General features: G+C 38.0%; 2 protein-coding genes across 2 annotated transcripts; one reads left to right on the top strand and one right to left on the bottom strand.

Annotated features, from left to right (window-relative positions):
* Positions 1 to 43,457: 43,457 nt before the first annotated feature.
* Positions 43,458 to 101,226, bottom strand: SLC9A6 (solute carrier family 9 member A6). The gene is made up of 16 exons (XM_081276613.1): positions 100,887 to 101,226; positions 91,478 to 91,677; positions 89,396 to 89,473; positions 89,041 to 89,117; positions 88,620 to 88,732; positions 85,933 to 86,038; positions 77,579 to 77,720; positions 75,648 to 75,753; positions 75,265 to 75,353; positions 71,378 to 71,491; positions 66,667 to 66,778; positions 65,166 to 65,319; positions 59,084 to 59,114; positions 56,550 to 56,629; positions 49,703 to 49,808; positions 43,458 to 46,144 (listed from the first exon to the last, which is right to left on the bottom strand). Exons 1-16 carry the CDS (start codon positions 101,209 to 101,211, stop codon positions 45,872 to 45,874), a joined length of 2,106 nt encoding a protein of 701 aa, XP_081132739.1. The 5' UTR covers positions 101,212 to 101,226; the 3' UTR covers positions 43,458 to 45,871.
* A 15,123-nt stretch (positions 101,227 to 116,349) lies between these two features.
* Positions 116,350 to 130,082, top strand: MMGT1 (membrane magnesium transporter 1). Its single transcript, XM_081277455.1, has 4 exons — positions 116,350 to 116,571; positions 118,895 to 118,947; positions 121,477 to 121,580; positions 123,224 to 130,082. Exons 1-4 carry the CDS (start codon positions 116,493 to 116,495, stop codon positions 123,381 to 123,383), a joined length of 396 nt encoding a protein of 131 aa, XP_081133581.1. The 5' UTR covers positions 116,350 to 116,492; the 3' UTR covers positions 123,384 to 130,082.
* Positions 130,083 to 144,179: the final 14,097 nt, after the last annotated feature.

Here is a 144,179-nt window from a genome sequence, read left to right as displayed (position 1 = left end):
ATAAACACTCAATAAATGCTATCTGCTGGTGGCATCTTTTTCATTTTTCCAGTCCTGCCTTCAGTTTATTCTTATTTTAAGTTATTTTTATTTTTTTTTAGTTGTAGGTGAACACAATATCTTTATTTTACTTATTTTATTTTTATGTGGTGCTGAGGATTGAACACAGTGCCTCACATGTGTGAGGCAAGTGCTCTACCGCTGAGCTACGACTGCAGCCCTTATTTTGAATTATCACCTGACCTCTAATGTTGTTATTCACCAGGACTCAGGTTTTAAATACCTCCTATGTATTGTTACTTATCCACTGAACCCATTTTTTCACAGATGCCAGACTATTCTTTTTGAGACTTATATGCCACTACACTTACTGGTGAAATATTGAGCACTTTTCTTCAAAGATTGGCGACAAGGCAAGGACGTCCATTCTCATTACTTTTATTCAATACTGCAATGAAAATCCTAGCCATTACAATAGGCAAGAAAAAGAAATAAAAGACATACAGATTGTGAAGGAAGAAGTAAAGCGTTTCATTGAGACAACATAATGGCGTGTAGAAAAATGTAGGAAATCTACAAAAAAATAAACCACTAGAGCTTATAAGAAGATCTATATGCAAAGTTAATTATATTTCTATATATTGGTGATGAAAATTTTGAAAATGAAACTTTGAAATACATTATTTATGGTAGCATAAAATCTTCCCTTAGAAAATTTCTGAAAGATGGTCATGGTCTCTAGATTAAGAAATAAAACAGTTCTGAAAAATATTACAGGTCTGAATAAATTGAAAGCTACATCATGTTAATAATTGGGAGAATCAGTATTGTTAGTCTTCTTGAATTTACCTATGAATTTAATACAGTCTGATTTATAATCTCAATAACATTCTTTTTGTATAAATTGACCAGCATATTCTAAAATTTATATGAAAATGAAGAGGACTTAGACAAAACAGCTTATAAAAGAAAAACATTGGAAGACTCACACTACCTGAATTCAATATTGACTCTAAATGTACTATGTGGTACTAGCATGAAAACAAAGAGATTTTGCAGGACAGAATAGTGGGTCCAGCGAATATATATAATTGCAATATACATGTATTGCAATAAATGAAGCTAGGAACAGCTCAATATTTTTATGGAAAAACATGAACCTTGGTCTTGTAACTCACTACTTACCTAAAAATTAGTTTGAGTTGCATCATACACCTAAGTGCAAAAGCAAAACTCTAAAGCTTCTACAAGAATTTGAGGGCAAATATCTTTATGACCTGGGGATATAAACAGTTTGTTAGATAAGTCAGAAAAAGTACTGTTGATAAATTTTTTTAATTATCAACGAAACAATTAAAATGTAAAACTACTCCTCATCAAATGACACCATTAAGAAAATGAACAGTTCAGCAACTTAGTGATACCCTGTCTTAAAGTAAAAAATTAAAGGGGCTGGAGATACAGCTCAATGGTATAGCACCCCTGAGTTCAATCCCCAGTACTCCCCTCCCCCTAAGAAAGAAAGAAAATGAACAGTGAAGGCACACTCTGGAATAATTTATTCACAATACATGTAACTAGCAAAGGACAAAAGACAAAAATGGACAAAAGACTCAAACCGACACTTTACAAAAGAAGATATGTGAAGGGTCAATAAACACATTAAAAAGGTTCTCAACATTATTAATCATCAGGAAACTGCAAACTAAAACTGAAATAAAATACCATTCCATATGCTCTGGAATGGCTAAAATAAAAGGACTGACAGCATAAAATATTAGCAAGGATGTGGAGTAATGGGAAACTTCACACATTGCTGGTAGAAATGTAAAATGGTTAAAATGCTTTGGGAAACTGTTTAATAGATCCTTTGATACTTATATAGTTAAACATTTATCTGCCTTATGATCTAACAATTCTATTCATAGATAAATGTAAGATAAATGTAAGTATATGTCCATGAAGATAAACATATAAGAATACTCATCACAGTCTTATTCATATAGTCAAAAATAGAGATGGGGAACCAAAACATTACAAGAGAATAGGGAAAATGGTGGCGAATTAATACAGTAGAATATTATTCATCTATAAAAGGAACCAACTACTGATTCATGCAACAATGTGGATGATGTTGAATCAAAAGTTAGTCATAGAAGTGTATAATGAGAGCTAGGTGTAGTGATGCACACCTAAAATCCTAGCAACTTGGGAGGTTGAGGCAGGAGGATGGCAATTTTAAGGCTAGCCTGGGCAAATAAGAAAGACCCTATTTCAAAATAAAAATAAAAAAGGGCTGGGGATATACAGCACACTTGGGTTCAATTCCCAGTACCAAAAAAAGAATGTAATATATGATTCCATTCATATGAAGTTCAAGAACAAAAAAAAAAAAATACACCTAATCTGTATGATAGAAATCAGATCCCCTAGTAGGGGTAATTGCCTGTAAAGGGATATAAAATAACTTTATGGGGTGTTAGAAAAGCTTTATGGCTTGCTTGGGATGTTGGTTACACAGGGATACATAATTGTCTAAACTCAATCAGATGAACATTTAAAATTTATGAATTTCTTTTTTTGGTACTGGGTATTGAAAAAAGGGGTGATCTACCACTGAACTATATCCCCAGCCCTTTTAATTTTATTTATTTATTTATCTATCTATCTATCTATTTATTTTTAGAGAGGGTATCACTAAGTTGCCCAGGCTGGTTTGGAACTTATGATCTCCCTGCATCAGCTTCCCAAGGTGCTGGGATGACAGGTGTGTGCCAGTGCACACAGCTAAGACATATAGAATTTTATTGTGCATAAATTAAAGCTCATTTAAAATATTTTTAAAATAAGTCTCCAAAATCTGAAACAATAACAAAGGAGCACTAACTATTTAGTTGGCGCTGCTACTTGGATGATTAGTCGTCTAGAATAGAAATCAGGTGTTGAGTGGCAGTCTCAAAATCCTTTGACATGATAAAGAAAAGAAAATAAGGCCATATGATAGTGGCACAGAACTAATTTAGATAGGGTAATTAACAAGCCATGTAGTGAGCTGTGGGAAGACTATTCCAGACAGGAAAAGCAATGGCAAAGACTAAGATAAGAATGAGAGACTACTGGAAGTTGGTGAGCAAGGGAAAATAGTGGGAGATGATATCAAATAGGTAGGGCTAAATCATGAGGGTCATATAGGCCGCAGTGAGGCATATTGATTTTGAGTGTGATTTAGTCAGCTTTTTTACTAGTGTGACTAAATGACCTGACCAGAACAATTTTCGGGCAGGAAAAGTTTATTTGGGGGCTCATGGTTTCAGAGGTCCCAGTCCATGGACAGCAGGCTCCATTCCTTGGAGCTTGAAGTGAGGCAGGGCATCATGGTGGAAGAGTGTGACAGAAGGAAGCAGCTCACATTATGATCAGAAAGCCGAGAAAGAGAGACTCCACTTGCCAGATACAAAATATATACTGCAAAGGCACGCCTCCAATGGCCTACCTCCTACAGCCACAGGATACCTGCCTACAGTTACCACCCAGTTAATCCTGTCAGGTGATTAATTCACTGATTGGGTTAAGACTTTCACAACCCAATCATTTCTCCTGTAAACCTTCTTCACTGTCTCACACATGAGCTTTTGGAAGACACCTCACATCCAAACTATAACAGAGTGTGATAAGAAGCTACTAGAAGCGAACTCCTCCAAGTACCTGACATGACATGATTTGCATTATGAAGGATTACTCTTAATGCTTTGTGGAGAATAGACTTGAGGTTTGGAGGATGGGGAAGAATGGAAGCAAAGTGACCAATCAGATGTTGGGATACTTCTTTCCCATAACTTTCTTTACCCTTCTATGACCCTGAAGGCTGACTCTTACACACACAGCATCTCCAAAGCTGGTTTTTGGTTGAATTAGCTAATGGAAGCACTGACAGGAGATAGAAAAGTGGGAGAAGAGAGGTCAGGATACTTATTATCATCTCTCTTACCCCATTTCCTTCCTTCCTCCACCAGATCCTGGCTTTGGCTGATGTTGCTACACTACAATCCTTATGCTTGTTCCTGGTATTGCAACATCTTTTGATTGTTTCATCAGCCCTGTCCACATCTTGGTTAATGGGCACATCATTAAACTCTCTTTAGTTAATCTCTTTTGAATGTGTCTATTTTCCTTCTGGTACTCTCAATGGCACAGGTGGCTATTGCAGGTGAAAGGATGATTATGGCTTGGACTACACTGGTAGTGCTAGAGGTAGAAAAGAGGGCAAATTCAAGATGAGAGAAGATTTTCTGGAGGTGGAAACCACAGAACATCCTTATGGACTGGATATGGAGGATGAGGGAAAGAGAAATAGAGGGCCATCCCTGGGATTCTGTTCAAGTGATTGATGGCACTTGCTATTCACTAAAACAGGAAGTCTGAAGGAGATGTAGACTTGTAAAGGTGGAGATGGGTAATCAAGAATTTGTTGTCAGCCATGATAAGTACAAGTTATCAGATGTCCAAATGGAAGTGTTTCATGGGCTTGTAAAAGAGCAGTCTGAAGTTCAGGAGACAAGTTGGACTAGAGATAGAAATTTGGAGGTTATCAGTATATCCTAAAATTTAAAGTCATGGAGCAGGATGAGGCAACTTAGGTAGAGAGTATGTTAGGGAATTCTCGTTGTGTTATCCTGATGGGAGGCAGGGCACACCTTCCATTGAGGAAATTGAAAAGTCCAGATACTCACTGTCCCTGACATCTAGCAGCGAAGGTAAGGGTGTGTAACCCAGTTTCAGCCAACCTAGGACTCCAATCCAGGACTTAGGACTTTGCATCTGGAACCAGTGTTGCTGCTAAGAGCCACAGCCAAGTAGTATGATGCATGGCATTTTTGGTTGAAAGGTGACGCCAGCAAGCCATTGAGATGATATGATTATGTTAAGATCTGCATTCTTATGGATATTGGACTCCCGCTGTCCACCGAGGCCTGCTAAGGGACTCCTGGAGAGTTCCCATTGGTTGGGGAAGTGTGGTAGGAGGGAATTCCGGAGGAGGGACTTCCTGTGGGGGTCAGGGATAACCCCGCGGTGGGCAGTTTTTTTCCCCCGGGAGCGTATGGGGCATTGGCGGCAGTTTCAAAAATAAAGTTTGTTCCTGCTTGAGTGGCTCGTGATTTTGTGCCCAGCCAGACTGCGGCATGTTGCAATGAAGCAAGGGATAATTCTGAATATATTTTGGATTCAGCAGCAATAGAATCTAGTGGCCATTGGCTGTGGTTATGGGTACGATATCCACAATCAGTGCTGCTGATGCCAGTATCAGCATTCAGTGTCCAACAGCAATGGCAGAGACATATAACTGTTGCTTTCCTGTGATATGAGGTTGCCTGAGACTGATCCCTGAATTTACCTCAGTCTCCAGACTGTTCCTCAAGCCTGGTCCACCAGAATTCCTACAATTCTGTATGCAACCTAATTTCTTGCCAGAACTGCTTTTTTTCTCTATTCTGGGTTGTTTCCTGTTGATTTCAACTAAGAACCTTGTTAGTACAATGCCTTGAACTTAGTAAGTACACAACAAATATCTGCTGGTAAGCATCTAATCCCTTTCTCCCTAACTTGAAATTACTCAGTAAGAAATCCCATGAATTTCCACCATGGCTGAAGTAGTCTAATGGCAAGTACTATTTTTGTTGTTGTTAGTTGACAGCTTTCCTTAGAATTTTGGAAGGGAAAAGAAACAAGAGGTCAGCAGCTGAAGTGACTGTCGTTCCAATATAACAAAAATGAACATATTGACTCAAGGATGAAGTCAGTTTCCTTCTAAAAATGGCATATGGGAATCATTATTCATGGGAAGGGATTCTTCTTAGATTCTCTGGTATTTAATGATGTTCCACATCAACCCACCCACCATTTCCCATTTTTTAAAGAGCAGTTATAGAAACAGATAATCTCCTGGTTTTAAGATGAGTATCCACAATAAAACAAGGACACCTTTCGTCCTTTGGAACTAGAATAAAGAACTTACATTTCACTTTTCAAAATTTTGCAAGGTAATTCAATTCCTCCCTACCCTCCAGTGCCTTTAAATGAAAGTCAACTGTTGTCTTCGAAGAGACTTAAAGAAATTATTGGAACAGCTGGAGTCTCAATCTACTTTGGCAAAAACAAAAACTATGTGGAATTATCCTACACTGTTTTATTTTACATTTTATTGATTTTGAACTGCTTAAGGGGCCATCTGCTGGGGCTTCTGAAAAGAAATCAACTTTCTGTCTACACACAGCTCCGACCAAAAGAGAAGGTCAGATCCTTAACTGTGGTGTGAGCCCAGTCCTGGAGAGTGTGAGGTCAGTGGGAGTGCTGGTTGATAAAATATGGAGAAGTCAGCAAATGGAGAAATAAAGCATTTTAAAAGAACCAATATATCTGAGGGTAAATTGTATTAGTTCCTTTTAATGTCCCTCTCTATCCCCATTTAGTATTGACCAATCCTCCTCAAACTTGAATATGGACATCAGTCTCCATATTATAATGCAGATTCTGATTAAACAGGTGTTTGGTGGGGCCTGAGATTCTGCATGCTTAACAAGTTCCTGCTGGTTTGGACAACATTTTGAGTAGTCAGGATCTAGGTCACCATGACATCACTACCTACGTATTTACAGTAGCTTTCTAACTGATTTCTCTGATCCCAGGCTTGATCTCCTTTTCTGTTAATTATTTAGAGAGAAGATAGAAATGGTTGATTGAGAAGCTAATCCTGACTCTGTAACATCTCCCCTCACCCCCTCTACTTAAAGTTCCCAGTGGCCCCCAATGTTAGAATACAATTCAGACACCCAACCCTTGCCCCAAAGACCTCTATGCTAAGGAGCTTCTTGACTCTACTCTTTATGACCCCTGCAGTCCAGCCCTTCCACGCTGCTGTGCTCTCTCACAGCTTGATATCTTTGCCAATCTTATTCCTGCTTCTTCTGTTGGGCCTACTCTCTTCTGCCTATTAAATGAATCAGGTCTGCAGTACTCTCTGGTAAGCCTTCCTTTTCCCTCCATAGCTCCTGCCCCCTTTACAGAGGGAGGCCTTCTTTCTTGTGTGTTTCCACTTTATCCTGAAAATAGGCCCACCATCAATTTTATCAAATTAAGTTTTAATTATATACATGACTATTCCCTAGTACTACATTGAGATTCTTGAGAGCATCATTTTCTTCCTCCCTTCATCTTTCTCTCCTCTCCCTCCTGCCCTCTTCTTCCTCTTTCTCTCACTTCCTTCTTCTTTAATTACTCCCTCCTTTCCTTTGTTCTTTTCTTTTTCATTCCTTCCTTCCCTACCTCTTCAACTTCTTTCTTCTTCCTTCCTATGTCTTCCCTCCTTCCTCCCATCCCCCTTTCTCTCTGTCATCTTCCTCCTTCCTTCCCTCGCTCCTTTTCTTTCCTTCCCTCCTTCCCTCTTTCTTTTCCTTCTTTACCTCTTTTCTTCTTTTCTGTTACAACAAACTGTTATGGATTAGATGTAAAGTGTCCCCCAAAAAGCTTATGTTGAGACAATGCAAGAGGGTTCAGAGGTGAAATAATTGGGTTGTTAGATCCTTAACCCAATCAGTGAATTAATCTCCTGATGAGATTGAGTGGTAACTGAAGGCAGTTGGGGTGTGGCTGGAGAAGGTGGGGCATTGGGGTCGTGGCTTTGGGGTATATATTTGTATCTGGTAAGTGGAGTCTCTCTCTCTATCTGATTCCTGATCGTTACATGAGCTATTTCCCTCTGCCACTCTCTTCCACCATTATGTTCTGCCTCACCTCAAGCTCCAAGGAATGGAGCCCTGAGAAATGGAGCTGGTTGTCTATGGATTCAGACCTCTAAATGGAGCTGGTTGTCTTCTCTCTGTGACTTCTCATCTGTCTTATATAAGAATGTTTGTAATTAGATTTAGAGCCCACTCAGATAATACAGAATAATTTTATCTTGAGACCTTTAACATAATTATATCTGCAAAAACTTTGCTATGGTTTGTATGTGATTTGAGTATGTCCCATAATTGTTTATGTGTTGGGAGCTTGGTCCTTAGTGTGTTGACATTAATAGCTGGAGAGACCTTTAAGAGGTGGGGCCTAGTGGGAGATCATTACTGGCCTCTCCTTAGTCTGGTTTCCCTTCTCACAATATAACCTCTTCCTCTTACATGCAGTCCTAACAGAACACCATCTTCTCTGTTATGACCAGCGAAGGAGCCTCTCCCCATAGACTGAATTAATGGGACCACTCAATATTGGACTTTCATCTGCAAAACTGTGAGCTAAGTAAACCATCTCTTTACAAAGTACTCAGCCACAGGCATTTTTTATAATAATAAAAGGGCCCTTTTCCAAATAAAATCATACTCTCATGTTCTAGAGTCTAGGAGATAGACCTATTTGGAGGGTGGGACCATCCAGCTCATTAAAATTGGTGACATGAAATCTAGAGGTTCATAGGCCTCCCATGACCATTGTATCAAGGACATTTGGGTCCCAACTCTTTTCCTGAATCCTGGGCTTCCCAAATACCTCAGATCCTATAATGAAGATGTAGAAAGTCAATTTTGTATTTATAAATCCTTGCTCTGAGATATTATAAAACATATTGAGCACATTTATTTTAGACAACTGCACATTTTCTCTCACTCCAAATAGTCAGTGGCATAATAATAAAGATATTTTAACAACTGATCTGGTACAGGTACCAACCCTCTAGAATGGACACTGAAACTCATCACATGAGGGTGTTTCTGGATGAGATTACATTTGAGTCAGTAGATTGAATAAAGCAGAGTACATCACTCATATAGGGTAACCCAACAAGAAGGGCAGTCTGCAACTTTCAGGTGTGAGCTGAATCTGCTACCTGCAGACAGAATTCCTCCTTCTCCTTTTACTTCTCCTCTTCCTTCTCCCTCTTGTCCTCCTTTCCCTTCTCTCTCCTTCCCCCCCCTCCTCCTTTCCCTCCTCCTCCTCTTTCTCCTCTTCCTCCTTCCTTTTCTTTCGAGAAATCTCACTTCTGCTCCTAAGACTTTTCTTTGGATTGAATCAGGGCTACTTAGATTATTCAGTAAAGTATAATCTCCCTTGCTTAAAGTTAATTGATCATAGACTTACATCACATCTATAAAATAACATAACAATGTAGACATTAATATTTGAACAACTGGGGACTATAGCCTAACCAAGAACACATAAAAGTGACCCTCACAGAACATAAATTGCCACACTTTTTAAAACATTTGCAATAGATACTAAAACTCAATATATACATATACTCTATGATCTAACAAGTGTCTTTCCAGGTTTATATCTGTTATAAATGCATGTATCTCCAAAAGCCATATACAAGAATGTTCATTATAGCATTAATTGTATTAATTGGAAACAATCAAAATTTCTATCAACAGGAGAACAGATAAAGAAATCATGTTACATTCATTTAATAGACTATTATTTGATGATGAAAAAGAATTTACTACCATAGTCAACAGTATGGATGAATCTCACAGACATAATGATGTGCTGAAAAAGTCCTTCATGGCAGGAGCTATGGCTCAGTGGTTGAGTACTTGCATAGTGTGCTTGAGCCAGAGGTTTGAACACCAGCACTGCAAAATAAAGAAAGAAATAGCCACTCTCAAATGAATATATCTTGTATTATTCCATTTATGTAAAGTTCAAAAACAGAAAAGATTAATCTATGATGTTAGAAATCAGAATAGTAGTTACCTTGTGGTGGAAGTTATTAAGAGGCACATGAGAGCTTCCTGGATACTGGTAATGTTATGTTTCTTGATCTCAGTGGTGGTTACAGGTGTGTGTGTGTGTGTGTGTGTGTGTGTGTGTGTGTGTGTGTGTGAAGTCATACACTTAAAATATATGCTCTTTATATTAAATTATACTTTAATGAATTTTTAGAAATAATAAAAAAGATTCAGACAGGTAGGAAGAATAAGTCGAAACCAACAAGATGATTTTTTAAAAAAATTTTTTAGTTGTAGTTGAACACAATACCTTTATTTTATTTTTTTTATTTTTATGTGGTGCTGAGGAACCAAACCAGCACCTACCACATGCTAGGCGAGCACTCTACTGCTGAGCCACAACCCCAGCCCAAAAAGATGATTTTTAATATCTAAAAATTTTAAAGTAGACCATGAGAAAGACTTGATTTGGCCGCATGGAGAAAGACTTGGGGGCTTTAGTTGACCACAAGTTCTATGTGACCTAGCCACGTGCCATGGCAATTTTAGAAGTGTGTGTGTGATTTAAGCTGCTTTAGCAGAGGCAAAGTATCTGTTATATTTCACTTAGCTGGATCTCTTTGAATCTTAATTCTGTCATGTGGGACAGAATGGGGTTGTAGGAAGAATTCCTAACTAGGAAATTAAAGTAGAGCCTTGGAACCATCTTTATAATGAAGACAATAATTTTTAATGCTTAACAAAAGTCCAATACATTGCTTTCATTGTAACTGGATGTAGGTCTAGAGACTAGACACAACACTCTCCAAAAATTGTTGACAAATTTAAGAGGATCCTTAGGCTGAGTTATGATGGGAATGAGAAAATAACCTTGCCATATATGGAGGAAATTCAGACAAAAACTAAGGAGGAACGTGGAATCTTTTTTTTTTTAACTTTTGAATATTGGATGAGTTGGCATGTCCAAAATCAGAGCTAAACCCATAGTTAGGTGTGATGGGAAGCCAACTTGAGTTCTTTATTAACAAAGAGGGAAACTCCTAATGCCCCACCAACCTGCAACCTCAGGAGAAGAGTTTAAGGAGTTGCTGAAAAGTGCTTGAAAGATTCCTGTCGTGAAGAAGTAAAGAAGGGGAAAACAGGTGGAGTCTCAATGAGAAAGGAACACACTAAAGTTTATGTTCCATCATTGCTATTCATTTGCAATCTCTTAAATGTGCTCAATGAAGATGCTTGCAAATATCTTTTCTCCATATTGAGGACTGAACCCCGGGGCACTCCACCACTGAGCAGGAACCCTAGCCATTTTCGTTTTTTTATTTTAAAACAAGGTTTTAGGGCTGGGGTTGTGGCTCAGTGGTAGAGTGCTTGCCCAGCATATGTGAGGTACCACATAAAAATAAATAAATAAGATAAAGGTCCATCGACATCTAAAAAACATTTTTTTAAAAAACCAAGGTTTTACTAAATCACTAAGAGTAGCCTTCAACTTGCAATCCTGCTGCTTCAGCTTCTGGAGTAGCCACCAACCTATCTACTTGTAAACATTTTAAACTAGAAATGGAAAGAAATAGAAGGCAAGGTTGTTACAATTTCCCTGAGGTTCCTCTGTCAAATGGAGCTCATACCATCTTCCAAGTTTATGTTTTTAGAAGAGAGACCAGTTCCAAATGCTGTCTGGGCTCTCTAGTCCTTTTATGGGGTTGCACATTTCAAAATCTTGGTTCAGTCAAGAAGTATAAAAAAAGGCATAGTATAACCCTTAAACAAACAAACATCCTTTTTGCTGGAAATGGTGGTGGTACATGTGTGCCTGTAATCCCAGAAACTTGAGAGACTGAGTCAGGAGGATCACAAGTTCGAGGCCAGCTTCAGCAACTTAGTCAGACCCTGGGCAACTTAGCAAGACCCTGTGTCATAATAAAAAGAAAATTAAAAGGGTTGGGAATGTAGCTCAGTGGTAAATACCTCTGTGTTCAATTCCCAGTACCAAACTAACAAATGAACATCCTTTCAACTGCATTCCCCCTAACCCCGGTCAAACTAAAGTCTAGCTATGTGGAAAACCCACCAAATCTTTATTCTCACAATAAAGCTTTTGCTTTAACTGTGTCAAATTTAGTAGAGTTGACATCAAATATAAAAGATTATGTAAGCACACATTGGTCAATCTGACCCTGCACAGAATGCAATGCTTATTTTATTCTGTGACTACAAAAAATATTGTCACAAATATCTATGACTATTAAGTACATAAGGTTATTAAAATACATTCTCTTACTGAAGCAGCACAAAAATATTACATAAACAAATAAAACGAGAACAAGCATATTTCATTTGCTTAAATAACACTGAGGAAGCCACTGAAGGTTCTGATGGTTGGCAGGCAGCATGGAGATAATTTTGGTGATGATATGACATGATAAATTGCCTCTGCTGTACACAATTTTCACTCCAGAAAACAATTCATCTCCTACTCCCATCATGTTGTTCTTTCCTACTGATGTGTATGTTAGTTCCCTTATCGCTGCAGTCTGAGCAGGACCAAGTTTGTCCTTTGTGGCTGTTGCTCCAAAGATGTAAAACCACTAAAGAAAAATAAACCAGAGAACAATGCCTGTTTTGGCATGACTGCTCAAATGGAAATGTCATTGGTTTAATCCCATGGACATGTTTGCATGGATAGTTCAGAGATACCAATAGTATAATAATCAAGACACCTTGAGAAGAGGCAAAGTCACTGTACCCTATGGATGTTTGGAGCTCTAGTACTTAGAAGATGTACGAAGTTGGAAATTGACAAAAGTCTTCAGTTCTCTTATCTGTAAGATGTAGACAGTAATGTGCCTTCCTAGGATTTTTAATGCAAACTAAGTAATATCATGAGTGCTAATTTAGGTCTGCTACTTGATATTATTATACAGTCATTCAACCAGTATTGAGTGAGCATTGATTTGCCAAGCACTGTTCTAGGTGCTGGGAACACAGCAGTGAATGAAGTCACTGAAATCCTGAAACTAATAGATCCTAAATCTGCCTAGTGGAAACAAAAAAAATAATTAAAGCATGTAATTTGTCAGAAGATGATGATTGCTATGGAGAACAATGTAACAGGGAAAGCGAATAGGTAGTGCTAAAAATGGAGATGGGGTGGCAGTTTTTGATGGGGTATCACCTAAGATGGTGACATGTGAGCAGACCTAAAGGAAGTGAGTGAGCCAGGAGCCAGGAGGCTATCTGGGGGAAATGTGTTTCAGGCAGAGAGCACAGACCCCAAGAACTTTAAAGTAGAAGCATGCAGGAGCAGGGAGGATTCAGAACAGCAGAGGCAGATGTGGAATGGGAAAGTAACAGAATGAGGTCAGAGAAGTAATGGTGGCCAGACCATGTAAAGCATATAGTTCCTGGCATGTAGCAAGTGCTGTATATGTAATAGGTATTATTGTAACATCATCATCACCACTCAAATATTTAAAGGATCACCCATTGCCAGGTTGAAAGTGAACTATAGAAGGGATAAGGGTGGTAACAGAGAAATAATTGAAGCAAGCATATGAGACATAATGAAGGCTTGGGCAAGAGCAATAGCAGTGGAAGTTTCGAGATGCGGTCAGATTCTGGTATATCTTGAAGTTAGAATCAACAAGATTTTCCAATTTATTACATGTGGCATGTGAGTGAAATAGAGGATGCAAAGATAACTCTAAAGTTTTGGTGCCTGAGTACTGGAAGGATAAGTTTCTCATAGTCCAAGATGAAGACTGTAAAGGTCTAGGACACCAGCAGCTGGCTTTGAAATGTTACATTTGACATATCTATTACACATCCAGGTGGACTGGTGAAGTAGGCAGTTGAATATCTAAGTTTAGAATTCAAGGAGAGATCCATGCTGATGTTGTCACTGTATGGAGTGTACATAAACCACTGAACTGAATAAGATCTTTAAGCAATAAAGACAGCTAAAGAGGGAATTGGGCTCTGGTGCACTCCAATGTTAAGGAGTCAGAGAGAAAAAATTGGCAGTCTGTACAGATGCAAAGTAGATTTATGTTTGTGACTACTAATGGGTGAGGGGTTACATTTTGGGGAGGTTCTGGAATTAGTGGTGGTAGTTGTACAACTGTTGAATATTCAAGAAAAACTACTAAACTGCCAGGTGCAGTGGCACACGCCTGTAATCCCAGTGGTTTGGGAGGGTGAGGCAGGAGGATCACGAGTTCAAAACCAGCCTCAGCAAAAGTGAGGCCCTAGGCAACTCAGTGAGAACCTATCTCTAAATAAAACACAAAAAAGGGCTGGGGATGTGGTTCAGTGGTTGAGTGTCCCTGAGTTCAATCCCTGGTACCAAAAAAAAAAAAAACAAAAAACAAAAAACTACTCAACTGTCACAATGAAGCAGTAAAATTTTATGGTATGCGAATCACCTCTCAAAAAAAAAGGGGGACAAGAGGAGGAAATAACAAAGGAGATTCAGAAGTAGTGGTCAGGGAAGTGGGAAGAAAACCATGAGTGGATTACTCTGGAAGGAAAGTTAAAAAAAAAAAATGTTTCAATAAGCATATACCAAATGCTGCTGAGGCTTCACTTAGGTTGATGATGGAGGTTGTATCATTGGATTTAGCATCATGAAGATCACAGATGACCTTGACTAGAGCCATTTAGGTAGAATGATGGGAGCAAAACCCTGACTGGAAGATTTTTAGGAAACCTCATTAGTGATTGGCCTGGTGGTACACACCTGTAATCTCAGCTTTTTGGGAGGTTGAGACAGGAGGATCCCAAGTTCAAGGCCAGCCCATGCAATTTAGCAAGACTTTGTCTCAGGATAAAATAGAAAATGCCTGGGGATATAACCCAGTGCTAGAGCACTTGTCCAGCATATGTAAGGCCCTGAGTTCCATCCTCAGTAACACACACACACACACACACACACACACACACACACACGAAAACTCATTGGTAACTGTTGGAGAATGTTAGGGAATCAACTCCTTATTTTGAAAACTGGTATATAAAAGGAAAGAATCAGGTTCCTCTCTTGTCTTTCTACAGAAAATAGTTCTACTATAAAACCATATAGTCATCGAGGGTCTATTTCTCTTTATAGAAGTATATCAACTAATAAAATAAGATGGGATAATGTGATTCAAACATCACCACGTTTCAACCCCCCATGGAGCACCAGCAGCTGCTAACATCACAAAAAGACACGTTATCACAATTCCATACCTCTCAATGGAAGTATGCACAGCCATCAAAGAAATGGTCTTGCAAAACAAAAAAAAAAAAAAAAAAACAAACCAAACCAAATCTGATCAGGCTTATAGTTCCAGTTCACAAATGTACAGGAAACAGAGAAGAAAGAAGAAGACAATTACAGTGATACACAACAAGAATACAGTCAGTAAACTCCAGCCTGTGGGAAATTTTTTGTATAAGCAACCAGGTTTTCCAACAAATAAATTTTAAGGGAAAGAAGAGATATAGGCAGAACTTATATAAGAAAGTTGTATCAATTGCAATGGGAGGCCTTATTTGGAACATAATTTAAACAAATTTTCCTCAAAGTTAAGACATTCTAAGACAATCATAAATGTGAATACTGAAAGGATATTAAGAATGTGTGTTTACAGATATATACTGAATGATGGTGTAGTTTAAATTATAAAATGTATGAGACTTGCTTCAAAATAATTCGGGAGTGAAATGGGTGAAGAGAAAAATGTTAGTCATAAATGGAGAATTTTTTAAGTTGGGTGATAGGTACATGGGGGTTGATTATGCTATTCTTTCTCCTTTCTATTATACTAAACATTCTACTTCTACATATGTTTGAAAATCCCCACATTAAAAATTTTAAGTATGTGATGAAAATATGCCAAAATATTAATAGTTATTAATCCTGGATAATGGAAAAATGAATATTTATTGTATTACTTTCAGTGGTTCCCTATATTTTCCCAATTTCTCACAAAACCCAAACAACTATGAATTTTAAAAATGTAACAGAACAATCTTAATGTATTGGCTTATATTTTTCTGTGTCTATAGTAGAATTTTTTAATATATTTTTTGTTATAGGTGGACACAATATCTTTATTTTATTTTTATGTGGTGCTGAGGATCCAACCCATTGTCTCATGCATGCTAGGCAAGTGTTCTACTTCTGAGCCACAATCCCAGCCCATATGGTAGGATTTTTGCTGTCACAACTAGAATTTTTATTGTAGTTCTTCTTCCTCCTCTTCCTCTTCCCCTTCCCCTTTTCCTCCTCCCCTCCTCCTCATCCCCCTCCTCTTCCTCCTACTCTTCTTCCTCCTCCTCTTCTTCCTCCTCCTCCTTCACACTGGACTGAATCCAGGAGCACTCTAGCATTTAAGTCCCTAGCCCTTTAAGTTTTGCTTTTAAGACAGAGTGTTGCCAAGTTTCCCAGGCTGGCCTTGAACTCTCCATCCTCCTGCCTCCACTTACCAAGTTGCTTGGATTACAGGTGTATGCCACGGCGCCAAGTGGCTTTGATGTAAAAGGAAAGAGAAAGTGGGGCAGTTGTTAGAGAAGTGGGTCAAGAGACATGTCTATTTACAATTGGAATGATCTAATAGATCAGGAAAAAGTGATAATTTAGAAGGAAAAGGGGAGAAATTTTTTTATAGTCATTTGCTTGATTAGGTGAAAGGCATTGGGAATCCAGTGAACATGTGGAGGAGCTACTCTTGGATAGGAGACAGACAATTCTTCCACAGAAACATACCTGGTGGGAGATTTGGGAATTTTTTTGTCTTCTGATTGCATCTATATTTTTAATAAAATAGGAAACAAGATGTGTCTTCAAGGAGATTCAGAGAGTCGATATGTAGGGTAAGCTGTTGCCAGGCAGTTCTAAGGACCCACTTGTAGGTGATGGTCATAAATTTAAAGTGAGACTATCATCAGTCATCCTGGTTATGCTTTTTCCCTCAGTTGCATTTCATCTGCAAGAAAAGAATCGAAGTTAATCAGGTTCCATGTTTTGCCAAGTGAGTCCACAGATGCAAGAAGGGCAAAGGAGGGGGAGTGTATGCAAGGGAGTGATTACAGCGATGGAGCATGGAAGGGCATCAAGGCAGTGAGGAACAATGAAAAAGCAGTAGAGTGAATAGACTGGAAGTCCCTTACAGTCAAAAGATGGAGTCACTAATGGGAGTGAGCTGGAAAGTAGGAGATTATAGTCACCTATCTAGCGTCCCAAGGAGACATTGAACATTTGGTAGAAAAATCTGTAATGACCACGTCTAGGGTGCAATCATGAAAGTGAGTGGCTGAGGTTGGGGCTGAGGACAGAGAAGACCACTGCAAGGATCCTCCTCAAGTACAGTGAAGTGGCAGTGGTGATGGTTACAGTGGCAGAGGTTGTGGTTACAGTAGCAGATGGAGTTGTTTGTATTATAATTGTAAGGAAGGAGATGAATGCAGCTCTATAGAGGGGTCAAATATCTTCCTTTCAGAGAGGTCTTCTATGAGCATCATGATTAAGAGCCATTTTCACACTGTCTTTCCTTGCCCCATTACTGTACACCAATTACCCTATTTATTTTCTTTAATGCATGCAGTACTGTCTGAAAAACAACACCATGCTTATTTAGTTATTGTCTTCCTTATTGTCTTTTTCTTCCACTGGAACATAGACTCCATGAATTTTTCGTCTCCAATGCTTTATTCTCAGGGCCTCTACAATGCATTTAATATCAAGCAGTTTTAAAAAGATGAAAAAAAATGAATGACTTTTATCACGTGTGTGTGCTACATCCATAGTGTACAGGACTACTATGGTTTGAGTATGGTTCGTCTACTCTGAAACTCAAATTGACAATTGATCCCCACTAGGAAGTGGAGATAGAACCAGGTGCAAATTGTAAGAGATAATTAAGGATCTGCCCTCATGATTGCATTAGTCATAAATTAATGATTAATAGATTATCTGAAGAGTGAGTCTGTTAGGCTGGGCATGGTGGCCCACCCCTATAATCCCAACAGCTCTGGAGGCTGACACAGGAGGATCGCGAGTACAAAGCCAGTCTCAGCAAAAGCGAGGCCCTAAGCAACTCAGTGAGACCCTGTCTCTAAATGAAATACAAAATAGGGCTGGGGATGTGGCTCAGTGGTCGAGTGCCCCTGAGTTCAATCCCCAGTACCAAAAGAAAAAAAAAAGAGCAGGTCTGTTAGGTTTCTCACACATGTTCCCTATTTCTTGCCATTGATGCCTGCACCACCTCAGGATTCTGCCAGCAAGGAGGCCATTACCAGATATATTTCCTCAACCTTGTACAACATTCATGAGCCAAAACAAACCTCTTTTCCTTGTAATTTACCCCAACCATGGTGTTGTGTTATTAGTAATAGAAAGCAGATTAATGTAAGGACCCTTTATGAGAACTTTGGAAAGTTGAAAAAACAGAAGGCATTCAGGAGAGGGTGGGCCTGGGTCAAGTAAGGATGAGAGGCTCTGTAAGAAGGGTTTTATGAACTCTGGGGCGTCCAGTTGTGAGTCTTCAGTTTCTGTAAGTTGTGGCATATTTTCCTTCAAAAGAGTGTTAGGTGTTCCATTTTTAATGAATATAGAATTCACCTGGATGTCTTTCCCGTACTGCCACTGAGAATTTAATCTTAAGATTCCAGTAAAAGAACTTGTAGCTCTATCTCTACCTTTTCACATCCTATTCTCTTCTCTGCTGGCTCCAATTAGGTTTCCATGTCTCTCACTTCTGCTGAAATTGCCCTTGTCAAGTACACTAATGGCCTCCCTGTACCCAATTCAATAGTCATTCTATTGTCTGTCTCAATACTTAGCAGTAGCAGTAGACTTGTCCCCCTTCCTAAAGTACTTTCTTCTCTTGGCTGCTTCAAAGAAACAGCAGGATTTCCCCTTGTCTTACTGCACTCCTCCTCCTCCACTTGCCCTCCACATGCATGATCAGAGGCCTCAGAGCTCAGTCCTCTCCTTTCTTCTCTTTTTGCCTGTTTCCCTTAGCACTGTGTCTCCACTCCCTTGGCCTCAACCACCACAGCTCAACTCTGTGCTAAGAGCTCTTCCTAGGTCAGAAATCTCCCCTGGGCTCTAAACTCCCATATTTCCATCTGCCTACTGGATATCTCTTCCAACTCACAATGTCTACAACACAACTCTATCTTGCCTCCATGCTATCACCAAATCTCATGTTCTGTCTGCCCTCTCTTTAAATGGCACTGGCATATATCCAGTTGCTCAGGTAAAAAATCTAGAAGACTTCATTGATTTCTTCTCTCCGCTTCAATCACCTCCGTATATAAAACCCTCATCAAGCCTGTCAGTTTTACCTTTTAAACATCTCGTTAACCTGTCCTCTTATCTTTATCTTTTTCTCTATCTACCACCCTGGTCCAAGATAACAATTTCCTTCCGCCTGGGTAACTGGACTCATCTCCTAATTGATCTTCCTGCTTCTACTGTTGCTCCTTTACAGTCCATTGTCCCCATAGTGGCCAGAGAAATGTTTTCCTTTTTGAGATGGGATCTCGTCTCACCATATTGCCTAGACCAGTATTAAAATCATGGGCTCAAATAATCCTTCTGCCTAGGTCTCCCAAATACCTGCAATTAAAGGTGTGCACCACTGTGCCCAGCTGAGAGCTGGACTTTTCAAAACAAAATTGGATTAAGTTTCTGCCCTCTTTAACATTATTTAGCGGTTCCTCCACTGTCAGAATTCAAACTCCAAACCCATAGGATGTCTCTGTTTTCCTCTTCAGTCTTGTCTCCCATAGCCCCCGCCTCTTTCTCAATGGACCATGAACATTTCTTGGTCATTCATATATGCTTATGCACTGTGAACAATAGCCCTTCACATTTGTTGTTGCCTTCGCTTAGAGCAGGGAGCACTCTTTTTTCCAACCCCCTCACCCTGTTGACCTGGCTATTTTTTACCCAGCTTAATGCCACTTCCTCCAGGAAACCTTTGACCTCTGCCACTAATCCATGTTTCCATAGCTCTGTGTATGCTCTTCCTGTTATAGTATTGATCTATTATAACTGCTTATCCACTTGTGCATCTTCGTACTTAGATTCTTGGATTTAGAGGGAAGGACCTCTTTTTTTATTCCTCTTTGCATATCAAGTGTGTAGCTTATAGTAGGTTCACTGCATTAGCTCACCTTAATATCCAGAATACTCCTCACCCTGATCTTTAAGAGTCTGCCTTCAGATCTTGGGTTAAAGGTCATTCTCCCCATGGAACCCGTTCCTGACCATGCAATCTGAGCTAGCCACCCATTCACTCTATCATGTCATCTTACTGTGCTACATTTGCCACTCATGGATGTTTTCCTTATTTGTTTATTTCTTTTGTTTGTTTGTTTGTTTGTTTGTTTGCATATTGTCTACCTTCCCAGCAGAAATGTACATTCTATAGATATAGCACGCTTGTTTGGGTTTTGCCCCACACTGTAACAAAGCTTCTAGATCTTGGCACATGAATGTTGAATGAATACGTGTTGGACGAGTTGAATGAATGAACTATTGAATGATGAATCAATCAATCAGCCAAAGGTCACCCTCAGAGGAAAGAAGCAGTCTTCATGCAGAAGTGGTAAACCTATTGAGGAGCCTGTGAAGCTCAACTGGGGCCAAAGATGGGTCAAAGGGCTGTGGCCTATATTCTTCTCATATGAATCCCTTTGGGCACTCATTAAAAGAGAAAGTTTCTTTTTTAAAATGGCCAAATGGGGCAGACTCTTGATATGAAAATAGACTCTCCCAATGGTAGCAGAGGATAACTTCTCAGAACTTTTGGCATGTGCTGGAAACTGAATTATCAGTGACAGATAGGACATAGGACACAGATGTCACATGAACACTCAAAATCAGCATATCATTGGCTAATGACAAGGCCTAGGGAAGAACTGAGCTATCCAGCTTTGCTAGAGGGCACTGACGAGGAATATTGGCTAACAGTGCCCACATTTCTTTGCTACCTTCCCTTTAGCTATTTTCAACCCCACCTACCTCCCTACTCTTCATGTCCCCACCCCCACACTACCAGTGGCAAGAACAGAGTCATCATTCCACCTCCAGAAGCTCTGCCCACAAGAACGTGTCCAACCTATTAAACAGAGCTCCTTGCTCGTATGAATACTAAGAAGCGAACCTACATGGAGTCCTTGCCAAGACAACTTCTCTCTTTCTCAGCATCAAAATTGAGGTACTGAGCTTTCCAGCAAACATTTCTGAAGCCACCCCTTTCTTTTTTTAAAACTTCAAACTAAAGAGCTGTCTAGCAAGGAGCCCCCCTTCCCACCCCTTCCTTTGGTGCCGAGCCATGCCAGTTTGGAAATCTCCCAAAGTCCAATGATGCCAGACTTTTCATGAACAAAGCCCAAGTTCCTTCACATGCTGCCTGATTGATGGAAGTCCTGTGGGATTCAATGGTTGGAGGATTCACACCCGAAAGCCACTTGATTATTAAGTACTACCAAAATAGACAGTAAGCTCAAAATATAAAACCACACACCCCAAAGTCCTATTGCTTGCTATTTCCCATATTGTTATGGTGTGCTGTATAAACAATAAAAAACATTCGTACCCTTGGAAGGGTCCAGTGGGACCAGGCCACCATGTGTGCAAAAAAATGTGTAGTACAGATGAATGGCGTGACCAGAGTCTCTCTCTGAACCTCCTCTGGGAATGGTGTGAGGCTCTCAGCTCTCCTTTGGGCACCAAGACATGATGACCTGGCTCTATAATATCAGGGTAGGTTCCACTCCTCACCCAGGGCTAGAGATAGCAGTTCTAGTTTAACTTCTGGTGCCTAAGCAAGAAAATCTCAGAAAAACAACAACAACAAAAAGAGCTTTCCCACCCAAACTACCTCTTAATTGATTCAGAACTGGGAGGAGGAATTTACACTTGTGGCTCCAGCCCTAATCCTATTCACTTCTTGGTAATCCATTTGATGATTCTCAACCATGCAAGGACATTTATTTTAATGGGCAGTATATATTACAAATGTAGGTCTGAGTGACTTTTGCCCAGTCTTGTGTCTGAGACTCTGGCAGAACAGAAATAAGTGAAGCAATGTGAGCACATGAAATTTAGACATGTCATGTGAGGAGAAAATGGCTCTCAATGAAGAAAGGAAAGGGAAAAAAAAGGAAAGGAGAAAGAAGGAACAATTTTAAAAAGCAACTTGCTTAAGTGGTTATCTTTTTGCTTCAGGACTGGCCACACAATACCTCCTTTGCAGAATAAGATTAAGGAAAATGAGAAAGCAGAAATGTAGAGGAATAAGTAGGCATTTCATGGTTTTTGAAGTCACTAAACTCCACACTCCCTTCACCACAGCAGTCCAGCACACACAACAGTCCCTGAGACGAGAGGGATCACCAAATGCTGACATGTCCATTGCCTCCGTTCTTTCCCAGTAATGCCAGGCCCACCCACAGCATACTACATTCTGGCCTCCAAGGGACTCTTATCCATCCAAACCTGGCTGTGAGAAATGGAACTGAAGGACCAGGGTTTCCTCATCTGAGTCCATGCCATTTTTAGCCAAATGGGTACAATGCACCAAGCCTCAGCAAAATCTACTAACAGCAGCTGGAAGGAGATGGGGAAATACAGGACAGATGGTAAAGTCATATGAAGTATGGATAGCTGTCCCTAAATAGAAATGAGAGGGCCATACGCATTTTGTGAGACATCAAATGGCTCAAAATTTAAAAACATGCACCAAAATCCCCCCAAAATAATTTCCAAGGAAAACCTTAACCCTCAGTTCATTGGGGGAGGCCACCTTATCTGTGAAGATATCATATTTTGGATGCCTTCTTAGGGGCCTACCTTCAGAACCAGGAGTCAATTCCTTGGAACACCATAAATGCTTAATCTAAGGGTTTTTTCTCCCCTTTTTAAATAGGCTAACACTGACCCATGGCAGTTAGGCAGATGGTCCAACAGGGCTGCATTACTTTGGGTCCAAGAAAGAAGGCAAAGTGGATTTTCTCAGGTGTCACAGATCTTGCCTCTAAAGAGCAGCCCCAACAATGTCCAGCCTGCTGGAAGCAGCATTGGAATAAGTGTGCAATCTCCCAAGGGACCTTGTTGGAAGGGCAATGCTCATTTCATAAGTATGCAAGTTCTGATCTCATTTAATAAATATGAAGGCTCTGATATACTTGTTAAAATTTAATCTCTACTTTCTTTTTGTACCATGTGTTTGGGGAGGAGGGGAAGGGAATGAATGGTGGTACTCAGAGGCCTGGGATATCTGTCACTGTATTCACATGCCTCTTCCTGGAGGGTAGGAGAAGAAGGCATCAATGCTGAGTGCAGCAAACTTTTTCTGTAAGGGTCAGATAGCTCATGTTTTCAGCTTTGTGGGCCACATGGACTCTGTCTCATCTGTCTCATCAACTCTGTTGTACAGGTAGTGCAAAAGTGTCCATGGACAATCCTCAAACAAATGAGCATGGCAGTGTGCCAATAAAACTTTACTTGCAAAATCAGCCAGGACCAGAACTGCTGTGTGGGCCAGATTTGGTTCTCAGGCTCTAGTTTGCCAACCCCTACTTTTTTGCAAAGCACACATTTGTTTGCAGATTTCATCTTGTTCAGTATCTCCAGACAAGTTGCTGGAAGGTAAAGGGGCAAGCAGAGGTCCCTGGGCTCCCATAATCACTTCTCTTCAACCATTCTCAGTTTAATCCCATGATGTCATTCTGAAATGCAATGGGTCATTGACAGGGTCACATTACTCAGAGAAAAACAGGATGTTTGACACCTAAAATATTCAGAACAAGCCCAGAACTCATCTCTGCAAAAATGCTCTTATATAATGGGAAGCAGGGAGAAAGGGAAGGCAGCAATAGGAGGCTGGGAGGGGACAGCCACTCATGGAGAAGGCACACTGGACTCAGATGGTGGGCCTGCTGCCCTGGACAGAACATCTCTGCTTGCAGCTGTCACTTCAGTGGATAGATGACTTCATTTCAGCTCCCCCCAATAAATGAGAAATAATCTCTCACTTGGGAGAAATACCATATGGTAGATGCTTTGAAAAGTCATAAGAAAAGTATAAAGTACTTACAGGGGGAAGCCATTTCCAAAAGCATGAAATTATTCTAGAAAAGGATCAAGCAGTTTCTTTGAAATACAATGGCTTCCTAGAAAATTGAGTCTAAACCAGCAGGATTAGGTAACAAGAGGGGCATTATCGAGGCAAGTTAACAGGGAGATCTCCTTTCTTGTGTTTACATACCTTCAGTGCCATTAGAATCCACCACACTTATCCCCAAAGATCCCCTGGGACCTGCCCCTGTTGAAATCTCAACGCCCACTACTCTCTATCTTGTATGTCAGGCTCAAAAATGCAGCAGGTCTTTTAATTCCCCAAAGTCCCAGAGGCATGTGGCTTCATGCCTCTGGGTCTTTGGTCAGGCTGGTTTCTCATTCTGGAAGGCCCTTCCACCCTTCAAAATCCAGTCTCCTATGACTGTTTTCTGATTCTCGCGTGTGTTCAGCATTCCTGTTCTGTGACACGAGGGGAATTTGTACATATTAATTCTGTTGTATTTACCATGTGGTAATGGATTGGACTCAATGACTTATTTCCTCTACTAGACTGTGAGCTCTTTGCTGTCTGATTTGTCTCTGGCTAGACAGTGATGGGCTTGTGGAGGAGCCCCATAAACATTTGTGCAATGTTTATGCACAACTGGGACTTCATCTGCCCAGTTGTTCTCCATTGGATCAGGGCTATGTTGTCCAGGCCTAGCCCAACTTAGGGCTCCAGTTTGAGGTCTCTGGAACAAAACCATCTTCAGCCTTGGATTCCTCGGCCTGGGCCTCTGCTCAACTGTTACTGAAACAGGTCTTTCATTCACTCCCATTTTTTAAATTGATTTTATTATTATTTTTTAAATACACGACAACAGTAGAATGCATTATAATTCTTATTACACATATACAGCACAATTTTTCATATCTCTGTATATAATGTATGTTCACACCAATTCATGACTTTATACGTGAACTTTGTTTTTTTGCATTACAAGTTTTAATACACATATATACCATAATTTTCATATCTCTCTTTGTATTATAAGGTATGTTGACACCCAATTCAAGCCTTCATGCATGTACTTTGTATAATGATGTCCATCATATTTCACCATCCTTGCTAATCCCCTGCCCCCTCTCTTTCCCTTCCACCCCTGTTCTTTATCTAGAATCATTCACGCTCTTAACTAAACTCTTCCATACCAAGAATTCTGGTCCAATTGCTGAGAGTCCACCAGCTAGCTCCTTCTTATCTTTCCGGTCCCATCTTCAATGTCCCCTGTTCTTGAGGTCTTTCCTCATTCCTCAGTCTTGAGTAGGTCTCTCCATTAATCTGTCTTGGCACACTGATCTTTTGCATTCTACCAATAGGCACAATTGGCAAAGATTTCTAATATTTCCTTTTGTGGGGGTACTGGAGATTTAGCCCAAGGGCACTACCACTGAGCTACACACCTAGGCCTTTTGTTTTTAATTTTAAGACAGGGTTTTACTAAATTACTTAGAGCCTCACTAAATTGTTAAGTCTAGCCTTGAACATGCAATCCTCCTTTCTCGGCCTCCTGAGCTGCTGAGATTAGAGATTTTTAATATTTTTTTTATTTGCTTACTATCTTCCTCTCCTTCCAGAAGGTCAGCTTTCTGAGGTCAGGGGCTATCTTATAGCCCTGGCCTAGCACCAGACTTGGTATTTAGCAGATATAAAATAAATATCTGTTGAATGAGGGGCTGTGGCTGTGGCTCAGCAGGGAGAGCTTGTCTAGGATGCATACCTAACACCACAAAAGAAATCTGTTGAATGAGTGAGTGAGGACATGCTAGGAGGTATGAGTAAGTTAACACCCATGGAATGCCTGTTCCAGACCTACTGCCTCCAGGCACACAATCACCTTCTCTTTATCAACAGCTCTTCAAACACACTAATCCCAGGAAGCACAGAGGATTATGAAGCATACTTCCCCCACTCTGGTACTTGTACAAATGCTTCCTTCCACCTACAGACATATGTAAAGGGAGACAAATACCAAAAGAAAGGTAATTGTCATTTTTGATGTACAAATGAGATGTGCTTAGAAGTTGACAGCATTCATGTTCACTTTATGTATGGCAGAAGCTAAGTCCCCCAGAGCTTGATCAATGGGAAGCAAAGAAAAGCCCACACATAACCTTAAAAGTAGCTCTGAGCATATGTGTTAATTAGATAGATTTAGCAATTCCACAATGTATGTATATTTCAAAACATCACATTGAACACAATAAATGCATGCAATTTTATCTATCAATTTAAAAAAATAATAAAAAATTTAAAACATGGATCTGACCATGCTGCAGAGTGGGGCACACCCAGTTTAGGAGATTATGCCCTTATAAGGCCCCACATGCAGCTCCAAGTGGAGCCTGAGATGATTTGGCACCTCTCCACAAAGACCAACAGGATGGCTTTCAGAGCTTTGTTCACAAATAATCCCAAGTCTGCTGTCTACGTTTTTATCTAAACATTTGATGGAAAACCTAATACCATCCCTAAACATCTCATGCCTCAAAGACTCTTGAAAGAAGTGTTGAAAATAAAGGCAGCCATCATCCGAAACTCTCACTCAGAGCTCCCTGCAGATCCTTCCAAGTTGCTGAGAGCTGAGATGGTGGGCAGAGGGGCCAGGGCTCTGGAGACCACCTCAGCTCAGAGATGGAATGAGATCTGCTTCCTTTTCTGCTAGTGACCTACTAGGCCAGGGATCAGCAAACTCTCCCTGTTGACTTTTCAGGCTTTGTGGTTTCTGTCACAATGACTTAACTCTGCTATTGGAGTGGAAAAGTCTTAAATGAGACTTAAATGAATGGATATGGCTGTATTCCAATGAAATCTTATTGATGGACACTGAAAAGTGAATTTCATTTCATATAATTTTCATATGTCATGAGCTATTCTTTTGATTGTTTTCAACCATTTAAAAATGTAAAAAACATCCTTAGCTCTCAAGTAGTACAAAAAAAGACAGTGAGCTTCATTTGACCTGTGGGCTATAGGTGGCTAACTCCCAGAGTAGGCAGTAATGCACACCAATGCACAGTAAGGTCAAAGAACACAGCCTTGGGCATTTGGATTCACTTGGATTTTTCAAGTCTACTTCTCTGGCTTTCAAGCTATATGACTGTGTTAGCCTGTTTTGTGATGTCATAACAAAATACCTGAGGCTGTATAACATTAAAAAGAGATGAAGTTTATTTAGTTCCCAGTTAGGGAGGCTGAAAGTCCAAAGTGGCTCTGTTCATTTGGTCTCTGGTGAAGGCCTAATGACAGAGGACATCACAAAAATGGGAGTGTATGCAGGAGGAATAGATCACATGGTGAGATAAGAAGCCAGGACAAGGGAAGTTTCGTTCAGGCTGGCTTTTTCTCTAATAACCCTATAGAGTGAAGTCTCACAAGAACTACCTTAATTCCTTCCACTAGGCTCTACCTCTTGAAGGTCCCACCACTTCAAGAATACTGCACTGAGGACATAGTTTTCTTATCTTTGTGGCTCTCCCTGCCAGGACTGGGATGAGGATTCAAAGAGATGAAGAATGGCAAGCATTCAGCATAGTGCACACACACACTGCAAGCACCCAGCAAGTGCTAGCTCCTGTTATCTGCAAGTCCATTTCATTAGATCTGTGACTCTCCCTTTCAATAGCCCTAATGCACAGCACACTATCTACCCATGATTTGCTGGGGAAATGAATAAATGGAGAAAGAAATGAATAAAATCTCACTGAAATGTGCAAATGATACACTCACTAGTTGCCCAGTCCATAGAGCCAGTTTCCCTCACTTCCAGAGTGTTGGCCCAGTGTTTTGATTGAGTCATCAATGAGAACAAGTGCTTAGGGCTGGATTCAGTGCAATTTTAGAGTGCGTGTACTAGGGGATTAATAATTTCTTTTTTTTATGGGAATTTTATTTATTTATTTATTTATTTTAGAGAGAGAGAGAGGAGAGAGAGAGAGAGAATTTTTTAATATTTATTTTTTAGTTATCGGCAGACACAACATCTTTGTTGGTATGTGGTGCTGAGGATCGAACCCGGGCCGCACGCATGCCAGGCGAGTGCGCTACTGCTTGAGCCACATCCCCAGCCCGATTAATAATTTCTTGATGAGTGAACGAATGGATGGAGAAATAGCTATTGCCCATGCCAGGCAATAGCTTTAAGTGTGGATAGTTCCCGACTCACTATGGCTCAGTTTATGTATTTTTTTTAACTTTTCAATGGTGCCAAGCATACCTATCATTCTGTTTATTTTTCACTTTCAGTAATGTATTATAGGAGATATTCAGCACTTCATTGCAAAACAGGCTCGATGTTAGATGATTTTGCCAAACTGTAGGCTAAGATTAAGTGTTCTGAGCACATTCAAGGTAGGTTAGGCCAAGTTATGATGTTCAGTAGGCTAGGTGTATGAAATGCATTTTTGACTCACAATATTTTCAACTTATAATGGGTTTATTGAGATGTAAGCCCACCACAAGTTGTGGAGCATCTGCATTTAAAGTCCAAGAAAGATTCCCCCTCTGCCCCCATATCAAGGGCTCAAGATGTTGAGGAAGTATTGGGATGACAGGAATTGTTTTAGCCAGCTTTTCATCAGCGTGACCAAAGGACCCAACAAGCAAAACATACAGGGACAAACAGTTCATTTGGTCTCGTGGTTGCATAGGTCCAGTCCATGGTCAGCTGACTCCATAGCTCTGGGCCAGAAGGGAGAAAGAACATCATGGAAGATAGGTGTTGTAGAAGAAAGAAGCATACAATATGGCAAGCAGGAAGCAGAGCATTCTGCTCATCAGGATGAAACTTAAACCCCAAAGTCATGCATACCCCCCACCCAGTGACTTCCTCCAGCCACACCTACCTGCCTACAGTTACCACCCACAACCATTTAATCCATCAGTGGATTACTCCAATGATTAGGTTAAAACTCTTATAATCTAATGTCACCTTTGAACATTCTTGCATTGTCTCACATATCAAGTTTGTGGGGACTCCTCATATCTAAACCATAACAGGTATCTCTCTGAAAGTCTATATGAAAGTTGTTCAGTACTACCTCTTTGTCTTCCTCTCCTGCATTCTTCAACTAGTCCTACAAGGGGCTGCTGGTTTGCCTATCACCTGCCTCTCTCAGGGATAAAATTCTTGCACAAACTAATGTTTCAGACTTTTTAGAACCAAATCTCTATCTGCACACTCATCCTCACCCAAAGGGCCATTGCTCCAGCTGCTAAGGTAAAAGAGGGGTTAGCCAGTGATTCAGACCCATGTGCTCCATGGGGGGAAGCCATTCATTTTTATATAAACAGCATATGTTGTTCATCTACCCCTTACCAGGAGGCTGTGGGGATTTTTGGCACATGGATCATTTCAAAGTTTCTCTAAAGTCCTGGAAAACAAAGCTGCAGAAAACACAGGATGGGAGATCATCTTGAGCCGGATGCAGTAGTCCCTAAATCAGAAAGAGCATCACAGGCAGAGTGAAGGCTCCAGGAAAGCTCTCCCTGGAGAAGGGCCCCTGCAAGCCCGAGCCAGGCCAATAAGGCGTTGGTTTCCCATCCTGAGAAACATCATGGCAATCAAGGAGCGCACTGTGCTCACAGCTGACCACCCGGGAGCTTCAGCCTTGGGTGATATGAGCAGGAGGCTGTGGGCTACGTGAGCACTGACAAGACCCTTAAAGGCTTCCAGCTTTCCACAGAGGAAGGCTTGACTTGGCTCCCACTACAAATACTGTCAACCACATCAGAGCTGTTTTACAAAATGCTCAGAAAATGGAAAACTTAAGGTCATTTGTGGGAACCAAGAAGGAGCCAAACACAAGCCAGCATCCATTTTCCCCACCACCCAAGGAGCCACCTTCACAAGTCTTGAAGAAGCAGAAAGGGAAGTCAGGGTTTTCATGGCTCATTGAGCAGAAGCCTATAAGCTCCAGGAGGCCTCTGGGAGTCTGTGTTTCAGAGCCTGCTTTGGGCCCTGGAGCTCAGTGTCTGCTTTGAGCCAACTATGGCATCAGTCGTGTCTTATGACAAATAATAACAGCTACCATCGATAGGATGCTCACTATAGCCCAGGCACAGGGCTAAGTCGCTACGTGACCTTGGGCATTCACTGAAACTCTCTGAGGCTCCTTTTCCCCCTTATGTGCAAAAGAGGGAGTAATACTAGTGCTTATCTCAGAGGGTTGTTTGGGGATTTGGTGAGGCCATCCTTATGAAGGGCTTTACCCTGTGTGTGCCTGGCACAGTTTAGGGCGCTTCAACATGTAGCAGCTGCTATTACCATTATTACCTGTGAGAAATAGCTACAGGTTAGGAGCAACTGGGAAAATAAGCATGGCCTTAACTCTGTCTTATTTTATCCCTCCCCCTCAACCATCTCATCTTTTTAAAAAAATTTTTTTAGTTGAAGATGGACACAATATCTTTATTTTTACTATTACATGGTGCTGAGGATTGAACCCAGGGTCTCACACATGGTAGGCAAGCATTCTACCACTGAGCCACAACCCCAGCCCTCCACCATCTCATCTTACCTGATGCTTAGACTCAGACTGTGAATTATTTCCCAACTCCCAAGAAGGGCAGGTAAGGCAAGCACTTACCAGCCTAGCTGTTGAGAAATACACACTGGTCACTCATAGGTCTGTGTGCCTATTAGCAGCCACTCTGAGCAAGATCCTTTTCCTCTCCTGGACAGGTCCATTTTCTGCACTTTACATGTCTCCTTCACAATTCAACTGTGGCCTGGCTCCACAGGGCAATGCAGGAGACATGCCATAGCAATGTGAAAAGTAGTTAGTTGGCTGTCTTACCAGGCCATGTAGCAGTGAGTTAAAAATGCAAATGCATTTGAGAGCAAAATTCACTCCTTCTGTGGTACCCACCACAATGATGCTCAAAAAGTTTTGGTGTTTTGTTCCTTCTTGTTCTGACGGTAAAGCAGAAGAGAAAAAAATGAGAAGCAGCTACCAGTCTGGTGAAAGGAATGTTTGATTTTGGAACGCATATTTATGCATTTTTCTCATTCATTGCATTTTTAGTAAATACACTTGGCCCTCCACATCCATAGCCTCCACGTCTACAGATTCAACCAATTCAAATTAAAAATATTTAGAGGGGCTGGGGCTGTGACTCAGCAGTAGAGTGCTCACCTAACACATGAGAGGCCCTGGGTTTGCTCCTCAGCACCACATAAAAATAAATAAATAAAATAAAGGTATTGTGTCTGAGTACAAGTAAGAAAAAACATTTTTTAATATTTTTTAAATTAAAAAAATATTTAGAAACAAGGGCTGGGGATGTAGCTCAGTGGTAGAGCACTTGCCTAGCATGCACAAGGCCCTGAGTTCCATCCTCAGCACCACACACATACAAAAAAAAAAAAAAAGAAAGAAAGAAAAAGAAAAAGAAATAAAATATTCAAAACAAATTGTATCTACCTTGAAAATGTTCACACTTTTCCTTTCTCAATATTCCTTATACTATATAGTATAGCAACATCAACATGGTATTTACATTTTACTAGGTAGGTATTGTAAGTCATCTAGAGATGGATGGTTTAAAGTATACAGAAGGGGTCTGGGGCTGTGACTCAGTGGCAGAGCACTTGCCTAGCATGTGTGAGGTGCTGGGTTTGATTCTCAGCATGATATAAAAATAAACAAATAAAGTAAAGGCATTTTGTCCATCTACAACCACATTTTTTAAAGTATACAGTTGAGTAGTTTCAACACAAATACTACACCATTTTGTATAAGGACTTGAGTGTTCTGGGATTTTGGTATCCATGGTTTCCTTGAACCTGTTCCCTATGGATACTAAGGGACAACTGTATCTATTCTTTTTTGGAACAGATCTTAATATTGGACCCAGGGGCCCGTTACCATTAAGCTACATCTCCAGCCCTTTACATTTTATTTATTTTGAGATATGGTATTGCTATGTTGCTGAGGCTGTCCTTGAGCTTGTGATCCTCCTGCCTCAGCCTCCCAAGTTGCTGAGATTATAGGTATGCACCACCACACCCAGCTTTATCTACTCTTCAGTGAACAGTATGCCAAGGATTGAGGAAAATGAGACAAATAAGATATAAGGGTGCCTGTGCTTGTGGGACTTGCTGTCTAGTGGGAGAGATAGACAAAATAAATGAACAATTCTGAAATGGTGAGAGAAGTTCTTTGTGGGAGAGGATCACAGAGTGCTGCTGGTTCTGAGAAGAACAGGCACCAAACTTAATCTGGGAGTGTATTTATTTTAGTCTAAGAAAAAGCCAGCATTAAAAAGAAAACAAAGCTTTTGATTAAAACAAGTGGAACTCTGTGGCCAGCAACACCAAATATAGAGAGTGCAGAGCCTCCTAAGGAAACTTTGAAGGTGGGTCCTCTGGACCCCTGTAGTTCTGCACCTGTTTCTTGTTCATCCCTGCATCCACTGACTAGGCTCTTGCCTCAATCCCTCAAAAAATATTTATTTGAGAAAATGCTCCCAATGTTAAGTCACAAAATAGAAAATGAAAATACAAAATCCTGTATTCATAGGATTCCAAGTTTCTATATTTTCTATAAATGTGAGTGCAGGTGCTTACGGAGTAAAAAGACTGGAAGGAAATACACCAAAATGCTAACAATGGTTATCTTTGGGAAACATTTTTATTATGTTTTAATTTTCTAGTTGATCAGACAACTTTACAAATTTATTTACAGAATGAAGTTCTGATACACGTATGCCTTGTGTGGTTACTGAATCAGAATAATTAGTACATCCATAACCTGAAGTATTTGTAATTTATTTGTAATGAAACATCAAAAATCTCTCTTCTAGCTACTGCTGGTGAGGAGAAAAGGGAATCCATGCACACCGTTGGTGGGCATGTAAACTGGTACAGCCATTATGGAAAAATTTTTTTTCTCAAAGAATTAAAAATAGTTGGGCATGGTAGTGCATGCCTGTAATCCCAGAGATTTGGGAAGCTGAGGCACAAGGATAGCAAGTTTGAGGCCAGTCTCAGCAATTTGGCAAGATCCTCAGCCACTTAGGAAGACCCTGTCTCAAAAAATAAGAGATGAGGATGTGGTTCAGTGGTTAAGTGCCTCTCAGTTCTGTTCTATCCCCAGTACCAAACAATTAAAAACAAAACTACCATATGATAACAACAATCCCATTTCTGGGTATATATCCAAAGGGAATGAAATCAATATATAAAAGAAACAACTCCACTCTTGTGTTTATTGCAAGGAAGGTTTTAAAATATATATATATATATATATATATATATATATATTTCCCTGTTTCTTAATTAAATATTTTGATTTTTCTACAATAAACATGTATTATCTTATTCCCTGAAAATAATATTATTGAATGTAAAAGTGAAAGAGTCTGCAAAAGACTGCAAGCTATATGATTCTATTTCTATGACATTCTGTAAGACAAAACTACAGGGACAGAAAACAGGTCAGTGGTTGACAGAAGCCCGGGGTCAGGGAGGGGGTTAACTTGCAAAGGGGCAGGGGAAAATCTTTTGGAGAGATAGAAATATTCCATATCTTGATTGTGGTGATAGTTACATGTCTAAATGCATTTTTCAAAACTCACAGAGCTGTACTCTAGAAAGGATAAATTTTAAAGCTTGTCAATCATACTTCAATAAAGCCAGAGTTGTGTTTTAAAAAGTTTGGCTCATTTCTCCAGTTCTGTTATCTCTGGAGAATCTGAAGGGCCTAGGAAGATAATAAAACTTTTGGAAGGTCTGATCTGGAAAGGAGGATTAAAGAAAGAGATATGGAAAATTTTCATATATCTGTCAGTCTCTTATTAAAGTTCAGCCATGGACGGCTGGGGCTTGAGTTCTGTTTTTTATTCTTTGTTCCTTTTTTTTTTTTTTTGTAAAGTCACTTGAGACCAGGATTTATGTGAAAGGCATAGTTTTCTTTGGTATTTAATGAGGTGACTTTAGAATGAATTGCAGAATGATTTATAACTCAAGTGATATCTTTATGAAACATTTACATCTGTGACAACACCTAATAAAACTTTTTATTGGAAACATTGCTTGTATGGTTAGAACAGACTGTCAAAATAGTCCCCTTTGGATCAGACACATCACTAATTGATTATTTACCCTGTTGCTCTTGCCAGTGTCATATCTAAATTCAGTCTGATGGGGAATAGAGAAAAGGGCATACCAATGACATCATGTTCTTTATGAAGATTGGGGTTTTCATTTGCTACAAGGGACAATAACCTAAAGCTTATCTTAGGGTAAAAAAAAAATACTACATGAGCCTGAAGCTGACAATAGCTGTCCTGAACTGCCAGGGTAGATACAATTTTCCAAGTTATATAATATCAGTTGAGAAATCACAGGGAAATACCAAAAATATCTAACATCTAAGCCATTGGTCCTGGCAAAAGGCATAATGAAGGGGCTAGGGTTGTGGCTCAGAGGTAGAGCACTCAGCTAGTATGCATTAGGTACTGGGTTCGATCCTCAGCACCACATAAAAATAAATAAATAAAGGTATTGTGTCCATTTACAGCTAAAAATATAAATGTTTTTTAAAAAGGCATAATGAAAAGATGGTATGGAGTCCTCTACAGGAAAAAAAAAATGTGAGCATTTTAGTCTACTGTATTTACAAACTTGGAATTTTGAGCTCTAAAACCATATATCCAATGACATCTAATTACAAGTCTGTCTCCACCATTAGACCAAATTCCCTGATGGCAAGAACCGTGACCTATTCACCTTTGAATTTCCAGTACCTATTGTGGAGGTAGGCACTAGACAAAGTCTGTTAATGAAAGGAAGAAGGATGGGGGGAAGGAAAAAAGAAAGGAAGAAAGGGAGGGGTGGAGGAAGGAACAGTAATCAAGTCATTGGTCTCCTTTGAAAAGTACAGATTTGAATCCCACTTCTGACATCCCTACCAGCAGGTCAGAAAGAACAGAGCTCATTTGGACAGAGTACACTGTAATGGGAGACCGTTGTTGGCTCCATCATTGCACAGACCATCCAGCTTTGTCCTGAGCCATGACTGTAAGCCAGCTGTGAACTCAGAGCAGCCATCTTGAAAATGCAGTGTTGGACAACTATAGCATTAAGTGAGAACACGGAATCAGTAACCCAGATGGTGGTAAGGGTGTAGGTAAAGGAAGAAATCTTCATTTTCTCCTTGGTGTCTCTGCCTGAGCTCCCTTTGTAGAGTGGGATTATTTGGGGTTCCAGAAAATCCTGAGCAGAGAGGAAAATTTTCCTTCAAGGGTCCTCAGGGACTACACATATGACCCCACCCTCTACTGGGAAAGACTAAGGCAAAACCAATAGTTGTCTTTATAGGTGAAAGGCGTATTTTGTGAGATTCTGGGTTTAATATACATTTTTATGTCAGCAGTCAAGACTCCAATTTCTAGGTGGATGAATAAAATCCCACTGAGAAAGGAATGTAGTCATGGTTTAACATAGAAGCAATTTTTAGGGACTACCTAGCAGGAACAACATTACATTTAAAATATGGCATCTCTCTATGGATCATCTTTCCCTCAAGGTAGTTCTGAAGTGACTTTTCCCAACTACTCTGGAGGCAACGAAGACTTCATTTTGGAAACATTGGCCGTGTGAGCTGATGACTCACACCTCAGATGAATTAATAAAAGTTGAGAAAACAAAAACCAGATGTTTCCTTCATCTTAATATAGGCCTCTATGCTTTCTTTTATAAGTTATCCTGTCACTTGCTGAATTCCTTCTATTGAGGCAAAAATCAATTTTTACAGGGTTCCTAGCCAGGCATATTTGATGAACTCTGTCCCACCAGTTGCTATTTGGCTCAAATTTCTGCCAAGACTGCAGCTCAGGCACTGTCAATTTCAGCAAGTGAATGACCCACAGTGTTGGAGCAGAGCATAGCAAAGGGCTTCAGATTCTTAAATGGATGTGCTAGGAACTCTTGCAACAGCCTTTGGGGAAAGGCAAAAAATGAAGCTGTTTCTGCTAGCACGTAAACCTCCACAGAACCAGAGGGGTCTGGCCAACCAGCCGTGGCTTCCTTTAGAGAGCCCACAACATATATTTTCATTCTTCCTACCAGACTCGTGGTGGATACACTGAAATCCAGAGTGACGCACTTTTAAAAGTTTCCTAATAACACCACCCATCATTCCCTGAGAACTTATGAAGCTGACTTTTTATAAGGAGGAAAAATAATTTATTTTTTCCTCCATCCATTGTACTTCGGTTAGAGTAATTATTTTCCCCAGACACCACCCAGAGCAAAAAGCTCCAGATGTTCCTCGGTTATAATGGGAGAAGGCTTTACAAATCTTGGTGTTTTCCAACTTGGAAACTTTCCCAATCTTCTCATATGGGGCCCTTAGTCCCCTTCTCCCACCCCACTTCTTCCATTAAGTTTTTCTCTTCCCTTGTCTAAGTAAAGCAGATTTATTTTTAAAAAAATATTCATTTTTCACTTTTTAAATTTTATTTTTATTAGTTCTATCCAGTCATTTTTAATTTTAATTAACACATAATAAGAGTGCATATTTGTAGGGAATGTGATATTTCAATACATGCATACCACATGTAATGATCAAATCAGTGTAATCAGCATTTTCATCACCTTATCTTTTTTCTTTTCTTTTTTTTTTTCAAATTTTTTTGGTAGCAGGGATTGAACCCAGGGATGCTTAACCACTGAGCCACATCCCCAGCTCTTTTTGTATTTTATTTAGAGACAGGGTCTCCCTGAGTTGCTAAGGGCCTTGCTAAGTTGCTGAGGCTGGCCTTGAACTGGGATCCTCCTGCCTCAGCCTCCCAAGCCACTAGGATTACAGGTGTGTGCCACTGTGCCTGTCTCCTTATCATTTTTTAATGTTTGGAGCTTTATGTTTCAGAGCCTTTGAGCTTCCATATTGTAAACCTTTATAAAATATATAATAGGTTATTATAAACTCTAGTCACCCTTTTATGCTCTAGAATACTTGAATTTATTCTTCCTGTCTACTATGATTTGGGACCCATTCTTCAACCTCTTTCTATGCCCTGTCCCCCAGCCTTCCTATACTCTACTAAATACTATTCTATTTTCTTCCACTTTGAGATCAACTTTTTAAACTTTCACATATGAGAGTGAACATGTGGTATCTGTCTTTTTGTGTCTGGCTCAGAAGCAAATTTAGAGTTGTGCTTTTACTGCTTTATCTCTTAACCTCTTGGCCCTAATATTTTCTAAAATTATAGCTCTTGCCATTCCATCCACCCATTTGCCCATTGCAGATTGCTGGGAATCATTCTAAACTCCTCCCTCTCACTCATTCACTACATTTAGTTTCCCAGGTCAGTTGGGTCTCCCCCCCCCCAAAATGTCTTGCATCTGTTCCTTTCCCCACTGACATTTCTCTGGTTTAATCCAGTACTCTCTGTGTGTGTCTCTTTCTGGCCAAGTTTTCTAATTGTCATCTCTGGGCCCACTCTTGGCCCTATCCAAATAATCCATCCTTCCTACTGCAGCCACATTGAAAGTGATCTTTCTAAAACTGAAATATGATGTGTCCCTCATACTGCCACTCTGGGGGTAATGTAGTGGGCATAGTAGACCAAGGAAATTCCTTACACCATTGAGTAATATGGAAGTGATAGTTAAAGCTAGGTTAATGTCACAGAAATGGAAGCGCTTTCTCCAGCCTCCTGATCCTTCCCCAGGCTAAGAGTATGATCACCTGGGCTTTTCTCCATCATGGGACCTAATGCACTATATCACAGTTGTCTGTGCACTTGCCATTCTTCCTCATCAGACTGTGAATTCTGGGACTTGCTCAGTTCTGTATCTGAGGCACCATGCACAGAGAATACATTCCAGATGTGATAGTTACAGTGACAACCCTATCTCCCTCAAAGGTGGCAAGTTAGTTTCCAATTGCTGGCGTAACAAATTGCTACAAACTTTGTGGTTTACAACATCCACTTGTCATAAGACAGCTCTGTAGGTCAGAAGTCTGACAAGGATCTTACTAAGCTAAACTCATTGTGTTTGCACGGTTACGTTCCCTCCGGAGGCTCTAAATCCATTCCTTGTCTTTTTCAGCTTCTAGAGGCCCCCTCCTACATCTTCAAAGCCAGGAATGTGGCATCTCTCTGATTTTGCTTTTTTTAAAAAATGGTTCTTTTTAGTTATACATGACAGTAGAGTGTATTTTGACATATTAGCAAAAGTGGAGTACATCTTATTCTAATTAGGATCCCAGTCTTATGGTTGTACATCGTGTGGAGATTCACCATGGTGTATTCATATATGAACATTGGAAAGTGATGTCAGATTCATTCTACTGTCTTTCCTATTCCCAGCCCCTATCCCTTCTCTTCATTCCCCTTTGTCTGATCCAACCAACTTCTGTTCTTCCCTTCCCTGCCTTGTTGTGGATTAGCATCCTCATATCAGTGTGGACATTTGGCCTTTGGTTTTGGGGGGATTGGATTTGTTCACTTAGCATAATAGTCTCCAGATCCATCCATTTATTGGCCAATGTCTCTGACATCATTTCTGTTGTCACTTGTCTTTTTCTGATTACAGCTAGGAAAGAGGTTTTCCAATTTTAAGGGACTGTGTAATTAGATGGGGCCCACCTGGGTAATATATGATAATCTCCCCACTCAAAGATTATCTAATTAGCAGCCCTAATTAGGGTGTGTACAATTTTGGAGGGCCATATTCTGCCCACCATAGGCAGCAATGTGAGGGCCCTGAATTCCATGTAGTAACTCTTTTCTAATGTTTTTCACACAATTGCCATGCTCTTACCTAGTCTGCTGCATTCTTCTTTAGATCAAAAGCATGATTTAGTCACCTCTCTGTCCCCAGTCCCTGGCCCAGGTCTCAGCCCAGGTGAGGAACTCAGTATTTATCGACTAGAAGCTACTAAGTAAAATGTTGGTTGGCTGGAGTGTTTAAACATCAGTCTCCTGACTCCTCTTAGAAAATAGAGGTTTACTGAGTTTTGAGAAAGTGTTAAAAAACAATTTTGTAGCACAATCAGGGGGTCCAACTGTCATTATCTTGCTTTCTCACACTAAGCCAGCTCAAAGATGAACAAAACAGGCAACTTCTATTATCTGACAGAAGTGTTCCAGATTTTTCAGATGAAAAAAGAGCTCATAGCTTTTTTGTCTAGCCCACATGGGAACACAGCTGTATAGGAAATTCAAATGAACAACAAAATTCATGCCATAAAGTCTTATGACCCCCCAACACAACTGAGAATCAAATTCTTCTCATGCAATTTTTGTAGGATTAGCATTTAAACACATAGTGAAGCCCTTCAGTTCCAATACATCTGGAGAAATGAAACCTTGTTTCCAAGTGCTCACGGAGCTTTCAATACATTTTTCCATCACTGCAAAATAAGTTCCACAACTAAACTATGTCTCTGTGGTGAGACCCAGTACTCTCCATATAGCACCAACTAGAAAATGAGCAGACCTGGTGTGCAATCAGGACACAGGGCAGGACTTGACAAGATGCAATTGCGATATAGATTCATAGTAAAGGAGATGGATTCTTTCACTTGGCAGAATTGTCCAAAACTTGCCAGGTCTTGTGGAGTTCAAACTCCAGCCATGACAGCCCTAACTAAGCCAGTTCTCAGAGTTCTATCTTCACTATGGCAACCACTTGGGAGGCCTCCAACTTGCTGAACTGGAGATTCTGAAGGAAAATAGCCCAGAGTAGCTGCATGGTCTGTAGAGTTTTCCATTCTTTATTCAAATAGCACCTCATCAGTAAAACCATACAGAATATTCAATGTTGGTTTCAAGATCCTTGTGAATCCCAGTTAAAATGTTTCTATGTATATAACTTCATTTGATCCCCCAACAGGCTTGGCAGTTAGTTGGGGCTGGAATCAGAATCTAGTACCTACCACAGTGTCTGGCACATGTTAATAGCTCACTAAATGTTTACGGAATCCATGAACTGTCATCATTTTATAAAGGAAGAAGCAGGTTCAGAGAGGTTTAAATGGTTTCCTAAAAGTGCCCAGTGGCATACAGGGCTAGAATTCTGGCCTTCTGTTAGCCTGTTGCTTCTCCTATTCTGCCATGCTGGCCTTCAAACTCCAACTGAACCAAGGTCAGGAGGACATTTCTCTCATGCTAAACAAACATTCGTTGAGCATATGGCTCATTCATCTTGTTTTCAATGGAACCTCTTAAGCAAGGCTTCCTGATTTGCCTCTTCCACCCTGCCCAACTCCTCATACCCACTACAATCTACCCCATTTCCTGTTTGACTTATCCCGACCTTTCATTATTTTATGTTTATGTGTATGTTTATTGACTTCCCTGACTAGAATGTAAGCTTTCTGAGGACAGCTTGCTGATCCAGACTTTCTTCTAATTATAAGATAAGGGTGTGATACAGCCACTGAAACCTAGCCAGTATGGTCTCACGCAAGGCATGTTCAGAGAAGTGTAGAACAATGGACTTCAGGCCTAATGTTCAGAAGATAAGGGAATGGTGTTAACCTTAGAACAGAAAGACTCAGGGAAGACATCTTTTCAAACGCCTGAAGACTGCAACACAAAAAAGGAGGGTAGACTTGGCCTAAGTGACCCAGCAGAACAGGGGAATGGGTGGTACTTGCAGGGATTTTGGTTCAAGGTGCACTCATTATTCTCACCACTATTTAATTGTTGGATGCTTACTGTCTTCCTACTAATGTTTAAGTGCTGAGGTTAGTCCCACATCTCTTATTTTTCACTATATGTACACAGCAGACTACATGGTTTCTTTGCCACTCAATGTGTGATTGAAGGAATGTTATGTGAAATAGCAACTATAGGTCACTGTCACTTTGCCAAAAATGCTCCTCATCCTCACTTCCCTTCACCTGACTGGCCCTTAACTTACACTTAAGGTCTGATCTTTTTTTTTTTTTTTTTAGTCGTAGTTGGACACGATACTTTTATTTTATTTATTTATTTTTATGTGGTGCTGAGGATCGAACCCAGGGCCTCGCACATGCTAGGCAAGCACTCTACCGCTGAGCCACAACCCCAGCCCCAAGGTCTGATCTTAAATATCACTTTATTTGGAAAATCAGTCTCAGTTCCTGACAATCCCCTCTCATAGTGCCCCATATTTTTCCATCACAGCATTTATGATTATTGTTTTTGAGGTCATTTGTCAAGTACTGAGGGCTGAATTAAAACAAATTATACTCCATGCTTTTATAATTATGTCAAAATGAATCCTAATGTTATGTATAACAAAGAAAATAAATAAAAAATGATCCACATTGCCCTACTGGAAGGTGATCAATACTTCTTGCATGAATGATTCCTAAGAATCCCATGAGCCTGGTGTGGTGACACACACCTATAATCCCAGCAACTCAGGAGGCTGAGGTAGGAGAATTGCAAGTTCAGATCCAGCTTCAGCAACTTAGTGACGGCCTAAGCAACTCAGTGAGACACTGTCTCTAAGTAAAATATAAAAAAGGGCCGGGGATGGGGCTGGGGTTGTGGTTCAGCAATAGAGCACTTGCCTAGCACATGTGAGGCATTGGGTTTGATCCTCAGCACCACATAAAAATAAAGGTATTGTGTCCAACTACAACTAAAAAAAAAATATATTTAAAAAAGGGGGCTAGGGATATGGCTCAGTGGATAAGCACCCCTGGGTTCAATCCCCAGTACCAAAAAAAAAAAAAAAAGAAAAGAAAAAAACACCCTATGATATGGCTGTAACTCCTATAGAATACTCTCCAGCAGAGCTGGGATTGTTATTCAGTTGTCTGTTATTTCTACTGTGAACCATATAAAGAAAGTGTTCAGATGTGTGTAACTCCAATACCTGGGCTTTTTTTTTTTCTTTTTTCTAAACCAAACTATGTGGACACAAAGCCACTTTTAGAATTGAAAGCTCTGCCATGAAAGATGGCCATTTGTTGAAAAGGTTGGGAGGCAGAATGAAGGAATGCTGCTAGTCAGGCTGCCTTGCCCATGGGCTACACAAGACACAGGAGGGCCCCTGACTAGGAGTGTAAGAACCCTCCTAACCAGGGGAACCTGCATGAGGCAGACAACATGGCCCCAAGTGGAGGGACAGAGCTGACTTCATGCCTTACCCTGGCCTCGTAACATGAAGGTGGTGGGCAGCAGGCTCGAAATCTGCAACTCCCTTCATTATCCTTCTGGTTATACTAAAAGATGGATTAGCAGAGTCTGTCTTTGGAGCCAGTAGAGGTGAAGATTCTGGACTTTGGAATCAGACTGGATTTAACTAGCTCTGTGACTTAATTAACCATGTGACAACTATTCTGCACCTCAGTTTCCTCAACTGTGAAATGAGAATAGTGGAATGTACCCTCATGGGAACCACTGGTGGGCATAGTGGTGCACACCTGTAATCTCAGCTCAGGAGGCTGGGGCAGGAGGATGGCAAGTTCAAGGTCACCCTCAGCAATTTAGTAAGGCCTAAGAAACTCCACAAGACCCTGTCTCTAAATAAAATACAAAAGGGGCTGGGGATGTGGCTCAGTGGTTAAGCACAACCGGGTTCAATCCCCTGTACCAAAATAATAATAATAGGGGGCGGGGGCTGGGGCTCAGCGGTAGCACACTTGCCTGGCATGTGAGGCACTGGGTTAGATTCTCATCACCGCATATGAATAAATAAAATAAAGGTCTATCATCAACTAAAAAAAAAATTTTAAAAACCTAATTAAAAAAATAATAATAGGGGCTGGGGTTGTGGCTCAGTGATAGAATGCTAACCTAGCATGACAAGGCACTGGGTTCAATCCTCAGCACCACATAAATGTAACATAAATATATTGTGTCCACCTAAAAACTAAAAAATAAATATTTTTTAAAAATAATATTAACTGTTATTCTCAAATTTATTTTCAAGCCTCCTCCTGCATCATCTTAGTGTTGAACTTCCTGTCAAGAAATTTCTGATCAACTCACAACATCTATCTTTTCACTTCCTTATGCTCCAGCACTGGGTCAGGTTAACTAATGTGCGGTGAATTATAAAATGTGAGTTGTTTCAAGGAATAAGTCTGTTGTGTGTGAGCCCCCAACCTGTGCCTTTCATTGGGCTATGAGCAAGGAAGCCATAGTGGATGGCAACAAGACACAATGGATGGTGGCTGGGGCCAGTAGCCAGATAGGTAATGATACTGTCAGCAAAGTCTAACTACAAAACATGTCATGTACAAAAAAAAAAAAAAAAGAGAGAGAGAGAGATGCATCTTTAACTTGGGGGAAGGAACCTGAAACTGCCTTTCTACCCTAACTGGTTAAAGAATAGACTCTCTCCATCTAATAGAAACAACTAACATTTTCATGACATTCTCCATTACTGAGTTAACAGGCCACAAATCAATGTAATGGAATTTGACCACTTTGACTCATATTTCTTAAATGGCCCAACTGTGACCATAAGCAAATACACCCACCCTTATACATAAGCACCAAGAATTTGCCACCCTGTAAGTTAAGTTGTTAGGTTTGTTTTTAAAACATAAGTCTTCCCCCTTTTTCAGTCTGTGTGTGTGTGTGTGTAGAAAAATAAATGAAGTCAGCACTCTTTACATCTCACTAGAATAAGCTGTGACTCAAATATGGTGAGTGGTTATTTGCAAGGCTATAATTTCTTTAATGACAGATTTTCCTAAAAGAAACCACTATAACATTTGTCCAAGTACTCCAAGGGAAAAAAAAAATACATGAAGATGAAAAGTCTATTATTTTGACAGCACACTGCCAAACACAGACAACTAGGATAAATGCCAAGAGACCTTTAAAAATAACTTTAAAAGATGCAACGTTCAAGTCAATCAAACATGTAGGTTCCACAAACAACAGAAAAACAGGTCCAAGAACAGTTCTACTTGTGCATGATGGTAACTCAGACTGTACTTCATCAAAGTTCATCCAGGCGTTTCAATTCAATGGGTGTCTGAGCAGAAATGTTTGCTCTTCTTTGTGTGGAGATGTGTACATAGATTTGAGAAGAAAAATCTTCCAGAGGCTGATGATGTAAGCACAGCAGGCTTGGTTCCCCTTTGATAAAGTACTGAAGGCAGATTTAGTGGACTCAAGCTTTATCAGTTCCCCTAATGAGAAGTCTTATGCATGCTGAAACAGACAAGTTACGGAATTTATCATGCTAAGTATTTACAGCCATGTTCATAAAGTGAGCTCAGTAACCTGACAATAAAAAAGGTAGTTGTTAAATTATTGTATAACCTTTTATAACTTGAATAACTCTGTGGGAAGATGATGCTGACATACAAAGCCCCTCAAACATACATCAACAAGAAATTATTTACTAGACGAAGAGGCACACATCATATAAAACATACACTTCACAGGAGGGGTTCCTGCATAGCAGGAAAGTTGCTACCACTACATAACAAATGGCTATGCCAACAGTCAAGGCTGCCACTAGAGGGTACAATATTAGAATTCCCTTAAAATCTCAAGGAGTGTTTGCAATAGCACAGAACTCTTTTGGAGAATAAGTACGTGTTTTGTTTGGATGAATAGTTTTCAGTGGAAAATTTGAACATCATGTACGTACATCAATTTTCTAATTGGGTAAGATTTAAGGCAATGCTACTCAGACCTGAGGAAAAAATCCACAAAAGTTTATATTTTTCTTCAGAATTATTAATAGGTCAGCATCAACATCAAAAAGTATTCCCCTTTCAAGTATTCATTGTACCTATAAGTATTTTCAGCATTACAAAATAGAATTCACTTTCATACTATGAATATGAAATGGGAAATTGTTCTGTGCTCTTCCTTGAAAACTGTGGAAAAAAAATACATGGCAGCTTAGGTGTTTAATATTAAAAAGTAACATGACAATGAAGACAACTATACCCACTGCACACAAAGGAGCCTCCTTATAATAAATGCTCCAGAGCATTGCAATTCTCTTATGACTGCCTTTGGTGTAGTATGGGATGTTCTTGAATTCATAAATTAACTTTTAACATCAACTACAGACTAACAAATGACAATTAGATACAGTAAGTTTAAAAATTTTACATTTTGCTCCTGTTCAGCTGCTAAAGAGCAGCGATTTAAATTGATATAAAAACTTGTGACAACAAAGCTTGCTATACAGATAAAGTACATAATCAAAAATTAAGCAGCAATTAAATTTCTTATTTAAACTTATCTGGTATAGAATATTTACATATTTGGGAAGAGAGACCTCTAACACCATTTACTCCCTTCTTGCCCTCTGCCTCCTCTCCACCTGCCCCAGCCCCTCCAAATCTAAATCAAGTGCCCTGAACTATATACACCTGTACTTTGGCTAAGCCAGCTGGATGCAACTCCACGGTCTTGGCCTAGAGGAAAAGAAATAAGGTCTTGGAGGTCATTTGCAGCCTTCTTTTGAAACACCAGTGTATTGTAGTTAATGAATCTGTTCTTTCACAGCAAAGGGGGGGGGAACAGCCCCATACTTCACTCCAACTTCACTCTGCAACCTGAGTGGGGCAAGATCAAAATGTCATCAGCTCCTTAACACCACAATAGGCCACAAGAGAAAAGGGAAAGAAAAAGGTCATGACAAAGGCAGCAGCAATCAACAAAAGCGTCCCAACAAAGGAACCTCTCCTCCCTGGGTTCACTAGGAAATAACACTTCCCTCCTTCTCCCCCCACCCAACCACACACACACAAATTAATTCACATCACAAGAACTCGGTACTCCTGCTAAGTGTCAGGTAAATAGAGTAAATCCATCACTTTTTATACTTTAACTGAGACATAAAGCTAACAGAACACACAACATCACTGTGAAAGTAACTTTCTAAAACAGATCCAGCCTACATAGTGCAGCCAGCAAAACTTAAAAGAATAGTTTGTTCACAATCTGCCTTGTACAGGATAGTTATATTCTTTCTATGCCATATAAATAGCATTTATATAGCTTACACATTCAGAGACATGCACTAGGACTTTTTAGGTAGTACAAATTTCTTCACAATCACATGTGCAAATTTTACAAATCACTAAGTGAATATTAATAAGCTTAGGCTGGGCTGTGTCTCGTATCCTCTAATGAATTTAATGCGGGTTCAGAATCATCCATAGGCAGAACCAGGCGTGTCCCGCGAATGACCAGCTCGTGGTCCCCAAATGCAAGCTCACGATCCAGGGCATCTTCAGAACTGTTGCCCAAGAATCTCCTAGGGCCACTAGATGTTGTCGATTCAGTGGTCACAGTGGAATCCCCGTATGTCAAGCTGATATCACCATCATTGAGAATAAGATCAGAGTCATCATCTTTCAATTGTTCTTGGTTCTAAATGCAAATAAAATAAAATTTAGAATTGTTAAGAAATTAAAGAATCATTTCCAGTAGAGAATTTTTAAACATTCCCTATTTAAAACTCTTCAGTGGCCCAATGCCCTCAAGATAAGGTTTAAATGTCCCTACAATGCCTTAAAAGACAGTGTGACTTGGGAGCTGGGGCTGTAGTTCAGCAGAAGCACACTTGCCTGGCATGTGTGAGGCACTGGGTTCGATCCTCAGCACAACATATAAATATATAAAATAAAGGTCCATCAACAACTAAAAAAAAAAAAAAAGGACAGTGTGACTTGTCCCCTTCAGCCTTATCTTCTGACACAACCTGCATCTCATACCCCAACAGCCCCAATGTATATAGTGCTGTCAGTTGCTCAGATGTCTCCCAAGTCTCTCTTACCTCCACATCATTCTACATGTTGTCCTCTCTGCCCACTTCATGTGACTAGCATTTATTTATAATTTTCTCCTGGAAGTCATCCTTGATCTTCCAGGTCTAGGTTAGGTGTCCCTCCTGTGTGCTTTTACAGCATCCCATTCCTGGACCCCTTCCCTGAAATAGCACTTGCTCTTTCACATATTGGTCTGCCATCAAGGTTCTTAGGGTCTAGGGTGAGAGGGGAAGGAGCACACTGATAAACACAAGGTTATGATAAAAGACTTGATGCTATCTCACACAGAAATACGAAATCCTCACTGCATACTTGTCTCCCAGCTCCATAAGCTCTGGTTATAATGGAAAGTTTGTGGCAAAATAGCATACTTAATAAAGTTCTACAAGAGGGAAAAGAAATCAAGAATGTATAGTCCCATTTTGGTAAATAAAAAACATGTGTACACACAGAAAAGTCTGGAATGGTATTCAACATTAACTCTGTAAAAACAGAGTTACTAGTGAGTTTTATTTTATTTATATGTTCCTATACTGTTGGACACTGGCTGTTGCCAGGAATTTCCCAAACAACTAAGATAAACAAATGTGGATTGAAAAATATTATCAATAGCCACCAACTAAACCAAATCACTTTTTCCCTATCCCCTAATGTAGTAAGTTAAACTTATAAGTAATTATAAGTTTAACTAGTTTCTGTCACTTAATACAACAATACTTACAACAAAGGGTTTTAGCTCCTTCACAGGACAGCACAGGCTCTATGGCACCTCCTAATGTTTTCATTAAGTTTGAAGTCTAGGGAAATATCTACCAAATTTTAAAATGTTGACCCAGCAATTTTATCTTTAAAAGCAATTCTATATATTTTCATATCCTTGAGTAAACTGGCATGTAAAAGAATATATAAAAATATATTTGCTGTAAATATTATTTGTAATAGCAAAAAAAAGAAGAAACTTAAATGTCTATGGGAGACTGAATTAATCAATTTAGTATAGCTACAAATGGAATACTATATATTCATAAAAAAGAGAAGGTAACAGCTCTAATGTACCTAATGAAAAGCCATCAATGATGTAGCAGCAATTGAAAAAAGCAAGTAGTGGGACAGTACACCTATTACAACCCCATGTGTATAAAACAAAGCTATACACACATATAAGTGTGTATAGATAGAGCTGGATGTAGCTTAGCGTTAGAACAGTTGCCTAACATGTGTGAGGCCTTGAGTTTAATCCCCAACACTGCAAAACACTGAATAAATTAAACATTTAGAAAAAAATATATCAGAAAGTATCTACAGTAAACCTTTAATAAAGAATGTTTCTAAGGAATTAGGTAGGAGGAAAATGAATTCTTTCACTTTGTACATTCCACAGTTTAAATATTTAGCCATGAGCATATTGATTTAATAACTTACAGAAGTAATTAGCAGGTTGAGGTTGTGGCTCAGTGTTAACAGCACTTGCCTAGAATGTGTGAGGCACTGGGTTAGATTCTCAGCACCACATATAAATAAACAAATAAAATAATGGTCCATTGACAACTAAAAAAACATTTTAAAAAGTGATTAACAACAAAAATATATTAAAACAACAAGTTTTATGGCTATAATGGGTTAAATTTTATTCCCCCCAAAAATACTGATGACCTAACCCTTGATACCTATGAATATGACCTTGTTTGGAAACAGGATCATATTTAGAAATAAGGTGGGCCCTGATCCAATGACGCTTATCCTTATGAAATTTGGATACAGATTGGTGCATATGGGAAGACATCATGTGGAGATGAAAGCTGAGAGTAAAGTGATGTATCTGTAAGTGATGGAATGCCACAGACAGCCCGCAAAACAAAGCACAAGAGAGAGGCCTAGAGGGAACCAGTCCTGCCCTTACCTTGACTTTAGACTTCTAATCTCAAGAACTCTTAAGGTATGTCTATCATTTAAGCCATTCAATTTGTGGTACTTTGTTACAGTGGCCCCAGAAACTCCTATAGTGATGCATCACATTTTCTTATAGTCCACAGGACACACAGTTGTTGTGGACCTTTGGATTCTTGGTGATGGCAAGAGGGATGCTAGCCAAACCTCACTGCCTGAACCAACAGAGCAGGCTGACAGTTCTGTACAGAATCAAATGGGCTACCAGGGCACAGCAGAAATGGACAGTGCTTGAGAGGGGAGTCCAGGCAATGTAGGAGAGAGATAAAGCAACATGGGGTGTTCTTCCCACTCTGCCAGCAGTCTGTCAAAAATACACACTCACTCTAAACAAAGCCATAGGGTACTCCCACTCCCACCACCCAACCTGGCCCAGGTGCCACCCCCATGCTGCCTACTTCATCCCACCCATTTCCTGTAGGATCTGCTTTGCCATGCCACAAAGGAAGCTGCAAGCAACTGGAGGGTACATGTCTACACTGCTTCCCTACAGTTTCCCCTCTCTCCAATCAAGGTCCTGAGTGTTGTGTCTGAGTAGTCAAAAACGGTAGGCTTTGTTGATAGGAGAGCCCACTGGATGCCACAGATTATTTCTGAATGGTTGGTTTAGAAACAAATAGTGGCTATTTAGCATATCTCTCACTTTTTTCTTAGTTGGGAAATGTACCAAATCACCAATCATATGCTGGTCTGCATAAATGCAGAATCTAGATTCTGTCTAGATCTGTCCCTGCCTTCCAACAATGTGAACACAGGGCAGAAAAACCTTCTCAGATATCCAAAAGTTGGTAGGTATGAAACAAAACATCTGTTGCACTTCAGGAGCAGCATCAAAATTGTTTTAAAATTCTCTCAACATAACTGTGGCAACCCTAACACGCAGATGAAAACATACATTTAGTGCTAAACTTGGGCCACATTGCTACCAAAAAATGAAAGCTGGCATGGGAATAGAATGACGTAGCAACATCACCTAAGTAAGATGAGATAAATTCTATATCTGTTATCAAATGATATTTGAAAGGCCATGAATTATATTTGTAGATTTTAGTGTATTTTTTGGTTGAGCAAAGTATGCTTAAATTTCTTCTGAGGGATTTTATACTTCAAAGGCCAAAAACTAAACCAAAATAAAACAAAACCAGAAACCCACCCATAAAGCAGCTAAATTAAACTTGCTAAACAGTTCAGTTGGTGGATAAAAATCACTTACTTCATAAGCCTGGGGACTGGTTAGGCACCTGGCGATGGGCCCGCAGCAGTTGGGGAGTGTGGTGGTGAGAGGAGGCCCACTATGAGTCAGCAGAGGCTTCAGGTAGCTGTGAGTGGTTAAGGAAGGGCTGCGCTTTTTCCACACATTCAAAAAACAACTCAATTAATGACAGTTATTATCACAGTATACCAACCATCGACCACTTTGGAGGTTAACAAAGGGCTTTCACATATGCAATCTCATGTTGTCATCACATGATGACAGTGAGAAAGCAAAGGGAGACCTTTTATCATCTCTATTTCACAGATAGGAAAACTGAGGCTCAGAGAGGTCAAGGACTTGCCTAAGTCACACAATTAAGAAAATAGAAACTGATCTACTAATCAAAATTGGCCTGATTTCCAATTATGTGCCCATTCCACTACATCATATTGCTTTTCTGATTTTACCAAAAGTAAAAGGAACACAAGGTCACTCTAAATTTGGCACTGAAGGAAGCAAGGAAGAAAATAAAGAATGATAATTTTCAGGGAGGAGATTAAATATTTTAATAGTACACAAGTAATAAAAATGTTTTTAATAATTTACTGTGGATTCAAGTGGCCTCCTGAACACTCTAAGTTGAACTTCAGTATCAGGTTGAATCTTTTCCTGTAAAACTGTAAGGAGGTAAGGAAAGTCAATTCCTAAGACATTTAAATAAACTATGTATAATGAACGCCTCTACTATAGACCCTCATTTCAACAGATAAAAACAGATTGATAATATATGATACTCAGAAGAAAAAGGGAATCACAAGAAAAAGGAGGGAGAAAGGATACAGACATATATATCATATTCCCCACATGCTTTTTTTTGTGTGCTACTGGGGATTCAAACCCAGGGCCTCACAATTGCTACGCAAGTGTTCTACCACTGACCTGGATCCGCAGTCCCCCATTTTCCCCATATTCTAAAATGAGAACATGGACTGGGATAGTAGGGGATAGGAAAGGTAGCAGAATACAACAATTACTAATAGGGCATTATGTAAAATTGTGGATGTGTAAGCGACATGATTCTGCAATCTGCATTTGGGGTAAAATTGGGAGTTCATAACCCACTTCAATCTAATGTATGAAATATGATATGTCAAGAGCTTTGTAATGTTGTGAACAACCAATTTTTTAAAAAAAGAAATAACTCGATTAAAAAAAAAAAAAGAACATGGACTGGGGATATAGCTCAGTGGTAGACTTCTAACCCAGCATGCACAAAGCCCTGAGCTTGATCCCTAGCACTCCAGGGGTTGGGGCAGGGGAAGAATATGAAGCTAAGATAGTTCTTAATTAAAAATGGGAAAGTCAGGGGCTGGGGTTGTGGATCAGCAGTGCAGCACTCGCCTAGCACACATGGGGCACTGGGTTTGACCCTTAGCACCACATAAATAAATTAATTAAATAAAGTATTGTGTCCAACTACAACTAAAAAAAATATTTAAAAAAATGGGAAAGTCACACAAAATTTTGATTTGCCATATTACTAAATTGTAAGTAAAGATTAAATTTTCAACATAAATATACTTTATAAAATATCTGGCCACACAAAGCCAATGAAAAAAACTAGAATGATAAATTCTACTAGTACAGAAATGTCTAAGTCTGTGTCCAATGGCACTGAGTAGGATACTATTAAGGCTAGCAAGTTGTGGTGTTACACTCTCTGAATAAATTCCTTAGGAGAATTTGCCAAAAGAATAAAAACAAGAAGAACTTGCCAAATAATTTTGACAAAAGAATCAAGAAAATCTGAATAGTCTTCTATTAAAAGATAAAAAAACCCATCCCATATGAAAAGAAAGAGGCCCAAATAACTTCAATGTTAAAATCTTCCCAGCATTTAAGGAAGATACATCACCAATCTCATATTGACTCCTTCAGAGAACAGAAAAAGAACAAACACTCCCCAACTTATTTTATAAGGTCAGCATAATATTGCTATAGAAACCTAATAAAGAACATTACAATTTTAAAAATCACAAGCCAATATCTCCCACAAAAGCAGACACAAAATACTAACAAACTAAATCCAATGATATATACAAAAGGTAACATATCACGATCAAGTGGGATTTTTTCCAGCAAAGCAAGAATGATTTTATATTCAAACAACTGATCAATGCAAATCAGCACAATGACAGGTTAAAGGAGAAAAAAAATCATGTCATCAACTAAACTGATGCAGGAAAAACATAAATAATACTCAATGTCTATTCATGATAAAACTCTCAGAAAACTAGAAATAAAAGGAAATATTCTTAATTTCCTAAAGGTTACATTATACTTCATGGTATAATACTGAAAAATTTCTCCCTGAGATAAGGAATAAGACAAGAATGTCATTATTACCACTCACCTTCAGCTTTGAGCTGTAGAGGTCCAGCCAATGTAATAAGACTCAAAGAAGAAATACAAGGGCATCAAGAATACAAATAACAATAAATACTGGAGAGGATGTGGAGAAAAAGAAACTTTTAAACTGTTGGTGGGGCCATAAATTAATACAAACACTATGAAAATCAGTATGGAAGTTTCTAAAAAGACTAGGCACTAGACTCACCTATACCAATCCTTGGTATTTATCTTAAAGAATTAAAAATCACCATACTATAGTGATTAGTGCATACCCATGTTTATAACAGCACAACTAACAATAGCCAAAAAATGGAATCAGCCTAGGTTGGATACAGAAAATATGGCCTATATACACAATGGAGTTTTACTTAGTCATAAAGAAAAATGAAATTATGTCATTTGCAAGAAAATGGATGAAATTTGAGAACATTATATTAAGCAAAAAAAAAAGCTAAACTCAGAAGGGCAAGGGTTATATATGCTTTCTCTCATATGTGGAAGCTAGAGAGGGAAAGGGAAAAGAAATGTGAAGGGATTACATGAAAACTAAAGAGGGATAAGTAGAATAGAGGAAAGATACAGAAGGTAGGGAGGGAAAAAAGAAATACAGGCCAAATATATTGTTATGTTTTGTGCATGTACAAATGTATAACAGCAAATTGCAGCATTATGTACAACTATAATGCACAATAAATGTAGAAAAATAACAAAAAAAGAAATACAAGAGCTTGTAAAATAAAAAATAACACATCATTATTCATAGATCACTCAAATCGTGTATGCAGAAAACCAAAAAGAATCTATAACCCACTAGAAATTGTAAGTGAACTTTAGTAAGACAGCTGGACATAGGATCAATACATAAAATCCAATTATATGTATAACAATAACAAACAGAAAATGAAACAAATACCATTTGCAATAGCATCAAAAGCATCAAATACCAGAAAATGGGGAGATATGCTGTGTTCATGAATTGGAAGTCTCACATTGCTAAGATATCATTTCTTTCCAGTAGGTTTTTTTTTTTGCTTATTTTTAGCAAGACACAAAATGTATAAATTGACCAGATATTTCTAAAATTTAAAGGAAAATGCAAGGGACCTAAAATAGCTAAGGTAGTACTAGAGAAGAATAAACCTACATTTACTCTACAGTAATTAAAAAGTGTGATTGATATAAAAATAGAGAATAGAAAGTCCAGAAATTGGCCCCTACTTATATGGCCAAGTGATTTACAACAAGGATTCCACTGCAATTTAATGGGAGTAATGATGGTATTTTTAAAAATATTTTTTAGTTGTAGATGGACACACTCTCTTTATTTTTATGTGGTGCTGAGGATCAAACCCAGGGCTCATGCATGTGAGGCAAGTGCTCTACCACTGAGCTACAACCCCAGTCCAGTAATCATTGGTATTTTTAATAAATGGTGCTAGATCATTTAGATATCCATATTGGAAAAAAAACGTAGATATTAACCATAAGCACCTCGCATTACAGGTAAATATTAATTTGTGCTAGGCATGGTGACACATGCCTATAAATCCCAGTTACTTGGGAGGCTGAGGCAGGAGAATGGCAATTTCAAGGCCAGTCTGGGCAACTTAGAGAGACCCTGTCATAAAATAAAATAAAAAGGCTGCCAATATAGCTGGGGATTGAACCCAGGGCTTTGTATATACTAGGCACTGCAAAAAAATTAATTTGTGATGGATCAAAGACCTAAAGATGATGCTAAAACAGTCACACTTTTAGAAGAAAATGGGAAATATATATTCATAACCTTAGGACAAAAAACACTAGCCACAAAAAAAATACTACAATGGACTTCATTAAAATGCAGAACTTCTGTTCTTCAAAAGACAGGATCCAAAAAATGAAAAGGCATGCTACAGATTAAAAAGACATAATCCATAAAATTATCAATAAACTTAATTCAGGAATATAAAAAGAACTATAAGTAAATAGGAAAGAGAAAAGACAAAGATATCTAAAAGATGTACAAAAACCATCTGAAAAGATGCTTTTTCCTGGGTATCAGAGAGAAATGCAAAGTAAACTACTGGATATATCACTATATACTCAGCAAAATGGCTAAAATTCAAAAGGCTGATAAATACCAAGTTCAAGCAAAGAAGTGAAACAACCAGAACTCCCTTAACTTGTTACTGGGTGTAACGATGAATTTATCAAATTGGTTACAACCACACTGGTTAAAAACACTCCAGAAAACTGGTTGGCAGTATGGATTAAAGCTAAACATATATTTGCCCCAAATTCTACTTTTTGGTATACACCCAAAAGAAGTGAGTGCTTATATCCACCAAAAATATACATATATTCTAAAATATTAATTTCATTTGTTATGGCCAAAAGCATTTTCAAATGTTTATTAACAGTAGGATGGTTAAAAACAAAAACAAAAATCATATAATATATTCATACCTTGGAACACTACAGAGCCATAAAAAGAATGAATCACTGTTACATGCTACAACATAAATAAATTACATGGAAGATACTGAGCAAAGGAAGTAAAACACAAAAGAATACATAATACATGTTCCATTTTTGTGGAGATCAAGAACAGATAAAATGTTATTCATGCTGACTGAAGTCAGAATCATGGTTACCCCTTTCTGGGGGTGGCAGGGATGATGTTACTATTGCAAAGGAACACAGGGAACCTTCTATGGTGCTGGAAATGCTTCTATATAGCTTTATATGGATGGTGGGCACACAGGTGTAGATATAGGTCAAAATTCATTAAGCTAAACATTTAAGATTCATGTACTTTATTGTATTCCAAGTTATACCACAATTTTAATAAATAATCCAGTTGTACCCAAGAGAACCAAAATCTAGAATGATGAATAATTAATTCTCCCAGGGCACCAGGTATTAACATGACCAGATCTTGTGTAGTACTTAATAGGGTAGTACTGAATCAAACAAGTCTTCATGTTTACTTCTATAAGAATATTTTTTTAAAAGCTGGTACTCTTTCTGTACATTAAGATCATTTGTTTGTGTATAATGCAGAAAATGTACAAAACAGTTTATGCAAAAGATGCTAAAATAACTGTTAAATCAGAGGGATGAAAAGCCCCAAGAGGTATGCAAATGGCTTATATCCAAAATGCTGATAATAGAGCCAAAAGTAATGACATAATCTTTAAACTATTTTAAAGAGCCAGGCTGTCTCCCTCCCTAATGGGAGTCTTAATACCACAGATATGCTTGCATTCTTATTTCCATACAGTAATTTAATTTTGAAATACTTGTAAAGAGTGAATGCAAATATCTGGTAAATAGAATATAGTAAGTAGTAGCTTCTAATCATAAGTGTCAAGTGCATTCATGTTAAGTATATGAGGCTTTGATCAGCAAATAGAACAATTTTTACATGCTTATCCCAAATTTGCTTCAATGGAACCTAAACCAAGTTTTCATTCACTTGCTAATAAATCTTAACCTGAAATAACTCCATGGTTTCTTTTTTTCTGATTCAAATTTCAAATAAGAAAAACATCTGAACAGTAGCAAAATGTTTTTAAAGGCATGATTTAAACAAGTAATAGAACACCAACACTATTCAAAGCATAGCTATGAAGAAGATTTACAACAGGACAAGAAAATATGATCAATGAAAATATTTAGCTATTTGTGGCACTTTTGTGGTGCTGGGGATTGAACTCAGGGTCTGGAACATTCTAGGTAAATGTTGTACCACTGAGCTACATCCCTAAGCTTATTTTTATTTTGAGAGAGGACCTAAGTTGCCCATGCTGGCCCTGAACTTCGGATCCTCCTGCCTCAGTCTCCTGAGTAGCTAGGATTACTGGTGTGTGCAACACTTATGGCATTCTGAATGTATAGTTGAGTCTCCTGGTCTTTGAAAAGGTCAGGGAAGAAAAGGCATGTCCCTGCATACTGTAGTAATCTATCAGTACTGAAGTTTTATTCCATCTCCATGTTTTCCCCTAAGGCAGCCTTTCCTAGTCCACCCTAGCAAGTACCCCAACAAGAACAAACAAATACCTTTTATATGATTCACTAAGTTAGCTTAAGGACAACAAATATTAAAATTTGCTCAATAAATAAACCTATATATTGAAGAAAGTATGACATCTGGGCTCTTGATTCCCTCCATATAACCGGCCTTTACAATAATAACTAGTCCCTACTGGTTTCCTGGGTGTGCAGAGGCATTCAATTGTGTGAATTTCCTCCTTCACACACTGATGAAGAAAGGGAAGACTATAGGTTAGGTTTTACATTCCACTTCCAGAAAGCAACTGTCAAAACAGTTGTTCTAACGCTAGGGTTGTTCAGTAGTAGAGTGCATGCTTAGCATGTGTAAGGAAGGCCCTGGCACCATAAAACAAACAAACAAAACAATTGTTCTGTGTCCATACTATCTTTTTTTTTTTTTCTCAATGAAGGATACTTATGATCGAAGTTGTACCATATCCGGAAGAGCCAAGCACTCTCTGCTTTGGTAGTTCTCCGTTCATTTTCTGGAATACCCTGCAGAAAGATAATACAAAAATCATTATATACACAAACACATTTGTATAGAGTCCTTCCTTAGTAGAATCAGAACTAGAGCCTACAGAAAAGAAACTTTCCAACCTGGGTAACATTAGAAATTTAATGGCTTGTATAGAGCAGTTTTGAAGAAATTTAAATATTTGTCTGAACATCTCTATTATTCAGAAGACTTGCTAATTTATGAATCTATTGTCATTTTTAAAAGTCAGTGTAGGAAAATTCACTTTTGAAATCTGAAAGACTTATACCCCCAATGCAATAGCAACTTAAGTAGAAAACATCATACCAACGTTCATTCCTATCTTTGGGAGTTGTCATGGGTCTCAAAAGTAACTGGCATTCAAAGTTATTATTATGTTCTTAACTCACTAGCAAAATGAAAACAAGCAGGGAAATTCCATGGTAAGCCTGATTGCTTAGGGGAGAAAATTAATACAGCAAGCAGGCTCCTTCTAAAATAGCTTCCAAAAAGATAAACTGTGTCCTTACTTGTAATATGGTATGGTCAGTAGTTGGGCAGTTAGACTATCTGGTTCCAGTCCTGGCTCACCAATGTTAACTAACTTCTTACCTCTCCAGACTTGAATTTCTTCATGTGTAAGATGTGAATGTTAGAGACTCCCCAAGGCCCTTTCTAGTGCTAGTGTTCTAAGGTTCTATAATTTTCTAAGAGCGCAGAGTTTAGATTCTGGGTTTTGGTTCCTTCCTGTCTTCCCTAATTCTCAGAAGAAGTTATTATTTTCCTTGACATGGATCAGTACATACACAAAAATGTCTGAGGACAATGTGTGGGCTTATAAGTACTGAAGAACATTTTCTATATTTCCTTTCACATCACTAGGTATGGTTTTGCATAGCTTCACCTTATTTATTTACTTACTTACTTACTTACTGATTTGGGGATGGAACCAGGGCTTGTGCCTGCTAAGTACGTGCTCTAACACTGAGCTGTATCTCCAGCCCACGGTATTTTGTTTTATTTTTATTTATTTATTTTGTGTTTACTTCTTGAAAAGCAATTTGTTTATAGATCTCACCACCTCCTTACCACATTAATACCTGCACATCCAACCCGCAATTTGTTTATAGATCTCACCACCTCCTTACCACATTAATACCTGCACATCCAACCCTCCCCACACTCCATACTTACTATAGTGCTCCTCTGTGTTTCCTTGCAGACATTTATTGAGTAAACAATATAACCAAAACATCCATGGAATTTTGAAGTCAGGGAAAAATCTTTTTTTTTTTCTTTTCTGTATATCACCACTTACAGTCACCAACCTGGCTCTATCCCTGCAATTCTGTTTCCATTTCCCCTCTGGTGACAGAGGTGACACAGCTGATGGAGCCTTATTCAGACAACAATCAAGAATTTGTCCTGTGAGCTGCATGATAACTGTATTCTGGTTTTGCCACAGGGGTGGAGGCATTGAGGAGCTATTACCACTTGGACACTAACCCAGCAGCTTGGCATGATGGGAATTTATCCAGCCTGGTTTGTCCAAGTATTTCAAGCCCATGGAATTCTACTTTAAGGCTCTGACCACAAAAGAGGCAAGTACTTACTATATCACATACACACACAGGCATTCATCACTCAACAGCTAACAAAATTAGCATTTAGGAAATGAATCTGATAAATGTTTTTTTTTAACTATACCCTAAAGAAAAATATACCAGTGCTTATTTCAGACAAGAACAAGAATCCTGTCTTGAAAGAGATGCTTTCTGTTTTCAAAAACATAATTTCATTGATTTTTCATCTTATGTCTAATACAGAGTCACATATTCAGTGGTGCTCAGAAACCATTAAACAGCAGACAGAAAATACTGAAAAAGGGTGGTTAGTCTAGAAAGTGCAGCCAGTTACACTGTGCTCAATCCAATAGGCTGGAGTTCATAGGAACAACTGAGAAACTGACACACGGAAGGAAAGAAGCAAGGAGATAAGAAAGTGCATTCTCCTGAGCAGGCAGGGAAGGCTAGTTCAACATTCAAAAGCTTCTAGGCAGTTCTCAGGGGCAGCTGCTGGTCATCCAATTTGAAAGTTACACAGGAAGAGCAGCTGGAGTGAGGCTGACATCAGAGACAAGCCTTCATGCGCAAACCAAAGTGGAAAAAGGCTCCCTGTGCCAGAGCAGTCACTTGAAAACCCAGGAGTGCTTGAGAGACTACTCCCCTCTGTGGCAAAAGCCCAGGATGGACTACAGATAGGAAACCTGCCACTCTTGATAACCACAAGCTAACTAAAATGTGGTTTTGTCTCTATGGAGTAGTGAGAAAAGCCAGGAATGAAGTCAGTTAAAAGCTGAGGCAGACAACACAGGATCTAAATAGTGACATGAAGTCTACAGGAGGCTGTTTTCTTTCCAAATGGCTGTTCACTTGACAGAAATGCCAGGGACAACACAAATGCATATTTACCAAATGTTCTTGGTCTGAATCAACACCAACCCTAAAGGAAAAACACAAAGAGCAAGTGAGATTTTGAAGCCAAAAAAAGGCCTAGTCACATATGTACATTGTCAGGAAACTACTCTTCTCAACACAGAAGCTATGGAATGGTTAATGTTTTCTTACCCTCTACGGTTGTTGATATACATTTTTGGCTCCTGACACTTTCCTTAGCAACAGCTTGGATTCTAAGGCAAGCAGGGTGAAGAATTCTATTCCTGTAATCCCACTCACCAGTGTCAGTAAAATACCATTTCTTCTCTGAATGTAAGTCCACTCTAAGCAGAGTCAGGGAGAGCAACACTGCCCAGTTGTTGAATAAGAACTAGTGGAAAGTTCCCAAAACAAGGCTGGCACAATGCAATTCCAGGAGGGAGTTGCATGTTTGGGGACCTTGCAGCTTTCATGGCAATATTTTGTTATGATGATGGAAGAGAAGGTCCAATTTCAGTTTTTTCATAGGCTAAAGAACAGACATTAGTCTTGGTTCTTCAAAATTTGTTTTTACCTGTGCTTCCTGGGGAACAGCTTCATTAAGAAGTTCTTGTGACTCTTCTACTCACCAACTCTGTTCTTTCTTCCTCTACCCTGCCCCTCAGGCTTCCTATCCTTGCCACCCCAGCTGCTGCAGCATAGGCCCTCGTTCTGACTCACAGGGCCTGGAGTATAAGTCTTTCCATCACCAGGCTCTCCCCTAAAGTAAGTGTCTAATGTACAGAATTTGTTGGTCACTCCCTTCACAGAACACTCAGAGTAGTTTACAATCCAAACGGGCAAGTCAAAAAAAAGCTCTTTGAATGGCATTCAAGACTCTTGACAAACTAGTGGCCACCCCACCCTCCAGCCTACCTTCCCACCCTCATTCCCCACCATTCTCTTATAAAAAATGCCTACCAAGTCCTCCCCAAATCCTTGTCCTTTCGGGACCTCCATACCTTCACTCATGCAATTCCCTCTAGCTGAGATGTGCTTTCCCTCATTTTCCTACTTGTCTACTAAGTTACAAAGTAACTGTTCTATGACTTCTCCAAGCAGAATTTTCTCCTCTGTGCTTCAGCAGCACTTCTTAGAGTCCTTGGTTATAATACTTAGCACAGTATAGTTATTTACCTGTCAGTCTCCCCAAAAAGACTGTGAGCTCCTTGAGGGTAAAGGCCATGTCTCAATTCATCTCTGTATCCCCAGAGTCTAGCACAGTACCTGACACACAATAGGTGCTCAAATGTTTATCAATTAAGTTAACTACTACAGACAACACACACAAAACAGCAGTATGAAAAGCTGTAGCAGCAGCACCCCCAAAGACAAGTAATACTCAAGGGAGGAAAACGACGCCAAGACACCTCTGGTAGGTAAGGTTGTCATGATCAAGTAATTGAAAACAGATGGCCATGACAAGATTCAAAATTCAAAGAAAGGCTCATTTTTACTTTGTTAAAAATGGGCAGATGCTGTTTAAGGTCTTCTCAGTCACATTAAAGTCTAACCACATTTATGCATCTCAAGTGACATCTAGTGGTCTTGAAGATAGTACATTTATAATGTTCAAATGGTTCCTTTCCTGAAGCCAATACAATGTAATAAACATTCACAGAGCACTTATTATTTGCCAGGCACTGTGCTAGGCACAGGGCATAGACATGAATTAAACATGGTCCCTGCCCTCAAGGAGCTCACGGACTAGTGGGGGAAACAGACACAGAGCAGAATTGCTAAGGGCTTGCTGTCAGGGAACACTAAGTTCAAATGTGCACCTGGCTACCATCTAGCTGTATGAATTCAGTCAAGTTATGTGGTCCTATGGACCATAATTCTATCATTTGGAAAATAGGGCTAGTATCTACCACAGAGAGTTGCTGCAAGGATTAAATGAGAAATAAGTATCAAAAGCTTTTAAGAAGGGAATAAAATCTACAGAGTTATGCTATATCCATGTACAAATGTACCACAATGCATACTGCTTATATAATGATAAAACACTAATTAAAAAATAATGACAGAAGGGAGATCGGTAGAGTAAGTGGATTGAGTTAGGGAGAAGGGAAGGGAAAGGGAAGGCACTAGGGAAGAAAACTGAACAAATTATGTGCAGGTATGATTAGGCATAATGAAACCCACTATTATATATAATTATAATGCATAAACAAAAATTTAAGAAAAGAGTGTCTGATGCATCTTTAATGCTAAGTGGTAGCTCTTATAACAAGACTGTATTATTACATAAAACAAGACTGCATTATTACATAACTAAATGAAATAAGTGCTATAATAGAGAAACCCAACGTTAAGGAGTGGTTCTGAGAGAAAGGAACAGGGTGCAAAGGAAGAGACGCTTGGCTGTGTCACTGGGAGTGACACAGAATTCCAGCCAGAGGGAACAGTATGAGCAAAGGCTCAGAGACAGAGAAATGCAAAGCAAGTGCAGTAGATAGGCAGCCAAATGTGACTGTCATAAATTATGTGAAAGGACACAGGAATGGCTGGCTGACTCTAATTCACTGAGCATTCACTGGTTATGAGACAGTTGAAGTGCTCCTTTACTACTGTAAATTAGATCATGTCATTCCCCTCATTTTAATATCCTCAGAGATTTCTAATTTTATTTTAAAATCCACTCTCTTCACCACATCTTACACAAGACCTTACAGCAGGGGTTTACAAACTACAGCCTACATACCCCTCTGTTTTTATCAATAAGGTTTTGTTGGAACACAGCCACACCAATTACATAGTTATCTATGGCTGTTTTCGCACCAGCAATGAGCGGCTAAGACAGAGACCATATGATCTGCAAAGCCAAAAACCTTTCCTCTCTGTCCCTTTACGGAAGTCTGGAGATCCCTACTCCCATGGAATCTTGCCCTCCTCATTTCTACCTACTGTTCAAATCACTATGCCCCCACTATATAAGGTTTTGTGTTTATCTAACAGGCCAAGTTTGTTTCTGCCTTGGCATCTGCACTTGCTTCTCTCTGCCTGGACTGCTCGTCTTCCTGATCATTGTTTGACAGTATCTTGTCACTCAGGTAGACTGAGCTCTAACATAACCTTTCAGAGAAAACTTCCTTGACCTTTTCATATACCCCCATTCCCAGTGAGTATCAAAGTACCTTCTTTGACTGACATCACATTTAATACATCTAAATTTGTCATGTTCATTTGTTTACTAATCTATTGCCTATCTTTTCCCACTAAAGTACACACTTTACAAGATCAGGCGTATTATCATTATCACTGCCCTTCTCTAGGGCTTTAAAAAAATATATATCTTTTTAGTTGTAGATGGACACAATATCTTTATTTTGTTTATTTATTTTTATGTGGTGCTGAAGATCAAACCCAGTGCCTCACATGTGCGAGCGGTCTACCACTAAGCCACAACCCCAGCCCTAGAGCAGGGCTTTTTAACCTTAGCATTATTGATATTTTGGCCCAAATAATTCTTTGTTGGCAGGTTGGGGGATGACCTTTCCTGTGCATGATAGGATGTTTACCAGCATCCCTGGCCCCCACTCAGCAGAAACCTGTAGAAGTCCCCTCTCCCAATTGTGACAATCAAAAATGTATCAAAACACTGCCAAATGTCTCCTGGTGGGCAAAATGGTCCCTGGCTGCAAATCACCGAATTGGAGCCTAAAACAGTGCTTGACACATAGCTGGTGCTCAGTAAGTGATTCATCAAGTGAATGGACAAAGACACATTTGAAAGGCTATGCAAAGAGCTTTGTAGACATAAGCTCACTGAATCCTAACAACCACCCTAAGAGGTAGCTACTAAAATGGACATGATATAGATGAGGAAACAGGCTTTGAAAGGTTAAAGAACTTGCCAAAGATTGCAGAATTAGTAAGAAGGGGCAAGAACTCAAAACCAAGTTTAAGTGTGCATGCATCTTCAACTTTCAGGATACCTCAGTATTTTCAAAATTATACTAGGCAAATTGGGAGGGTGGGAAGAGAAGCTTAAAACACTGCCTCTGTCACAAAGAAGCTGAAAAACTCAAAACTAAAAACAAGAAGTTATCTAAGACTATAAGGCAATGTATTTAATTGCATTCCATTCATGTTACAAAATGCGCAAGATGGGGCCAGCCAGAGAGGTTTCAAAGCTAGTGACACAGATTAAGCTCTATGTGAGTAGCTAGATTTTTGATTTTGCTTTTTTCTTGGCAGGGATAGTAAAGTATGGGTATTTTGTTTAGTTTTTTGTGGAGGGAAAAGAACTGATTCTCCTTAAACCTGAGACTCTACCGAAGAGTATTACTTTTCCTAAATTATCTTACATTTAATTTTGTTGTCCTTAGGAGAGTCTTCATTTATAAGCCATTGAGAAAAGAAAGGAACTTAGTCCTTTTGAAATGTACTACTGTCAATTTTTTATGCATTGTGGTACAGAAGAAACTAAATAAAACCAGAGGCTCCTCTGTCCACCATTTAATTTCATATATATCACCTTGGACAACTAAGAATCTTTCTAAGTCTCTATTTCTTCATTTGTAAAACAGAGTTTCTATAATTAGATAAACACATTAAATACAGTTAGCACAATGCCTAGCACATATTAGGTGCTCAATAAATTCCAGGTCTTCCTTGAAGCAATAATGTCTGTAAGAACATTAGGGTTATAAAAACATATGCTACAGTATATTGTCTACTACACATAATAACAACACAGAGATTATTAAAAAGGGGATTTGGATAGCAAAGAGAATAAGATGGCAATAACAACATTTAAAGTGTTATTCAAGGCTGGCTGGTCTTTACAAAATTAAAAGAAAGGCATGACAGAACGGAAAAAAAAAGAACAGATTCTATAAAATGTAAAATGTTTTCTCTAATGAACCTTCATATTCTGGAAGCCCGGTAACCCTTAACATCTATGAAGTTTTAGCCAAACAGAACTAAAATCTACAAAGGCTTCAGCAACACAGGCTGCTGTATCCATGGAAACAAATGTAGAACTCTTGAGATACAAGACGGCTTTCAAATTGAATACATTAAGTAGTACACATTGAAGACTAAGGCCTCATGATCTTGGCCTTGGTTTGTTAGGTTAGAAACAGTGGTGATCATAAACATGAGAAAGAATGATAACATCTATTATGGATTAGAGCTGGGGTGAATTGGACTGTGTCACACACTACAAATGAATCCAACCTGGTAATATGACTGAACACCTTAAATATATACATATCCTTCTTTGTGGTATTGGGAATTGCACCCAGAGCTGTATTTACCATTGAGCTGTATTCCCAGCCCTTTTTATTTTGAGGCAGTGTCTAGCTAAATTGCTGAAGCTGGCCTCAATCGTGTGATGCTACTGCCTTGGTCTCACAAGTCACTGGGATTATAGGCACGTGCCACCATGCCCAGCCATGCACATCCTTTAGGTTAAGCAATTCCATTTCTAGGATGCATCCTACAAATAACTGCAAAGAGGTGTACATACTTAAGAAGGTTCACATTATTGACAGTAACAGCAAAATCCTCAAATGGTAATGGCAACAGGAAAATTTTAAACTCAATACAAAAATCCAACAACAGGAATTTTAAAAAAAATTTTTGTAGTTATAGATGGACAGCATGCCTTTATTTTGTTTGTTTATTTTTATGTGGTACTAAGGATTGAACCCAGTGCCTCACACATGCAAGGCAAGAGCTCTATCACTGAGCTATAGCCCCAGGCCTAACAACAGGAATTTAAGTACTTCTGGATATATGCCACCATTCAAATAATGATATGAATTCACGCTATATTACGTTTAACAAAATCAGTCTACGAGAGTACCCTTAGTATTGCACATTTTTGTTCAAAATACATACATTGCCTAGCAAAAGATCTGAAAAGATATCCTTCAAAGGGTTAACGATGGTTTTTATTTACTTTTGTTTTACACAGTTTCATTTTTCTGTACTATATCTTCTATGCTTTTCAAAAGGAAAAAAATGACACATTACAGAGTCACCAAAGTTTAAAATCTTCTCATGACTAAAAGAAAAATAAGCTGAATTAAAATATCATATTAAAATGAGGCCTCCAGTTCCTACTTACCTTATATGCAAGCACGACAGCATGGCAGTGGTACCACCACCAAATACCCACACGGTAAAAAACACAATAAGAAGCGTGGTGCTGAACATCATTTGCCGAGCATAAGTGGCAGTGTCTCGAATGGCCAAAGCAAATGCCATTGCACCACGAAGGCCTACAAAGGAATGGAAGAGGTATTCTTCAATAACGCATCACCAACATGAGCTTCATAAAATCAGAGATATAAAGCATGTCCTAAAGTTTAGAAGCAGGTGAACAAATATGAAATAAATATTAATATAGCTAAATATATACAAAATAGTAAGAGAATTAGCATGATACTGATATGTATTGATATTTTAATTCTTTAAAATTTATATTTTAATTTATGTGAAGAATTCATCTTTTGATATACAGTTCCATGAGTTTTGACAATGAGTAGAGCACTGCCATAATGAAGACACAGAACAGTTTCATCTTACCCCAACACCTCTGTGCTATCCCTTTTAGTCTAACCTCTTTGTCACCCTGCCAAACCCCTGATTGTTCTCCATCACCATGATTCTGTCTTTTTGAGAATGTCATGTGAACAGAATCATAGAGCATCTAACCTTTGAGACCAGCTTCTTTCCCTCAGCATAGTGCCACTGAAATCCATCCACTTCTTTGTGTGGATCAATAGTTATGGTTTGGATTTGAAGTGGACTCCAAAGCTCCCGTGTTAATGCAGGAGGTGAAATGATTAGGTTATTGGAGCTGTGACCTAATTGGTTAATTAAGCCATCTAATGAATTAATAAGTTGAAAGGACTACTATATTGGGTGGTAACTATAGGAGGTGGGGTATAGCTGGAGGAGACATTTCACTAGGGATGTGCCCTTGGGGATTATATCTTGACCCTCTCTATACCCCCACCCTCACTTCCTGGTGGTCCTAACTGAGCAGCTATCTTTAATCAGCCCCTTTTGTGTTCTACCTAGCCTCGGGCACAGAGCAATAGTCAGCTGACCATGAACTAAGACCTCTGAAACCATAAGCCAAAATAAACTTTTCCTCTTCTAAGTTATTTTTGTCAGATATTTTGGTGAAAAGCTAACTAACACAAATAGTTTCCTCTTTTTGCTGCTAAGTAGTATTCCATGACATAAATGTATCATGGTTTGTTCTTCCATCTACTCATAAAAAAGACATGTGGGTTGTTGCCAAGTTTTTGGTAATTATGAACAGATTTGTTATAAACATTCACTTAGAGGTTTTTGAGTGAAAACTGCATTCATCTTTACCTTTCTTAACTTGAATTAATATATTTTTGAACCAAAGATTTGGAAACAGAATATAAAAAAAATTCTATAGAAGGGAATAAGATACTATAAGAATTTTCACCTTGATTATGCAATGTCCATGTTTCAAAGAGTCCTTTATTAGGGACATGATTTTTCAGCTTCAAAATCACATAAACTGGCATATAATCTGTGTTGTCAATGATTTCTTGGGGAAGACTAGAGAAGAAATTTTAACTTACCAGCAAACATCATCATATGTTGAAAATTTGATCCAATCTTACTTCTTCTACCCAAATTAAGTAAGAAAGACAAGGGGTAAATATTGGCAGCTCTTCCCAAGAAAATAGCAATCTAAAATTATTAATAGGTTAAGGATTATTTCTTCTTATTATTGACATTATTTAGACTATACATTTAAGACAGTCAAAAGCCATTTCAGGGAGCTCAGTTTTTAACAGTCAATTTTGATTCCATTGTCTAACACAGTGCTGTCCAACACATATTTTTGCAATGAGGGAAATTTTCTATCTGTACTGTCCAATACAATGAGCACCTAAAATGTGACAGAGACTGAGGAACTGAAATTTTAATCCTTATATCATTTATTAATTTAAATTTAAATAATCACACATGGCTAATTGCTACCAAATTGGACAGTACAGGCTTAACATACAGGAAATTCATTAGATGAAGAAAAAGATGTTTCAAAGCAGAGCTTCACTACTATATATTTAACATTATTAATATAATAGTTATAATTCATTGTCAGTGTTGATAAAAAGAGTAATGTTGGCTAAATTTCCTCATCCTTTCTTTTTTTTAATACTTTTATTTTGTTTATTTATTTTTATGTGGTGCTGAGGATCAAACCCAGGGCCTCATACATGCAAGGCAAGCACTCTGCCACTGAGCCACAACCCCAGCCCTACCCCATCCTTTCTAAGAACAAATGGCAGTTCAGCCACCTCACACCACTGAAAGTCCTGCAAGCCCTAATTCATCCCACTGAATCTATACTTCCAACCTGGTACAAAGGACAGGCTTAAGGTGAGTTAAGATTGGTTTTAACTAGAAACCAATATTAGTGTCTTTTTCTCTACTTGCTGTCTTATACAAACTCCTGCTTTATAATTACATTTTTTATCTCAGGGGGCACAATACAGTTCCAATACCATTTCCTGAAAGGAATATAAAGGGAAATCTAATATTGAAAACAAAGTAACATGGTAGAAACAATGCTGACCTTAGTAAACTTGGAAAAGAATGCAGCCTGTAAGATTAAAGGCAAAAGAAGCGCACATACAAATGATGTGTCTATTGGTAAAGTACTCCCATGGGAGTACTGGTTAACAATTCTGATACTGCTAAATGGTCATGCACCATATAATGTTTCAATCGATGACAAACTGCATACACCATAGGTCCCATAAGATTACAATGAAGCTGAAAAATTCCCATTGCCTAGTGACGCTGTAGCTGTCATAACATCAAAATATAGCACATTACTCAGAGGAAACAAACATACTGTTCTGCTCATCATTAAAAAGCATGGCAGGGGCTAAGGTGGTGGCTCAGTGGTAGAGTGCTCCCCTAGCATGCATGAGGCACTGGGTTCAATCCTCAGCACCACATAAAAACAAACTAATGTATCCACCTAAAAACTAAAGATACATAAATAAATAAATAAATATTTTAAAAAAGCATGGCACACTGGGCATGCTGATGTAGCCAGGCAAGTAATGGAATATAGTTGGAGCTTAAGTATGAACTCATGTTTAGTTTAATGGAGATATAAATAGCTACAAAATGAAATATTTATAGATATATGTAACGACATCACTTAGTATATACATAGATTATTTCCTTGGTTTATCAGCTGACAGGGACTAGAATCTAGGACACTCAGTAGTGATGAGCACACCGAGTATCCAGATCTTGGTTTCTAATATCATTCTCCAATAAAAGGAATCGGGACTCCTTGAAGAAATGGTCAATTCTTAGGCTGAGGCAGAAAAGGCTCAGGGAGGCTAAGGGAACAGTACTTTACTTCTGAGGTATTCATCCCAAAGAAAACATAACCCTAATCTAATCATGGGGAAAACACCAGACAAATTCCAGTTGAGGAACACTCAACCAAATACCTGGTCAATATGTCTCAAAACTGCCAAGGGTCCTTAACAACAAGGAATAGCTGAATAACTGTCACAGTTTAGCAGAACTTAAAGAGACATGACAACCAAATATAATATGGTTTTCTGGATGGGACGCTGAAACAGAAAAGGGACATCAGGAAAAATTTGTGTGAATCTGAATACAGTATGAACTTTTGTTAATAATAATGTATTGATATTGGCTCATTTGTTGTGACAAAATGTAGCAGGCTAAGATGTTAACAATAGGGGAAACTGGAGGGTATATGAGATGATTTTATTCTAAAATAAAAATTATCTAAAATAGTGATTTCCTAAAACAAAAGAAAACAATAGCATGTGGGATCCTATAGCAGCAACTGCTAATTCTCCCTAGTATCTCATTCTTTCTAGCCTTTATAGTAGTGGACACTCTTCCCTCCCACTCCCTATTTTTATTTGGGTACATAGCTACCCAGATAAAGACTATGATTCTCAGCCTTCCTTGCATGTAGGTGTATCAAGTGATGTGAAGTGGTACTGATGTGAACATATTTCTGCCCTCAAAGGCAATTGGCAGACATAGGGATGAGACATCTTGGACCACATGGAAAAGAGCAACTCCCTAAGGAGAGCAGGAATAAGGTTGCTTGGGTCCCTGATGACTCTGTAGAGCAGAGCTGACACACCAGCTCAGACTTCTACATGAAAAAGAAAAGAAAAACTTCTGTCTTGTTTAAATGTAGGTTAAATTTGAGTCGTTGTCACATGAAACCAAACCTACATCTTACCTAATGTAGGCAGAAAGAGAACAGCTCTCTCCTGTTAAGAGTCGATTTTTACAAAATTTTTAAATTGAGGAATTTTAGTTCCCAACAGATTTAGGGACCTCTAGAGAACATTTTAACCTTATTTCCAGATTGAGTACAGTAGATCAAGCCATTTGACTGCTCAAAAATTTCTTAAATATTCACAGGACATAAAGTTACTAATCTCATGGTTGTCTTTCAGCTAAGGTTCTTAATTTATTAATAGAGTTTTATCTTTTTATCCAGAAGATTCTGCAGAATGGTATTTCAGTAATACCTTACTTTTCAAGAGAGATTTTATATTGAGTGTTGATTTTTAAAAAAATATACCAATCTCTTTGGCAAAATCTTCATTCTGAGCTTTGTTAAATAACTTCTTTTGAAAATCACTTATGCAAACATTCATCTCTTTGGACACAACCTTTCTTTCTATATTGTGCATTCCACTAGCCCACTATGATTATTCTTTTACCACACTGGAATCTCCAGTCCAAAGATGGCCTTACTTTCTCCTTTATCAGTCCTCTCTCTTATTCACGCACCTTCTTATCCACGTGTTTGTAATAATCTTTCCAATATCCTAATATTAGCTTTGTCCCTCTCTTATTATACTGCACCCACTGAACAAAAGCCCAAAGTTGGATGGACTATCTCTTTTCTTCATGCTTATGGCTAAGTCCTGGACAAAGGCATAGAATAGGGCACACTGGTTCTCTTGATGTAGAATCTGTTCCTCAAACTGAAATGGATTCCTACTTACTGCTCAATAATCCTATTGCATTTCATTGGTCAACTCACTCTCCCACTCTGCAACAATTTCATAAACTTTCTCCATCTTCCGCAAAACTCCTATCACCTGTGAAGTCAGTCTCCAAGATAGTCCCCTTGTATATTCGCTACTCACACTGTACCAGGTTTGGTCTGTGTGACCAACAGAATATTGCAGAAGTGATGACAGTATGCCACTTCCAAGATTGGGTTATAATAGGCATTTCAGCCAACATCTTGATGCTCTCTCGGCTTGCTCAATCTGGGAGAAGCCATGGTTTAGGCTGCCCTATGGAGAGGTCCCTGTGGAACAGGATGGGAGACTTCTGCCAACAACCATGTGAGTAAGTTTGGAGTAGGAACCTCCAGTCCTAGGCAAGTCTTAAGTACAGTCTCTGCCAATAGCATGACTGCACTCTCCTGAGAGATCCTGGAGCCAGATTCACCCAGCTAAGCTGTTCCAGGATTCCTGACCCTCAAAAACTGTGGGAAGTAAAGAATGTTTATTGTTTTAAGCTAAGTTCTGGGTAATTTGTTATAAAATGGATAACTGATACTTCTCTATTTCACTCTCAGCAGATGATCTCACCTTCTACTTCAAGTTAAAAATAGAAGCCATCAGCTAGGAGCTCCATCTTACAGGTGTACCTACCTCTTCACATGCCCTATCCTCTCCTGTAATAAGGGTACATCTTTCCTTCCTCCCAGTGAAGGCCAATTCCTCCCCACATACTTGGGATTCCAACTCTGTCTTCTCATGAGCTTACATTTTTATTGGCTCTCTTTTATATTCTCAGCTTCTTCCTTTTAATTGGTTTTTAAAGACTCAATGTGCTCATATGGAAGAGAGAGAGAAAAAAAGGGAAAGAAAGGGGTCTCATTTGAGCTTTCTTCTTTTATCTACTGTTCTGTGACACAGGCTACTAACTGTTCTTCAGTATTCATGTTCTCCTCCTTCTATTTAGTAACAGAAGCCAAACAGGGTTACCTTTGGGGGTTGGCAGAATGGTACAAACTGTTCTGTCATTTTAATCCGTCAATGTTATTTGTGCAATAAACAGAAATAAAAATAACAGAATAAAATCAATAGAATGGAATAGATAAAGAGAGTTGAAATCCTTATTTGTTTTACTCAGAGGAAAATTTTACATATTTAAATGTATTCTTATCAGTCATATGTCCAAAAACCAAATGAAAATTTCAATTAAGATAGTTTTCAAAACAGAATATATGATAAAGGATACAAAAGCTCCTACTACGAATGTTGGGTTAAAGACATGGTTCTGGAAGGTAAAAAGTGTCAGTCCCATGTAGGAGAAGATGAAATTCTCTGCCAAGAAATTGAGAAGCTCAAACAACTGAAACGAAATTTTAAAAGATTAGTCGAGTAAATAAATTAAGTCATGCGATTTTAAAACATGAGTATTACTAAGATAATGAAATAGATACTTCACATATATAAACTTCATGCATAAACCCGAAATATATGACTCAGAGGGGAGTGAATGCAGAGATATTTCCAGTCCCATAAAAAGAATGAGAATTGTTGCCTCCTCACCTCTTTCAATCAGCTTCCCTACTCTGAATCCCCATCTTCAGTCTTCTCCTCCACCTCCTAACCATGTCAATTTTTCTTTTGGAATGTTCCTTGTGTCTTCCACTGCCCTAGTTTAGTTTTCATCACTTCCCACCCATAATGCTGCAAGAGGACCCTAACTGATATCCCTGACATCCTCATTTCCTACCCCCACAATGAATCTCTAAAAAACAGCAGTTTCAAGATACTTTCCTCTCTATAAGCTATAAAGATCCAACTCAATTTCTTCTTTTATTAGTACTGGAGATTGAACCCAGGGATGCTTAACCATTGAGTCACATCCCCATCCCCACCCCACCCCCCTTTTATTTAGAGACAGGGACTCACTGAGTTGCTTAGGGCCTTGCTAAGTTGCTGAGGCTGGCTTTGAATTTGTGATCCTACTGCCTAAGCCTCTGGGATTACAGGCATGTGCCACTGCGCCTGGCTAATTCAACTTCTTTTCATCCTGACATTGAGTGCTGCAGTATCATGATGGTTTCACTGACTTGCTGCTGACTTTACTTTTTTTGTGGGTCTTATCTCTCAGGGAGGAAGCCTCCTAGAGACAGGGCTTATGCACTAGAATCCTGCACTTGGTGCCCTCCCTTGCTTCCTGCCCACCCCACCCCATTCATGTCACTGCCTCCCCAAGTATCACTAACAGCAAGTATACAAGATTTGCTGAAAGGGATACCATAGGCTGGTATCCCTCTGGCCATTATAGTTATCTATCTCTGCTCTTCTTCATGAGCCCTCTGGACAATAATACCAAGTAGGAAGTTCAGAACATGGGCTCAGGAGTCATAATGCCTAGATTTGAACCTTGCCATCCCCACTTGCTAACTATGTTGCCTTGGACAAGTTAGTTAATTTTCTTCTTCTTTTTCCTTCCTTTCTTTCACTTTTTTCTTTTTTTCCTTTTTTTTTTTTTTTTTGGTAGTAGTAGGTAGTGAATCCAGGGGTGCTCTACCAGTGAACAACATCCCTGGTGCTTTTTACTTTTCATTTTGAGAGAGGCCTTGGTAAGTTACTGAGGCTGGCCACAAACGTGCGATCCTGCATTAGACTTTCAGGTTGCTGGTATTACAAGTGTGTGCCACTGCTCCTCGAAGTTCATCTTCTTAAGACAGAGTTGGCTTATTATAAAAAATGACAATAAACATTAAAACAAGTAAGTTAGGTTTAATTATACTTAACTGATTTAATATGCTATTATTCCTACTTATTTAATAATAATAGCTACATTTATTTATTTTTCAGTATATGCCTGGTACTAAAATAAGGATCTCACGTACATTGTCTTGCTTTTATCTCAAAAAAACTCTGACAAAATAAAATTAAAAAAGAAAAAAAAACACAACTCTGTGAAGTAAGTACTATTATCTATCATCTCTGTTTCATTTTATTTAGTTTAGTTTTGTTTGATTGTGGTGCTGGATCAAACCTGGGGCCTCAGGCATGCTAGGAAAGTGCTCTACCACTGGAGCTATACACCCAGTCCTGGTGGTGTTTTGTTTTTTTGGATGGGTCTCACTATGTGAGTCTTAGAGTTCAAGACCAGCCTGGACCAAACAATGCTCTCACCTCAGCCTCCAACATAGCTGGGACAATTGGCACACACCACTATGCCTGGCATTATTTTATTTTAAAGAACTGATGCACAGAGAAGTTACATAACTTGCTCCTGATTACACAACCAGTAAGCAGTAGAACACAATACAGTGACTGCATAGTCTCAGCTTTAAACTACAACATAGGGGTTGGCAAACTTTTCCAGAGAGTAAATATTTGAGGGTTTATAGGTTACAAGGTCTCTGTCACAACTGCTCAACTCAGCCAGTGTAGCACAAAAGAAACCCTAAGCTATACACTTAAAAAAAGAGTATGTGTGGCTGTGTGCCAATAAAACCTTTAATGGATGTTGAAATGTGATTTCCATATAACTTTCATGGGTCATAGAATCTTCTTGTGATCTTTTCTTAATCATTTAGAAATTATATAATCATTTAGAAATGTAAAGCCCATTCTTAGCTAACAGACTGGCAAGAGCCAGATTTTATCTGAAGGCTCTAGTTGGTGAGCCCCTGCTCTACACTTTACTGCATCCTTTTTAATTTTTACCTTTGTTTCCCTTAGGCCTTTCCAAATCCTTCCCATCCTTGTAGGTATACCATTTCCTTTATGATATCCTTTCAGATACTGAAGCCTCAAACCATGTCCCCTCTTCTCTAATGGCCTATTATGTCACAGAATCTGAAGCACATAATCTAGTATTCCTATCAGGATTCTCATCACTAACAAGAATGGAAACTCTTAATCTGTGGCTTATTAATGCCCTATCCTGTTACCCAGAAAAATGCTGAACGTCCCCCAAGTTGGTTTTCTTCTCTATTCTTAATGCACTGAGTTAATTTGTTAAAAAGATGTGTAACCCCAGTGTATATGCTTGGGAGAGGACATACACTGGGATTACACTTCTGAAGGAGTAGGGAAGGCATAAGTCATAAATTAAATCTGCGACTCCAGGGCAAAGAAAAGAAAGAAATTGTTGCTCCTGCTCTAGTGTTGATCCTTTCCTGGCTCATCTCAAAACTATCTGGCAAAACGGAAAGCTCCTAAATCTTACTATAATAATCATAAGTATGTACCTGTTTCTATTCCTAACAGTACATTTTGGTTATTTATTTGTCCATATATTTCCTAAGACTGGAAAATTATATGTCTATTTTATTCACAATTCCTTTCAGGTGATCACTGCAATTCCTGTGCAAGTGATCATTCAGTACCCAATTACTGATACAGTCCCCTGGGGTTCCTGGAAACAGAGGTTTTGCAGGGTCTGAGTGAAGACTGAAGGAAGTTAGTGTTCTCAAGCCCCACAGATCTAGTCAGATCAGAAATTAAACTTATCTGTATCACATAGTGGCAGTTCTAATCAAGCCAGAGTGAGTTTCTAAAACATTACTCTTAAAAAAGGCTACATTAGGTTAAGAGAAGCTAAATAACTGGTTACTGGAAATACAATTATAAGCCCTGACTATTCTGCTGATCTATCTCCACCCTAAATAAGCTATCACTCTCTAGCTTGCCAGTCTCATCTATTTCTAAAGTCAAAAGAAGAGTAAGACAGGGCTGGGGATGTGGCTCAGGCGGTAATGCGCTTGCCTGGCATGAACGGGGCGCTGGGTTAGATCCTCAGCACCACATAAAAATAAAATAACAATGTTGTGTCCATCGAAAACTGAAAAATAAATATTAAAAAATTCTCTCTCAGGGCTGGGGATGTGGCTCAAGTGGTAGCGCGCTCGTCTGGCATGCGTGCGGCCCGGGTTCGATTCTCTGCACCACATACAAACAAAGATGTTGTGTCCACCGAAAACTAAAAAATAAATATTAAAAAAAATTTTAAAAAATCTCTCTCTCCTCTCTCTTAAAAAAAAAAAGAAGAGTAAGACAACACCTTGAACAAATTAAAGACTATTTTTAAGGAAATTTGTATTTTGCTGAAAGGAGGAAAATTTATTCACAAATTTATTATAAAGTCGGTCTTACCTGTTTTGTTCTATGTTGAGACTCCGTGGACAAATTATTGTATGTGTAATGTGCTTGTGTGATGCCACAAAACAATACTGCAACGACACCTATAAAGACAACAAATTCCAAGTTCACTCATAAAAGGATGGCTCCCAACTTTTAAACTGAGGCTTTTGTTTTACAAAGGCCAATTACATGCATGGTACCTACATTTTCATTTACTTTGAATTACTTTGCTGAGAGGAACAACTTCTATTGAATATTTTGTTGATATCCTAAAATGACAGCTTAAATCCCCATAAATATGTTCAAATATGAAGACGTTGATTCACTTGCAGAAGTGGCTTACTAAATCACTCTTTTATATAAGAGTTTACAATGAAAAGGAGAAAGTAACTCACCTGTGAAGCCCCATGCTTCAGCCAATAGAAAGGTACTCCAAGACATCAAGAAGAACAAGCCTGTCTCCAGCAACTGAAACTCCCGCAATTTGGTGAACTTTGTCACGTGAGACAGTTAAGCCTGGTAACGAGATCTTGGAATACAAATGTGTGACTAGAAAAGTAAGCATCAAAGCAAGGCAACCATGAAAGCAAGAGAAGGGTTCTCTAGCCCTTCTAACACAAAAGCCACAGAATAAGGACACACTAAGGTGAAGAAACTTAGAATCAGCATCTTACTGAAGAGTCAGCTGTCCCTTCAGAGAAAGTGTCATGGCTTAGCCACTCTTATGTGTATGACATACCTTGCCAGAAACCATACAGTGGAGGACAGGCAGACAAGAGCAACAGATTGCACATACAACATGGCAACTTTGAAGCTGTGGTCCAAAGCAAGACAGATTCAAAAATTCTATCAATTTACACTTATAAAAACATGATTCCATGAGATTTCACATACATTTAACACATCTGTAATGTAGAGGATTCATTCCATAATGAAGAAACTGAGGCACTTAACTCACTTTATACAAGTTTAAAAAGTATTTTGCTGGTTGACAGTAGTAGAAGGATCGATGCCAAATTGTGACAAACTGTTGGGCTAGAATCTAGAGTTACTTCAGCAACTCTGTATCATGACAAAAAGATTAACAAGATATACTTCTCTCAAAGGAACCCATAACAAGGAAGAGATACTATCTGTGCTGTCTCCCTCTTTGGAATTATTTTACTGTCCTTCATGCCTTAATTCACCTATAAAAAACACTAGAGAAGTCTCTTCCACCATGTATACCAAACAAAGAGATTCTCATAAAATATATATATTTGTTTTATATGAAAGTATCTTAGATTTATAGCTGGAAACTCCTTAGAGAACATCAAGATCCACTTGACTTTCCTCCTGTCCCCACCTTCCATTTTCCTACACTGAGATCCAAAGAGGCAAAGTGTCAACATGTCTATCATGTTTGCATCTACCACAACACCAGATCCTCCAGGCAGGTAGAGGCCACATTTGCCTTGTTTATCTTTAATACTCAGAGCATAGCAGTTGGCATGTAGCAGACAATCAGGAAATATCTTCTGAATGAAAATAAGAACGAACTGCCAGTATTTCTCATAGCTAACTAGTGGCAGTATTGGCTCTAGAGCACAAAGTTTAAAATTGGGAGATCTGGGATGAAATCCTCTATATCCTCACCAGGGAACCATATTTTGTTCATGTAACATCAGGTTGTATATCTCCTGTCTGTCCTATTAAACAAAGAGCAGAAGATTGCCAGGTTGACCAGCAACAATAGAATGCCCAGAAGCTCTTTGAAGTATATGTACCTTTTGTATGTGTGTGTGTGTGTGTATCTTCATATATGTACTTGGGGTAATGGTGTCCATCTCATTCCACCCTCTTTCCTACCATCCCTTTATATCAATTTAATCCACAACTTTAAAATTTTCTATCACATGTGGCTCAAGCGGTAGCGCGCTCGCCTGGTATGCGTGCGGCCCAGGTTCGATCCTCAGCACCACATACCAACAAAGATGTTGTGTCCGCCGAGAACTAAAAAATAAATATTAAAAAATTCTCTTCTCTCTCTCTCTCTCTCTCCTCTCTCACTCTCTCTTTAAAAAAATTTTTTTCTATCACAGGAATCTTGTGTCTAATTAGATTATTGTACAAAAGTTTTAAGGCACTGGGCCCTATGCAAAGCAATAAAATTATTTAATTAACTTATTGTCAAAGATAACTGCTTCAGATTTTCAAACCAAGCACTTGGTTACAAGGTTAATAATTATAATACAATTCCAATCATGGAGCTAGGAGAAATCAAGGATTACATGTTTAACTACCTTGTGAGGTTAACAAGAAAAGATAAACAATGATAAAAGGATATTAAAGCTGTCACCACTCCAGTAGCAGCACCCATTGCAAAAGATCCACTGAAGATCCCCAGGAAGATTCCAATAGACTTGAACATTGCTGTGACATCAAAGGTGTGACTATTGTCTCCAGCTGGCTGGTATGCCACTATTGAACTACAAAAAAGAGAATGCTCTTACTTCTAGAAGCAACTTTGCCTTTAAAACATTACTTAGTACAGAACTTGAAAGATGAAATGAGAAAAAAAAAAAAACCCTTGGGCTTGAATTGTCAAAATAAGGGCAAAAGGTTACAAAAAAAAAAAAAAAACCTGCGTGTATCCAGCTAGCAAGAAAACTCAGCTTTTCTTAACCGGCACGGTGGCGCACACACCTATAATCCTAGCAGCTTAGGAGCCTGAGGCAGGAGGATGGCGAGTTCAAACCAGCCTCAGCAAAAGCGAGGCACTAAGCAACTCAGTGAGACCCTGTCTCTAAATAAAATACAAAATAGGGCTGGGGATGTGGCTCAGGGGTTGAGTGTTCCTGAGTTCAATCTCCAGTAACCCACCCTCCCAAAAAAAAAACTCAGCTTTTTTTTAAACGACAATTTTAAGAGGTAGAACATTGTAAAGACCTCTACACAAAAGTTGTTCCAAACCTGTTCCTCCATCCTCAATTCTATGCAGTAGTAAAATTTGGGGATTCTGTTGAAGAACTACACTTACTGAGTGCCCCCAAACTCCAACACACTAATGGGAACAAACTAGTGACAAGTCCCACTTGTTTCCAGCAGAGGCATACGAATGTTATTCAATACTTAACCCAGTCACACTTTGTTTTTCCTATGGGAAGAAAAAAGGTGACTGAAGAGCTCTTCTAACTTTTAGAAAACCAGAATGGGCCAGATGCCTAATATCTATTCACTCACTAAAATGGACTTTTATAGGAAAAGGGCTTGAAAGGCCTTCCAAGAAATTAGAATCCATTCAACAGTACTTTGAGCATACCCAGCTGGATCCTCCACCCCAAACTTCTGAAAGAAAGTCACTCCATACCAAGCCAAGACAGGCAATTACAGGGGACACTCTCCATCTTGAACTCACAGTCCAAACCTGGTCTGAAAAAGCTTCTTTTATAATAGTCACCACAGGAAACAGAAATAGCTGAGAAAATTGCTCTTGTCAGCAGGTCTCTGCCAACAGTGCTTACTGGTTCTCAGCTCAGTTAATTGAGGTACCAGCATTATAAAAAGTCTAGACTCAAAAGCATCATACAAGTCATGTCAAAGAAACAGAGGAAAAAAGCACATTCCTAAGAATATAATGAATCCACCCTGTGGTTACTGCCATTTTTTTCTTGTGGTTCAAGGCTAAAAAATGTGTTTTACTATTCCATATACAACAAGTTCTTTTCATACATGCCAGGTTAAATTTAAAAATAACTAAGACCAAACTAAAACTTTCTAAATTGTTGTCTATTTTATTGAAGTACATGACTGACATTAATTTCTGCTAGTGGCATCTACAAATTTCGGAGGCAATCTTAACTGAAAAATTTAAATATTTGTGTTTAAATATTTATTTGGGGTCCAGTAGATTTGATATTGTTTTGATAAGTATTAAATACCTTTAATATAATGCTACCTTACCTACACATAAAGGGTCCTACCATCATAAATGAAATCTAAACACATTATAGCATTAAAATATATAAGCTGGTTGGAAAAACAAAGGATGTTGCGACAATAACATTCTTTCTTCCTGGCAATATTTTCCAAGATGATGGCTGGGAAAAATATCTATGCCATGCCTCATGAGGTTGCTTTGCCTGGATTAGTTCAAGTAAATTCAAGAGACACACTAATTATTATTTTGTTCTTTTTTTAAACTTTAAGAATTCTTCTTTCTAATATATTTTTTTTAGTTGTAGACTTTTATATGTGGTGCTGAGGATTGAATCCAGTGCCTTTCAGATGCAAGGCAAGTACTCTACCCCTGAGCTACAATCCCAGCCCCTATTTTATTCTTTAATCACTAAAATGTACAAGGATGCATGGAAAACATGATAAGTTGAGGGGTTTCTTTTCTTCTGTTTAAGGCAAATCCTGGCTTCTGATTTGAAATCTTAACTCATCTTCTACATCAGCCAACATTTTATCTTGAGGCGTTAACATTTTTATGCATACTTTTTTTTTAAAATTCTGAAAGTCATACAATATTCAGCTGGGGAGGAAATCACCCTATCATTCTACTTTCCTGACAGATAAATATTATTTTCTTTATTTGTGTCCCCTCTTTTTGTCACATGCATAATATTTCACATTTAATTATAATCAGTGAATATACAGTTTTGAATTCTGCTTCTTTAACCAACAGTGATCACGGTTTTTAAAATTTATTTAACCATATGTCCATTGTTAGACATTTAGAAGTCGTTTTCAATATTTTTGTTTCTATAACAACAGCATGAAGGAATATCTTGGTGATTTTTTTTTTTTTACATACTTTGGGCTATTGCCTTGTGCTACATTCCTAGAAATAGAGCATTACCATACCTATGGCTCTTTTTACATTTTGTTCAACTGCCTTCAAAAGGTCTTCACTGCAATTTTGGAGGGAAATAAAATAATATCTCCCAACTTTTTAAAATGATCATATCCATTATCTTAGAAATTCTACCTTTAAAAGTATCCTACTGGTAGACAGCTTATCCAGTATTATGGTTTGGATATGAGGTGTCCCCCAAAGTTCCTGTTAATGCAAGAATATTCAGAGGTAAAATGATTAGATTATGAGAGCTGTAACATGCAACATGGCTGGAGGAGGTGGGTCACTAAGGGTGTGCCCTGGAAGGATGTAACTTCCATGTGGCACCTTTCCTGCTTCCCTCTCTGTTTCCTTGAGTCATGAAAGGTGCACCTTCCCAATGCAGTACCCTTCCCATATTGTTCTGTTTTACCTAGGGACCAGCCCAATGGAGTCAGCCATCTATGGACTGAAATCTGTGATACCTTGGGGCTAAATAAGCTTTTCTTCCTCTAAGTTGTTCTTGGAGGGTATTTTTTGGTTGCAGTGATGCAAAACCTAAATGCAAAAACTAAAACACCCAGTGTGTATGAGGCCCTGTGTTAGATCCGCAGTACACAACTCACTCCCCCCAAAAGTATCCTACAAAACAACAACAAAAGTTACCCCACACAAATACTCTCAAGGATTCAGAGATTTACACATAAATACGATCATCGTGATGGAAGTCATAGTAATGTGATATTTCAAAACACCAAACACTAGGCTGGGGTATAGCTCAGTGATAGAGTACTTGCCTAGCATGCATAAGGTCTTGGATTCTATCCTTAGCACTACAAAAACAACAAACCAACCTACTAAATGTTAGCCAACAGGGGATTGGTAAGTTAAATTTGTGGTGCATCCACACAGTGGGAAATTAGACAATAAACATAGTACCATGTCCAAGTGAAATAAGCAAGATATAGAAAAGCATGTGTAGTACTATGCTTTTTGTTTAAAAAATTATGTTTATAAGTATGTTAATATACTAATGAAGAGATGAAAATCCTGATTTTTTAAGCTGAAATTTCAGGAATTTTCTACTTCATAAGTCAACACTTAGAATTCTTATCACAAATATATGTTAAATTTTATTATCATAAATGACAAAAGAGGACATCAATTTAATGTTAACAGCAATGTATGAGTGGTCTAGTTTCACTACACCAGCATTTGTTTCTTTCTTTTCTTTTCTTTCTTTTTTTTTTTTTTTTTTTGGTACTGGGGACTGAACTCTGGGGCACTTGACCACTGGGCCACATCTCTAGCCTTCTTTTGTATTTTATTTATTTATTTATTTTTTAAAGAGAGAGTGAGAGAGGGAGGGAGGGAGGGAGAGAGAGAGAGAGAGAGAGAGAATTTTTTAATATTTATTTCTTAGTTATCGGCAGACACAACACCTTTGTATGTGGTGCTGAGGATCGAACCCGGAATGCACACATGCCAGGTGAGCGCACTACCACTTGAGCCACATCCCCAGCCCTGTATTTTATTTAGATACAGGGTCTCAATGAGTTGCTTAGTGCCTCAATGTTCCTGAGACTGGCTTTGAACTCATGATCGTCCTGCCTCAGCCTCTCGAGCCACTGGGATTACAGGTGTGCAGCTACAACAGCATTTCTTGACCCCAGCATTTTAGGTATTTGTCCTGTACACTGAAGGTCTCTGAGATCCACTAGATGCTAGTAGTAACTCTCTCATCATGGCACCCAAAATGTCCCTAGACATTATCAAATATCCCTGGAGCAGGGGATAGGACTGCCCCCAGTTTAGAATGACTAACTGCACCATTACAAATGGTAATTTTAATCATTAACAATTTTTTATTACTAATTAAACAGTAAAAATGGCCACAGATTAACATGTATACCTCTAGGAACTAGTGATGTTAAACAGTTGGTCATGTTTATTTACTCACTGTAGTTCCTTTTTATAAAATGCAAACCACTGCCAAACATGTTTTAAAGTAGTATGAAATTAGGTCTTCAGGATAATTGGGTTCATTCAATGAAATACTATGCATCCTATACTGTATCTTTAACTAATTAACCAACTAATACACACACGTATACACACACACACCATACTATGTCAGTATGTACAGATTTACCTCATATAGCAATGTATGAGGGAACCAGATTAAAAGTACTAACTTAAAAAAAACTGCTGGGCTGGGGTTGTAGCTCAGTAGTAGAGCACTTGACTAGCGTGTGTGAGGCACTGGGTTTGATCCTCAGCACCACAAAAAATAAATAAGTAAAATAAAAGTATTGTGTCCATCTACAACTAAAAAAATATTTAAAAGAGAAAACTGCTAATCTAATAAGATGCATAAAAGCAGAAACAAAAACAACCTGAAACATAAGTAAGTGTTGTCTTAAACCTGTTAACTGCCAAACCTAACTCCTTTGGAAAGAGGTCCTCTCCCCTTTGATGCAAAACTGCTTATACAGAATATGAACAGTAGATAATCAGCAAACGAAGAAAATGCAACATATATTATTCATATCTATCATACTTAAAAACACTTCATACTTTAAAACATACTTCAAAGGGAAATTAAAGATAGTGACCAAAATATCACTGAGTACTCCAGATAGTAACCTCCCATAGGCAGCAACACAACTGTATTCCCTTCAGCTTTTGGGAAGGAACCATTTGCTCAACTCCATTAATACACTTATACAGCTAATGATTCCCATTAATGAAACACTCTAGATACAGTCCTTTTCCACAGGGTTCTACCAGACAATTTAATGAGTTAACTTATCTCCTATCAATCCAGAATGATACCAACTATACACCATCCTTAGCAGAATTAGGGAAAGAATCACACAAGGCACAGCTGCACACACCTGTAATCCCAGCTACTCAGGAGGCTGGGGCAGGAGGATCCCAAGTTCAAGGTGAGCCTCAGCAACTTAGACTCTCTCTCAAAATTTTTAAATTAAAAGGGCCAGGGATGTAGCTCAGTGGCAGAGTGCTTTCCTGGGATGCTTGAGGCCCTGGGTTCAATACCCAGTATCAAAAACAAAAACAAAAGATTTGAGGGAACCATTCAAATCTTCTTCTGTAGTACTTCATTTTCTCATAGAACCCTGTTTGAGAAAGGGGGCAACAAGATAAGTGTGGCCCTTTTTAAGAAGTGCTATGGAAAGGAGTTTTTCTTCTTAACATATTTATTCTTCACTAATACTGACATTTGTACAGCCAACCTCAAAACATTTCAATGAGGATTTTTTCTTCCTTTTACATTAGTCAACTACTCCCAAATTGCAGAAAATAGGTCACTTTATTATTGAAAACACTAAAGCATAGTGCACATCAGTTTTAAGATAAGACCAGAACAAAACAGGTTTTTTTGACCAACTCTTAATCCATTAGGACAATGAAAAGGAACACTAGTAAGATGATTCAATAGAATAAATGTTTACGACAGAGAATTGATGCTAAAAGCAACTGCCTATACCTTAGTCTCTCACTTGATCTCAAATGTACGTATGTACTAGAAGCTCAATAATCTCTGTAGCTTCATTTTTAAGGACACAAATTACAACAACACTCATTTCTTCCTCCATTCATACATGACTTTTATTTTATAGCTACCATCATCAAAGGTATGGTGTCAATATTAGTTACAACCTTTGCATTAAATTTATAATAGCTGTAGATAGCTGCCAAAAAATTCTGGCAATAAACGTGGAAGGGAGGAAGTAACACATATACTGTATTCACACACACACACACACAAAAAGATTTGACCTTTTGTATTTCATCATACACAGCATTTAAGAGATGAGTGTTATAGTTCAGAAAGGTAATTTCCCACTTTGCAGTAAGGTCACCAGTGGCAATCATGCTACACAAACCACAGTGAGTGACTTATCACTCTTAAATATTTATAAAATAGAAATTAAGGAAAGATATAAAGAGAAAATGTGAAGGGATTTACTTCTCTCTTATAGAAAGTTCTGGTATGAAGTAATAACAACTGTCTACATGGTTAAATATTTGCTTAGTAAGAATAGTTAGGCAGGACTGAGTTCCTTAGCAGTTCAGACCTGGTCTTCCCCCAGCAAACACCTTGTAATAACATGTATACTAATATTTTCACCTAAATGTAGAAATTACTCATTCAATAACTGTCTTGAACAAAAGGTATATTATTAATACTTTTAGAGATAAAAGGATTCTGGCCAGGTACAGTGGTACATGTCTGTAAATCCCAGCAACTGGGGAGGCTGAGGCAGGAGATAAACTTCAGAGGTAGAGCACCCTGGGTTCCAAACTCGGTATTAAAAAAAGATAAAAGCTTTGGAAATGATCATGTTAATGAGAGAAATACAAATTAAACTACAATGAGATATTACTCAACTTTCAAGCTGCCAGAAATAAAAAATGTTTGACAAATATTCTATTGAAGAAGCTGTGAGGAAACAGTCTCATAATTTAGTGGCAAAAATGTAAAGTGGTATGATCCCTTTAACCATTTAGCAACTTTTAACAAAATTACAAATGTATTTATGTATTTACTCTTTAAACTAACCACCATCTCACTTTTGAGAATTTATCATACCATGTACCTATGCATGTACAAAACAAAGAAAGTTCAAGGTTAATCACTGAAGCATCATATGGGACAGCAAAAGAATGAAAATACTTCCAGCATCCAGCAATGAGACTAAAAAATAAATATAGTACAGTTCACACACAGAATACTACATAGCTGCTCCACCACTCCTCAGTTTATACCCAAAGGACTTAAAATCAGTATACTACCAAGACACAGCCACATCAATGTTTATAGCAGCTCAATTCACAATAGCTAAACTATGGAACTGACCTAGATGCCCTTCAACAGATGAATGGATAAATAAAATGTGGTATACATACACAATGGAATATTACTGAGCCTTAAAGAAGAATGAAATTATGGCATTTGCCAGGAAATGGATGAAACTGGAAAATATCCTGCTGAGCCAAAGAAGCCAATCCCAAAAAACCAAAAGCCAACTGTTTTCTCTGATATGCAGATGTTAATACACAATAAGGTGGGGGGCTAGGGAAGAATAGAGGTACTTTGGATTAGATGGAGGGGAGAGAGTATGGTGGTAGGAATGATAGTAGAATGAATTGGACATTATAACTCTATGTGCATATATGAATACACAACTGTTGTAACTCTACATCATGTACAACCAGAAGAATGAGAAGTCATAGTCCATTTATGTATGATGTGTAAAATGCATTCTATTGTCATGTATAACTAATTAGAACAAAAAAGAATATTCACATTTTTGTTTACATTTGAATAAAGAAATACTACAATGTGCAAGAAACTAATAAAAATGGTTCACTCTAAGGGACTGAGAAGAGACGGGGGTGAGGACAAAAGTTAAGGACATGATTTTTTCTGTATAAATTGTTTTATATAGTTTTTATTTTTTAACCATGTGGATATATCATCTGTTAAAAATATAATTAAAAACAAAGTGTTCATGTTATAATGTTAAAAGAGATTATAAAATTACATAAATCCTACAATCACAATTATGTAAAAATATCATACATAGAAAAAGAAAAAGGAAATGTCCTAGAATATTTACAGTAATTGTTTTTAGGTGATGCGAGTACATGATTTTTTTCTTCCCTGCCTTTACAAGTTATCTATAAACTATGCATTTCTTCATAAGAGGAAAAACAAAACTTTGTTCTTCCAAATATTTCTATTTATAATGAATTTTATTCAATAAGTGATTTTCATTTCCTATTACTCTCAACTGTAACATTTAGAATATAATAAGAAAACAAACACTTACGAGGAAAGCACTATGGCAACAGCATCATTGAGGACACTTTCACCAAAAAGAAGTGCGTAGAGTTCAACGTCGACTTGAAGCTCATGGAATATGGCAAGAACAGTCACTAACAAGTAGAAAGAATCAGAAAAATATTTAAACGTCACAAATATAACATATTCCCCTTAAGAGTTGATTCTGAGCTATTTAGAAATTCATTTCTTCCTTTTTAGTATCTCTCATCATATCAATGATTCAGTGATTTGGTCATTATTTCTCCCTAATTGTGTACATGCAACTTCTCCTTTTTGATTATCTTAAAAACAGCTGAAAATAAACTTCGAGAACTGAGCTGGCCTACATTCTTTATGCAAATGTTAATAATCTGGCTTTGTACATTTTCTTTTCACAAAGAATATATTAAGAATTTCTTACAGACCAGGTAATCATTAATCTTTAATGAAGACTAGCATGAAAAGCATCTCTTGTTGCAAATACTCTTTTTTTCTCCTTGGAGCCTTAAAACTCACTTTTATTTGACTTGCAAATTGCAAGCACACTGGTTTTGCTAAAGTTCAGTTTTTAGTTGGGGTAAAATTCATGACCCGGATTACAGTTGCCACATTTAATGGAAAAAGAAGCCAACTCACAGGATATTACATCCTAAGAAGGAAAAGAACCAACAACAAACCCTTCTTTTTGGGAAGCAATATATATATTATAATTCTCAGAAAATCAGATAAGATTGAAAAGTTCCATTATAACTTTAAATGCTGAGTCACATAGAGCTTACCCACTAAATAAACTCAAGCAGACATGAAAGATTAATATAACCAGAGATGGGAGAGCCGTTTTCAAACGCCAACCATAAAAACAGGAAACTTGCATTTTAAAAGATATAACTTCTACTGCAAGGCATTGTAGCTGGAATATACTGATACCAAAGCTTATGAAGAGATAGTGAGAAGGGTGGGACAATTCAGAATTCTGAAAAGAGAACCTATAGCTCATCCTTATAGAAAATTAACTACTGCAAAATAATAGAATTGGGGCCAGTGCCTACATAATTCAGAAAAATATGTAACTGTCCAACTTTGTGTAAGCAAAAGATTCTTGCTTGAGCTATTCAGGCAGCACTCCCACCAAACTAAACCAAAAGGTGGAAGTAATGTAGTGAGTCCAATCAACTTAAGATTTCTTACAGGTTTTGAAAAGTCGAGGAACTTACTTCTAGAGAACACAGAACCTAGAGATCCTTGCAAAAACCAACCTGCCTTCATATTGATAATGGAAGCAGCTACAAGCAATAAGGGGTCACCCATGGCTGTCTTTAAAAAAGCAACCTGATTTCCAGTTTTAAAAATGCTTACTAGGGGCTGGGGACATAGCTCAGTTGGTAGAGTGCTTGCGTCACATGCATAAGGCCCTGGGTTCAATCCCCAGCACCATACATTAAAAAAATGCTCAACTATGTAAGTGTCTAAAATGGCCCTCTAAGTAATCTTTTAAAATCATCTCTTAGTAGTACAGAACACATTTTCCTCCTTCCCATAATGTCCAGTGTAATCAGAGTTATTAACATAGGAATTCAGAGACAAAACCTTGGACCCTACCTTTAATTGTACTAGATGACAATTTAAGATGATTAACTTAAAGGTCAAAAGGTAGAAGAGAACAAACCTCTACTAAACTCTTAACTCACAGTGAAAGAAAACTTGATCCTTACTTCAAAAATCTCCCTCTAGGAGCTGGGAGGTATAGCTCTATGATATAATATTTGCCTAGCATGTGCAAGGCCCTCAACTGGATCCCACAAACAAACAAAAAACTTCAGACTATTTTCCTATACTGACCTTTTCATTCTACATTTTCTCCAAATTCCTAATATGAATGTAGCTGTTAAGCTTAGCAATATTATATTAGGAAAATGAAAACCTCACTTAATATAATTAAATTATTTATGGAACACAAATTTTTAGTGTCCTGACAGTAAAAGTATAGGGAAGCAAGCTGTGTTAATACCAAAATAATTATATAATCACAAGGCCAATTTTATAAAAGTAATTATTTAATGTATACATAAGACCACCAGTGGGGTCTGGGGTTGTGGCTCAGTGGTAGAGCACTTACCTAGCATGTGTGAGGCACTGAGTTCGATTCTCAGCACCACATATAAATAAATGAATAAAATAAATGTCCATCAACAACTATAAAAAAATAGACCACCAGTGACCAAAAAATCATACTATTATCAGCACATCTGCCTTCTAACAATAATTTTAAAACTTCTTTCTGTTAAATGCAAATGGCTGAATTAAACAGATTTTTAGTGAACTAGTTTTCTAGAAGTTTAAAAAGAAGTGTATAATTATTACCCATTTTAACAATCTAAAAAGTAGTTCATCTTCTCCTATACCCAATCACTAATGATAGAGATCAACCTAAATTTCTGAAGAAAATATCTTACAGCTCTCATCTAGACAGCATCAATTTGTGGCCAGTAATAGGCAAATGTAATAAATGAGAAAAAATAAATGTGCACTTAAGCCAAAAGAAATTACGGACAGTAATGTTTCTTCCACAATTGGAAAGCTTAGTGCTAGGAAAGTACCTAATCAAAAATTCTATGCTTCAAAGAAACACCCACAGTGCTTTGACTAGAAAACACTGTACCTAAAGTACTTAAGGTCCCCTCTTGTAAAACATACCTGGGTCTGTTGCTGATACAATGGCACCAAATAGCAGGCAATCTGTAAAGTAAAAATCTCCAGCAAGTTGTCCAGTTACCTTCATCAGCGTTACACAGCCATACATTATTGATCTGTTCAATAAACATATTCTTACTTTAGAAAAAAATCACTGTTAAAAAAGTTAGAATAAAATAAGAGTAAGAAGATGGATCTATTATAGTACTCTGTGGTTAACCCCAAATTTAAATCATGACTTTTAAGTATGGTTAATACCGTGGTCTTGAAAATGCAAACAACTTATTACCTGTTTGAATACATCTTACTGCAAAAGTCCTTAGACATATTCAGAAATACAGTCTCAATACCCATAAATCAAAAATGAATTATTTTACAATTATAATTTGAAGGCTTAAAAGTATTTCAAGTTTCAAATGCTTACCCAATAACAAAACAAGAAATTGCTGTTCCAAGAAAAGCATATGCCAGAATAGACCCGAGGTTCCGAAAGAAATGTCTCTGAAAAAAAAAGTTACACTGTATTAGCATAGAATACTTCCCAAATGTTTGAAAAAGAAAAGGTTTTCTATTGTAGTGTGCTATGTTAATATTAAAAACATTATTCAGTAGAAGAAATCGGTAAAAGAATGCATTCTTGCATAAGGATAAATTTCATCATCTAAAAAAGATAGAAGGGAGGGGTACCTGGAAAAAATGACCTATTTCTAAAGTGTCAAATATTATAAAGCCCATGGAAAGTTTAAGGTTATTCAAAGTATATAAAATGTAGTACTTACCCTTTTCAGACTATAACCTGCATAAAAGATGATAGGAGGAAGTAATATGTTGAAAAATACTTCTGGATCAAAAGTAACCTGTTAAAATAAAGAATTATGTTAGATGCATTCTCTTAGAAGACCTTGTACTACATTATCAAACTATCAAAAAGAAAAAAAAATAACTGTCACACTGGTCAACAACATTACTATGGTAACTTAAAAATATTTCATATAGGGAATCTAATACTTGCCTGTCTTAGGCACATATAGGATGGTTTGTTGTTTTACTTTTCAACCAAATGACAAGGCTATGGTGTTGGAATAATCATTTAAGTCACATGTGAGGAAAGTTTGTTAAAATACTGTATTAAAAATCTTAGAAATAGGAAAACGCATGATCATAGTTTTGCTTTAAATAAAAAAGAGATCCAAAACTGGTAATATAGAATTTAAGGTATGTCACTATTGTTGGCGAGAGGAAACCAACTTGTTACACAGGTGACATCTCTTAAGCTATACAACATGTTAAGGTAAAAACTTTCTGGACAGTTCCGATATTTAGTCCTGATAGCCCACTCATTTTAAAACCTATTTGCTTTAATAATGCAGACACCCACTTCTGTCCATAAGGCTGCAGGAGAATTTGATATGAACACAAAGCAGCTACACACATACCCGTGCTGAAACTTAGTTTACCAGAACTTTATTTTTCGGCAGTGCTAGCAATTGAATCCAGAATTGCTCTATCACTGAGCTTTTTCAGGTTTTTTTGCTATCTTAAGACTGGGTTTTGTTAATTTGCTAAAGATGGCCTTGAAGTTGTGATCTTCTTGCCTCCTGAGTCACTAGGATTACAGATGTGTACCACTCTGCCTGGCAGTTTACTAGAACTTTTAAAGAACTAGAATATTCCATGGGTGGTGATAATTCTTTTTGCAAAGTGAACTTTAAGTTTATAGAAAATTTTATTTTATTTATTTGTGGTACCAGGGATCAAACTCAGGAGTGGTCTACCAGTGAGCTATAACCCAGCCTCTTAATTTTTTTTTATTTTATTTTGAGAAAGGGCCTCACTAAGTTGCTGAAGCTGGCCTCAAACTTGTGATCCTCCGGGCTGGGGATGTGGCTCAAGCGGTAGCGCGCTTGCCTGGCATGCGTGCGGCCCTGGTTCGATCCTCAGCACCACATACCAACAAAGATGTTGTGTCCGCCGAGAACTAAAAAAATAAATATTAAAAATTCTCTGTCTCTCTCTCTCTCCTCTCTCACTTTCTTTAAAAAAAAAAAAAAAAAACTTGTGATCCTCCTGCCGCCTCCCAAGTTTTGGGGATTACAGGTATGCACCATAGCTCCCAGCTAAATTTCATAGGAAATTTTAAATGGTCAGGAAAACAATCAAGTAGCTATAAAAATCAAGGACAGCCAATGGAGAACATAGGAGATGTTGAGGCAAGTGGCCAAGCATGGACAAAACCAGACACGCACAAACTGGCACTGAGAAGCTTCATAAGAGAAACTATAAGTGGGACAGAAGCAAGCAGCTCCTCAAATGTCTGGAAGCCAGTATGAATGCAACTCCACCTCTTACATAAAGCATTATGTACAGCACTGCCCAACAACCAAGGCTCATACAAAGGCCCCCGAAATTGTGCCACATTATAAATCCAAGAGAGGTTAAATTGTGCTCAGTGTATAAATCAACCAACGCAAGAAAGAATTAAAGAAATACTAATGGAATATTTTAGGCAGTATCAAATAACCTCAAAGCTCTAAAGTACTCTAAAACTGTAAAGACCATCAGTAAATTGAGAGAAATGCTTATAAATTCTGCTTAAATCAATCCTAGTCACTATTTATTACAATTGTAAACAACACAGAATAAAACAAAAAAGTTTTTAGTACTTAGCATCAATCAGGATATACAGAAATATTCACTTCCTTATATTATTATATTAACTGAGGTTTTACTGCATTTTAAAAAGCGAATCATTTTAAATATTAAAAATTCACTATTTTTCTTCAGAATCACTTTGCTGCTGGTTAAAAATCCAAATATTTGGATTAAAAAAATCCAAATATTCCCTTTAACTAAAAACTTACCTTTCTAAGCATTTCATTATCTTGAACATTATTGAGTTCATGTGAGCTAATCTCTCCTTTCAGCGTATACTCATAAAATTTTCCACTAACATTTACCAACAAGGTAGTTGGACTTGACTGCACTTCACAGCTCAGGGTCACATTATTTACATCACTTGGAACATGAATGCCATACCGAAGCACAAGGCCCACCAAAAGACCTGAAATAAAAGAACAATGTAAGCTCTTCTTGCAGGCAGAGACCACCTGTTTGTATTTCACACATACCTCTGGATTGATAACACAAAATCTCTGATGATATTCCCTTGTGATCCAGAACCAATTTTTAGACCAAATACAGTTATAACTTAAAGTATTACTAAATTCACATATCCAAATGCCTAATCTTTATGTAATCTAGTAGGACAGGAGAGAAAACCATTTCCCAGGGTAATAGCATAGATTACTGCATTTCTAGATTAATGTATAAATAAGTGTTGAGGAAAGGAAAAAAATTAGAAAATATCTTCAGATCATCTGTACAATGGAATATGTTCCAAGCTGTCCAAACTTGATAATGTAGTCATGTTAGAAATGCGTTTTTTTTTTTGTTTGTTTGTTTGTTTTTGCCTCCATCAATTTACCAGACTTAAGTGCATGCTTCCCAAAGTTCAATCCCAAAGCATATGGCTGGCCTAATATACATTTAACAAATTAGAAAGTCGATATATTATTTGTAGATTAATTGAATTCTTCTATTCAAAGGTCAGATTTAAATATTAAAATGTCTGCTTCAAATCAAAAGATGGAGTACAAGTTCTGTAATCAACATACTGCTAGGATTTCACCTGGATTATTCCATTGGCATTCAAATAAGCACAGTGTACTAGGTTAGGTTCTATAAAACTACATTGATCAACTGGAAATCTGTTTAATAATAGCTTTGCTGATATAATTCACATGATATAAAGTTTATCCTTTTAAGTTAATTCAGCGGTCTTCAGTATATTTACAAAGTTGTGTATCAATCACCAGTATCTGATTCCAGAATATTTTCATCTTGCCAAAAAGAATTAGAATACTCCCTATTCCCCTCACCTCTAAACCCCCCAGGCTCTTGGCAACTACTAATCTACTTTCTTTCTCTAAGGATTTACCCATTCTGAACATTTTATATAAATGGCATTCTACAACATGCCTTTTGTGTCTAGCTTCTTTTACTTAGTATAAGGTTTTCAAGGTTAATCTATGTTGTACCATGTATCAGAACTCCATTTTTAATGATCAAGCAATATTCCATCAACTACAAGCTGAACCCACCCAAACTTCTGAAACTTTCTTAATGCCAAGGTGCATCATACATCACTATTAGTTACATTTTACCTTCCTGTGGCCTTTCATTCTGACCAGCCAAACATTCTTTTAAGATGTGAATGGAGTCCTGTTAGGGAGGTCCTGGGGTTCAGAGATGTAAAGAAATCCCTCCTTCAAGGAGCTCTCAGTCCAGTTAGTGAAAACAGACTGAATAATCATAATAAAAATATATACCTGTATGCATAAAAATGATATCTTTTTACCAAGAGTGAGGTAAAGGACATTAAAGAAAGTCTTTCCAGAACTGTCACCTGAGCAGGTAACAAAATAGAAGAAAGGATGTGTTTCAGGTGGAGAAATAGTTGTATATATCTAAACAAGGAAGAAGAGAACACAGCCCATTCAAGGGAATTACAAGTAGTTCAGTATGGCTAACTTATATGGTAATAAGAGGTAAGGTTTAAAAGACCAGCAGGAGGGGCTCAGTGGTACAGCTTGCCTGGCATGTGTGAGGCCCTGGGGTTTAATCCTCAGCACTGCATGCATATAAATAAATAAAAATAAAAGATCCATTGACAACAAAAAAAAAATTAAAAGATGAGCAGGAGCTGAATCATGAAGGATGACATATATTGGGGAGAAAGTTTGGAGTTTATCCCAGAAGCAAAAGGAAATCATAGAAGGGTTCTAAGCTGGGGCTTGATATCAGATTCCTATTTTTGAAAAAAAAAAAAATTCTAGACTAGAAATGGTCTAAAAGGCCAGCTAGATGGCCACTGCAATCATTCAGGTAATAAGAGCTTTTAGGTAGGGAATAGTATACACTGGATCGTATACATTTCTATATATTTATATATTTTTATCACAATCTGAGAGTAGTGATAGAAGAGAGATGGAGTTTCAGAAGGTTTTATATAGTTTAGAAAGATTCAGTGACTAAAAAGAAAAGGTTAGGGGGAAGGGAGATGAAAGACTTAAGATTTACAGGAGTCATAATGGACTGGGCAACCAAATAGATAAGCTATCTTGAGCACCTAGTTAAATTGTAGGGTCAGTCAATGGAGTATGAACACAGGCAGAATGTATTTACACAGGAAAGGCTAAACTCAGGTTTGACATGCTGAGTTTAATGTACCTATGACATATGCACAGAGGTCTGGAGCTCAAGCGGGAAGTCGTAACTGCAGATATATACTGGGCAATCATAAATTAGTAGAAGTCAGGCTCAAATGAGATCACCTAGAAGCAAACAAAATATCAAGAAGACTACAGATATAAGCTCAGGATTTTTATCCATTAATAGACAACAATGAGAGGCTGGTAGAGGAGGAACTGAGGGATGAAATCTATGGAGGAAAAGCCACAGGAGAAGAAAGAGGAATGAGTGGTGGCTAAGAATTCAAGAAGAAAGGGAATAATTTATTTTTGTGCAGGAATAAGTGATAAAAACTATCAAATGCTACAGCAAAGTCAAGTAAGGCTGGCTTGAGAAGTAACCACTGTGTTTGACAAAAAAGAGAACACAGTGACCTTGATAAGGTTTCAGTGGAATAGTGAGGGTAGAATCCAGACCAGCGTGGGAAGGAGTAAAGCAGAAACAGGGTTATAAAAGCAGTAGTTGTCCAGGAAAGAAGGAGGGAGCAAAGATACTGAATCCTCTAGTCAACTTACAGTCACACATGCTTTTTAAAGTAAGCAACAATGATGAATTATTTAACAGTACAATGACATCAACTTTAAAAACATTTTATCCAAAGTTAAGATGTAACATAAATGAAAGATTCACTTTTTTAAAAGTTGCACCACAAAAATTAAAATTAAAAAGTGACTGCTAGGTATTAACTATCCTTGACAAATATAATCTGGGAGAGAAAAGACTAAAGATTCAAATAGTCTATTCTGCCTATATGATATAGAAACATCTCTGTGTCTTTTATCCCAAGAATTCCTAATTAAGCGGCTTAGTAAAAGTTATTCCCTTATATTTGCATGCAAAAAAAATCACAGATTAGCTACTACAAATATAATAAATTAGTGGCACAGCATAAATTCTTTCCACATCCTCAAACCCATTTACGTAGGGAATAGTATACACTGGATCCTATGCATTTCTAGCCCTATGCTGAAACATCACTGGGTGCCCCATTATGGTTTAAATATGAGATGTCCCCCAAAAGTTCATGTGTGAAACAATGGGAGATGATTGGTTATGAGAGCCTAAACTAATCCGTGCATTAATCCTCTGATAGGGATTAACTGGGTGGTAACTGTAGACAGATAGGGTGTGGTGTAAAAAGGTGAGGTCCTGGACATGCCTTTGTTATATTTTGTCTGTGGTGGCAGAAGTCTTATCTCTCTGCTTCCTGGTACCATGTCTCCGGCTGCTTTCCTGTGTGATACTTTTCCATGACTACAGTTTTTCTTATCTCAGGCCCCGAATGGAGTTGGCCACCTATGGACTGAGACCTCTGAAACCACACACCTCAAATAAACTTTTCCTCCTCTAAATTTGTTCTTCTCAGGTCTTTTGGTCACAGTGGTGAAAAGGTGACTAAAACATGCCTGAAAAGGGCGCAGTACTTGCACAGATTTGAAACACATACCTTGGCATATAAAACAACAGCATGGAGAATAATTATTTAGGTTGGAAAAATAGAGATCCTTCTATTATGATATAAGGCATCTGAAAAATTGTAATCCTCAGAAAAGAGTTGACAGAGAAATTTAATATGGGTTCTTTGAAAGGTCAAATCCTAATCATGAAGTGAAAGCAATTTTCAATAAAGAAAAAGGACACAAAAAAGGGTGCTTTGTTAGGAGGATAGAGCAAAAACTTCTAGCCTCCCACGTACACAGAGGCACAGAAAATATTGATATTATAGAATTTAAAATTACCACTAACAGGCACCAAGGATTATAACCACAAAGAGATATCTTTCACAAAACGGAGACATCTACCCCTCCTACACATTCATGACCCACTTGTGCTGGAAATTCTCCCAGTGATAAGGAACTCAGCTTCACCCAAGGTACCACCATCGTATGTATCAAACTTCCACTTAGCAGAAACTGGTTTTCTAGTGAATTTCAGCCCATCGCACTTGAATCCCCCAACAGTCAAAAATAAAGAAGGAACATCACTGGAACATTAGGTGTGGCCAAAACTGATAAAATTTCTATAGATTAAGATGTATTTGTGCATGTGTATAAAAACATTCATTACTTACTTGAAGAATTCCATTAGAGCCTATATAAAAAGTTAATTCAAGAGCTGGGGGTGTAGCTCAGTGGTAAAGCACTTGCCTTGCATGTATAATGCCCCGGGTTTGAATCCCAGCAAAGAAAAAAGAAAACTAATTCAAGATGGCCAAGAAAGTCAAGGCTTTTGCTGATCTTAGTTTTACGTACATTTATTCATTTCTGTCTCCTAGCACATTCACAACAGAGGCTCTTCCAAGTTTTAATCCTCCTTCTCAAGTTTTCAACCCCAATGACTACTTTTCTGAGAAGCTGGGGAGGGGTGAGTTTTGACACCACCTTCCTCAATTCCAAGCCTCTCCATCTTAATATAAGCACAATTATCGTCATCTCTCCTCTTAGGAAAGATAAACATCTTTTTCAAGAAAACCTTTTCACCTAGGACCTTGAACCAATTCCTGTTTTATTTCTACAAAAAAATAATATATTTATATTATATATACACACACACACACACACACACACACACATATAATTTGAGCCTTATAATCTCGGGACAGACACTATAATTCTGTCACTGTTTCTTCATCTATGAAATGAGGATAAATGAATTACCCAACATTATTTGTCATCCAATGACAAAGTCTGAATTAAAATTTAGACTTTCTCACTCCAAAGCCACTATAATTTTCTCATTTTCTCCTTACTCTCACATCAACATGAACTGCTTCTCTAGTGTTTCTTTGAAAAAGCAGATGATTTAGGTCTCCATTCACTCACAGTCTTCCCTTACAATCTACCTTCAAAGCCCTTTCAACTTTAAGTATTATTTTCTTATATATTTTATTTTATGAAATTGAGTATAGTACAGTACAGGACAAAAAGCCTACATTTAGAAGTCAGACAGATGTATAAATTGTGGCTCCATCAAGTTCTAATCTGTAACCTTAAGGTAGATAACCCCTCATTGAAGCTATCTCCTTATATGCAGCAGCGATAATTCTAACTCGTCTGTCTTTACAGTTAAGTTTTATCTCTTTGCCGTGAAGCAATGTGATTTAAGAGCTAAGAAAACGGGTCTTTTGAACTAGATTGAGTGGGTTTGAATCCTGGCTAAATATGTCTAAGTTATGTGACATCAGGGAGGTCACTTAACTTCTCTAAGCCCCAATTTCCTCATCTGTTAAATGGGAAAGATAATAGTGCCCATCTCATAACAGCGATGTTAGGAAGTGTAAATGAAATGATAATTGCAGTTATACATGGTATACCTGTAATCCCAACTACTTGGGAGGCTTAGGCAGGAAGGTGACAAATTTTAAAGCCAGCCTAGGCAACTTGGTGAGATCCTATCTTAAAATAAAATTTTAATTAAGGGATAGGGATGTAGCTCAGTGGTAGAGCACTTACGTAGCATGCCAGTTAGATCCCAAGCACTGCAAAGAAAAAGAAATACTTGCAAAGCACTTAGCACAATGTCTAACATGTTGTAATGCCCATAAATATTATCTATTAAGTCACTGGATTGTAAGTACTTTGTGGGCAGGGCTCAGACCTATATTTCCCATCATATTTCATACATTATAGACATTTAATAAATGCTTCTTAATGAATCACACTAGTTAAGCCTAGACCCCATATTCCCTAAACTTAAGACAAAACAAATATTTCTTCCATCTTTTGCTTTGTATACTATCTGGAAAACACAATGGTGAATGATCATTTTTTTGGACTTAATTAACTACCTCAATAATTTTTACTAACAGTGACTCACTCTTAAGCCTTTTAAGAAAGCTAGCCCAATGAACAAAAACACGTGGGTGCTTTGACATTGTGTTTGTAATGGGAGCAATTAGTCTATATTACAAACTAGAAACTGACCACATTAGTGATCTAATTTTTTTTACCCTTGATTCTCAAAAAGATAAAGAAAAGGTTCATTTTAAATAGAATTTTCCCAGGAGTTAAGCAGCTAAACCAACATTACAGGAATAAATCACCAGTAGGATAAACCTTGGAGGTACACCATTCTCTTTTCACCAAGTCAAGCTGAAAAATAAAGGTCTTGAAATGATATAGTAACACAACAGCTATGACAGTGCAAGAGTCATAAGAAGAGACAAATGACAGTAACTAGGGTTAGAAAATTTCAATTTCCAGTGTCGAAGATACTTTGGCCCAATCCCATCTATACCTGAACTGGACTTGAGAGTGAGTTAGTGGGCAGGTACTGTGGCTCAGTGGTAGAGCGTTTGCCTAGCACCTGAGAGGCGCTGGGTTCGATTCTCAGCACCACATATACATAAATAAAAAAATAAAAGCATTTTTTAAAAGAGAGTTAGTTAGAAGGCTGTTTAGTTCACGCCCTTGCTACCCACAGTGAGAAAAGGAACAGGCTAAAGAATGCCAAATCAATCCCAGATTTGACTCTCAGATTTACACTCTTGCACTTCATATTCCACAAGCGATATCTTTGTTTTTCCTTCATAAGTACTCTATCACTTTTATTAACTTAGAAACTTTAGGAAATACCATCAGTAATCTTACTTTTTTTTTTTACTTCAGCCCACAAATTAGATGAAGTTAGTGATATCAGCTACCAAAGAGCAAATATTTTCAGGGTAATTCAAAGTCCCTATTTGATTAAAAATTACTGTTTGCCCCTTATAAGACTGAGCAATTAAATAACTATTCTCAGCCTAATCTCATAAAATGCAATTTTATAAGTCACTGGATTGCACAACTATCATTTATTAAGCATTTACTTAGGGGCCAAGTAGAAGGCTAAAAACATTTCTTCCTCACAATAAGCCTACAATCATTATCCCCAATATAGATGAGAGTTAAATAGGGGAAAGAAACTTTACTAAGATCACACATAGTTACTGGTACAAAGTGACAGGGATCCAGGTCCAACTCTAAAGTCAGGGGTTTGCAACTATAGCATTCCATCTGTTTTTGTATGGCCCAAGAGCTAAATGCAGTTTTACGTTTTAAAGGATTATAAAAAGAAAAACAACTACAACAAAGAGTAAAATGCAACACAGACATGGAAATCTGTGTGGCTTATAAAGTCAACAATCTTCAGGATCTAGCCCTTTACCGAAAAGAATTTTCCAACCTCTAGTCTAAAGCTTTGTACCTTTAACTATCAAAATCACATTATTTCTGTTTATAAGAAAGAGATATCTGTGATCAATTCCTTATTTTAACATAGTACTCTTTTCATACTTACCAAATCTAAGATGTCATTATTTTCATTATTTTCTTCTTATGACTTGTCTATAAATTCCTTGAAGGGAAGGGGCCTATATTTCTTTGTATTTTCTGTGCATAATACATAGTAGACTGAACAGCAAATTTTTTTGAGGATAGTAAAAAAAAAATCACACACGGTTATACAAAGAAACACCATAAAATATAGAAATTATCTGGCCAACTCGCCTTAAGGGACACTGCAAATGAAATGTAAAAAAAGAAAAAAGAAAAAAAAAACCACCTAATATCTCTAAAACCCAAGAATCCTAGTGAGCAGAGATACTGTACACAAAGGCTTAGAATTTTATTACCTTGCAAATGAAAAATAAGCTTGAACTCATGAATTTTCCTGAGGCACACAACTATCTTTGCTTGCTACCATTGAGATGCATGCACATTCTAGAAGTCTGGATTTACTGGAAAGGGGTGGGAGTGGGAGGTTGCATGGAGAAATGTCTTTTCATGCCAGAGCTTCATCTATCTATCCACAAGTCTCAGAGACAAACCTCAATAAGGTTAACAGTTAAAGACTATTCTAAATGAAGATAATCTTCACACATATACTGCACAGACATGATGGATATCTGCCCTCATCTCTTTGGCCCATACTCTCATAGTCAGATTAAGACAATCAGCAATACGTACCATCTTTTCCCCTCATGAGGCCTGAGCATAGCTCAATATGCCTCTGAGTCCAGGGTTTGATTTACCCTTCTCGAACTTGACACCAAAAACTAAAAATAAATAAATAATCTCAAAAAGAAAGCACACTGAAACACAAGAACTGAAGCCACTTAACAGTCAGTCAATAACTCCATGCCAAAAGCAAAGTCACCCATACTGCATATGCGTGGTGTTTATTAACTGCTGCTCAGCTGAACCGTCCTGATGATACTATAGTACACCACACTTCTGGTGGTACCATAACTCTTCCCTGTCCTCAGCTCTGTAGCCTGAATTTTAAGGGTCAAACATAGATATCCTTATCAGATATTACAGGCATAGTACAATAAATCAGGACGTCATCTAAAATGCCCCAAACCTTCTGTAGCCTATTTTACATTCAAGTTATTTTGCATGGGCTCCACAAGAGTAAGGTTTTCATTTTTAACCTCAAAAGAACAAGATACAGCAAGAGCTGGGAAATGAGTAAAGGTCGATTCTACTTCCAAAAGAATGCCAGATGCTGGGCAGTAAACATACTACTGCAGCTTCTGTGAGCCTTAAACGGTCTGACACCCTAGAGAAACAGATCGCAATGGTGTCTTCCCCTCCCCCAGCCCCCAGCCCAATTCGAGACACCGCACCCACTCTCTTCTCATGCTCAATCCCAGTCCCGGTCCCGAGCTTCGTAGGCTGAGGAGGGAGAGCCTGGTGCAGAAAAAAGGGGGTGGGGTCGGAGGCGAAAAAGGTACAGAGAGGCAGAGAAAATGGGGGAGGGAGGGCGAGGCCCAGGAGGTAGGGTGTGAGGTAGAGAATCAGGGGGCACAGCAGAAATAAAGGGGGTGATGCAAAGAAATGAGGGGGGTGAGGAGCGACAGAAAATGGAATTAGAAGGGGAGCCGAATTTAGGCCGAGCAGGGCCAGCACAGGAGGCGAAGCAGCCAGCGGGCAGAGAAAGGGGCAGTGCCAGGGGACGGACAGGGGTCGAGGAACTTGCCGTAAATCATAGCCAGGCCGGTTTCGTGCAGGAAGCGGGCCCGGCGGTGCTTGAACAGCCATATCGTGAGAATAGTGAGGGTGAGCAGCAGGATGAAGATGAGCAGGTTGGCGCTGTCCTGCCGGTGGCTCTCTTCGGCTTGCTTCTCGGACACTATCTCCTCGTCCATGGCTCTTGTCGCTCGGCTGGCGCCGTCTGAAGCCCCGGCCCAGCCGAAGACGCCCACTGCAAGGAGCAACCAGAGGGGCCTCATGAGCGGGCGGGCCCGGGGCCCGACGCCGACGCCGCGGCGGAGGGGCGCCTGCAGCCAGCGGTGTCGAGCCATGTCTCCCCCCCCCCGCCCCCCGCCCCTCTCCTCACCGGCAGCCGCCCGCGGTCGGACCACTCCCCGAGGGCTCACGGGAAAGGGGCGGGGCCAGAGGGAAGCCGTCGGAGCGCGCCTCACCGCCTCCTCTCTTAAAGGGGCCGCGACAATGCCAGCTCGCTCTACTAATTCCTCTACCCGGTGCCAGCTGTGTGACACAGTTGAGCAGTTGTCAGGGAATGAAAGGCCGTCGAATCTAGCCCACTGCCTTCTGCTAAGGACACATCTGCTCAGTGTATTCAAGCACAGGCAGATTGTGCTTCTGTCTACTTTGATCCTATTCTTAGAGCCCTCAAGGGAATCGATCTTTCATAACCCATCTCAATATCGTCCCCCAGTGTCTCTTAACAGGATAAGAAGTTGTCCCCTTGGGAGTGACCTCAATCTCCATCTCTGTAATTTAAAGCGGATTTCCCTCGTTTTCCTCATTGGGGAAAAAAGACAACACCTTAGTCCTTCACAAAAGAAATGACTCAAAGGTGTGGATCCTGCTTGTATATCTGTACATTCAGTTTGCTTTACATGTAAATGATTTATGTAGTCTGTCACATCAGGAACCTATGCAGAGAAATCCATCATTCTTCCAAGATTCAAATCGGCTTGTGCTCAGATTTACCAGATGCTCAAAAAACACCCTCTCCCTTCCCTTACCAAAGAACAAATATTTGGCGGTGTGGTGAGTGTTTTTTTCCTCTCTTCTTGTTACTTGTTTCCTTCTGTCTTAAAGCAATGTCTCCAAGTCAGCAGTCACCTTTGACCCCCATCTGTTGTCTCTCTTGTATTTTCTGTGTGCCTGTCACCCTTGCACATCACAAGTTTCAGTGTTTTCACCTCCATACCTGAGCTTTGTGTTTCACAGCAGTGGATTCCTATTTTTGCCATACTTCTCAGACCACTACTTAGTTTGTATGGGCTCTTTGTTTTCTCAGGACTTTCATTTCCAGGTGAATGAGCTACAAATCTCAAGCCTTGGCCTGCCACCCTCCCTTAGGCCTCTTCTACCTGTTAGATGCTGAGTGTATCCTGTTGAGGCTCCTACTATCCTTCGAAACTGAAAATATTTTGAAACGGGCTCATTTCTTCCCCTTCCTAATATGTGTCCTTTTGGTAGGGTCCGGCGGAGCGTCGGAGAAAGAGACCACACAAGAGACTGGCTCCATGCAATTGGCAAAAGGGGATTCATTGGGGATCCATTCCAGCGCACTGGGACTCTGTGCTCACTCAAGAAGGGAGAGCAGCCCAGAGCCCAGAGCAGAGGTCAAGCAGAGCTTAAGTACACTTTTTGGAGAGGGCGGTGGGCTTTGCATACATCAGAACAAATCATCATGAGGCGCGGGAAAATTGAACTCTGAGACATGATTAGTCCATTCATTGGTGGGAACAATCTGGGCAGGGGTGATTGGTCATTCCTAAGCGGGGTACACATTTAAACTGATTGGTTTTGGAGCCTAGATGCTTACGTGCCATGCTACCTGGAGCCCTTAGCTATTAAACAACCAGGGAATCAGTGGAGATATTTACTGGGCAGTTCCAGCATTGTCCTAACAACTACAGAGATTACAGGTTCCGGGGGTAGCAGAGGAGTTGTAACAATGCCTTGTCTTTTACTTTTTAGCCCAGGCCTCGCCATTTAGAGACTTTATAATGCCCGGTCTTTTACACTTTAACTCAGACTTTTGCAGCTTAGAATCAGCTTAGAAATTTTACCTTTACACTTTCTCAAATTTTTCATATCTGCATTGGTACTACTATTATCTAATTCCAATCATTCTGTGTGGAACTCACGATTCTCAAATGTTTTCATCTTAAGGCCTCCCTGCCAGACAACACTCAGCCTAACTCTAGGCGTCCCAAGTGTGGATTCATCCCCCTAGTCCCACTAACCAGCTCTTTTTGGCTCTGTGAGGATGGTGAACTTAAAAAAAAAAAAAAAAAAAAAAAGCTCCAGGGCTGGGGATGTGGCTCAAGCAGTAGCAGGCTGGCCTGGCATGCTTTTGGCCTGGGTTCTATCCTCAGCACCACATTCAAACAGAGCCCTTCCTCCACCCTTACCAAGAACCAGCCACTGCTCCAACCTGTTGCCAAGGTAACCTGTCCCAGGAATTACCCCTTCCTACAGGGAGCTATTAAGTTGTTAATTAATGTGTCCTGGGCTGCTCCATCCTGCCCTTCCCCCTTCAGCCCACCTGTTTCCCACCTTTTGGCCAGCCCACCAAGCTTTCCTGAACCTAGTCAATTGCCTAGTCACCTACTCTGGAATAAGAAAGATAAGGGGAAGAGGGCAGGAGAACAAAGGAAGCCTAGGACATATAAAAAGAGCAGAACTCTTTGCTTCTTGGGATACCAGGATACCAGCTATGCCCCCCTTCTCCCTCTAGGGAGAAGTCTATGTTACCCCTTTTCAAATAAGCCCTGCTTTATATGCTTGCCTCTACATGCTTTGCTAATGTTCAAACTTCAACGTGTGAGGAAGCAGAACTCATCACCGATAACCAGCGGTTCCACTGAGAGCTACACTGAGATAAACTCCTATCCATGCACCTTCACATTTGTTTGAGGTGCATCTTTCTGTCTCTTTCATTTTGGAGGATTATGGGCACCTGTTGGCTACTTAAATGCAATCAGTGCAGCTGCCACTCTTCAAGACTCTTGAAGACTTTCCCAGCCTAAGCGGCTCTCAATCAACTATTCTGTGTAGAGCAGTCATGTTGGGCCCTGCCTAAGCCGTTTCTTAACTTTTCTGTCCAGGCCCAGAGAGCAATTGGTGTGAATACACAGTGTCCCTAGTCCTCATCTGCCTTGGATGCACGGAGGTGGATGAAGGAGCATGGAACAACTGCGGAATTTCCAGCCTGGGCTACACTCAGGCGAAAATCCTGAGGTTCCTTCTGTTGATCCCCCTCCCGACTTCCACTTCCCTAAGGGGTAGATCGGTAGATGAATGGCACTGAGGAAAAGACCCAATTACATTTGCCTCCGTGTGGGCCACGCAACACTCCCTACCCCCGCATCCGTTCCCTCTTGGATACTCCCCTTCCTTTGCCAGTCAGAAACACTAGCAATTCAGATTGTACTGAAAGACCCCAGCCCCATAACCTAAGGCCCGATTATAAAAAGTAGAAAGTATGCAGTAAACAGGTGAGCTCACCACATAACCTGTTAGAAAGGGCACCCTGACCACATCACAGGACATGCTTGAGCAAACTGGGATCATAAGCGGGAATAGGGAGGAAACACAATGTAAACCTGTAAGATTGATGAGTTTTTCGGGAACCTATAGTGAAAAACAAGTTTATCATGGTGAAAAACAAGTTTACCCTTTAAGTGACCTGTACGTTGGATTCAAAGGGACCAATGAGACACCTGTTACTGTGCTAGGCGGGAAACAACTCCTTTTTCCCTATAAAAGATCTGTACCCCAAAGCCCGGTGTGCCAGTTCACCAAAGCTTCGGCTGAGGTTTTGCTGTGCACCCGCAGGCGCCTGTGTATTAATAAACTTGCCTCTTGCTTTTGCAGCCAGTGTGACGCTAGTTCTTTTGGACGGGGGATTTGAGGGTCTGGGGGTCTTTTCAGTAGGACTGAGAGAAAAAACGGGATGATTAATAAGAAAACATCCCGGTTCCCTTTGTTTGCATAGTTAACCTTTACAAGCCAGTTTAAAATCTCCCTTTACTGTTCCTGTGCTCAGATGAACTCAATGTATTCTTTTTAAATGCTGCAAGAGGGAGGCACTATTTTAACCAACCCCTCCCATAAATTCCTCCAGAAAAGGGTGTTTGTTATGCACTTAACAACCAATAGATGTTCCCCTTACCCTCAGGAGATTCCTTTAGTCTACAGGACAACAATTAGGCACAAAAGTTTAAGACATATGCAATTATCCTCTTTTTTTCATAATCAGGAGTTATAGTGGCAGGGAGGAAAGCAGTACCGCCCTTATGTTTGAATACTCCCAGGGTCTCTGGCGTAGGGCAAACTGGGACCCTAGTACTTTGTCAAAGGAGGCCAGAAATAATTTGTCTAAGACAGGTGATGAGAGCGGGGTTTTCTGGACCATAATGTCGCACAATTTTAGGGAGATATCCCTAATACATCGGATAAACAGTTTTCTCTGATGCAATAGAAAACTTGAATTTTCTATCACTCAGGTAGGAGCTTCTCTCTGAAGTTAGTGTGTAGATTGGCCACTAGTCTACATACTGGGAAATTACAAAATGATCAGGAAAGCGCCTCATTTTCATGTGTTGTCAGGCCTAACCTCAAACTTTACCATGAAAAAAAGCCTTAAGAAATCACCTACTGAGGAACAGCAATCAAGGGGACTCCCCCTCTAACTTAAAACAAGAACAAATTCAGGGAGATTTTTGAAGGATCTAAATAAAAATATTGGGATGTTTCAGAACTTATGCCAGGTGTTTGACCTCACCTGGAAAGATATTATATTTCCACTTAGCCAAACTTTAGCCTCCAATAAAGAGGCCACCCTAATGCAAGTAGCTAAAGAATTTGGGGATGGACCTACATCTTTCCCATGCCCCCCAGCATCACAAACTAGAAACAAATCTAATTATTCATCTAGATCACAGGCAATTCCCAGAAACGACCCTAATTAGGACCCAAATGATGAACTGGATACTTGGAAGATTACACATTTCCAAATGTTGGCCCTTGAAGCCCTCAGGAGGATCATGCAAAAAGCCCATTAACTATTTGAAAGTCTGAAATTACTCAGGGTCCTCAAGAAAACCCTGCTACTTTCATAGAGAAAATCAGGAAGACAATAAAAACTAAATCCTGAATCCATAAAGGGCCACGACTTTTAAAGGATAAATTTACCAAGAAAGTTTACTCCCCCTCTGAGTTATGAACAGGTTTTGGAAGCCTTAAAGACATTAAAACGGGGCCTTATTTTGAGCCCCTGTCCTCAATTTACCTAAGGAGCAAGATTTAACCTGTTTGTCACTGAGAGAAGAAGAAGAACCTTAGGAATGGTCATACATAATAATAGACCTGCTCAACAGCCAATAGCTTATCTCAGTAAGGAGCTTAACATCGTAGCTTTGTTCTCAAAAGTAATAGAAAGTAAGGTATCATAATTTTCCACATCCAATTCTGTCCAATTACCAACTAGGAAAAAAAGTGGTTAAAACACCTTTGCATAAGGTTTCTGCTCAGAATAGCAGTTTTCCTGGCTCCTTCCAGACCTCAGCCAGGACTTAATTGAAATGCAAATAGAAGAAGACTGCAAGCTTAGCAGAGTGAGTTTAGGCCCAAGAAAAAAAAGTGTTTTTTACCTGAACTCAAACTAGACTAAACCAAAAAGTAAATTGTATGGTACTTTACTAATTATTGGCTGGTCATTTTTTCTAGGACTCTTGCTTTTTCTTAGATTCTGTATTTTTTTTTTTTTTTGAGTTCATGATTTTGGTCCTATGCACCTAGGCTAATGTTTTTCTGATCAGCCCTATTTTTTATTCAACTATGGAGTTTTTAAACATCTGTAACATTGCAGTGCAGATTCGCCTGTGCAAAGCTAAAAAGCCTTTGCTATTGTGTTATGTGTGCACACTTCCGTTATGTGTTGTATGTCTATATGTGTCTATGTCCATATATCATGTACATGATATCAAAATTGGCAGATATATAAGGAACATGCATAAATTAAAAAAAATAAATCCAAATACCTTTAATTCACATGATTTAAAATGACTCAATTTAAATTGGGTAAACAGATGAAAGTAAAAATGTCTTTAAAATTAACCTTAACTCACAAGTCTCTCTAGGTGGTCAAAGAACTAATAAAATGTTGATGTCTATAAAATGTCTAATATCCCTTGGTTCTAGAACTTTTCTCCAACAAGGAAGAAATGGTTAATACTGTTCAATACACTTGTCTGACATTTTGGTAAAATAAGTAAAGTAGATTTGACATGGTATCACTCATATTTATGAGTAATTTTGTTAGACATCTGGGTAATTTACAAGGTGAAAATAATAACTGTTAAATATACCATCAAGTACTCTTAACTCCTTGAATTCCATTGGGTAACATTATTGATGTTTTCATAATTTGGTAAATGAAGAAAAAAAAGGTTTAAAGTTGCTTTGTTATCACTTAAGAATTTAAAGTCCCAACAGGTATAATTCTATATACTTAAACATTATGTTTTTATTAAATGGCAAACAGATATGATTCTATATACAAAGGTTTATAGAAGATTCCTATATACAAAGACCCAAAAGTTTCAACTGTTCCAATTAAGATTTCTTTTTATTAAAATGAAATAATTTGTCTAAATTCAGAAAATTACAAGGATTGTTTCAGAATGTTAACAGAAAACAGGGTTAACAGATGGGAAAGAGGAATTAGAAGGTTCTAGGTATGGAAACCATATTTAATAGAAGGGAAAATGTGTTTCTGGATAAGAAAGTCTTTTTAAAAATATTTTTAATCGCCAATGAATCTTTATTTTATTTATTTATATGTGGTGCTGACAATTGAACCCAGTACCTCATGCATGCTAAGCAAACACTCTACCACTCAGCCACAACCCCAGCACCTGGATAAGAAAGTCTTTGTGTGATGAAGTAAATAAGAGGGTTTAAGTAAGTGATAAAGAATTTCTGTGTAAGTTGGATATGGAGATATATATATAAAACAATCAGTCAGAGCTATTTAAGGTTTTTTCCCTAAGGTCAAATATTAATGTACTGATGTAAACCAAAGTTTTGGAGTTTTTTTTAGAGCAAGTAATCTTCAAATTAAACAACAACTGTTATTTTATTCTTTAAATATTTTTTTAGTTGTCAATGGATCTTTATTTTATTTATTTATACATGGTGCTGAGAATCAAACCTAGTGCCTCACACATTCTAGGCAAGCACTATACCACTGAGCCACAACCCCAGCCCAACAACTTTTAATTTAGAGCATTGTACTATATTATTTCTTTAAAAGATAAACTTGGTTAATATAAAAACATCAATGTAATTGTGGTGCTATTACTCTTCTTTGTATATTAAATGTGTTCATATCTTTCAGGTATACAAGTCTTTAAGGTAGAAGCTTTAAAAGAGCATTATATCAAGTTGGTATTCTCCAAATTAAAGTTCTATGATAATTTTAGGATTATAAGGATAACAAATTTGTTGGAGATTTATTTATATAATTTAATGTTCTACAACTGGACTTGTTATCAATAAGATATAAAGTTTGTTATTTTTTTACACTGGGGTGCAACTTAAATGTATTTTTAAGTTAATGAGAGCCTAATGTATGTAAAGGTTAATTTTGTAAAACACAAAAGCATTTTGCTACTTTTCCACAAAAGGTTAAAAGCGCTCAGCCTTTATTTAATTCATGTTTTAAATAGTTAGCTAATGTTCATTTGAACTCATGCAACAATATATGTAAACTTTGTAAAATTATATTTAAGAAGCAAAGATCAGCTTCAGATCTAAAACACTTCACCTAAGATTTATAAAGAGCCCCACCTTACCTGAGATAAGGGTCTACCTCCCATCTTACTACATATCAGAATGACTCCAAAGTAGGCCATAATTCAGTTCATTTAACATTATGTTCAAAAGATTGATTTTTAGTTGTTAATATTACTAGGATCTCAAACAGGGGGTATAATATATAACTCAGTCAAAATTCAAGATAGTTATCACACAAACTAAATATGTTTTTAGTCTTATTAATTTTATTTTAAATTTTCCTTATAAACTGTCTAAAGGTTGCCTGTTAATGTATTGCCTTTGCAGAGGTATTGCCTTAAGAACACACAACCTGGGTTAATTTAATATAAGCCGTCACCTACAGGACAGATAGGATAGTGCAGACCCCAATGAATAAAAAGGGTAAATGACTATAAGGTTATAGACATTAAAGCCCAGTACACTTAATTTAAGACTGGAAAGACTTATTTGCTAGATGTTTAAGATAAAGTCTTAAAAATTAAAGTTAAATTAAAAGGGCCAAGAAAACCAATATTTGGCTCTTGCCCTCTGAGTCAGTCTGAATCCAGGGAACAGGGAACTTCTCTAAAGAGTTTTACAACTCTGGGACACATAAACTCCTAATCAGGGAGATTAATAAGACTCCTAGAGAACAGAATCAGTGCACTTGCTATGAAAAGGAGGGTTATTGGAGAAGTAAGACACCCCTGATGCTTTCAAGGGAAGTCACATGGTCAAGCAAGGCCTGGACCAAACCTAGTGCAAATGGCACTAGCAGAACTGAGAAGCTGCTCTCAAGTTCTCCCAAGAGGGACTCCCATGGAAACAATAGATAGAAACAAAAATCAGTTTGACCTGCTTCATCTTAAACACCTAGCAAAAACAGTTAAAACAAAAACACAGCCATGCCTGGGCATTTAAAAAAAAAAACAATAGTTAATTATAACTTAAGATAAACATTTGTGTTGCTCCCCCCAAAATAAGTAAGACTGGAGGCTACAAAAGAGAGATTCTTAGGAAGGAATTCTTAATAACTACCAAGTGAAACTGATAAGTCAGAAGTTTTTAGTCAGTTTAAGGTCTACAGATCTTCCTAACCCCCTACACAGGTAGAATTAATGTTTAATAACATGATTACCTAGCCCTAAGTAACAGAAATAAAGGAATCTTTACTAGACACAGAGGTCATTCCAGTAGAAAGGTTTTAAAAGATCAGTTGACATTAAGTAGTTTAGCTATATCTTATGGGGATGGACATTGGTAACATGTTAAATGTTGTGTTTATATTCCTGATAACTCTGGAGATGTTAAAGATTTACATTCCCAAATAAAGGCCTTGTCCACTCTGATCTTATTATGGGGACAACTTCTCAGCCCTCACACCTCCTGGTGAGAGATTATTGACTGCTATCATCTTCATGGTATAAATTGGCATGTCCCAGATGCTGCAACATTTATTCAGTACTCATGTTTGTTGTTTCTCTCTCATAGAAGCACCCATTCCCAGATAACTTTACAACCTGTTCTCCCCCAACCAGACTTCAATCGAAGTTAACTTCTAAAAGGGAACTCCAAATTTGCTTGTCTCACCTCACATTGCCCCCTCCCAGCTCCAAAGCAGCCAGAGTGATCATTTCCTTACAGCAGTAAGGAGTTCCTAAAATTAGAGGGGGGAATGAAGCCAGAATCAGTCAGGCAATCAGTATAGATAGATAAATCAAGTCAGGTCCACATCAAGGAGGCCAATTTTGAGTGAGTCTGGCAAGTTGGAGACTGTTCCCTGAGGGATTGAAATGTTAATTCCTTCAGAGCCCTTCCTCCACCCTTATCAAGAACATCCTCCTGCTCCAATCTGTTGCTAAGGTAACCTGTCCCAGGAATTACCCCTTCCTATAGGGAGCTATAAGGTTGTTAATTAACGTGTCCTGGGCTGCTCCATCCTGCCCTTCCCCCTTCAGCCCACCTGTTTTCCACCTTTTGGCCAACCAGCTGAGCATTTCCTAAGCCTAGTCAAATGCCTAGTTACCTACTCAGGAAGAAGAAAGATAAGTGGAAGAGAGCAGGAGAACAAAGGAAATCTAGGACATATAAAAAGAGCAGAACTCTTTGCTTCTTGGGATACCAGGATACCAGCTATGGCCCCCTTCTCCCTCTAGGGAGAAGTCTATGTTACCCCTTTTCAAATAAGCCCTGCTTTATATGCTTGCCTTGGCATGTTTCGCTAATGTTCAAACTTCAACGTGTGAGGAAGCAGAACTAATCACTGATAACTGGCGGTATCACTATTATCTGGATCTGTCTGTGTCTTCTCAAGAAAACTTCTGGCCACCTGTTCCCTATACCTTAACTCCAGCCTAATCTCACTACTCTACTAACTCAGGGTTGGGGTTTGTGGAGGCATGAAACCCAGGTATGGAGCTTTCCTAAGCTTCCTACTACCCTCTCCCCAGACCTATCCTGAAGGCCCAGAAGACCCACTGAAATAGCTTGTCTGCTTATTCAGACCTAACCACTTATTCCAAGGCTGTTTTGCCTCAGCACAAACTACTTTCCACTCTCCAAGTATTTGGAATTTGACAAAAATGTCACACATTTCCTTCCCTGACCACAGTTAGCAAATATATATTTTTTTAAACTAGGAATTTAACTCAGAGATGCTTAACCACTGAGCCACGTCCCCAGCCCTTTTACTTTTTTATTTAGAGGCAGGGTCTTGCTAAGTTGCTTAGGGCCTGGCTAATTTTCTGAGGCTGGTTTTGAACTTCTGATGCCCCTGCCTCAGCCTCCCAAGGCACTGGGATCATAAGCATGTGCCATGGTGGCCAGCTAACAAATGTCTTCAAGTCCCAGATTTTACCTCTGTTTATGTGACCCCAGCTACCTAGAATGCTTCCTCAGCAACCTCATCATATCAGAGTTCCAGGAGTATTTTTTTTCCAGTATTGGGGAATCAAACCCAGGGCCTCCATATACTAGGCAAAGCACTCTACCACTGAGCTACATCCCAGCCCTTTTTATTTTATTTTGAAACAGGGACTCACTCTGTGACCAGGCCAGCCTCCAACTTGTGATCCCAGGAAGAACATTGAGAGGACAATAACTCAAACTAACACTGTTCCACACTTCTCACTCTCACCACCACTTTTTCCTATAGGAGTAAACTGCTTGGCAGTTGATTTGGTGCATGGCTTGGAAGTGCTGGGGAAAAAGAATCAAAAGATGACTCCAAGGTTTTGAACCTAGATAGCCAGAAAACACATAGGGTCATTAGTAGCATTAATATGAAGTCAGAATGTAGAGCTCTGCTAACAGGTTGGATTTATATCTAAGCGCAAATATCAAAATAGGCAGAAACTGTCCTGGAGTGAAGTCAGGTTCAGCAGTACATTGGGGAGCTACATGCACAATATTGAAGCTGTGGGAGCTTCTGCATTCTCCCAAGAAGAGAGGATGGAAAGAGACTTAGTCATTGGGTAGTTACTATACTGAATACCTATATTTAAACAGAACCAAAATTAGGTACATTGGTGCAGGCCTGCAATCTCAGTGACTAGGGAGGCTGAGGCAGGAGGATCCCAAGTTTGAGTGCAGTATCAGCAACTTACCAAGACCCCATCTCAAAAAACTTTTAGAAGGCTGGGGGTGTAGCTCAATGGTAGGACACTCCTGAGTTCAATCCCCGGTGCTGGCAGGAAAAAAAAAAAAAAAAAAAAAAAACAGAACCAAGATTAGGTCACAGCTATCATTTAGAACTCAGCATAACAATGCTGGAGTTTTCAACAGTTTATTTCCTGAACAGAACAAACCAATGTGCTAAAAAAGCGAATGCATTCATCAGTGTCATTAGGAAGTCTCTTTGAAATGAATAATCATATTAACCTCATACACATAACCTAGGATACTTTCTGCATATATGGTAATGAAATGCTAAGAGAGATACTAGTACATCTGGAAAGTGTCCAGAGAAGAACAATTAAAATAATAAAAGAGAAGAAGCAATTGATGTTTTAGAAAAGACTAAAGGGATAAGAAACCTGTTCAGTTTGAAAAAACAGCTAGCAGAGTCCATAACAATAGGTAACATTTACTGAGTACTTTGTATGTGTGAGAGGGTTCTAAAACACTTTATATCCTGACAAGAACTGTATCAAATAAACACTATTATTGACTTCATTTTCCAGATCTGTATACTGAGGTGCAGCAAAGTTAAGTAACTTCTCCAATCTCCCAGAGGTAGAAAAGGAAGAGACAGGATTCAAACCCAGTCCAATGTCAGAACAAATGCTTTTAACTACTATATAAAACATCTATCAAACAAACCTTAAAGATATGGATCATGTAACCACAGTCTTGTTTACTAAGATTCAAAACTCAAAATACCATGGTACCACTTTAATGCTTTAAGAGGAATACATTTTTGTTGTTGTTGTTTGAATTTCTTAAAATGAACACACATTACTTTGGTAAAGAAAAAAATAAGCAGGGGCTGGGACTATAGCTCAGCAGTAGAGTGCTTGCTTCACACATGAGAGGCCCCGGGTTCAATCCTCAGCACCACATAAAAATAAATAAAGATATTGTGTCCATCTACAACTAAAAAATAAATTAAAAAAGAAAAAAAAAGCAGAGGACGCAATTCCAAACTTGAAAATACTAGTTTGCCCAGAAGGTGGCAGGCTTCGAGAATTTGTTACCCAGAGATATTTGTACTAAGTATACTGTTTTATTTGTACTAAATACAAATAGCTTGAAGAAAGGTTTAATCCCTACAATAGATACTTACCTTTTATAGATACCTATAATCGGAACATATTCCTAGGGAAAGTGGATTTGTGAACTAAGTAGGAAAGGACAGTGTGGTAGAGAGGGAGAATTTGCATAGGAAATGTAGACATGAATTTGTGGTGTGTGAACATATTCATCTAGTTCAGTGTCTTGGAACAGAGTAAATGAACTTTAAAGATAGTTCTTGGTTAGCTGTGCTTTCTCTATTCAACAGGTTGCCCTGAGAAATGTGATGAGTCTTCATATCTCAGTAGGAAGGGCTTTAGAGATCATTATCTCCACATTCAATAATATCCACATCATTTCTGGGGTGCATATGAATAGTTGCTTAGGAAAACTAAAGGCATTTCTGGGGTCTCTTAGGAATTTAAGTACTTTTTCTCCTGAGGTTTGACTTTTGTTCTAAGAGGTCATGAAAACAGTGCTGTCATTAGCTGTACTTTGCATCTTTAGAATTAATTCCAACCTTTAGAATCGTGTATGAGAGAACCCAAGGTACTTATTTGAATGATCTTTGATAACTGTGATTATGAATACTTTGGCTTCTCTTCAGGTTGGAATCTACAGATAAAGACAATTTAAATCTCATGTCATGATCATGATTTAAATACTATTAGAAAATGTGAAATTAGGCTAGTTTCTCTTGTATTCAGTACATAGGTAAGAGGCTGACCATAAGAGTGGGGAAGGCATCTTAAGAGAGCAGTAGAGAAAATGCAACTCAATGTCTGGACATGAGTCATCTCACTGAAGACTAAAATAATGCTTTAATGGCATGTACAAGTACCACATACCTTACTGGATCTATTTTTCCATAACCTTATATTTTTAAAAGAATGGAACCACATCTCAGCTACTTTAAGAAAATGTGTAATCATTTTCTGCTTTTGATAAATGGATATTACAAAAGGCAATTTACCAGAACACCTGAAAATTTCAACTTGACCATCATCCAAGCTAAAAATGAGGTTTTAAGATTTTTTTGTTAACTATCATTTCTATCTTGCTAACTCCCAAGAGTGGAGAAGGAAGCACTTTCCTGCCAACTCTACATATTACCTGCTGGTTCTTCCTGATTATGAGGCTTATAAATAGGACTACATTTGTAAGGAATACATTATACTACGTTTGACACTGATCAAGTATTGTGTAAAATTTTGGCTTTCAGGTGAAGAAATTGGAAACAGTTCAGGGAAAAATAATGATCATGAGTAAAGATTTGGACAGTGATATATATATATATATATATATATATATATATATATATATATATATATGTATATATGGCAATAATTATATAGGTAAAGTTGAGTAAGTATTTTGAACTTTGGGTGTCTTCCTTATTTTCTAGTTCTTTTCAGCTTTGAGGAAACTCAAGTATATCAGAAGTCCACAGGGATTTTGGAACCTAATTCAAAATAATGGAGACAATGTAGATATCCTTTCAAACAGTAATATTTCTTTTCCACAATTCACTCATTCTTCATCCAACAAACATTTAGTGAATGCCCATCAAGTAATAGTCAAGGTTCTAGGCGATGAAAAATCTGTCCTCTTGGAACTTACATTACAGTGGAGGAAGAGAAATAGTGAACAATATCACAGCAAACACCATAAATATATCATAAATAGATCAATTATTTAGTAGGTTAGAAGGTGATATAAAACGGCAGGCTAAGGGGATCATAAATGAGAATGTTGCAAACTTAAAAGGAGCAGTAAGGTTAGGCATCTTTGAGGAAGCGAGAGTAGGTAAAGTGATGAAGCTAAACATAAAATTCTGATAGGGTTCAAGGGAAAGAATGGTAGTCTATTGTTTGCATTTACCTTGTGATATGTAGTTAACAAAGTTGTGCCACTCAGCCAGGGAGCAGTGTGTGAATGGGTGCAGTTTGGGGAAATAAAAGATGAATTCCCTTTTGGGTATATAAGTTTGAAGTGCCACAGGACCACCCATATGAAAATAAATGTTCAGAAAGTAGTTGGAAATAAAGATCTGGAGCTAAGAAAGGAGATATTTGAGAGAAGAGCTATCAATTTGGAATCACTGTAATATCTATGCTGGTTGAAGTAAGAAATGAATGGATGAGCTCACCAGGATAGAGAAGAGCAGAAAGTGGTAAAGGGGAGAACGTTACTATTGAATGTCTGGATTTTAGGGGGTCAAGACAAATAAAAATGGAGAAAAACAAGTGTGTGTGTGTGTGTGTGTGTGTGTGTGTGTGTGTATATTCCCCCCCCCAAGACCCTTTGAACATTAAGAGAAAAAAACTAACTTTGCTGAGCGCCGCCCGTATGCCAAGTGTTTGGGGCTCCAAATCCAGGTTAGTGCCCTGGAAGCTCCATCTGCCTCCTCAATTTTACACTCTTGCCTCCTTACACTTGCCAGTTCCAAGAGGGCAAAAGCGGGAAAGAAAAGCACACAGCTTGAAGGAAACCAAAATCAAAACCCAAAACCAACGAAGCAATAAACAACAACAACAACAACAAAAAAAAAACATAAAAACAACAACAACAACAAAAAACACTGTTGGGGGACGCAGTCAGAATCCAGCACCAACCACTGCCTCTAGCAACCTACTGCTTACTGCCGCCTCCCCCCCATCCCCGGCTCCGCCCTGGCCTCTCCGCAGGCCCCGCCCCTTCTCCCGCGGCCGGTGTTCATTGGCTGGAGCCCTTCTTCGCTTCCCCATTGGTCTCACTTTCTCCTCTTCTTTTACACCCTCCGCCCCTCGCAGAGAGGCCACACTGCGCAGGCTCGGAGACTGTGACCGACCTTTTTCCGTGTCGCTCTCTCCTTCTTCCCGGCATTCCTGTTTCCTCTTTCTCACGGTTCTCTAGTTATTGCACCACTAAGGCACTTCGCGCCCAGGGCTTCAGTGACGTCATCTTCCCGCGCCGAGCGGACACCCGCCGGTGAAAGAAGGAACAACTCAGCCACACTTCGCGTTATTTTTTTTTTTTTTGGGGGGGGGGCTATTGCTTTTTCAGAATCATGGCGCCATCGCTATGGAAGGGGCTAGTAGGCGTCGGCCTCTTTGCCCTAGCCCACGCCGCCTTTTCTGCTGCGCAGCGTAAGTACCTGGAGGAGGAGACCTCTGTGGTGTGGACCCTGGGGGCGTTATGTGGGTGCACCCCTAAGGGACTGTCGGACTGAAAGTCCGAGGAACGGTTATTTACATTACAGACTCAGAAATACAATTCAGGATCTGCGGTGTAAGGTTTGGGGTTTGAAGGGTGTGGACACCCGAGATTGAAGAAAGATTGGTGTCAGGGTTAGGGTTCAGACCTGGAGTCTGTCGGGAATCGAGGCAAGGGATGTCAGATCCGGCATAGGGCAGATCAGGCAGAGTGTGGGATTGAGGACTTTGAATGCTTGTGGCCTCGTGACAACTAGGTGGACAATATCCTGGGGACTGCTAGGCTGTCCAGGCATAGACTAAGAAGTTAAGTGACCCATTGCCTCAGGGAGGCACTGTGATACCGGTAAAGAATACCGAATTGGGAGTCTGAAGGGACGGTTGTTAAAAACTTGTTTGACCGCGAATCAGTGTGACCTTGGGCAAAAGAGATGTGTGCTGCACTGTATTATAAAATTCAGTCTCTGGTCATTGGTTGAAATTACTCCGTGCTTAGCTGCTACAAGTACAGCGACTGCGATGCCATAAGGGAGTTCATAGGCTACTGGGGGTAAAAAAGTGGATCAAGATATAATCACAATGAAGAGATATAAATATTATGCTAAAAGTTTATAAGGATGCATGGGAGTTGGGGCATTAATTATTCCAGGAACTGGTGGTTCAGGAATTTGTCCCAGATCCTTGCTACTCTGAGTGTGGTCAACAGACCAACCTCCTGGTCGTCACCTGGGAGCTTGTTAGAAGACACTCAGGCCTCTCTTCAGATCTATTGAGTCAGAATCTTCGTTTTAATAAGATCCCCAGGTGATTTGTATGCACATTAGTTTGAGAAGCATGGTCCTGGAGGAGATTAGGATACATTGGAGTACAATGTTAATTTCTATAATAAGTTCCAGCTTTAAAATTATACAATCATAGAGCAAGGAGAGCCCTTGGAGATCACTGAAGTCCAACTCCTTCATTTTACAGATGAAGAAATGCCTGGCTAAAGATAGTGTTAGGGTCAGGTTAAGCTGTATGGAAACAAGAAAGTTAGCTAGAAATGGAACAGACAGTAGAAGATTAGTCCAAATCTATTGTTGGTTTTGGTTTGATTTTTTTTTCTTTATACACCTGTCCTTAACAATTCTGTAAGTGAAAACTTAAGAATATGTCTCTAAACACATTCTCTTTTAAGAAAGAATTCATACACATTTACTCAAAACAGTTTCGATATTTGAAGTCCAATGTACATGATTAAATAGAAATTGCCCTAGGTCTATCTAGAATGAGGATTCTGTATTTTTATGTTTCAAGTGATGAGAATGCCTTGTGGATTTGTCACTGCAGTGAGTCCTCTTTGTAATACTCATGTTGGCAAGACACTAATACCTTTGAAACTAATTATGTCATGTGGGATTGCGGCAGCAGATAGCATGATCATCTTTGCTGTAATGACCTTTGTTATAGTGGAGCAGCTATGGTATAGTGAATCTCCCTAATCCTCACATTATTCCCATTTTGCTGCTTCAGAAACTCAGGAAATGAAAAGATACTGTATTTCTTTGATTCTAAGACATACTCCCCTCTCACTCCCACATTTTAACACTCTAAAAATTGAACTACATGTTACAGTCACTGAGGATGTCTTAACTTGAGTGAGATGTTGTAAATTACCAGTACCATTATCCAAGTTTACCAGCTTTCAAATCCTGATCCTTTTCCTTCATCCTTTGCTGCCTCCTGAAATTAAGGTAGCAACAGAATTATAATTAAAAAGTACTAGATGCAGAAATTGGTGTCCTGGAATTTCTTGTCCACCAGTGCCCCATCATGTTTTTTCCAGAAAAATGTTTCCAGACCAGTATTACATTGGCTTTACTATGTGATGTGGTGCTATTCAGAGCTGAGATTTTCTGTAGACTTATTAATTTTTAAATTATTATTTCTTTTACTACTTAGTGAAATAAACAGTTTTCAGAAGTTTCTCATATTCCTTTAGTAAAAAAAATCATGCTTGGGTATTTCTGCCTCATACTTGCCCATCTATCTCTCTTACCCCATCTTACAAGGTGACAAAGCAGGTCAAAATGACAATGAAATAGTTAATTAAGATAAGGCTGACTGCCTTAGAGGATAGAGGTTTTTGAGGAATCTGGGATTAGCATTACTTTATGTAGCATATAAGTCAGCCACTTCTTTGATCTATTGATTTGCTTGCATTTCAAGAAAGAAAAATGGGCTACAATTTCCTTAATGGTATGCTTCTGGTTTATAGATCGTTCTTACATGCGATTAACAGAAAAAGAAGATGAATCACTGCCAATAGATGTAAGTTGGTCATTTATATTCTATTAAAATATATTTTTAAAATTAGCCACTTTGCTTATGATAATTTTTTTACTGGTTTTTATCATCTTAACATTTTTTTAGACCTGAAATAACATCTGTTCTCTGCTTCACATCACTCTTTGTAAAACCCAAAATTTAGAAACTGTGGAAAATTTCTGTTTTCTAGAACTGTAGTCTTTCTAGGGCTGTCAGTGGTAGAGCGTTTGCCTTGCCTGTGGAAGGCACTGGGTTCGATCCTCAGCACCAAATGAAAATAAAATAAAGGTATTGTGTTCATCTACTACTAAAACATATTTTTAAAAATAATCTAAGGGGCTGGGGATGTGGCTCAAGCGGTAGCGCGCTCGCCTGGCATGCGTGCGGCCCGGGTTCGATCCTCAGCACCACATACAAACAAAGATGTTGTGTCCGCGGAGAACTAAAATTAAAAAAAAAAATAAATTCTCTCTTTCTCTCTCTCTCTCTCTCTCCCTCCCCCTCTCCTCTCTCTTTAAAAAAAAAATCTAAAAGTTACCCTCACCATAGTATGAAAGGGACTTAAGAGATTAATTATTTGGTTCTCAGGAATTTTAAATAAAAAGTCAGTGCTAAATTAAAAAATAAAATAAAAAAGTTTATTACTTGACTTTATTTCTTAGAAAAGTTCCTTCTTATGTAAAGTTTTACAACAAAGCTAATAATGCATTGTTTAGGGATACACATAGATGGGAAATCTAAAGAAAATGTGTTTTTTAAGCTAAAATATTGCATATTCCAACTTCACTCACAATTTTTATCTTTATTAGATTTGAACTTTAAAAAGTAATAAGTTCTTTGTAAAGGAATCAAACAATAAGTATAAAAATTAAAACTGGCTGCACAAAATTAAAACAGTAACAAAACTGATCCTATTCCTTGGCAATTTCATTTCTACCTCTGATAGTTTGAAGTATATAAGGTCAGACTTCTTCCTATGGGTAAACAACATGTATATATAGTTTTATCTAATCAAAACATAGAGTTTTTCTTTTTTAAAAAGTTATTATACATGTGTACATATATAAAATTTTATAGTTTTTTATTATACAATTTATCTTGAACATATTTTCATGACAACTCAGATTTAACACATTCTTGTTAACAGTGAAAAAAGTCTCCTTGGTTCATTGGTGGTCAGAATGTAAATTGGTATTACATATGACATTAGGTTTTAGTCTGAACAGAATAAAAGGTTGTGACAAATTTTTACTTGAGTTGTTTATAATTAAGGGTATGGTAGATGTGGCTACCTATCTATCACATTTTCTTTGTGGTAGATGCACACAAACATTCACACACACTCATGTATATCTATTTTAAATAACATTACAAATTGGAAAATTTTTTAAATTCAGAAAATCACAATCAAGAAAATATGCTTGTAATCTCATGTTGGTTAGTTTCAAACATTCAACTTTGTTGCTTGCACAAATTTTGAGGAAAGCCATTTGGTATTACCTAATAAATCTGAACATGTGCATATTTTATACTCAGTGTTTCCACTCCTATGCATCAGGAGACACACAAGAATATTCAAGTTAACATAAAAATAACAGGAAACAACCCATATATCCATCAACAGTGGAATGGATTAATTGTGCAACTTCCATATAATGAAATACAAAACAAAATGAAAACAGAGTATAACTGTATACTGCAGCAGGGGATAATTTTACAAACATAATGTTGAACAGGAACATCTAGATTCAAAAGAATACACGAGTCCATTTAAATAAGTTTCAAAATGAGCAAAAGTAAAAGGAAGTTAGGGATGAATATATAGCTAGAAAAAATATTAAGAAAAGCAAAGAACTGATTAACACAATTGGGGACAATATTCAACTTTGAGAAGGAGGGTAAAGGAAATAATCAGAGGGGACACAAGGCACCTGAAAGGTGCTAGAAACTGTCTATTTAAGCTGGATAGTGGGTAAGTGGTGTAATTTTATTGCTTTTCTTTACTTTGTAGCATATGCTTTGTGTACTTATTTTGAAAAAAACCACATTTTCAAAATTCTAAGTTACTCCTTCAAACAGGTAATATTTGACAAATGAATACTGATTTTGTATTTATTTAGTACTGTTTTGTTTATTTTAGTTTATTTTTTTAAAGGAGAGAGAGAATATGAATCTTTTTTTTTTTTTTCTGTAGATGGACACAACACAATGCCTTTATTTTTATGTGGTGCTGAGAATCCAACCCGTGTCCTGCCCGTGCTAAGTGAGCGCTCCATCACTGAGCCACAATCCCAGCCCCTATTTGAGTTTATTTATTGAAGCATCACACCTATTTTTGTAGCCAAGCCACAGGATGAATAGAAGATTTTATTGTGTCTGAGTGCAAATCATTTCAAGTGATAATTGATTTCCTACATAAGTGGCACTGAAAGGGACTACTTGTTAGAAGCCATACAGAGTAGAAGAGAAGATTGTGAATGTTTTGTATAATATTTTTGTGCTATTTAGTAATCTCAATCTTTATACTCACAGATAGTTCTTCAGACACTTCTGGCCTTTGCAGTTACCTGTTATGGTATAGTTCATATTGCAGGGGAGTTTAAAGACATGGATGCCACTTCAGAACTAAAAAATAAGTAAGTCTTTCCCTTTTCAGAGGCATTTATTTTGTAGGGATTTGCTTTATTATGTAATTTCTGGCACATGAAACTTGGTTTTCTTCTTACATTTGATTATGTAGTTTGTATGAAGAAGAGGTAAAAATATCGAGGAAGTGTTTGATATGATAGGAAAAATGGAAGCTGAATGTCTGATCATTGATATTAGAATAAGGTATTACCTTATAGTACTAGCTAGACTTAAATTTATTGGTTGGTTGGAGGGAGAGAAATAGATACATAGATAATTCCTCCAAAAGATTAACCACGATCCCTCCTTCTCTCTCTCTCTTCCTTCCTTCCTCTCCCCCCTTCCCTCTCTCTCTTTTCTTTCTTTATTCATCTTTTATCCTCTTGTGACAGCTTAGTCTTTGGAAGAATAATGGTTTTTCTGTTTACTTTCTTGTTTGAACCTGGTCTGTGACATAAGCTCTGCCCACAGGCCCTTTTGTATTCCTGGATGAAAAAAAATGTTACTCTACTTTCTTTTTTTTTTTTATGGACTTTTTCCAAGCTGTTTTCACAAGCTTTGTTTGTTTTTCTTTCTCATATTTCTACTTCAGTTTTGTTTAATTCCATCTCTGAAATTTATCCACTTTCGTGATCCTGGAAATAACTGTATTTTCTTAGAAGGGTTCGCAGTAAAAATGTATGTGTTAAAGGAAACTCATCCCTCCTCACCCCCTTACTTTTACTTTTGATTTGCATCTTTTTGTTGTTTTCTGTTTTTATTGTGCATTATAGTTATACATAATGGTGGAATTCATTGTTACATATTTGTACATGCTGTTACATTTTAATGTACATTTATATACCTCCTGTTTTATATGGGGGTGTGCTTGAATGATTAGGTCAGCTGACTCTGAGATTTGAGTTTTAATCAAAGGAAGGGTTCTTCTGAAAAATAACACTTGAAAGCAAACACTAAAGGCCATACACCAAGGTGTTTGTGAACTTTTTTTTAAAACTATGTAGATCTTACTAGAAAAGAAGGGATATTCCACTATCACTGCTGCTCTTATAAAGAGTCTACCAAGAATCACAGGCAAGGGGCCTGGAAAGAAAGAAGTAAAATAGAATGGGATCAAGTAGGTGGTAGCAAAATATATGATTTTGGCCAATGGGAGGTTTTGTTGTTATGCTTGAAATATTTGTGGGAAACAGATCTGTGAAATGATCATATGGCTGAATAGTGAGGGCCAAATGAGAATAATCAAAAGGTGTAATCTATGGGCATGTTTTTGGAAGACTATTTGGAAAAAGCCACTTTTAGATTTATAGAGGTGATTAAAGTTGACCTAGTGTTTAGTTTATTATTCATAGGCATCCTAAAAGGAATGGATGAATAAAAAAGAAATTTGAGAGCTTTGTGTGGGCTTTCCAGGTTTCTTATTTTCTCTGTACAGTTAGAGAGAGAGAGAGAGAGAGAGAGAGAGAGAGATCTAGTATGATTATCATTTACAGTCTGATTTTATGGGCTTATTAGGCTGAGTTAAAATATAGTCCATAGCAAATTTGTAATTCATTAGAAACCTGGTTATTTTCAAAGATTTATGTGCTTTACAGATTTACCTGCTTTTATAAAGATTTACCTAAAATTGATGCTTTTTTTTTCTTTTAAGGACATTTGATACCTTAAGGAATCATCCATCATTTTATGTATTTAATCATCGTGGTCGAGTACTATTCCGGCCTTCAGAGACAACAAATTCTTCAAACCAGGAGGCATTGTCCTCTAACACATCATTGAAGTTACGAAAACTCGAATCACTGCGTCGCTAAGGTTTTTACAAATTATAATAGCAGGACAGGACACAGAGCTGAATCTTGGAGTTTGGGGTATAAAACACTCCCCCCCAATCAGTATTTATATTGATCTTTCAGACCTAATTAAACTAATCTATACCCCTTGTTTGTACACTGTTAAAAAATCGTAGATGGAGTGTAAGTTATCTGCAAAATGAGTCTTTAATCTTTCATATATATTTTCATTTAAAACAAATTTGCATCTTTTGTAAAAGTCACTGTTTTGAACACATTTCCTTGAAAAAGGTTGGTTTTTATGTTTATTTATTTTCTTAGATTTCTTTTGCACTAGTTTTTAGGAATCCTTTTGGAAATACTGCGTGACTACTGCATTTTGCAGCATGAATTATAGTAAAAAGGTCTTCAGTTCTTATCAAATGGACTTCCCTAATGAGACCAAAATAGTGACTTCTCAGTTTTTCTTATGTGCCCTCAAAGGTGGCTCTTATTTTCCCAAAATACTTGCCTGATATTAATTTATCCTTGATTCTCTCCCCATCCCATTCCTATATACCTTCTAACATCAGTTGTCTTGTTTCATCACTTCTCTGAGGTTCTGTGTGCAGTGAGCAATTTTTGCAATAGAAATTCTGTCATAACAAATGCACTTAACAAGTTTAACTTGCTGTAATGCTGCTTGTGTTCTCCTCATTTAGCTGTAAAAATGTTTCCTAACTTTGTAGTATTAGTTGAAGTTAGACCAAAAAGACCATTTGTGATTTCATTATCATCCCTGTATGGAACAATCATAATCATTGAGGAAAACTGATTACCTGTCATTAGCCAGTTTAACTTATTCAAAGTCTGTGTTATTTCTTACTAAATAAGTGAAAATAAAAGAAGCTTCTCATTAATCTAAAGGCAGAGTCAAAAAAATTGGGCCAAATATATTCTAAATATTTGGAACTAATATATTAAATATTTTAGAAAATTTAAGTCATTTAAGAAATTATAGCCAGTTTAGTTTTCAGTCTTCACTGTATAGTGCTGAAGGTGAAGATGGATAAAGAGTTGGATTTTTTCAGAAATAGTAATTTTACCCTTAGGGAAATTTGGCTAGCTCTTTGAGCAGGAAGCTCAGCATTTTTTGGTAGAGAACATTGCTTTTGTTGAATTGTACAGTTATAAAAACATTACTTTTTGTTGAATTGTATAGGTGTAAAGGGAATAAATGTATGCAGGTTTGAAAAGGAAATATGCTTTAGGCAAGAGTCATAAGATGCCTTTATACCTGATGGCATTTTTTCCATTGGAAATAAACCTCAGCTCTTACATTCTGCCTAGTTGTGCACAACCCTAAAGGATGAGATTATTTTGTCATGGGATTTTTATTGTCATTTTATTTTGTTTTACCAGCTCAGTCGGTGGAACCCTGACTTTGGTCTCTAATGAGACAAAGTTAGAAATCTGCTGATAACCTAAAATAATTTAGAAATGTGTTAAAAATATGAAGTAAGGGATTAAAGTGATGAAGTCAAAATAGCATGTGGGAAACAAGCTCTTTACACCATGCTTGTCTACCATTTCCTCAGGTATGGCCTGCTTTGGGAGAGCCTCTTGTTTTCTTCTCTTTGGGGACTGTCTTCCTTTCTTAAAATTTTTGTAACAATGTATTTGGCATTTGATTCACATACTTTGTAATTCACCCATTTAAAGGTTGTAACTTCATGATTTTTATATTCACAATGTTGTGTGCCCATGATCAGACAAATTTAGGGCATTTAATCACACTGAAAGAAACCCTGTACCCTTTGGCAGTCATCTCCTATTTTTTCCCAGTGGTCCCCAGCCCTAGGCAACCACCAGTCCATTTCTATATACCTATTTTAATCATTTAATATAAATTCATTCATACAATATCTAGTCTTTTGTGATTGGCTTCCCCAAAATGGTTTTCTCTGGCATGAAAAAGTTGTTCTCATCTTGAAAACTCTTATTGTAGGAAAAGAAAGTGACTGGTAAATCAATGAATTTAAGGAGGGAGGGCCAGATACCTCACAGGTTTCTCAGTTAATCTTATGCTCAGTTTAATCTTATGCTGAATAGCCAATCATTCATTGTATACTATTGCTTATAATATTTTGGCTAGTTTGTAGAATGGACATTGAAATCTATCTTTGCTGGCCCAGTCAGAAAAGTCCTGCTAAAAATGATGCCAAATAATTTGGCAAATAATTGACATAGCACTTTTCAGGTGTCTGTCTTTGTCAGCACCTCATATACCTCGGGCCAGGTGAGCTCCCCAAATCTCTTTTAAAATTTACTCCAGTGAATTTCTGCTAAGTATGTACCATAGGACTAAAGGTGATTTGAGTGCATTATAACAGTGCTAAATGTATTAAATGGAATTTTATTTACATTACTATGAGATAGTTAATTATTGCCTAAAGTAGTTCAAAACTATAGTGATGAGAGTTAGTTAGTCCTTCAGTTGACTATGATTTCAGTGACAATTCAGAAATGTGAGAAGTGCACACCAATCAAAGTTCTCTAGAATACAGGAAGACTCAATAACCAGGGAACCAGCCAATACTATGGGCTAATGGCCCAATGGCAGGAAATGGAGATTGGTGAATTAGAGACTATTATGCTCTGTAACTCCCTAATAATTGTTCCCAAGCATCGTGGCTTATTTTTGAGTGGCATGACAGCATCTTCCTGGTTGTATGTGGCCTCTTTCCATGATGTATTGAGTAGTGTTGTTTGTTGTGAGCATCGATGCCTGTAACACCAAGCTAAACACGTTTGGAATATGTTTTCTCTCTTTAAATGACCTTGCCCTGTCCAATAAATAAATGATTGTCTTGCCTTGTTTTTGGTGGTGTTTTTTTTGTTTGTTTGTTTGTTTTTAACTTTTTTTTAAAATCTCATTTCCTCTGCTTCACTATCCCCAGAAAAATTTAAGAGTGTATTTCATGACTGTATTTTTTCTAGCATGATCCTGTTTACTAAGTTCCATAGGTACTTTAATTGTACATGTAAAGTCTCATTGCGGTTTTGTTTTTATAGTCAAAATAGAATGCATAACTTCATTTATATTTGTATGTCATCAAATGCCCTTTGGGGTATAAGATAGCAGTATCCAATCACAAATGTTTATTTTTCAAGATGAACTTTAGATACTTTAGATATCATTTTGTCCGTATCTAAAATTTGCCGTAAACTTTATTTTGAAAATTGCAAACCTACAGAAATGTGAAAGAATAACATGATGAATGAACATTTCATTTAGATTCATCATTCATATAGATTCACTATTCCTAAACATTTTGTCACTGATGCTTTTGCTTTCTCCAAATGTTTTCCTTCCCCTGCCTCAATCATTTGAGATAAATTGTAGGATTTTGTCATCCCATTTTACAGCATCCTTACATGTGTCAGTGTGCCTCTCTTACAAGAGTGAGGATATTCTCCCATTTAACCATAATACCATACTAAATAATACCATGACCTAAAAAACTCAATATTATTTCATATTTAAATTTCTGTATGTATCCCCAAAATAGATTTTTTAGCTACTTTGAAAAGGTTCACAAATTATATTGATCAATGTGTCTATCTAGTCGCTCTTCAATAATAGTTCCTTTTTTTTTCCTTTTACAGTACTGGGAATTAAATCCATGGCCTTACACATGCTAGGCAGGCAAGTATTCTACCACTAAGCTACATCCCCAACCTTTTTAAATTTATTTGGAGATAGAGTCCCACTAAGTTGCCCAGGTAGGCCTCAAAACTTAGAGTCCTTCTTTTGCAAACTCCAAAGTAGCTGAGATTACAAGTGGGTACCACTGTACCAGCTTCCTCTACCTCTTAAAAAATATTTTCTAAATAAGTTTTATTAGAACTGATTTAGACTTACAAAAAACTAGAGAGGGTTCCTATATGTCCTACACTTAGTTTCCCCAGTCACTAGCATATTAACATAAGACATTTTGATAAAATCCTTGGGCCAATCTTAATATGTGTTAGTTAAAATCCATACTTTATTGAGATATTCTTGGGTTTTTCCCTAATGTCCTTTTTGTATCCAGGATACTTCCAGAGTACCACATTACATTAGTCATTATTATTAGATTTCTGTCGTTTTTGATTATCTTGACAGTTTTGAAGAATACTGGTCAAATATTTGTAGAATGTTCCTCTACGTGAATTTGTCTGATGTTTTTTCCCCATTATTAGACCAGAATTGTATTTTTTGGAAGAACACCAAGGTAAACAGCCATTCTCATAATATCAAGGGTACATACTATCACAGTTCGCATTAACCTCGGTCAGTTCAGCCAGGTTTCTTCAATGTAAAGTTACTCTTCTTTCCCCTTTTCCATACTATACTTTTTGAAAGGAAGATATCATACATAGTCCACACTTAGGGAGTGAAAAGTTATGCTCTTACTCCTTGAGGAGAGAGTACCTATATAACTTATTTGGACTTATTCTACAAAGATATGTTTCTTCTCCATTTAGTAATTTAACCAATTCTTTACTTATATCAGTTTGCATTTGTGGATATTTATACTTTGGGTTATCATGTAATACTACTTTACATTATTGCTGAAATTGTTCCCGATGCAAACATTGAATGCTTTTTTAGTGGGCTCTTCTGTCCTTTGACATGCCCCCCCCCACCCCCTGCCACTGCCATCATTATGGATTTTGAAATGGGGGTATTTCCTTACTTTCTGGCACTACTTTCAGGCTCATGTGGTACATTTCCTTCACCAGTCATTTCTCCAGAGCTCTGAATTAAAGAACAGTATTATAAACTAAGACCTGGCCACTGGATTTCCTCATTGCTACTAGCATGTCATTGCTTCTAGGTCTTTTTCACAGAGAAGGAAATATATATGTACATAATAACCTATGAATTTACACATAAATGTAAAGTTTTCTGTATGTAACATCTGTAGTTCTATTTATGAAACATGAATTCACGCTGATATTCCATCCATTACCACATAGATCATTCTAACCTCTTTCTCTTGCTTATGTATCAACTCCCCCTCAATTAAGAAAACTGATTCCAAACATCTGCTCTGCTATCTACTTACTTGAATTGTTTGATTCCAGTATACATGAAAAGTGGTTTCAGAATTGTAAACCTATACACCCTCGGAAAACAACTTTATCAAAGAATACATGATTATGTAGGTTGTGTTTGCTGTTGGTTTATAGACTCATTTCCAAAGTTAACTTAGGTTACTCAGGTTAATGCCCCACTTTGATATGTTTGTTTCATAAATTTGTAATAAAGTTAGGTTATTTCATCACATTCCACATTCTATTCTGGAATTTCCTTAACCTTGTAAATGATTTTTTTAAAATTTCTATACATTAGGGTTCACTTTTTGTGTTCTAAAGTTAATCCATAGTTACATATTCCCAATGACATTATAATATAAAATCACAGCCCTAAAAATCCCTAAACTTAACCTATTCGTCCCTCCCTCCCCTTCCTCTAGGATGCTGTTAACCACTGATCTTTTTAATGTCTCTAATAGTTTTGCCTTTTCTAGAATGAAATAGAGTTGGAATCACACAGTATGTAGCATTTTAACACCAGCATCTTTCACTTCAGAGTATGCATTCAGTATTCCTCTGTCTCTTCATCTTGATAAATCATTTATTTTTCACTCTGAATAACAGGATGTTGTATAGATGTCCCTACATTATTTATCCATTTATGAATTAAAGGACATTTTCGTTGCTTCCAGTTTGTACTGGTTATGAATAAAGCTGCAGTAAATAAGAGTTTTTGTATAATTTTTCAAATTAGTTGAGTAAATACCAGTGAGCATTTGCCAGTAAATGCATGGAAATGGAGAAAATCATGCTAAGTGAAATAAGCCAGACTCAAAATCAAGGGTTGAATGTTTTCTATCATTTGGAAGCTAAAGTAAAATAAGGAAAAGAAGGGGCTGGGGTTGTGGCTCAGCCATAGAGCACTCTCCTAGTACGAGCAAGGGCCTAGATTCAATCCTCAGCACCACATAAAAATAAATAAATCAAAGGGATAAAAAAAGGAAAAGATAATTGGGGAGGGGATCAAATATCATAAAGATGTGGGAAAGTTCAGTGAAATACACAAAAGAAAAGAAAAAGGAAGGGAAAAGGGAAGAAATATGGAATGATTTTTTAAAATTTATATATATACCAATGTACCAAAGGGAATTTCATCTTTATGTATACATAGAAAGTACCAATAAAGAAAAAAAGGATGGAGAAAATAAAGAGGAAAAAGTGGGACTGAAATCAAATTTCTTGTATGTATAATTTTGTCAAATGGAATCAAAATAATATGTAAAACCACAATATTCAATAAATAAATAAATAACCAGTGCTCTTGGGCAGGCAGGTGAACCAAGGCCTGTGAGCCAAATCTGGCTTTCCTATTTTTGAAAATAAAGTTTTATTGGAACACAAAAAAATGCTGTACATATTTTGTTTGATTTATACATATTTCATTATTTTGGTGCTATTGCAAATATTATTTTTGAATCTTAAATTCCAATTGCTGGTATTTAGGAAAACATTTGACTTCTGTATATTAACCTTAATCCTACTCCTTGTTGTCATTATTAAAATTCAGCAATGGATTTTATATTTTGTCAAATGCACTTTTGGTATCTATAAGGATAATCACATTTCTTTCGTCTTCCTATTAAAGTGGTGAATTATAAGAATTGATTGTCAATGTGAACCATATTTGCATTCATCAGGTGAAGCAAGTATTCATTAAAATAACAGTTTGCTAGAAGTTTTAAAAATGTTCTTTAATGTTAGTCCTGTTTTATCAAATTTCTTTAAACCCCAGATTCACTAATAATACTAGAATTCTACTAAAAATGAAATTTTATTAAATTTTCTTTTTCATTTCTTTTTCATCTGGGCTTCTTTATTCCATGATTATTAGGGATACTGACCTTTTTTCCTCTATTGTGATTTATATTCCTTTATTTTGTAGTCAAATGTGTTATAATTCAATATTTGGTCCACACAGAAAAATATATGGAATATATATATATATATGATGGAACTTAATAAAAGAGATATGTGTTTACTTACCATCAAACTTAAATATAAAAGTACCAATACTATTGTAGTGACCTTTTCTGTTATGCTTAGCAATATTTGTGTCCCCTTTAAGAAATATTTTTGGGCTGGGGTTGTAGCTCAGTGGTAAAGCGCTTGCCTAGCATGGGTGAGGCACTGGATTCCATCCTCAGCACCACATAAAAATAAATAAGTAAAATAAAGGTATAAAAATAACCTTCCTAGTTTGAAGTCTTAAAGAAATTCTTCTATAATTTCTCTAAGGACTTTATTAATTTTTCTTTTTCATTTAAGTACTTAATCAATGTGAATTTTTTTAATATATGGTGTGAGGAAGAAATTCAATTACATTATTTTTCACAAAGGTTGCTAATTGTCCAGTGCCATATATTGCATAATCTATCCTTTTCTCAGTTATGTGCAATAACCCCACAGAATTATATAAAAATTTCCACATATGCATGGGATTTTTCTGGACTCTGCTTTTATTTCATTGTTCAATTTGGGTACCTTTTCTATATCACATTGCCTTTATTACTAAAGATTCATAATAAGTCTTGAGAATAATAATAAAGTTTCCCCTAATGTGTTCTTTATGTTTGTCTTGAGTATTCTTAGGAATTTACTCTTCTGTGTAAATTTTAGAATCAGCCTGTAAAGTTCTATGGGAAAAAAAGCTTTTGGAATTTTTATTGTAATTTTTCTGCATTTATACATTAAATTGGGGTGGGGGAAGGATATTCAGTATTCCTATCCAGTGTAACCCTCCCTTTAACCCTTCTTATGTCTTTCAGTAACATTTTAGAATGTTAATATTTTATACTGTTTGTCTGCATAGTAGTTTTATACACCTTTAGTTATATGCATTATATTCATATACGTATCTCCATATATATTATGTACATATTCTGTATATATATTTCATGTATATAATATGTGCATTTCTACATATCTTTATGTATTTATTCCTCATGTAATTTTGCTAATATTATCATAAAACTTAGATTTCCTAATTTTCTTGGTACCGTTATATAAAAATAGTTAATTTTCATATACTGATTTTATATCTAACAACCTTGTCAAACTCTTTTGCTTATAGAGTAATTTGAGCTTTTAGTTTAGCAAATAATTTATCTTAGGGTGCAAGCTAGAAATTTTTGTAACACATTGTTGAATAGAAGTACTGATAATGGGCAACTTTGTCTTGTTCTTTATCTTATGAAGAATAATTCTAACTTAACCACTAGAAATAATGTACACTGTAGATTTGTGGTATATTCATGTCTTAACAAATGTGTTTAATTTTGTCCTCATGAATACTCGTTTGCATTCATCACCTCTTCTGCATTGATCAGGATAACTGTATCACTTTTCTCTTTTTTGGTTGTTATTATTGGTTTTCTTACTGCTTTTTTTTATTATTTCCCACTAACTTTGTTAAGGTAAAACTGACAAATAAAAATCATATATTTTTATGATTACAATAAATTCATGTAATAATAAATTATTAATTTAAGCCAATTAACATATCCACATATTTAGCACCTCACCTATTTATCACTTTGTTGTTGTTGTTGTTGTTGTTAACAGGGATTGAATCCAGGGGTGCCTTACCACTTAGCCACATCGCCAGCCCTTTTTATATTTTATTTTGAGAGAGGGTCTTGCTAAGTTGCTTAGGGCTTACTAAATTGCTTGAGGCTGGCTTTAAACTTGCAATCCTCCTGCCTCAGCCTCCTGAGCTGCTGGGATAAAAGGCATATGTCACTGTTCCTGGCCACATACTTACCACTTTTTCATGTTGAGAGCATTTAGGATCCCTTTTAGGAATTTTCATATATACAGTGCATTATTATTAACTAAAGGCACCATGCTGTAAATTAGATCTCCAAAATTATTTTCTTTGGTCACCTGTGCTTTCAGGATCATATCCAATAAATAATTGCCAGGACAATATTAAGAAGTTTTTGCTGTTTTCTTCTAGGTGTTTCATGGTTTCAAGTCTTATGTTTTAATTGTTTAATCAATTTTGAATTGATTATTTATATGGTCAGAAATAAGGATCCAATTTCATTCTTCTGTATTTCAATTTAAATGCATAAATACTATCTCCTCTGGCATGTCCAAGACAATTTTTAAACTCAACCTGATGCATGTGCTTAACCTGAACCCCTGACCCCCCTCTCCCAACAAACCTCTATGTATAGCATTTGCCAACTCAATTAATGACACCATTTGTTGATGTGCTGCCAAAAGCATAACAACAAGCTACCTATATGTGGTGTGCAGGGATGAGAAGGTTGAGAAGCCCTGGTTTGTAGTGTTTGCAGGTTATTATATAATATAAATAATCCAAACATGGCTGATTTCAAGTTTTCACACAAGGTTACTGAACACTGAATCAGAAAGAGTTGGGCACAATCAGCTTTCTTAAGTTGTTGTCAGCTCTTTTACCCCACTGTCACTACTATTTACCTAGTGGTTCAGGCAGGAATTCATTCAATCAATGTTATTTCTCTTTTATTCTAGACATACATGCAATCTCTTAGCAACTCCAGGCAACATTCTGTCTAATATAGTTCCCAACCAACATCATTTCTCTCCATTCCTCTAGTCCATGCTGCCATGATCTCTCACCAGTAAATTCGTATTTTGAAATATCTCCAGGACTTTTTCCCCCAGTACTAGAGATGAAACCCAATCCCTTGTACATGCTACACAAATGTTCTACCATAAGCTACACTTGAACTCTCTAGAACTTTTTCATCTTTCAAATCTGAAACTCTGTACTCATTAAACAACTCCTATGCCTCCCTCCCCAGCCATCATTCTACTTACTTCTTCTATGAATTTGACTGCTTTAGATCCCACATATAGGTAGAATCACATAATTTTATGACTGACTTATTTCACTTGGCATAGTAACCTCAAAATTCATCCATGATGTATTCTGTGACAAGATTTTTTTTCCTTTTTAAGGCTGACCAATTTTCTAGTATATGTACAGGTTTATATGATGTTTTAGTCAGCTTTCTCACTGCTGTGACTAAAAAACCTAAACAAACAATTTTAGAAGAGGAAAAGATTATTTGGGGGCTCATGGTATCAGAGGTTTCACTACACAGACAGCTGATTCCATTCCTCGGGACTCAAGGTGACGCTAAACATGGCGGAAGAGTGTGGTGGAGGGAAGCAGCTCACATGATGATCAGAAAGCAGAAAAACAGATCTCCACTCACCAGATACAAAATATATACACCAAAGCCACCCCCAAGGACCCACCTCCTCCAGCCACACCCTACAGTGTTCAGTTAATCCCATCAGGGATTAATTCATTGATTACTTTAAAGCTACAACCCAATCATTTGACTTCTGAATGTTCTTTTTTTTTTAAACAAAGAAAATAAACTTTTATTAAATTTTAAACTGAGCTCTGGAACAGGTATTCTAAGATATTTATATTGAATGGAATTGTCTAAACACATTTTGTTGTAAAACATTTAAGACATTTAAACATTTTTTTTTCATATTATCTGATTCTTTTTTATTTTATTTTATTGGTTATTCAAAACATTACAAAGATTGCAGAATCACATCGGTTATACATCCACATTTTTACATAATGCCCTACTAGTAACTGTTGTATTCTGCTACCTTTCCTATCCTCTACTATCCCCCTCCCCTCCCCTCCCATCTTCTCTCTCTACCCCATCTACTGTAATTCATTTCTCTCATTTTTTTCATCCCATTCCCCTCACAACCTCTTATATGTAATTTTGTATAACAATGAGGGTCTCCTTCCATTTCCATGCAATTTCCCTTTTCTCTCCCTTTCCCTCCCACCTCACGACTCTGTTTAATGTTAATCTTTTCCTCCTGCTCTTGCTCCCTGCTCTGTTCTTGGTTGCTCTCATTATATCAAAGAAGACATTTGGCATTTGTTTTTTAGGGATTGGCTAGCTTCACTTAGCATAATCTGCTCTAATGCCATCCATCTCCCTGCAAATTCCATGATTTTGTCATTTTTTATTGCTGCATAGTACTCCATTGTGTATATATGCCACATTTTTTTTATCCATTCATCTATTGAAGGGCATCTGGGTTGGTTCCACAGTCTAGCTATTGTGAATTGTGCTGCTATGAACATCGATGTGGCAGTATCCCTGTAGCATGCTCTTTTAAGGTCTTCAGGGAATAGTCCGAGAAGGGCAATAGCTGGGTCAAATGGTGGTTCCATTCCCAGCTTTCCCAGGAATCTCCATACTGCTTTCCATATTGACCGCACCAATTGGCAGTCCCACCAGCAATGTACAAGAGTACCCTTTTCCCCACATCCTCGCCAGCACTTGTTGTTGTTTGACTTCATAATGGCTGCCAATCTTACTGGAGTAAGATGGTATCTTAGGGTGGTTTTGATTTGCATTTCTCTGACTGCTAGAGATGGTGAGCATTTTTTCATGTACTTGTTGATGGATTGTATGTCCTCCTCTGAGAAGTGTCTGTTCAGGTCTTTGGCCCATTTGTTGATTGGGTTATTTGTTTTCTTATTGTTTAATTTTTTGAGTTCTTTGTATACTCTGGATATTAGGGCTCTATCTGAAGGGTGAGGAGTAAAAATTTGTTCCCATGATGTAGGCTCCCTGTTTACCTCTCTTATTGTTTCTCTTGCTGAGAAAAAAACTTTTTAGTTTGAGTAAGTCCCATTTGTTGATTCTAGTTATTAACTCTTGTGCTATGGGTGTCCTATTAAGGAATTTGGAGCCCGACCCCACAATATGTAGATCGGAGCGAACCTTTTCTTCTATCAGATGCATAGTCTCTGATTTGATATCAAGGTCCTTGATCCATTTTGAGTTAACTTTTGTGCATGGCGAGAGAAGGGGATTCAGTTTCATTTTGTTGCATATGGATTTCCAGTTTTCCCAGCACCATTTGTTGAAGAAGCTATCCTTCCTCCATTGCATGCTTTTAGCCCCTTTATCAAATATAAGATAGTTGTAATTTTGTGGATTGGTCTCTCTGTCCTCTATTCTATACCATTGGTCCACCTGCCTGTTTTGGTACCAGTACCATGCTGTTTTTTTACTATTGCTCTGTAGTACAGTTTGAAATCTGGTATCGCTACACCTCCTGATTCACAGTTCCTGCTTAGAATTGCTTTTGCTATTCTGGGTCTTTTATTTTTCCATATGAATTTCATGATTGCTTTATCTATTTCTACAAGAAATGCCGTTGGGATTTTGATTGGCATTGCATTAAACCTATAGAGAACTTTTGGTAATATCGCCATTTTGATGATGTTAGTTCTGCCTATCCATGAACAGGGTATATTTTTCCATCTTCTAAGATCTTCTTCTACGTCTCTCTTTAGGGTTCTGTAGTTTTCATTGTATAAATCTTTCACCTCTTTTGTTAGGTTGATTCCCAAGTATTTTATTTTTTTTGAGGATATTGTGAATGGGGTGGTTTTCCTCATTTCCAGTTCAGAAGATTTGTCGCTGATATACAGGAATGCCTTTGATTTATGCGTGTTGATTTTATATCCTGCCACTTTGCTGAATTCATTTATTAGCTCTAGTAGTTTCTTTGTAGCCCCTTTTGGGTCTTCTAGGTATAAAATCATATCATCCACAAATAGTGATAATTTAAGTTCTTCTTTTCCTGTCTTAATGCCTTTAATTTCTTTTGTCTGTCTAATTGCTCTGGCCAGTATTTCGAGAACTATATTGAATAGAAGTGGTGAGAGAGGGCATCTCTGTCTTGTTCCAGATTTTAGAGGGAATGCCTTCAGTTTTTTTCCATTTAGGATGATGCTAGCCTGAGGCTTAGCATATATAGCTTTTACAATGTTGAGGTAAGTTCCTGTTATCCCTAGTTTTTCTAATGTTTTGAACATAAAGGGATGCTGTACTTTGTCAAATGCTTTTTCTGCATCTATCGAGATGATCATATGGTTCTTATCTTTAAGTCTATTGATGTGGTGAATAACATTTATTGATTTCCGTATATTGAACCAGCCTTGCATCCCAGGGATGAATCCTACTTGATCATGGTGCACAATATTTTTGATATGTTTTTGTATACGATTTGCCAGAATTTTATTGAGGATTTTTGCATCTAAATTCATTAGGGATATTGGTCTGTAGTTTTCTTTCTTTGAGGTGTCTTTATCTGGTTTGGGAATCAGTGTGATATTGGCCTCATAGAATGAATTTGAAAGTTCTCCCTCTTTTTCTATCTCCTGAAATAGCTTGAAAAGTATTGGTATTAGTTCTTCTTTAAAGTTCTTGTAAAACTCTGCTGTATATCCATCCGGTCCTGGGCTTTTCTTGGTTGGTAGTCTTTTGATGGCTTTTTCTACTTCCTCACTTGATATTGGTCTGTTTGTTTATATCATCCTGACTCAATCTGGGTATCTCATATGTCTTAAGGAATTTATCGATGCCTTCACTATCCTCTATTTTATTAGAGTATAGGGTTTCAAAATAATTTCTGATTATCTTCTGTATTTCTGAAGTGTCTGTTGTGATGTTGCCTTTTTCATCCCGTATGCTAGTAATTCGGGTTCTCTCTCTTCTTCTCTTTGTTAGAATGGCTAGTGGTCTATCAATCTTATTTATTTTTTCAAAGAACCAACTTTTAGTTTTGTCAATTTTTTCGATTGTTTCTTTTGTTTCAAATTCATTGATTTCAGTTCTAATTTTAATTATTTCTTGCCTTCTACTGTATTTGCTGCTGATTTGTTCTTCTTTTTCTAAGGCTTCGAGGTGTAGTGTGAGGTCATTTATTTGTTGGCTTTTCTTTCTTTTAAGGAATGAACTCCATGAAATGAATTTTCCTCTTAGTACTGCTTTCATAGTGTCTCAGAGATTTTGATATGTTGTGACTGAGTTTTCGTTTACCTCTAAGAATTTTTTAATTTCCTCTTTGATGTCTTCTGTAACCCTTTGTTCATTCAGTAGCATATTGTTTAATCTCCATGTGATGTAGGATTTTTCCTTTATCATTTTATTATTGATTTCCAATTTCATTCCATTATGATCAGATAAAATGCATGGTAGTATCTCTACTCCTTTATATTGTCTAAGATTTGCCCTGTGACATAATATATGGTCTATTTTTGAGAAGGATCCATGTGCTGCTGAGAAGAAAGTGTATCTGCTTGATGTTGGGTGGTATATTCTGTGTATATCAATTAAGTCTAGGTTGTTAATTGTGTTATTGAGTTCTATAGTTTCCTTATTCAACTTTTGTTTGGAAGATCTGTCCATTGGTGAGAGAGGTGTGTTAAAATCTCCCATGATTATTGTGTTGTGGTCTATTAGACTCTTGAACTTGAGAAGAGTTTGTTTGATGAACATAGCTGCACCATTGTTTGGGGCATATATATTAATGATCGTCAAGTCTTGTTGGTGTATGGTTCCCTTGAGCAGTATGTAGTGTCCTTGTTTATCCCTTTTGATTAACTTTGGCTTGAAGTCTATTTTATTTGATACAAGTATGGACACCCCTGCTTGCTTCCGGGGTCCGTATGAGTGATATGATTTTTCCCAACCTTTCACCTTCAGTCTGTGTATGTCTTTTCCTATCAGATGAGTCTCCTGTAGGCAGCATATTGTTGGATCTTTTTTTTAATCCATTCTACTAGCCTATGTCTTTTGATTGGTGCATTTAAGCCATTAACATTTAGGGTTACTATTGAGATATGGTTTGTATTTCCAGCCATATTTGGTTATGTATGATACTTAACATGATTTGTTTTTCCTCTATGCTTAGTTTTTCCTTTACTGTACTACCTCCCACTGTTGGTTTTCATTGTTATTTTTCATTTCCTCTTCCTGTAATGTTTTGCCAAGGATGTTTTGAAGAGCTGGTTTTCTAGCTGCAAATTCTTTAAACTTTTGTTTATTGTGGAAGATTTTTATTTCATCTTCAATCCTGAAGCTTAATTTCGCTGGATACATGATTCTTGTTTGGAACCCTTTTTCTTTCAGCATTTGAAATATGTTGTTCCAGGATCTTCTAGCTTTCAGAGTCTGTGTTGAAAGATCAGCAGTTATCCCAATTGGTTTACCCCTAAATGTAATCTGCTTCCTCTCTCTTGTGGCTTTTAAGATTCTCTCCTTATTCTGTATGTTGGGCATCTTCATTATTATGTGTCTTGGTGTGGATCTCTTATGATTTTGTGCATTCGGTGTCCTGTAGGCTTCTAGTATTTGGATTTCTTTTTCATTCTTTAAGTCTGGGAAGTTTTCTAGTATTATTTCATTGAATAGACTGCTCATTCCCTTGGTTTGGAGCTCTGTACCCTCTTGTATCCCAATAACTCTTAGGTTTGGTTTCTTGATGTTATCCCATAATTCTTGTATGTTTTGCTCATGATTTCTTAACATTCTCACTGAGCTGTCTATGTTCTTTTCAAGTTGAAAAACTTTGTCTTCGTTGTCTGAAGTTCTATCTTCTAAGTGTTCTACTCTGCTGGTAATACTTTCATTTGAGTTTTTAATTTGGTTTATTGTTTCCTGCATTTCCAGGATTTCTGTTTGTTTTTTATATCCTCTATCTCCCTATAGAGTTGATCTTTTGCTTCTTGGATTTGTTTATGTAATTCATTGTCAGAGTGATTTTTCATTGTCTGAATTTGATGTATAATGTCTTCCTTGAGACTCCAGATCATCTGAAGCATGTATATCCTGAACTCTTTGTCTGACATTCCATCAGCTGCAGATATTACCTCATCTAATGTTGAATTGACCTGTATTGTTTGTGGTCCTTTCTTTCCTTGTCTTTTCATACTGCTCATGATTCTTTCTAGCTTTGTGAAACTGTTGTGCTAATGTTTTTCCCCTTATATATTTGTATTGTTCTTGTATAGCTCCAAAATCCCTCTTTTGCGGAGAAAGACAATGTTAACAGATCCCAATATCAACAGTACATTATCTAAGCACAAGTTTTCATTATTAATACATTTATAGTTAGATTCTAAGACTATAGATATTGGTTTTAATTATTACTTAAGAATATATTCATTAGTTTCATAAAAGGCATACCATATCTGGTGGCATATAGAAAACTTAATTTCAGATGAAGGATGTTATACTTAGAGGGAAAGGAGTGAGGGTATGAGGTTAAACTAACTTAGCACCTTTGGAGAACTCTAACCACTACACTGGTAATTTATGGAAGAATGTATAGACTCAACCTCCTATCTATTTAGATAGTTACCCTATGTATAGATAGCAAAAGTTAGGAGGTTGAAAGTGGGATAGAGAGAATATGAATTAAAAAAAGAAAAAAATAACAAGGAAGAAAAGAGAAATAAGAGAAGGAAAAGGGAAGTAAGATAGAAATAAAGAAAAAAATGGGGGGGGAGGTGGGGTATATGCAATTCCTCTATATTATATTACTTTGGTAATTCGGTTGTTCATGCATAGTTCTTGGTTTCACATATGCTGAAGTTGTGGAAGAGAGAGAAGAAAAGAGAAAGAAAGAGGAAAAAAAAGTCTCTCAGAACACTGTTTTCCCTGTTTCCAGTAGGTGGCATTGTCTATTCCTAGCTTGAGCCTCTGTATTCAGGATGGTGGGTATAGCCAATGTGAAAGGAAATGAGCTTCCACCTGTATCTTCCCTGCTCTAGTCTCTGAGGTAGAAACCAGGTGCCTGTACAGTTGTTGTTTTGCGTTGATAGCTACAACCCCCAAAAGCTTGTGGGAAATATTTTGATTTGTCACAGCTAAGGGTGGGGGAGTTGGAAACCGGGTACCTGGATCAGCCGCAGAAACGTGCTGGTAGCCACACCCCCTTTGATGGGTTTTAAGGGTTGATGGGCTTCCTCCGGACTAGCACTCGGGGTGGGGCCGGACTTCCTCCTCCGGTCTGGCTGGGCGCCTGGCGCGTCTTCCTCCTCCGGTCTCTAATTATCTTATAAGGGTCCGGCGAGTGTCGGAGGAAGAGACCTTCTGAATGTTCTTGCATTGTCTTACATGTGAGCTTTTGGGGGACACCTCACATCCAAACCATAACTTGTAACATTTAATTTATCCACTTATCTGTCAGTGTACATCTGGGATATTTATACTTCTTGGATACTATAGATAATGCTGCTATGAATATTAGTGCACAAGTATTTCTTTAAGACTCAATTTCAATTCCTTTGGACATATATACTAAAGAGAGATTGCTGAATCATGTAGTTCTGTTTAATTTGGGTGGTGAACTTTTAGAATAAACTTCTACAGTGCTTTACATTTTCAATCCCACACATTGGTGCACAAGGATTCTAATTTCTCTACACCCTTGCCAGCACTAGTTATTTTCCTTGTTATTTGTTTTTGTTTTGTCTTGTTTTGACAGCAATCATCCTGATGAGTATGAGGTGACATCTTATTGTGCATTTGATTTGCATTTCTTTGATGATTAGTGAGATTGAACATCCTTTTATATGCTTGTTGGCCATTTATTAATATTTATCTTATAGTAATTTTTTGTGTGTGTGTGGCACCAGGGAGTGAACCCAGAGGTGCTCTGTCACTGAGATATATCCTCAGCTCCTTTAAAATGTTTCTTTTGAGACAAAGTTTTACTAAGTCCCTAAATGCTGGACTTGAATTTTCAATCCTCCTGCTTCCACCTCCTCAGTAGCTGGAATTACAGGCAGGTGTTACCATGCCCAACTTTATTGGTCATTTATATATCATCATTGGAGATATGTATATTCAAGTCCTTTACCCAATTTAAAAATATTTTATTTTTATGGTTGAGCTGTAGGGGTGAGACCAAATGCTGAAAGAATAAAAAGCCACGTGTTATCACCTTGGCCTCTATGAGGCACAGCAGGCCCTGGAGGCCTCATTCTGGGTTCTTGGGATGCTGGCCCTGGTCCTGAGGGATATTGGCTGCTGTGCACCTGTAGGACACATCCTAGCCTGGTTACTGCAATTCTGGCAGCATCCATGCTGCTAGGAGCCTCTGTCCCTCATTCAGTATCAGGACTCAAGATGAAGCCCTACCAGAGCCCTCACCCCAGCCAGACTTTGTTACTAGGGTCTTAGTGGCCCCACCTCCTTTGAGCTATCATCCTTCTGCAGGGGGCCCACGACAACAAAGTCCCAACCACAGTCATGCAGCCTCTACCCACGCCACTGGCCACATCTGGGATGGGCCCTTGCAGAAGGAAAACTCTACTTAATTTAGATGTCCCTGGCATAGTCAAGTGAGTCCTTACAAGCACACAGATTCTTCTATCCTAGAGCAAAGGAGGAAGTCAGAGATATGTAAAGGAGAAGAAAGATTGGGTATGATTTTAATGCTCTAAAGATGTAGGGAATCCATCTGAGAAGGAATGGGAAGGACTTAGGTGTTGAGAGTGGCCTCTATTAACATCCAGCAAGGAAGTTGGAGACCTTATTTCTATAACCTTAAGCACATAATTAGATCCCGAACACCATCAGAAATTAGGGAAATGGAAATCAAAATCACAATGAGATATCACTTCACAACACTGGGATTAACAAGTGTTGTGGAGGGTGTGAAAAATTGGGATCCTCAAATATTATTGGTAGGAATGGAAAATGGTGCAGGATCTCTAGAAAATAGTCTGACATTCCATCAAAAAATTAAACATAAAGTTACCATGTAACCCAGCAATCCCAATTCTAGCCATATATTCAAGAGAAAGGAAAGCATCTATCCACACACAGATTTGTACACAAACTTTTCTGCAAGATGGAACATTGTGTTGCTTCCATTTTCATACCTCTGCCTTAAGAACCATTCTTTGTTATTAATTAATTAATTTATTCTAATTAGGTATATATGAGAGCAGAATGCATTTTGATTCATTGTACACAACTGCAGCACAACTTTTCATTTCTCTGCACCACATGTGCAGTCATACATGTACCTAGGGTAATGATGTCCATCTCATGCTACCATCTTTTCTGCCCCCGTGCCTCCTCTCCCTTTGCCCAATCACAGTCCCTCCATTTTCCTCATGCCCTTCAATTATGGATCAGCATCCATTTACCAGAGAGAACATTCAGCATTTGGTTTTGGGGGATTGGCTTACTTCACTTAGCATGATATTCTCTAACTCCATCCATTTACCTGCAAATGCCATGATTTTATTCTCTTTTAATGCTGAGTAATATTCCATTATGTATCTATACTACAGTTTCTTTATCCATTTAAGAACCATTTTTTGTGTAACTAAGTAAAACAAACAAAAAAGAACCATTTTTAGTCAATTACCCCAGGCTACTGTATTTAAAAATTAGAAAAATGATGCAGATCTTTGGATGAATATCATACTAACGAATGGCTCTCATTTTGTAACTCACTTTTTGGCCTGTTGGAACTTGAGTCTAGGTACAGTTTAGAAGCAATGGCCCAGGTGTGAAGGTGCATACCTGTAATCCCAGTGACTAGGGAGGCTGAGGCAGAAGGATCACAAGTTTGAGACAAGCCTCAGCAGTTTAGTGAGGCCCTAAGCAACTTAGTGAGACCTCACCTCAAAATAAAAAATAAAAAGGGATGGGGATTTAGATCAGTGATTGAGCACCCCTGGGTACAATCCCCAGTATGGGGGAGGGGTAGAGTAGGGAAAGCAATAAGATATGGTAATAGTAGCTCTAGAGAGGATCAGCTGTGTCCTACAAGACAACCATCTAAGGTGAGACCCTCACAAGTTCTGTAGGTAAAGGAAAAAATTCCTTTACAAGCAGGAGTGGAAGGACTTCTACTAGCTGAGATATTTTGCAAAATTCAGAAGTCTGCAATGGATTAAATATGCCCCTCTACCATTTATTTGTTGAAATCTTATTCCCTATTGTGATGCTATTAGGAACTGGACCTTTGAGAGTTGGTTAGGTCATGAGGGTGGTGGTATCAGTTCCCTTATAAAAGGGACCCCAGGAAGTTCTCTCACTCACTTTCTGTCATAGGGGAAAACATGAGACGTCAACTGTCTGCAACCTAGGAGGGAGTCCTCACCAGAACCCAACCATGCTGGCACCCTGATCTTGCCTTCCAGCTTTCATCATTGTGAGAAATAAAATTTTGGAAAAGGGAAGATGGTGGAGTAGAGGAGGTTGCTTTACAAGCTGCTCCATGGTGTGAGACCAAGAAAGTAGATAACCAGCTTCTCAGTGAGGTGGGTGAAAAGAGGGGTTTTATTGGGATTTAATACTGGACTCTCAGAACAGCTTGGGGACCCAGAAGTTTGGATATAATGAAATAAAAGAAGAAAACCCATTGCTGGTGCCAGCAGCTGCTAGAGCAGATCCACTGGGCAAAGCAGAAAGGGGGACTAAGAGAACCCATTTTTTTAGGTGGCACCATGGAGTGTCTTGGTATGCAGAAATCAAAGATCAAGGACACTGCCAGACTACTCCAAAAGAAGTGCTACACTATATCCTCATGCAGGAACACCATTCCATGGAGAAAAAAGACAGATACCATTTTTCCCGCCATGCTGCAGTGGCCAGTGACTGTGAGAGTAAGTCCAGGAGCCCAGGCCTGTATAATCCAAGCTGGGTCCAAAAACTAGATCAGGCAGAGGTCTGCCACATGACTCAGAGGGTGCTTAGGAAACCAGGAGAAACCAGGCATGGAGTGTATTTTACGCAGAGGAATATGGGTCATTGAGACCCAAGTGATCCTGGGTCCTATTCACCCTTCAAGTCTTGCAGCTTGCAGGATCAGCTTGGGTGGGCAGGAATTCTA

The sequence above is a fragment of the Spermophilus citellus genome (assembly GCF_964194105.1).
Source record: "Spermophilus citellus genome assembly, chromosome: X".
In the NCBI taxonomy this organism is placed as follows: Eukaryota; Metazoa; Chordata; class Mammalia; order Rodentia; family Sciuridae; genus Spermophilus; species Spermophilus citellus.
This window is presented reverse-complemented; position numbering and strand designations above follow the sequence as displayed.

What these genes read in the sequence shown, in the direction of transcription:
- SLC9A6 (XM_081276613.1), bottom strand. Translation starts at nt 101,211, where the DNA reads ATGGCTCGACACCGCTGGCTGCAGGCGCCCCTCCGCCGCGGCGTCGGC. An exon ending in TGTATCAGCAACAGACCCAG is followed by an intron (nt 86,039 to 88,619) that starts GTATGTTTTACA and finishes TCTACTTGTTAG; the next exon opens with TGACTGTTCTTGCCATATTC. An exon ending in TGAAGCATGGGGCTTCACAG is followed by an intron (nt 75,354 to 75,647) that starts GTGAGTTACTTT and finishes TTGTCTTTATAG; the next exon opens with GTGTCGTTGCAGTATTGTTT.
- MMGT1 (XM_081277455.1), top strand. Translation starts at nt 116,493, where the DNA reads ATGGCGCCATCGCTATGGAAGGGGCTAGTAGGCGTCGGCCTCTTTGCC. An exon ending in CGCCTTTTCTGCTGCGCAGC is followed by an intron (nt 116,572 to 118,894) that starts GTAAGTACCTGG and finishes TCTGGTTTATAG; the next exon opens with ATCGTTCTTACATGCGATTA. An exon ending in ATGAATCACTGCCAATAGAT is followed by an intron (nt 118,948 to 121,476) that starts GTAAGTTGGTCA and finishes TTATACTCACAG; the next exon opens with ATAGTTCTTCAGACACTTCT.